Source organism: Ciconia boyciana, chromosome 1 (assembly GCF_034638445.1).
Source record: "Ciconia boyciana chromosome 1, ASM3463844v1, whole genome shotgun sequence".
NCBI lineage: Eukaryota > Metazoa > Chordata > Aves > Ciconiiformes > Ciconiidae > Ciconia > Ciconia boyciana.
This window is the reverse complement of record NC_132934.1, coordinates 192,317,639-192,461,817: the sequence shown is the minus strand read 5'-3', so window position 1 is coordinate 192,461,817 and position 144,179 is coordinate 192,317,639. Positions and strand designations below refer to the sequence as shown.

General features: G+C 40.3%; 1 protein-coding gene across 5 annotated transcripts; it reads right to left on the bottom strand.

Moving 5' to 3' along the window:
• Positions 1-22,895: 22,895 nt before the first annotated feature.
• Positions 22,896-131,667, bottom strand: TRPC4 (transient receptor potential cation channel subfamily C member 4). 5 transcript variants are annotated; one of them, XM_072854654.1, is made up of 11 exons: positions 131,290-131,667; positions 108,173-108,691; positions 78,624-78,960; positions 61,341-61,480; positions 52,790-53,103; positions 50,321-50,516; positions 48,424-48,618; positions 29,509-29,550; positions 27,624-27,713; positions 23,475-23,615; positions 22,896-23,222 (listed from the first exon to the last, which is right to left on the bottom strand). In XM_072854654.1, the coding sequence occupies exons 1-11, from the start codon at positions 131,665-131,667 to the stop codon at positions 22,902-22,904; spliced, it is 2,673 nt and encodes an 890-aa protein (XP_072710755.1). In that variant the 3' UTR covers positions 22,896-22,901. The 5 variants fall into 5 exon arrangements, with proteins under 5 accessions (XP_072710755.1, XP_072710744.1, XP_072710757.1 ...); XM_072854643.1 differs by having other exon boundaries at positions 22,896-23,615; XM_072854656.1 differs by lacking the exon at positions 23,475-23,615 and having other exon boundaries at positions 22,896-23,224; positions 27,656-27,713.
• Between the last annotated feature and the right edge of the window lie 12,512 nt (positions 131,668-144,179).

The following is a 144,179-nucleotide window of genomic DNA, read 5'->3' as shown; positions in this document are numbered from 1 at the left end:
GCGATGGGGGAGAGAATCTGAAGAGCAAAAGTAAGAAAACTTGTGGGTTGAGAAAAAACAGTTTAATAATTGAAATAAAATGAAATTATTATTCTTGTTATTATTAATATTAATAAATAATAATAAATTGTAATTAAAAAGAAAACAACAAGAAAGAGAGAGCAACAAAACCCAAGAAAAAAAACAAGTGATGCAACCACTCACCACCCACTGACCGACACCCAGACAGTTCCTGAGCAGCGGTCATTGCTCCCTGGCCAACTACCCCCAGTTTATATACTTAGCATGATGTCATATGGTATGGAATAGCCCTTTGGCCAGTTTGGCTGTGCCCCCTCCCAGCTTCTTGTGCACCTGGCAGAGCATGGGAAGCTGAAAAGTCCTTGACTAGTGTAAGCATTAATTAGCAACAACTAAAACATCAGTGTGTTATCAACATTATTCTCATACTAAATCCAAAACACAGCACTATACCAGCTACTGGAAAGAAAATTAACTCTACCCCAGACGAAACCAGGGCAACTTGATCAATATTATGTCTTACGTTACTTCTAACTGAATAATAATCTCCAGTTCTAGCTTGAGTAATACTAGATAATTCTAGCATGAGTAATCATCAGTTCCAAGGTTTCCTTTTTAATATGAGGTTGTGTCTAAATTAATTTAGAGTTTCTTCCTATGTTCTGTTCACACAGGCCTTAATTTGGATATGATAATCCTCCCATCTGCAATTAAAACCTGGAGTTAAAGAGGCTGAAGAGCAAAAAAGGGGAGAACAGCAGCCCTGGGGATATTAAGATTGATCTTTGTTTCTAACAGATGGCGTAGGCATAGAGGTTAATAGTGAAAAATGTAATGCATTGCTCTGTCATTTTTAGCAGCGCTTCCAAATGCTTTGCCCTTTGTCACACCATTGCTTAAAACTGCTTAAGGCCTCCTGTTTCACACAGCTCCCTCTGGCAGGATAAGGATGGCTGAATTGGAAAGGAAATAAACGTGCATGCACTTTAAGGAAGCCCTTAAGACTTCCAGAGTAAAGTAAAATGGGAGACATATAAATGAGAATGAGGCTGTCAAAATAAATTATAATCAGTCCAAACTGTATATAAAGTTAACACCAGACTTTTAAACATACTGCTAACATTTAGAGAGAGCTGTGACTGTATGTGGGGTTTGTGTCATTACAGAGCAACTGCACATTTATGCTGATGCCTTGCCCAGACTTGGTTTAAAGCTCTGGCTGTTACCATCAAAGCTGGAGAAAAAAATCCTTTGAAGCCTTGGACTTTTGAAGCGAGTATTGACACGAGATATGCGACAGAGGGCACGACTCGGCCTCTAAAGCCCTGTGTACTGGGTAGGCCCATGCATACAGTTTAGGAAACTCCTCTTTGCTGAAGGTGCCATCAGAAATGGTGCCTAGCTTTGGTCTGATTCTCAGAAGTTCAAACACAAAGGCTCTTGATGTGTCTAATTTCTGTGTGCAGAACCCCCTCTCCACAGCTAAGGGTTCAGACAGAGATTTAAGACAAAAGGATGCTGAAGAACTGAGCTCTTATACAGCACATGGCTGCTCTTCATCTCCAGAAGGAACATTTGGGAGCATCTTGAGCAGAAGTCATTAAATAACAATGGACATCTGACCCTGAGGCTGCAGGGTGGGCTGTGCTGGAGGAGGCTGGGGCTGCCCTGTGCCAGTCACAGCAGGCTCTAGCTGGTTCCGAACAGCTCGGCAATGAACAAAACCAATCTGCCGCCCACCCCACCTCCACCAAAACTTTGTACCCTTCCTGTTTTTTTGTTCTACAGCCCATCCAGCAAGGACCAGGGGTGGAGTTTGTCATGAAGATATGTTCAGACCCTTGCTGCCTTCCTGGTTTTGTGTTTTGGGAAGGTGAGGGGTGGTGTTTTGCTGAGCGTGTGTGTGTCATCGCAGTGTCAGTCCCTATGGCCTGGGAGGAAAGGTGGAGTTGGAAGGCTGTTTGCTCAAACTGTTCTTAAATACCTGTTTAGCAAGGTGAAGGGTGGGATGTGTTGCACATCCTTTTGTCTTCCTGAGTATTCATGGTGAACTGTCAAATTCTTCCTCCCAAGATTTGTATAGTATTACCTGTCTCAAGAAATGGTGTTTTACACCATAAGAAAGATCTGATTCTCCTGATAAAATTTTTAGTCTTTTTTTAAAATTATTTGTGTTGGAAGACAAGAGTTGATTTGTTTGGATTTAAATCACAAGAGGGTTTTTCTTCTCCATAAGGCTTTGATTAATTTGACTTTCTTAGTACAGAGGTTCTTCACTAGGTATCTTTTCAGCAGCTACCCTGAAGCTGCATGGTTTATGAATTGAAAAATTAAACTTGTGCATGTATTTCAGCAAATAAATCAATCAAGTTATGGTGCATATTTAGTTCCAAACATTGTTTTATTTATTTTCCTATTCAATTGAGGGCTAACACTTTCCAATCTTTATAGGTCCTGAATATCTAAAGACATAAAATTTGTGTTCCAGCTGTGATTATTTCTGCAGGCAAGGTTCCTTTGCAGAAACAGCTTCTGGAAACAGCAAATATTAATTTTGTGGGTTTCAGAGAATGATTATGAAAGTAAATTTGGTAGAACACAACCTGTAAACACAGCTGAGCCAAGGAACTTTGCACTGGTCCTGCATTGTGATGATATGGTTGTTGCAGAGGCGGGATGTGTGCATTAGTGTGTGTTGTGTGTGTTCGTGTTGATGTGCAGACCACGGAGAAGCTTGCTCCAGCTGCTGCCTTCCAGTGCAGAACAGTATGTCATGCTTGAAAATCCTTAACACACTGCAGAAATCTTAAGCTTAGAAAGCCTATTGGCTAAGTAAATAACCCCTATTCTAAGTGAATGAACCCTAAAATGCAAAGATGTTTGACAGCAGAATAAAGAAATAAAAGATGGAAGATTATTTGTTACTCAAGAGTAACCACAGTCTGGCCAGCATCAAAAGAAAACACGAACTAAAGCTAATGAGTTCTATTCAATAAGAAGTGTTGATGTGGTTGCAACCACATGTTCAGCTCCTTGTGTGACTAAAACGTTTTTGTCTTACACTAGACATAGAATTGGAGGTGCTAAATGGAGCTCACTGTCTGAGTTAAAAGTCAGTTCTTCCAGGGAAAGCAAAACATTCCTGTCCCAGGAAGCATCAAGGGACTGCAAAGAACAGCAACCAGACAGATCTGCTGTCATTACTCTTACTGCCCTCAGAGTAAAAACTGTGGCTGAGGAGCCATGTCTGTGGAGGGCTGTTTTCAGATTATGTTGCTTAGCCCTTTGGGACTACTGAGAACTGATAAAGCTGCCCTTCCTTGAGTCTGGGCCAGTGCTATGGCTTGGGATCAGGAAATTATAAATGGAAACTGAATGCAACAGTTCACTTCAATCAGATGTCTTTCATTTACCCTTTATCTAACTGCTGTACTTCATAAGTGTTGATAAGTGTCATGGAAAGGAGGATACAAAATCTGAAGATTAACCTAATACACAAACCAAACAGAAGTGAGAGGAGTTCCTTTTGTAATTACCAAAAAATTAAGTTTAGCAGCAGTTTGGTATGAGTTGAATGGAAAAAAAGAAAGCCTCATGGTTAAATATTTTATACTTGAGTATTTTAAAATTATTTTCAGATAAACACCCCTAAATTTAGCAAAAAGTTTTTTTAAAAATAAGCTAACTTATTTTGCTCTTCAGCTTTATAGCTGACTTGTAGTTGGCTCAGATTAAAAATAAGTGACCACACATAAACATTAAAAAGGAATTTCAAAGGCACCTACTCCACTGAAGAAGGTTATGTTACAGAACAGAAAGTTTTCCTTCATTTGTTTTATGCATTATAGCCTTATCAGGTTACTGATTGGTGAAGTAAACATTTCTCTAAGGACTGCAGATGCTGGAATGAGAGTAATGACTCAAGAAAAATCTACAGTTAACTGTGGCAGGGGTCCGCTAGGAAGTGAATAAGTATTCTCTGACATAATAAATAGCAAGAGTTTTAAATTAGTCATTGCAGTTTATAAAGTAAATAATAGTTAATTTAACAAATATGTTACTATATAATTGTCTGTGGCAATGATTACAGACTATATGGAAAATATCATCTGCTGCAACAGAAATACCATGGAGTTTAAAAACTTTGTATGCATCTTAACCTCCTCAGATGTAAAAAATGCATTCTATGCCCACCCTCCTTATAAGAAAAAGCATACGTCAATCTAAAAGAGGATCACAGAATCACAGAATCACAGAATCGTATAGGTTGGAAAAGACCTTCAAGATCATCGAGTCCAACTGTAAACCTAACACTACCAAGACCACCACTATACCATGTCCCTAAGCACCTCATCCAAACGTCTTTTAAATACCTCCAGGGATGGCAACTCAACCACTTCCCTGGACAGCCTGTTCCAATGCTTGATGACCCTTTCAGTGAAGTAAAATTTCCTAATATCCAGTCTAAACCTCCCTTGGCACAACTGGAGGCCATTTCCTCTTGTCCTATCACTTGTTACTTGGGAGAAGAGACCAACCCCCACCTCTCTACAACCTCCATTCAGGTAGTTGTAGAGAGTGATAAGGTCTCCCCTCAGCCTCCTTTTCTCCAGGCTAAACAACCCCAGTTCCCTCAGCTGCTCCTCACAAGACTTGAGCTCTACACCCTTCACCAGCTTTGTTGCCCTTCTCTGGACACGCTGCAGCACCTCAATGTCTCTCTTGTAGTGGGGGGCCCAAAACTGAACACAGTATCGAGGTGCGGCCTCACCAGTGCTGAGTACAGGGGCACGATCACTTCCCTAGTCCTGCTGGCCACACTATTTCTGATACAAGCCAGGATGCCATTGGCCTTCTTGGCCACCTGCGCACACTGCTGGCTCATATTCAGGCGGCTGTCAACCAACACTCCCAGGTCCTTTTCTGCTGGGCAGCTTTCCAGCCACTCTTCTCCAAGCCTGTAGTGTTGCATGGGGTTGTTGTGGCCCAAGTGCAGGACCTGGCACTTGGCCTTGTTAAACCTCATACAATTGACCTCTGCCCATCGATCCAGCCTGTCCAGGTCCCTCTGCAGAGCCTTCCTACTCTCAAGCAGATCAACGCTCCCGCACAACTTGGTGTGGTCTGCAAACTCACTGAGGGTGCACTCGATCCCCTCACCCAGATCATTGATAAAGATATTAAACACAACTGGCCCCAACACAGAGCCCTGGGGAACACCACTTGTGACCGGCCGTCAACTGGAGTAAACTCCATTCACCACCACTCTTTGGGCCCGGCCATCCAGCCAGTTTTTTACCCAGTGAAGAGTACACCCGTCCAAGCCATGAGCAGCCAGTTTCTCCAGGAGAATGCTGTGGGAAACCGTGTCAAAGGCTTTACTGAAGTCTAGATAGACAACATCCACAGCCTTTCCCTAATCTACTAGGCGGGTCACCTTGTCGTAGAAGGATCCCACAGGCCGGAGGAATTGGGCGCTTTGCTACCACCCCTCCCATCTCCTGTATTGAGGGCTTGTTCTCAGGGAGGGAGAGTTGATCATATTGGACACAGACCTCTCAAGAATGGATGGGTTTCAGTGTGTAGAGAAGCTTAGGACTGGTCATGTGGCTTGCCTGACCTCAAAGGTACATTCTGTGTACTCTGTTCAGTGGCACACTGCAGGATGTACCTCTTGGTGTCATTTACCACCGAGTAGCCTGCATTGCCAGGCTCTATACAGTTCCCATTGTAGGTGGACAAATGAGGTGAGAACTTACCTCCTGGGCTGTCTACAAGCAAACTCTTCAGTTTTTCAAGTTTTCCTTCTTGGAGGCTTCCAGGAACTCACTGCATTGCAAATCTAAAAAATCAGTAATGAAATTGTCAACGGAGAGGATTTGTTCATATGGCAGTTCTTCCAGTTGCACTGTTTGAATTCCAAGCTCTTCAGATTTACAAGAATAGAGCTAGAAAAGAATGAGGCAGGAAGGCACCTCTGGAGATCGCCTCACCCAGTCCCCAGATCAGAGCAGAGTCAGCTAGAGCAGGTTGCTCAGAGCTGTGTCCAGTCAGGTTTTGAATATCTCCAGGGATGGAGACTACACAACCTCTCTGGGAAACCTGTTCCAGTGTTGACCACCGTCACAGTGAAACATTTTTTCTTATGTTGAAATGGAATTTCCTGTATTTCAGTTTTTGCTCATTGTCTTTTGTCCATTCACTAGATACCACTGGGTACCTGTTGTCTTTACACCCTCCCATTAGATATAGGGCTTTTTAAAAAACAGTTATCTAAATTCTTTCAAAAAATATGTATAGAGATGTTGTGGTTTAGCCCCAGCTGGCAACTAAGCACCACGCAGCCACTTGCTCACTTCCCCCTGGTGGGATGGGGGAGAGAATCGGAAGAGCAAAAGTAAGAAAACTCGAGGGCTGAGATAAAGACAGTTTAATAGGGAAAGCAAAAGCCACGCACGCAAGCAAAGCAAAGCAAGGAATTCATTCACTACTTCCCATGGGCAGGCAGGTGTTCAGCCATCTCCAGGAAAGCAGGGCTCCATCACGCGTAGTGGTTACTTGGGAAGACAAATGCCATCACTCCTAATGTCCCCCCCTTCCTTCTTCTTCCCCAGCTTTATATACTGAGCATGACGCCATATGGTATGGAATAGCCCTTTGGTCAGTTTGGATCAACTATCCTGGCTGCGTCCCCTCCCAGCTTCTTGTGCACCTGGCAGAGCATGGGAAGCTGAAAAGTCCTTGACTAGTGCAGCAACAACTAAAACATCTCTGTATTATCAACACTGTTTTCAGCACAAATCCAAAACATAGCCCCACACCAGCCACTATAAAGAAAATTAACTCTATCATCTCAGCTGAAACCAGGACAAGAGACTCAGCTGACTCCTGTGTAGAGCAGAATGTGATTTTTCTTGTTTCTGTGAACTGATGAACCAGGGATGTAAAAGTTCAATGATCACTTTATTATTTAAAAAATGGCAACAGAACCCAGGAGATTTGAGCATGAAAACTTATCTGCATGAAAGCATTTCAACCATTATTCTTGGTTCTTGGCAGCTTTAAGCCCAATGCCATATTGCTATAGGCCTGTAATGCACCTTTTATTCCCTCTTACAGATGTAGCAAAGGGTACTTCACATTACACTCCCTTTGAACTCTGGATATAAAAACATAAACCTTCAGCTAGGATAATTGCTCCTATAATGGTTCCGTTTCAAGTGTTTTAAATTGGCCTTTCATTATTGCAGACTCCAGCTTCCTACATAGAGAGTCGATCAAAATGAAAGTGTGTTTTAAACAAGTTTAATTTGCTGTGGCTTATTTTTTGTTACTTCTGCATAATCTTTTTCTAAACTCAAAGAGCAGGCATGGATCTTAAGCTAAACCAAAATACTTTCCAATAAATAAGTACTAGAATTATCTGAACACTTTTTTTAAAGACAAAATCAAAACCCACAAGCTTAAAATAAATTTGTTTCCAATGAACTATTTAAAACAGACTCACTAAAATACTTTGTAGATGTGAACGAACTTTAAAAGCTGCTTGGAACACTTTGACTGCTTTGCCTTAGATAGGTGAAAGCTTAACAAGGATCAGCCACTATGAATCTTGTGTGACTCATCAGAGCTAATCAAGACCAGACAGTTCCAGTTATGATATTGAGTACACAGAAGAAGCTGCTGATATACAATCTACAGCCCAAATTGCAATCACCACAATTAGTAACCTGGTTAGTTTTAAATAATTTAAACAAGCTGACAGGAAATGTATGGCCTGAGCAATAAGGGAAATAGTCATGTAAGTATGTGTTATGAATTACAATTACAAGGTAAATTAATACGCCCATATTAAAAAGCTGCATGTAAACTGGTAAAAGCTCAATTCAAAGTCCATGTTACGTTTAAAAAAAAAATCCTATGGAGTCATCTAAATCTGTCTGTCTTCTCAACTCAATACTTTTAGAAGGTGTATATTTAAACTAGGATCTCACCTGCTCTGGCTTTCTACAGCATGGTTGTCTCAAAAATTGTAACAGTTCAGACAGTGCCTGATGAACAGAGAATAACATTTTAATTATATCACTCAGAAACACTATAGACGGTTTTTTTTTCCTTACCACTGTTATACAGGGAAACTGATAATCTGATAGATTTCTATAAAAATTCTTTGAAATCCTTTTCCCAGTTGTAATGATTTTTTCCACACCTATGACATATAATGACTGTAATGGAGACGTTATTGTAATAATGTCTTCTTGTTCTCCTCCCCATTTGAACAGTAGGATCAGTCTGTGCTAAGCCCTATATTTGCCAGTTACAGGGTTGTAATCATGCCTTTACTCACAATGGGAACCAGGTATAATTCAAATATGCAAGGGTGATTGTTTGGTGTGTATAGTATAGTGTAGTTTCCTCTGCAATCTCTTACACAAAACTAAATCAGTTTTAATCAGAAGAAAGCAAAAACCAACCAAACAAAAAAGAGCCTGACTGGGAAATTTCACCAACTTGCTTTTCGTATATGTGAGGAAAGCTTGAAATGTTATCATAACATCTGAGGATTATTGGAAATACTTATTCCAGAAGAAGAGGTAGATGTTGAGCTCAAATCTAGAGTCATCCTTTATATTGTCCCAATACTGGTGTCCCAGATAATTTGCTTGTAAGCTGAGAGGAAAGTATAAATAGAGAAGAAGGAAATGGATAAAAAAATAGTGTTGCTAAAAGCTGAAATATTGCATCTATGTATTTGCAACATAGAGCAGTACAGGGCACTCAGGCTGGTATTATTTTCGATGCACAACATATTGGATCTAGAGATGAATTCTGAGCAGGGCCTGTGGATGGTCTTGTTTTACTTTAAGAGTAACCTAACAGTTGGCCCTGAGGAAGGAGCAAAATTCTGTGTGATGCAACATAAAAAAAAAAAAAGCCCAAATCACCATCATTCTAGACTCCTATATGTCCCTAGGGATGTGAGACCTAATACATTCTGAAGACTTTCATTATAAAGGTAGATGTGCTGGCTTTGATTGGGATAGAGTTAATTTTTTCCATAGTAGCTTGGATGGGACTATATTTTGGATTTGTGCTGAAAACAGTGTTGATAGTACAGTGATGTTTTCATTATTGCTGAGCAGTGCTTACACAGAGTCAAGGCCTCTTCTGCTTCTCACCCCACCCCACCAGCGAATAGGCTGGGGGTGCACAAGAAGCTGGGAGGGGACACAGCTGGGACAGCTGACCCCAAATGACCAAAGGGATATCCCAGACAATGTGACATCATGCTCAGCATATAAAGCTGGGGGAAGAAGAGGGAAGGGGGGAGACATTCAGAGTGATGATGTTTGTCTTCCCAAGTAACCATTATGCATGATGGAGCCCTGCTTTCCTGGAGATGGCTGAACACCTGCCTACCCATGGGAAGTAGTGAATGAATTCCTTGTTTGGCTTTGCTTGCGTGTGCGGCTTTTGCTTTACTTACTAAACTGTCTTTATCTCAACCCACGAGTTTTCTCATTTGCACTCTTCTGATTCTCTCCCCCATCCCACCAGGGGGGAGTGAGTGAATGGCTGCGTGGTGCTTAGTTGCCAGCTGGGGTTAAATCACGACCGTCCTTTTTGGTGCCCAATGTGGGGCTCGAAGGATTTGAGATAATGACAGATTTGATTGGAATGTGCTAGGTCGAATTTATAGCTGTTATTGCTGTTTAGCTATTAATTGACAGGCTCTGTGCTTGCCATGGGGCTTGCTGCCTTACTGTATGTTAGAGTCTAATGCTTGTTAGTGGCTGTTTTTTGCTTTTGCTGCTTGCTGTACTGCTCTCCTGCTTACCACCTTACTCTGTTGTGCCTGGGAACATTTTGAGAATAGCAATGGTGATGCGCCTGGGCTGGCAGATGGCCAGGGCATTGCTGCTGTTTCTGTGCTGCTGTACTGGACAGGCTGCAACACCAGTATGAACTTGAGTCGAAGGGATTGTGACCTGCAGATGAGTCCATGTGGGAGCAGGATGCCCCGAAGCATCTCTGGCTGTGAATAAGTCCACAACAAAACAGGTACATCTCTAAGCATCTGTGGCCATGGTTTTGTCTGTGCCACAGGCAGGTATACCTCTGAAAGGATTATGGCCCAAGGAGAAGGCCACACTGGAGCAGGTATATCTCTGAAGGCATAGTGGCCCATGGAGATGGCCATGCTGGAACAGGTGCACTTCAAAGCGACTGGCTGTGGATAAGTCTATGCCACAGCAGGTATACCCCTGGAGAGACTGTGGCTCATAGATAAGGCTTCACTTGGAGCAGGTACACCCCTAAGGGACTGCAGTCTGTGGGTAAGTCCAAGCCGGAGCAGGGGCAAGGGGAGGAGTTCATTGCAATGTTAAACCCTATGGTCTGGTCCAAAGGGACCAGGGGTGGAGATTATAGTAGAAATACCTTTAAATTGTTGTAACCCAGGATTTGAGTTGCATGTTATGGGAAATACTATAGCAGGAACCCCTTGTTGCTAGCCAGGATAAGAGCAAGGGGAGGAGTTCATTGCAATGTTAAACCCTATGGTCTGTTCCAAAGGAACCAGGGGTGAAGATTGTAATAGAAATATGTTTAAATTTTTGTAACCCATTATTTGAGTTGCATGTTATAGGAATTACTATAGCAAGGGTTGTCAAGCATTGGAACAGGCTGCCCAAGTGGTTGAGTCACCATCCCTGTAGGTATTTAAAAGACATGTAGATGTGATGCCTAGGGACATGGTTTAGTGGTGGACTTGGCAGTGCTAGGTTAACAGTTGGACTTGATGATCTTAAAGGTCTTTTCCAACCTAAACAATTCTATGATTCTAAGCCACCTCTTAGCTTTTTGGCTATGGGATTCAAATGAATACTCAGCACCTGATATATTTGTGTTGCCAGGGATTTAGTGGGTGGGGCTGGGAGGCTTCCAGAAATACTTGTGGGCTCAAGTTCATAGTGGAGGTGCTGCTGATGAAGTTACAGCAGCAGCTCAGTGGCTGCCTTTCTTTGCAAATGAAGAACCCTCTGCAGCCTGGGCTAAGGTGCAGCTTCAAGTCCATCGTGCCAGAGGGACACAAGTTCTTGGCAAGCCAAGCATTTTGCCAGCTAGGTCTGTGTTATGCTTAGCCTTTCATACCAGAATAGGTTAATGCTGAGAAAACTCCAGTAGTCTGTGTGGAGACCTAGGTACTTGCTGATGATGATACCATGATAAAGTCCCATCAGAGACAGTGTGTTGTAGCCAGGATGTATGCCAAATCCGCCACACTATTTTATATTAATAAGCATCTTTCTTAGGTTCTCCTGTTAGACTTGTTCTACTTCATAAATATCTTTTTTTGATATGAAGAAATGGAGAAACTTCTCAGGGTGCTTAGCTAAGGGGTCTGGGACATCTAGGCTTCTTTTACAGTATATATTTCACCTAAGAGTGGGAAACTTCCTCCAGGGTACCTAAGACCCTTGAGATATGGACGATCTTTTTGTAGATGGGCACCTCAGGGAGAGCAAGAATTGGAACATATTCTGAGCTGAGTGTCCTTTAAAATAGCTCTACTGATATTTTGGAAAGAGGACCAGTCCTCTCCTCACCTAGGAGTCTAAGCTGGAGGGAAACACCTCCTTCCGCTTTGCCTCTTCAGTTTTCCACAGAGTAGCTGAAGCGATTTGATACTCAGAGGTTTTCTTTCTAATCCTCAAAAATTGTGAAGGAAGCCAGAGTGCTAAACAAAGATATAGCAAAGTATCTACCTTTTTTTAATAGAAATTCCTAAGTCTGCTTCCAGGTATAGCAGTGAAGTATTTAATTTTCAATATTCAGTTAACAAGGTCATAGTGCAATAAAGCAAATGTTACCTTCGTCTCTGTTGTGATCATTTAAAGAACCTCTGTGAAAAGAGATGGTCTAGGCATTAGGAAGCATGCTTGGATATTAAAAATATATGCTTGTTCACTGCCTTGATGCCAAATCAAAAGCACATCCTAAACACGTCCAAGTCATTTACTGGAAAAATACAAAGATCACAAGGTCACGATTAGCAAACAAACCATGATTAGGAGCAGAAAATACACTACTAAAATACAAGATATTCCCAGGGAGTGGAAGGATAGAACATTTCTGGGAAAGAGCTGAAAAGTGAAAACTTTGCTTCATAGCCAATAAACAAAGTATGAAACTAAAGAAAAAAAAAAATCCAAACAAAGAGTAGGTTATTTCAACTAATTTTTTAAAATTGGTTTGTATTTTAAAAGATTAAAAAAGAAACAAAGATCAGTTAAAAGATTTTCCTGCAAATGGTGGGAATGCTTTAGTCATCTTCATGTTCACTTCCTCCTTCCGTTAACTGAAATGGTTCTGTCTGAAAGCATCAGTCTGAACCTCAGCTAGGAAGGTGTAAAACACAAAATAGGCCCCAAGCTGGAAATTAGAATGATGAAATATAATCCTAAATACTCATTGCTTATCATCATTAAAAACCAGATGCCCCTATTGTGTGAGTAGGTGTATTAGGCTAAATGTCTTAACCAAACTGTATTGGAGGTAAATTCTCATTGCAGTTTCAGCTGGATATGGTTTTCTTCACTCTCAGCTTAAGCTTTTAGAGTACTCTTTGATATTTGTCATGTCTGTTTAGTGCATCATGATCCAAAGTCAGCTGAAAAAAGGTCATGTAGTATGATGACCCCCTGACACAAAAAGTGTTCTTTGGTGTTCTGCCTCATGCATAATAGTGAAAAATGACTAAAAAAATTGTTTTGAGTCACACAACATGTGAGACGAAGAACAGATTAATCAGGTTGAAAGACTGGTTGCATTTTTTTGTGATATATGAAGAGTGAATATACTGGTTCAGAAATTGTGTGTGATTGAATGACTTGACTGAGTGAACAAGGAGAACAGAGGAGGGAAAGAAACTATGCAAAAAGACTAGGAGATGTGAGAAAGGGAAAAGAATGGTGGAAGAGGAAGAGACACTGAAGGACTGAATTTAGAAGGATGGAGAGTCAATAGTAAATACAGATAGAAACAGAAGGGAAGATAATTTGGAATACCAGAGAGAAGCCTGGAAAAGAAAGAAACAAAGTGAACATAGAGCTATGTATATTGTTCATCTATGTCATTCACTGATTGACTCAATTTCAAAGAACCATTGACTGAATGATTTTGTGTGATTCCTGAAGCAGGTGCTGAGGACATGACTTAGAATGCTGTGTTTTCCACATAAATGTTGTTCATTATGGCTATTCCCACTGAGGTATAGCCCTCCTATTCACACCATGCAGCTCAGCCTTATGTCAAACTGCAGCAGGTACAGGTATAAATATTTTCAATAGGCAGCAGTCTTAGCCTGTAGGTGCAGCAATAATACATAGTAATATTGTTGCAATACACTTCTAAAGTTTCCAGCACATCTATTATCTTATACAGATGTAGACAGGGAAGTGATTCCATCTTGCTCGGCAATGGACCTATCTCTGGGATGAATCATTATCTCTGTTTAATGAGATAGTTACTCTTGTCTGAAGTATAAGGATGTGAACTAAATAAAGTATTTCTTCCAATTGTATTCCTTCTCTGTTTTTCAAACTGAGAAAGAAACAGGCCAGAGAGGAAAATAAGCCAAAATAAAGCCTGAAATGTTGCTCCTAGTTTGAAGAATCACTTTGACACAGTCAGGAGATAACAGTCAATGTTATTATGCTTTCTTTGACACTGATGACAGTGTCACAGAAGATCAGTAAGCAAATCCCAGGTGGGATTTCAGAAGTTGACTAAAGCAAATACTCCAAATGAGATTTTAATACTGTTTTTATGTGGAAAATTGATTTCCAAGGGAAATTGTGTTTTTCCTAGTTTCTTATAAAATCTTTTGTATTTTGCAATACTAACAGTCAGTTTCAGGTTTATAATTGCTTTCACTTGGTCTTTCATCACATACTTATCCTGACCACGCTGTATAAATCTTGGCTCAGTATCATACATCTGGTTCTCTCTTCATCAGCTCCAGAGTGTGAGTGTGTGGGAATATTTCAGGTTTCAGAGGTTATTCGTGTTCAGCAGAAATAGAAAACAAACAAATAAACGAAGAAGTAGCTCCCAACATGAAGTGCTCTTTCCCCACCATACATGGTCCTTAATGAATAAACTTTTTCAGTATTCATTTCTCTGAGGAAATTTGGACCAGATTTGGGGTTGAGTGTGACTTTCTAAAAGTCTGGATGTTTTGACTGATGTTTTGGGTTGGCCTGTTTTAGACAGAGGTCTGTTGCTTAAATACTGAAACATGGATTATTCTCTCTGGTTTTCCAACATATATTGTGCGTTTCTATTTTTTGTATTACTGTTGTTATTCTTTAGACATGACTATTAAATTACTATAAATCATACCCAATGGGCTGCTCTCCTGAAAGCAAATCATTATTGCAGACTCTTAAAACGAGCAGAGCACATTTCTCTGAGGCTGATATCCTGACACTTCCTCCATGTGGATCTGATTTCAGATCAGAGACACGGAATTCAAGGACTGTAAATTCATTTGGGAAATGATCAGGGAGTTTTATCCCTTGGGAAGTTACAATCGTGTAAAAATAAAATCAGTAGAACCAGTCCTCAGATGAGGTCTCCCTTAATGGTCTCCTGGATTTACAGTTTCTCAGTTAATGAAATTCTTATTCATTATTGAATACAAAGTCTGGGTGTCTCGCAAAGTAAACCAAGGAAGCAACCCTATCATTTAAAAAATTATATGCTGGAAAAACAAAACCTTTAATTTTACTTAATAAAAGTGAAGGGAACTAAGGATACTAATAAACACTACGTTAAGTCTAATTTCATAAAAAAGTATGTCTTTCAATTTTCTTTTTTCTGCTTACTTCTTTTTCTTAGGGTAGAACTGAATTCAGTCAAATTAGTCATGGAGAAAGATTATTTCCATGCTTTGGTAGCTGGATATGGGTATTCATCTTTGTGATATGGCTGAATGATATCTCTCAGTACCACATGTAATTCATCCAAACAACACTATTTCTGGTATTCCCTAGTAAACTACCCTGTAATTCTATGTACACAAGGTCCCAGGTAATACTGCAGATGATGCAAACCAGCATGGGTTTAGGAAAGGCAGGTCCTGCTTGACCAACCAGATCTCCTTCTACAACAAGGTGACCCGTCTAGTGGATGAGGGAAAGGCTGTGGATGTTGTCTCTCTAGACTTCAATAGAGCCTTTGACCCGGTTTCCCACAGCATTCTCCTGGAGAAACTGGCTGCTCATGGCTTGGACGGGTGTACTCTTCACTGGGTAAAAAACTGGCTGGAGGGCCGGGCCCAAAGAGTGGTGGTGAATGGAGTTAAATCCAGTTGGTGGCCGGTCACAAGCGGTGTTCCCCAGGGCTCAATATTGGGGCCAGTCCTGTTTAATATCTTTATCAATGATCTGGATGAAGGGATCGAGTGCACCCTCAGTAAGCTTGCAGACAACACCAAGTTGTGCGGGAGCGTTGATCTGCTTGAGGGTAGGAAGGCTCTACAGAGGGACCTGGACAGGCTGGATCGATGGGCAGAGGTCAATTGTATGAGGTTTAACAAGGCCAAGTGCCAGGTCCTGCACTTGGGCCACAACAACCCCATGCAACGCTACAGGTTTGGGGAAGAGTGGCTGGAAAGCTGCCCAGCAGAAAAGGACCTGGGCGTGTTGGCTGACAGCTGGCTGAATATGAGCCAGCAGTGTGCTCAGGTGGCCAAGAATGACAATGGCATCTTGGCTTGTACCAGAAATACTGTGGCCAGCAGGACTAGGGAAGTGATCGTGCCCCTGTACTTGGCACTGGTGAGGCTGCACTTCGAATGCTGTGTTCAGTTTTGGGCCCCCCACTACAAGAGAGACATTGAGGTGCTGCAGCGTGTCCAGAGAAGGGCAACGAAGCTGGTGAAGGGTGTGGAGCACAAGTCTTATGAGGAGCAGCTGAGGGAACTGGGGTTGTTTAGCCTGGAGAAAAGGAGGCTGAGGGGAGACCTTATCACTCTCTACAACTACCTGAAAGGAGGTTGTAGAGAAGTGGGGGTTGGTCTCTTCTGCCAGGTAACAAGTGATAGGACAAGAGGAAATGGCCTCCAGTTGTGCCAGGGGAGGTTTAGACTGGATATTAGGAAATTTTACTTCACTGAAAGGGTTGTCAAGCATTGGAACAGGCTGCCCAGGGAAGTGGTTGAGTTGCCATCCCTGGAGGTATTTAAAAGACCTGTAGATGTGGTGCTTAGGGACATGGTATAGTGGTGGTCTTGGTAGTGTTAGGTTTATGGTTGGACTTGATGATCTTGAAGGTCTTTTCCAACCTATACGATTCTATGATTCTGTTATTCTGTGATAAAATATTGCACTATTGGGTCTTACTGTCTACTTTTAGAAACATGTAGCGGAAAAGTGTAAGATATCTATCTTTATTGCGGAAGCAACACATTCTCTGTAAAAACCAATCGTCAAATAGGGAAGATGAGAGGAAGAAAAAGGAATGAAAATTATTGCAGAAATAAGCATTTGTGTAGGACGTGATGAGTTTCTCTGAATGTGTGTGAATACTTACTGTATTTGTTTTGAGACATACTTGACACTTTCACAAAATGGTGATGTATGCATCTCCCATCTTGTAAATTGTATTTTGTATACTAAAAACATTAATCATTAACCAGAATGAGTTATTCTGCAGTTACTATTCTCACTTGGCCACATTTAAGGAGCAGTCTATGCTGTCCATTAAATTTATGAAAGGTAAGCTCAATGCTTTCAGATGTTCTTAGGGCACTAATTGTACTGAGAAAACCCATGAACCTCTGAAGTCTGAAAAATCTGTGTATTTTTGTTTGGGGTTTGGGGTTTGGGGGGTTTGGTTTCCTTTTGTTTGTTTGTTTGTTTGTTTGTTTGTTTAAATGGGCACTGGAGTTTTGGGATACAGTATTTCAATCTGTAAAGATTTTCTATTATAGGAGAAAAAAGTCTTTTCACTAACCCCTGCTAAATTGAAACACATGGATTTCTAGAAGATTATTTTATCTTCCTCACTAACCATGGACTTTTATTACCTGTTTAAACATTCATGGAATAATTTTATTGTGAATGCCTTGGGTTTTTTTGAAGTTGAGCACATGAAACAAATATAGATGGAGCTATTCTTGCTTTTTCAGTTCCATTGAATAAAAAGTATGTAAGCTCTTATGAATTAACTCTTGATTCAATGCAGTGGAAAAGTTTCCCATGAGTTCTGCATGTATGAGGTTCCATTACTAATTTGCAGACTAGAAAGCATTAGTAATGGTAATCAGTAATTAGTAATTAGAAAGCATTAGTGTCTTTAGAAGCTCAGTCTTTCTGGAAGCTCCTATTTTACATCTTGAATACTTCCTCTGTCCCCATTGCAAGCACAACCCTGATACTCTTAAAATGCAATAGTGAGTATGTTGCCTTAAAGAGACTGCATTATCGACAAGGTCATCATCAATTGCATTATCAAAGAAGAGAGGTGAGAGAAAAGACACTGAAGAAGCACCATGTGGAACTGGTATTCATTTCATCTATCAGCTATTGGAAAGCTAGGTTTCTAGTCATAGATAGCTATCTAAGCTCCCTCTAAAATGTACAAAGGAGGCAAGGATCTCTGTCAAAGACAATTAATCTGATGTTAAGGACAGTGTTTGAAATGGAAAGATGCATTGGCCTCTGAATATACCAATTTAGTTTCACAGTAGAAGGGTATTGGATTACAAAAAACTAAAGGCCAGACTGAAAAGGCCACAGCAGTACTGAACAGTGCAGCACCTAATGCTGCACAGCACTTGGCTGTAACTACTACAGCCAACTAAAGAGAGCAGAAAGTTTTAGTTAAAATGAAAATAGCATAATTGGTTTAGACTACCACCAAAGAAACCCAAAGTTCATTAAGTTTGAAGGCTGCAACTTTTTTTCTTGTTTTAATGTTAATGAGGAGCCATCTCTGCTCCATTCTTTTACACTTATACAAATAAGGCAACTCCTCAAGTACTAAATGAGTGGTTAGTGAACTTGATTTGGTGTAGTTCAATGAGTTAAATTCATTTTCGTATCTGAAGGATTCAAAGTCATCCTTAACCGCAGCAATTTATTTTGGAGTATGTCCAACTACTTAACCATAAACTGTCTCAAAGGACCTCTAATCTGCTTCTGCTGCAGTGAATGTAGGCTCCATAACTAAATCTTCAGCTAGTCAAAGAGCTGAAACACAGTGAAGTAAGATTTTTAGTCTAGAGATTAGAGTACTTATATTGGAGGACATAAGTCCCCAAGGACAGCTTACTGGTGTTATTGAATGGTTGCTCAACTTGGAAAACAGGCAAACTTTAGAGCAGGAATTAGAACTGAGGAGTTCTACTTCCAGGGGTAAATGTATAGGATTGCTATTATTACACTTACATTTACTACTACTACTATTACTACTACTACTACTACTGCAATCAGTACCACTACCATTACCATTACCAGTACTATTGTTTTTGTGAGGTTGCCCTACTCAGTAAAGCTGCTGGTATCTCTTAACAGACTTTAAAATGAAGATGGGTTATGTTGTTGTCCGACTTGTACCTCTATATTCCCAGAAGAAAACTTGATACCAAATGTTTTTAACTGTATTCAAAAGTTCATTGCCTCATCACAATCTTTAAGCTTGATCTGCTTCTTTTCTCTTTCATGCTACTTCTCAGAATCTGATTAAATATTCATCTGAGATTTAGAGAGGAAATGGGATGTTATAGCCTGCAATACATATATAGTAGAATTTGAAAAAGACAAATAATAATTTCTTTGTGTCTTTTCTCTACGCTTTATTCCTGTGAGGAAGCTATGCAAAAATTCTCCTCCTGAAAGATCAGTCCAAGGATGCTGTTAAGGAAGACATTCTTGTTTCAAACATTCTGTTGAAGAACTTTTGGGTGCCCAAATACCAGAAATTTCCTCACCTTTTAGAGCTCTCAGCAGTTATAGCTATGATGAACATATACATTGTCCTGGAACTAGACACTACTTATTCACAGAAAAACTCAGATTAGGAAAGTCATAGAATTTCTCATTAAATCCTGACCTATCAAAAAAAAAAAAGAAAAAGAAAAAGGTTCTGTGTGCCAAGTGCCTCATACAAACAGTATGTGTGAGGTGTTTGGCCCACACCAGTCGAAATGTAATGGTCTCAATCTGTGGACCAAGAAAACAAGATTAAAACCAGCTGCAGAGCCATGGTTCCTCCCTGAAAGGCATCTGCCTGACTTGCTCTCCGGTGATATTGTACCACATACAGGTAGCACAGTGGCCTGCAGCCAGCTCACAGGGCCCTGCAGTCTGAACCCTCTGATGCTTAGCTCTCACCTCTGCAATGCCCTTCAGGGCCAGCGAAGCATGCAGAGTCAGAAGCAGCTTTTGCAATTTTGTTTTGAAGGCATAGCATACAGACCTTGCATCACTGACCTCTGACTGTGAATCAGTGTATAGCCTGGGGAGAGTGGAAGTCAAACCAACCTTGACAAAGATACCCAGTACCCAATCTGTTTTGGCTCAGACCCGCTGTGCTTGGCAGGACTGGCTTGTAAGAATTCAGTGTAAGAATGTCTCCTGCGCAGCTCTGCCAGGTTAGAAGAGTCCTGCTGTGCTGTCTGCCCTCTCTCTGTTTCTCCAGGAGCTGATGAAAATGCAAAGGGCAGCCAGGTTTTCTCCTTACAAAAAAAAAAAAAAAAGTATTAATTTAAAAAATGTTTTCTGAACATTCTGAACAACCTAATATTGGGATTAAACCCCTTTGTATTTATACAATTTTCTAACTCCTTGAAACATTTCATGATTTTAAACTCTGCTTCAAAAGACTGTCTTTTATAGGGGTTTATATCCTGGGTTTTTTTGTGTTCCTCCTATATTGATACTAATGGAGGCTGCAGGCAGGGACGGGTAGGCTTGAACCTTTTATTTCTCTTGAGGAGAAAGTATGCTCAGCTTTGCAAAGCTTAATGCCTCTGCTGTGGCGTTACGAACCTTGCTCTGTGCACCTCTAAACCTTTCTTGGCACAGATGTCCTCTTGGAGGCATCCAATGAGAACTTTTTTTTTACTGTCTGCAAAGAAATAAAAGTCCACCACCATTTCAAATTTGGACATGTTTTGGGCTCTTATCTGTTTTCACAGAATGAGGTGCTTATTTGCCACTAAATTTAAATGGAATGGGATCAGGTCCTTATTGGTGTCAGGCTTCAGAGCCTAAGAATCACATAAAAATAGAGCAAATGTTGATTTGAAGTATGCTTTATTTAATAGACCTTATTTCAATATTTGGTTGTAAAAGAAAGAAAAAAGACAGCAAAAGACTGACCACCTATTGCTATGCAATACAACGTCATGGCCCTATGCCTAAGTATCTTGCCCACCTGCGCTGTCTTTGCTGTTCTGTCTTGTATCTACTCCAAGACTTAGACCGACTCCCAGCAGAGTGGGGTCATGGTGTGATGGCACAGCTGATGTTTCAGGTTAACTGTCCTCTGTTTCTGCCCTGTTGGGAACTTCATGCACAGGAGAAACAGGCTCTTACGGTGGCAGAATAATATGCAGAGCTCTTAGACCTGTGACGGTTAACTTGTTTTGATAATGGTGCTGGTGGCATTATAAATACCTTGCTCAGGCACATTTTGTCTAGAACGAAAACACATGGCTGGAATGCATTGAAAGCTTTTTGGAGCAAGGACTTTTTGTTTTTAATTTGGCTAGTGAAAGGGTAGTAACCTTAGGAGTCCAAGGTGTTACAAACTTTGATGATGAATGAGAAAGTGAAATCAGTGGTGGAAAAGGACTGTTAACTGAGATATAGAGAACTTTGTGACAACATGTGACACATGGGCATTATGTCATTCTTAGCACAAATGTTACAGTAGAAAAGAGAACTCTTTAAAAGAGTTGACCTAGTAAAAATGATATGAAGGTATTCCACCATTATTATTATTATTTATTTCTTGTTATGCTTGTAATAATTCAGGTGCTTTCCAAACAGAAAAGCTGCAGGCCCTGCCCCGAGGAGCTCACAATCTAAAGGTGGACAAGGAGAGAGACGTGAAGGAGAAGGGGTCCACAGAGAAGTCAAGAGGCCAAGATGGAAATCAACCATATCTTAGCAATCAAATCTGGTTTGAACGCATTGTTGCAAAGCTATACAAACTATTTGCCAATTACTGCTCATATTTTCCATGGTTCAAGTAATTCACTCCTAGGTGCCATGGCACAGATAGCTGTGCAGGAAGGAAGCTTTCAATATGTGAGCTCAGAGACAGTAGCACATGTGTAAAGAAGAGCTGGAAAACCCACCTAAAAGTATAGAGATGAGAGGGGCTTGTCTGGATTTTCAAAACTCAGTTCAATACCAGGATAATTTAGGTCAGGTCCTACAAGGAGGGAGTTACATGCGATGGATTCCATCTGGAATGTAAGTGTACTCTATGCCTCTGGAGGTTCCTTAATACAGGCTAATATGAACTACAAAACCTATCATGGCAGGGCTAGGGAAGTTAAGAATGAAATGACCACACTGATGTGGTATATTCACATGTTTCCAAGGGAGGAGAAGGATGGTGCTGAGAGTTCAAGGGTGGTCATTCTTAGGGCAGTCGTAAAATTACATTTTTAATAATGTAGGACACCAGTCACTGATTTAAAAGAAACAGACTGTTTAATTTTAAAAATAGTGGTTTTGACTAAGACAATAAGTGACTCATCAGTTATGAAAAATACTATTAGGTTTTCTTTATACATTTAAATGCCTAAATATTTTCTATAAAACCTCCAATCAGGTTCCCCCAAACTCTGAAATTGTCAAAGGAACTCTCTTAAGACTTGCCTTTAAATACTTTTCAACAAGTTGCCATACCTTTCCAAGTACTCAGGGGATCATTGTATATTTGTTTATTCCTGAAGTATCTTTCTCTTAGCAAATACGAGCATATTGTGAAGGCAAAAGCTAATAAGCAGTTGAATATTAAAGTGCATAGGTTGTCCACATTTGGAAAAATAAATGGTTGAAGAAGCAGCAGCTGTTGTGATTATGGATTTCCAGGGAGTAATACATCATCAGTTTTTAGCAAGCCACAGATATTTCTTTTACTATAAGAAACATTTTTTTACAGTCTTCAAATCCTGCAAATGCATTCTTAACAATGGTATCAGGACGGTGATAATCCTCTTGCTGGGAGGGAGAAGCTGTAATTAAATAATCAAATAGACTGAGCTTTCATAATTTATGGGTATTCATATTCCTTCAATAAATAAAAGAATATACTTTATGTTTTGATTCTGTATAGTTTTTGAAACAAATCAAGTTTCTAGCAATTTAAATAAATGATTCTAATAGCTTGACATGAATTATGCTGACAGGAAGCTGCTTATGATTATTATGGTGCCCAGAATCTCTTAAGAACCTACAAAGTTAAATAAAGGCTTACAAGTCTCTTAAGCTACTTTTTATTTGCATAGAAAAATATTTATCATAGGAGTCAACTATCATATGAGAGAAATTGCATTTGTTGTAATTGAAAAAGATAGCTAAAAAGTTTCTGTGGGTTATTGCAACAGTACAAGAATACAAGATGCTTCCATTTATTAAAAAATGTAAAACAAATCGTGAAAGCTAAAGCAGGCTACAAAACAGAAGGTCCCCGTATTATCTTTCTTTTGACTACTATGTTACAAGATCATGTGCCACAGTTGAGTACTATAAAGTGTAACTCTGCATTTGCTAATATAATTCTTAAAACATCCCCCCCCCAAAAGCACTATGCAAAATATATATATTTGTAAATGCTTCCTCCTGTAAGCATCACAACCTTGTTATCACATAATCACCCTGATCAATTGTTTCCTGTTTCCCATCACAGTCAATGCTAATGTCCAACTCCTTGTCTAGCTGATCCTGCGGCGTGGCTGGTTCTGAGTTCTGTAACTCCATTTTCTCCGTTTCTGAAGCACAAGTACTTCCCTCTTCCTGTGAATCTGAAGAGTCGCCGTTATTTCGTGACTCAGCTAACACGCATTTTTCATCAGGGCTTTGGACGTTTAATTCACAGTTCATGGTCAGTTCTCCTTCTTCCAGTTCAGCAGTTTTCTCACATTGTTCTGCCTGTTGGCGGGAAACTTCTTCAGAAACGGTGTATATTTTATTTGTACTCTGCTCCACAGAGTTTGTTTTTGATCGTCTGTGAAATAACCCAAAATTTTTTATGTCTGTTACAAAATTCACACGCTTTTGTTTTTCCTTAGTGGACTCTGACACCATCATTGCTGAGCCGTTGCTTACGTTATGTGCTTCAGAGGCAATAGTGGCTGATCTTGGGTGAATCATGGTTGTTATGTCAAAAAGGCTGAAGGTCTTTTTCTTTCCTTTCTTGTTTCCTTCACCCTCAATATTTTCTTCATTTTCTGACAGAGAGGCAGTGTCTTTGTTCATCTTTGCAGTCTGCAAATTAGACAGCTTGCTTCCTTTTAACAAACCCAGGACTTCAAAACGAAAGCTGGAAATATCTTGTTTTAACTCCTAAAAATTAGGAAGATGAAACATCAGAGCATGAAAGCTAATTTGACTTTTCCTCTTGTAATTAAAAAAAGAAAAAAAAAAAGGCTTATGCTAGTGATCAGTAATAAACTTCACCATCTGGGTAATACCTGGCATCTTCAAGATGCTTTGCAGACTGTCTAATGGATCTTCCAGGTGAGACAGAAAAGTGATAAGCAATTTTATCAGAGGAAACTCCAGAGGAAATGTGCCTTAGCCTAGACTACTCACAGAAATCATCGACAGTGGTGGAGGAAGGAGCATGGACAACTTGAAGACCTACAGCCAATCTGCTAGATAGTATTATCCCATCATAATAACAGCATTTTGATCAGGTCTTTACACCATCACTTGCACACATACACATGGGGACACATGCACACACAAGGCATACACATGTGTGCACACTTCCCTGTGAGTAGCAGTGCAGGTAGGACTTCATGCGTTTCCATTTAATGTTTGGAAGCTGTCAGCTAAGTCAGAGCTAATCATTTCAGGCTGCTTTTAGCCAGTGCAACCTCTGCCTGCTAAAGGCATGTCTTAGGAGAAGGCACCTTGCCTTCAGGAGGTCCCTATTTCTCTTCATTTTCTCTCAAGGGATAAGCTTTCTCTCAAGGGATAATCATAGAATCATTTGGGTTGGAAAAGACCTTTAAGATCATTGAGTCCAACCGTTAACCTAACACTGCCAAGTCCACCATGTCCCTAAGCACCATGTCTACACATCTTTTAAATACCTCCAGGGATGGTGACTCAACTACTTCCCTGGGCAGCCTGTTCCAGTGCTTGATAACCCTTTTGGTGACTACCTCCTCTCCAGAAAACATGCAGTGGGAAGAGGGAGAACCTCCATTGCCCTCAACCTCTGACACTGTTGTTTACTTAGGAAAGGGATTAAGTAACTCAGCATCCCAAAGCACTTGTTTGAAGAAGCCACTAACCCTGAGAATTATGACTATCAAGATGACTCTCATGTCTAAAAGCAGCATTAATATTTGCAGTACAGACTCATATGGCCAGATTATGCCAGTACTGCCTGTGCTGAATAAGCCCTTCCTCTGCAAGCAGTACAGGTCAAGTCAAGGGAACTGCCTGAATAAACAAATATTCATGAGCATGAATAAAGATCAATAGTCAGATACCATGTGGTCAAATAGCTTGTGGTTAATCTAGACTAATGTTCAGAGAAACTGTGCCTTCCAAAATCTCTTGCATCTAAACCAAAGTATTTTACGCAGTGATCTCTAGTGGTTCCTAACTAGTGGTTTCCTGTAGTTCCAGTTTCACGTTTGCTGGGTTCAGCTTTCAGACTTGGGTTGCTGCGGTGCCTTAGCACACTCAAATAATAAGGCCCCAGATTCACCCATCGTAATCTCAGGCAATTCATTAGGTACCTAAGTTCCCTCTATCATTGAAGGAGACAGGCACACATTTCCACAGGACACTTCAGCTCACAGCAAGTGATGAACGTGGCTATTTCAGCTTTTTTTCTTTCTTTTTTTTTTTTAAGGAATGACTCTCAGCCAAAACCTGCTGGTTTTGTATTCACATACATACCAACTGTGTTCTAGTCATCTTTTAATAAACTAAATAGCTTTAGTAAGTCCTTATCAATAAGCTGAGGTTAGTTTCCAGGCCACAATTTAGTCTGTCATCTCATCTCTTCAAACTATACCGCTATGCAGTATCCTTAAAAAGAGCAAATGCAGCACTCTGGAATTACACAAGGCAGCCTAAACCTGAGGTACATAGATGTATCTCTGCATTTTCTGGATGTAGAGGAAAAATGTTGACGTCTGAGACAAAACTAATGTGGCTCTAGGGTTATAGTTATTCTCTGAAATTTGAAACATGACCAAGTAAACCCTTGCCCCAAAGCAAAGGTTATCCTGGAGCAGCTACAGCATGTCAAAACTATTAACATTTTAAACAATAGAATTCTTTGTTTGTCTTTCTCTCAATTCAAATACCTCTGCATGTAGTTTGCATTTTAATAGCTACCTCCCTTAAAATGAAGAGCGGAAGAGGAGCTCTGCTTTCCAGGCCTCTCATCGACATGAATTTCAGCATACAATCATGGAAACATTTAGGTTGGAAAGGACCTTTAAGATCATCAAATCCAACTGTTAACGTAGCACTGCCAAGTCCACCACTACACCATGTCCCTAAGCACCACATCTACATGTCCTTTAAAACCTCCAGGCATGGTGACACCACCACTTCCCTGGGCAGCCTGTTCCAATGCTTGACAACACTTTCGGTGAAGAAATTGTTCCTAATAGCTAATCTAAACCTCCCCTGGTGCAACTTAAGGCCTGTCGCTTGTTACCTGGGAGAAGAGACCAACCCCCACCTCTCTACAATCTCCTTTCAGGTAGTTGTAGAGAGTGATAAGGTCTCCCCTCAGCCTCCTTTTCTCCAGGCTAAACGACCCCAGTTCCCTCAGCCGCTCCTCATCAGACTTGAGCTCTACACCCTTCACCAGCTTCGTTGCCCTTCTCTGGACACGCTCCAGCACCTCAATGTCTCTCTTGTAGTGAGGGGCCCAAAACTGAACACAGCATTCGAGGTGTGGCCTCACCAGTGCTGAGTACAGGGGCACGATCACTTCCCTAGTCCTGCTGGCCACACTATTTCTGATACAAGCCAGGATGCCGTTGGCCTTCTTGGCCACCTGGACACACTGCTGGCTCATATTCAGCTGGCTATTGACCAGCACTCCCAGGTCCTTTTCTGCCTGGCAGCTTTCCAGGCACTCTTCCCCAAGCCTGTAGTGTTGCATGGGGTTGTTGTGACCCAAGTGCAGTATGCGGCACTTGGCCTTGTTGAATTTCACACAAATGGCCTCAGCCTGTTGATCCATCCTGTCCAGATCCCTCTGTTAAACCTTCCTACCCTCAAGTAGATCAACACTCCTGCCCAACTTGGTGTCATCTGCAAACTCACTGAGGGTGCACACGATCCTCTCAACCAGATCATTCATAAAGATATTAAATAGAACTGGCCCCAGTATTGAGCCCTGGGGAACACCGCTTGTGACCGGCCACCAACTGGATTTAACTCCATTCACCACCACTCTTTGGGCCCAGCCCTCCAGCCAGTTCTTTACCCAGCGAAGAGTACACCAGTCCAAGCCATGAGCAGCCAGTTTCTCCAGGAGAATGCTGTGGGAAACTGTGTCAAAGGCTTTACTGAAGTCTAGGTAGACAACATCCACAGCCTTTCCCTCATCCACTAGGCAGATCACCTTGTCATAGAAGGAGATCAGGTTAGTCAGGCAGGACCTGCCTTTCATAAACCCATGCTGACTGGCCCTGATAACCTGATTGTCCTGTAGGTGCCGTGTGATAGCACTCAAGGTGATCTGAATGAAGCAATAATGAAGCAATTAGCTCAGGCTCTGGCTGTATCTTCTGTGTGCGTAAGATGAGGCAGATGAATATCATTTTGAAAGTTTAGAGTTTGAGGCCCCAATAGTAACAAAAATGTTTTATGCTAGAAATACATAGTGATGGATCTAAACATTGTGATATATACGGCCCTGTTCACTTCTTCTGTGTCAAAGGATTTTAATATTTGACTGCTTATTTAAGTTTTCCATCTTTTAAGTCATACAAAAGGTGTTCTGTGTACAAATAAATGCACAACAGCACTCTATAGCAGAAAAATTCTATTTCCTAAGGTGCTGAAACTATTTGCATCTTGCTTTAGCAAATATATTGTTACACACACTTAGTCCCACTTTCCTGTCCCCTTACATGGGCACAATTCGAACTAGTTGATAAAATTGACTATTTCTCTATCTAAAGAAAGAAGGAGACTTGCTGGAGTCCATGTGCAATACTTTCTGTGTGTGGTCCATCAGGACATAGACACTGCTCTAGGAATCAAGTTATATGCTACCTGAACCACTGGGGATTTTGAGAAATATGCTTCACAGTCTTATAATATCTTACTAAAACACCTATAAACATATAAATTATCACATACCTTAAAATTTTCTTCTGTCAGTCCTTCCTCAGTTTTGGCATCTCTTATCATTGCTGCAACATATCTCTTAACCAGATTTCTCATAACTTCCTAAAAATATAAAATATTGTGTTAGCTTTCTTGGTATTAGTTACTAAACCTACACTCACTTGGACTTCTTTGTGCTTCAGAAACATGACAAAAAACATATAGATCTTAGATCTGATTCAAAATTTGTTCTACTTTTCAATGGAAAGCGGTGATATTAATTATCCTGAGAATGATTGTATTGGGTTTCACCAAAGGTATGTCTCATGCCAGTAACATGACAGTGAGCAGTTGCTGATGCCTCATGAGGAGTGTAAGTCTAGTGCAGTTGTATAATGTTATTTCCAGCTATACTCTCCCAAGCCTTCTGCAATGTGAGATTCAGAGACTTTCTGAATCAGAAATGATAGCTCTAGGTTTAATGGGCTGTGACAGGTTTTCCTATGTGTTTTGAACTCATGTAAACTTTCAGCATCCACAAATCCTCTGCCAATGCATTCCATGGTATAGCTGGAAAAAGATTACTTTTGAGGTTTTGTTTATTTTTAACCTGCTCTCTGATAGTTTCCATTGTTGCCTTCTACTTCTAAGAATCCTAAAATTATTTAGGTTGGAAGGGATGCCTGGAGGCTGCCTGATCTAGCTCAGGGCCATGTCCAGTCAAGTGCTGAATATCTCCAAGGGTGAAGATGCTGCAGCCTCCCTGAGAAACTTTTTCTAATTCTTTACTACCCTCACTGTGATGATGATTTTCCTTACGGAATTTTCCATCCTACAACTTGTGTCCATTGACTCCTATTCTTTTGCTGTGCACCTCCGAGAAAAATCTGGCTCCTTCTTCTCTCTAACCACCCACTATGTTGTTGAAAACAGCAATTAGATCCCCCCTAACCTACTCCAGGCTGAAATCCGAGCTTCTCCTTTTATGTTAGCCCTCTAACCATTTTGGTGGCCCTTTACTGGTTTCCTTCTAGTTTGTTAACATCTTTCTTGTAGTGGGGGGTCCAAAACAGGACACACTGCTCCAGATAGAGTCTTAGAAGTGTGGGCTGGAGGAGAATAATCACTTCCCTCAAAGTACTGCCTACAGCTTTACTCATGCAGCCTAGTATGTGTCTGGTATTCAGTTTGCGGATAGATGGTAAACAGCTGCTCTGTGTTCACCTTCCCCATGATTTTATAGCTCCCTGTTGTATCTTACTGTCTCTTTTTCAGGTTGGAAAAGTCCTAGTTTACCTAGTCATTTCCCATATGGAATCCATTAATTACAAAACCTACAAGTGTACAGCCCACATCTTGTTTAACTTGCAGCCCTTTTAACACAACAAAAATTGAAAATAAATCTGAAAAATATTCCTTGTGCCCCAATAATCTCAAAAAATCAGAGACTGAAGCTGGAAGATGGAGAAGAAGAACAGCTTGCAGGGGATCTAGGCAGAGGGGTTATTAAGGGACAGTAAGTTGCCTATGGGGGACCAGAGCCGGAGAGATGGACAGCAGGTTCTGATGGAGTATGTCAGTGAGCTGCGCATATGATCCTGATGAATCCCAGCAGGGAGGTGGGACTGTGTTTAAAGGCAATCCATGTTATGGTGGGCAAAATACTGGTTAGTATATTATTGCTCTAGGAAATATCCTTTTGCACCCCAAAAGTAGACAACCCTACTTCTCAAATGCTGTTGTTTGAACACCAGAAATACTATGCTTGCTTGCTGAGGATGAAATAAGTATGCGTTTTGTGGGTTTTTTTTCTTTTTTTTTCTCCTGTTTTCTAATCAAATTCTTCCTTTTTTCCCTCCTGAAGACCTTTTCAAGGCATAGAAAAATAATTGCTAAAAAAATAAACATGGGCCTGTACCTGGTATTGATGATGTCTTCTCAGATTATCAGCTGCACGCCTCTGAAAAAAGAAAAGAAAAGAATAAAAAAAAAATGAATCCCTGTCTGGTAGTAAAATACTTAGAGCATAGAAAAACAGCAGGTCTGTGCAATATGTGGTATTTAGCAAGCTGAGAGAAATGGTTCAAAGTCTGTTGAAAAATGGCACTGTTGGAGCAAAGCCTGTCAATAGCTTTCCAGAAGGGAAAATGTTGTAATTGGGAAGGCAAAGTGGATTTTCTACATTTTCTTCAATGTGCTGCCATTCCAGCATTGGCGTGGATGTTGTGGGGCAGCCATGTCTCTGCTTGCAGAGCCCCTAAGTCACTGATGTGAGATAGAAAGGGAACAATGTGATCATGTTACTCACTTGCACAGACTGAAGCATATTTTCCTGACTTGAGAAAAGCTTGACATAAACATGGTGTTAGCAAGACACTTGATATGGCTCCTAATGTCTCATTTAAGATAGAGCTAACCAAAACCTGCACTATAAAACCATATTAAAGAGAAAATTCCCTGCTTAGTTCCCTGTTAAAAACACTTGGTCACATAGAGGGGTATGGAAGAAAGAAACTTAGCTTGCAATGAAGAGTTTGGTGTTGATAAGGAGGGAGGGTAAGAAGGATAGTAACTCTGAAGAGGAACAGCAAAAAGAAGTGTGGTAGGATTAAAGCATGGTACAGGCTTCAAGCAAGTGTTGCATTAGATTATACTGTCATATCTAAGGGCTGTCCAGAAGAACATGGGGGAAAAAAAGGCCTGTATTACTTAGTCCTTGAATTACTGTTGTCCTCAATAGCATACTGAGTCACAGCTGCCTGTTCTCTGCCTTAATTATCCATGGCTGGTTAAAGAAAGACTTAAAATTTTAACTTGGATTCTTATATCTGCTGCTAGTGAGAAAAGAAGGTGTCTGGCCACTGATTGTATTTCTACAAAACAGAACACTTACAGCATCTTAAAACATGATAAAAGGACATCTAAGGGACTTGTTAAAATTGACTTTGGTTGCATAATGAGGCAGGCACAGTAATGTATTTTGTCATCTTCTCTTGAAACCGATTGGCAATTTCTGATTAACAATTTCCCTGTACCTGGAATCAGTTTACACTTTAGGGTTGATTTCTTGTTTGTAATTAATTTGAGGGATACAGTAGCTGTGTGGTTGGGCTTGGCAAAAAATAATAGAAAGGGGAAAATAATTATTTCCTAATCACTCTGAACAGACACCGTGGGGTAGGGCTTTATACTCCCTTGAAACATCTTGTCTTCAGTATTTTTCCAGATTGTGTTTCTGTATCTATGCCTCATCCAAAGAGAAGATGGAAATTCCTTGTGTTTAAGGGTGGAGGGATGGGTGAGCCTGCCCACCGCCAGAGCCGGAGGGGGCAAGGCAGCCGTGGGAAGGCAGTAGCCTCCCGCCACCGGTCTTTAGCCGGTTTTTAGAAAAAAAAAATCTGATTTTTCGCAGTTGACCACACGATGGAGGTGTTTCATTCCTGCTGAGAGAGCACTAAGGGAGTCCGTTGCTAAGAGAGCTCTCAACAACAGATCTGACTCACAGGTAAAGGGAGAAACACTTTAAGGTGTAACTGAAACGCACTTCAGTTCAGGTAAGCTAATAACTCCTATAAATAAAACAAATGCTGACCCTTGTCTCAAAGACTACTTTCTGCAGTTGCTGTCTGCTCTGCTTTATTTTACAGCGAAATGCGAAATAAATGCATAGGTTTAATTCTCTACCCATAACAAGAAATAGCTAAATCAGGTTTATCCTTTTTTTTACAACTGATTCAGAAACTCCCAGAAACAGGGATTGTGGCTTTTCCACTCAATGCAATGTCAAAAAGTGCAATTTGGGATGACTATGAAAACAAACTTATTTGTGTAGTAATGTCTCCAGAACAGTTCTACTGCACTTAACAATTGTTTTCAATCCATACCACTGAGAAGCTGAAAGAGAATGCGTTTAATGGTGTGTTTTCATACACAGACACATACATACTGCACAGGGATATATCCATACACATAACCTATCAAAGTTATTACCCCCATCAGTTCTCTATCTTCTGTTTAAATGTTCAGATTCAGTTTCCAGTTCATAATCGCCTTTTGATTCCTTCTGAAAGCAGAACGAATCTTTGCTTAAACACATCTGAAAATCAAGCTATTCACTATAAATAAAATTGCATTAATACTCATATTGTCTTTATTTAGTTCTCAGCCAGCCTGCTTTCCTCTACCTGGTCGTAGTCTAATTTGTGGTTGTTCAAAATTTGTTTTAGGTAACCACTGTGCTACGTGCATGAAGAAGTGTTGAAAACTATGGCTGGCGAAGGGATAAAAGTTAAATCTGACTAAAAATAGCAACAGGGGAAGAAACATTCTTCTGATGACAATATTGTATGAGATCATGAAATTGAAGGAGATACTTTTATCACTTTCCAAAGGGGGCACTAATAGCCTCTAGGAAGCTTTAATAGTAGTTCTACTAGTAGTTATAAATATTTTGGTCTTCCTGCTTATGCCATTTCTAGTAATTTGCATTGTTTGGAAAAAAAATCTCTTTAGCAATCAAAAATTTGGTAATGTTAAATTACTTATTTTGAAGAGTTTTATCAAAATTACGTCTTTTATTAAGCAGGAATTCAAATTTACTTAGTGATAAAGGTCCAGAAAATGTAAAGATTGTCTGAAGTCATGGGATATGTTCCTCATCTTGAATAGAAGCATCCCATAAAAAAGGTAAGAACTTCTCTGTGTTGACAAAGAGATTTCCCCATGAGATAGTCCTTGGCTATACAACAAACACTCCAGATTACTGATTTCTGTTCCAGGTGGAAAATGTTATTTCTTTGCTCAACTTTCAGTAACACACATTACAGAGAAAATACAAAATAGTTATACGGACTTAGGAGTTGCATAATTTTCCACTTGGAGAACAAAGACTAGGATAAGTGGAAAGGAGATCTTCTCTGACAAATAATAATAATTATTATGTAGGTTGCTTGGAAAAATGGCATAAAAGTCTGGATAGCTAGAAAAGAAGTAACTGTTTATCTAAACATCAGAAGGACAACAACAACAACAAAAAGCTGAAGATAACCCTGACAATCCGTTCCATTTTCTCCTCTGAAATACTTAAAATTACAGGTAAAACACTTTTTTGGGACTGATCAGATATAAAGTGGAATGTAATTTGAGGGAAATAGTACAATTTATTCCAGTGGGATTAGGGTTTCTTTTCTTACATCTCTTCTATTTTGAAATAGCAATGGATTTCAGATAGCCCACAGGAGTATCCTTGAGACACCCAAAGGCCTTGGGCAGTCAGGAAAACTTTAGCCCAATCAGTTTAGCCTAGAGTTACGTTACTAATCTGGCTTTTGCAAAGGTGAGCTGACAAAGTTAACAGAACTGATATATATATATACACAAAGAACAGCACACACTGTTATTTCAGAGTTTTAAGTGTAGGAGATACCTTGTGATAATAGCTAAAAAGAATGCTGCATACCTGGGATATGTCAAAATTACAGAAAATTAAAATGTGCTGAAATCTGGTCTAAGACCTCTGTCTGATTAATAGCAGAGCTGATGTACTAATAACTAGAAAAATCCTGTCCCTTGAAAAAGTTCCCCTTGGCTCCACCACCCAGTGTTTCAGCTGTCCCAGTACAACAAAGGAGGGCAGAACCACAGAACTGACATCCAAAGAGAAGCAAATTAATCAGCACTCTTCAGAGGGACCTCACTTCCTTGCAGACCCTGTTCTTTCCCATGAGAGCTTTGTTATAAGCAGCACTGTAGATGGTCCTCCCAAGCAATCATGCCATACTTATTTCTACTGACATTTTTTCTTCTTCATATGAGCCAGATAGATCCTTTCACTAGCATGTCTGCTGTGAACTATCCTGACCCTGAACCCTTTCTTTATGACTTCTGCCTGCATAAAATGAACTTTCAAGTGTACACGTATATATATATTTACAGTGGATTGTGGGTGACACATTTAATACATCCTTGATTCATTCCTAGCTCATGATTCCTGTCTTTTTGGTACTAAGGTTCTTATGCAGATATCATGCCTGATCCTTGAAAAATGCTGGCTTTAACAAGCCAGCTGCATTCTGTCTATCGTCTGTTTTGTATCCTCTAGCACTGACTCAGCCTTTGGATGCACACTATTGCTTTTTCTGCTGGAAAACACCATAGTACGTTCACTGCTGATTAGAGCTTCCTAATAGGAGAGTTAGCATTTAGAGGTTTCAGAACAAAATGTTTTGAAATCTGAGTTCTGCCTTACAGACAGCATGGCATCCATACATCCATATAGCCAATGTAAGAAAATTAGCCTGAAACTGAGTCTATAGTGTTTTTTCCCCCATGCAAGACTCAGTGAAAAGAAGTAGGTCCCAACACAGCTTATCTTGTAGCTGTGAAGCCAGAGTTATTACAGGGAAGACTCCAGTGCGCTGGAGTCAGAGAGCTGTCAGCTGAGATCCCCAAACAAAAGGCAGCGAAAACTCTTCATTTCCCTTCAGTTGTAAGGCCATAGAGGTTCTAAATTTAATTTGTTGGGAAAACTGAAGAAGTTCTGGGGACCCAAGGCTGAGCTGTGGGTGATTGGAATAAGTTTTTTAAAACCAGAAAGCAGTGCATTCCCCCAGGACAAACTGTGAGATCACCATGTTGTGCCCATTCGTTCTCCAATGACTTACCCTCTTGGGGAAAATCCAGTTAACAGCATCTGGTTTACATCTACCCAATCTGTGTGTAGACCTCACTGCTGGAGTGAATAGTGGCTCTCATACTCTGATGGGTATGGACAGATTTTCCTAATGTGGAAATCAGAGTGCATAGTGCATACTCACATCTTATCCCATTTTGGAGGTTGGGTGCATAACTGGGCCTAGAAATTGCGAAATGTTCCAAATTCAGATAGCCCTAATGGGGCTTCTGTTATAGCTGAGGAGCTAGCTGAAGAACTTTGTCATTTTATGAGATGCCCAGGTGTGTGGACTGAATCTGCCTGGTCAGCCACAGCCACTCACTTTTTCCAGATAGCAGGAAGCCTTGTTGCCATGATGGCTTGGCTGGTGAGCCCTCTGCTTCAGAGGGGTTTCAGCTATACTTGCAACTAAGTGCCTAATCTGTAGAGGAAACTAGTGATGGACATGGCCCTATTGTCTCACAGACTTCGGGACTTCCACTTTTTCTCATCAAACATTTTTTTTTTAAATTTACTCTACAGAAATTAACCAAAAATGTCCTACACCTCTTCCTCGCCTATGTCCTCCAATCCCAAACAGTTCAGTAATTAGTGGTTCACATTCAAATCATAGGGAAGCCAGGTTCAGTTCCTTCTCTTCTGTTCTCCCAAAAGAGCACCTTTCCACACTGTGCTGGTTTTGGCTGGGATAGAGTTAATTTTCTTCATAGTAGCTAGTATGGAGCTATCTTTCGGATTTGTGCTGAAAACCGTGTTTATAACACAGAGATGTTTTAGTTGTTGCTAAGTAATGCTTACAATAGTCAAGGACTTTTCAGTTTCCCATGCTCTGCCAGGTGCACAAGAAGTTGAGAGGGGACACAGCTGGGAATGCTGACCCCAAATGACCAAAGGCATATTCCATACCGTGTGACATCATGCTCAGCATATAAAGCTGGGGGAAGAAGAAGGAAGGGGGGGATGTTCAGAGTTATGGTGTTTTGTCTTCCCAAGTAACCATTATGCATGATGGAGCCCTCCTTTCCTGGAGATGGCTGAACACCTGCCTGCCCATGGGAAGTAGTGAATGAATTCCTTGTTTGGCTTTGCTTGCGTGTGCGGCTTTTGCTTTACTTACTAAACTGTCTTTATCTCAACCCACGAGTTTTCTCACTTTTCCTCTTCTGATTCTCTCCCCCATCCCACCAGGGGGGAGTGAGCGAGTGGCTGTGTGGTGTTTAGTTGCTGGCTGGGGTTAAATCCCGACAGTCCTTTTTGGTGCCCAATGTGGGGCTCAAAGGGTTTAAGATAATGACAGATTTGACTGGAATGTGTTAGATCAAGTTTGTAGCTGTTATTGCTGTTTAGCTTTTAATTGACAGGCTCTGTGCTTGCCATGGGGCTTGCTGCCTTACTGCATGTGAGAGTCTAATGCTCGTTAGTGGCTGCTTTTTGCTTTTGCTGCTTGCTGTACTGCTCTCCTGCTTATCACCTTATTCTGCTGTGCCTGGGAACATTTTGAGAATAGCAATGGTGATGCGCCTGGGCTGGCAGATGGCCAGGGCATCACTGCTGTTTCTGTGCTGCTGTACTGGATGGGCTGCAACACCAGTGTGAACTCAAGTTGAAGGGATTGTGACCTGCGGATGAGTCCATGTGGGAGCAGGACACTGCACAGCGTCTGTGGCCATGGATAAGCCCATGCCAGAGCAGGTACATCTAGAAGCGTCTGTGGCCATGGTTTTGTCTGTGCTGCAGCAGCTATACCTCTGAAGGGATTGTGGCCCAAGGATAAGCTCACTTTGGAGAAGCGTAGTCAAGGACTTTTCAGCTTCCCATACACTGCCAGGTGCACAAGAAGTTGAGAGGGGACACAGCTGGGACTGCTGACCCCAACTGACTAAACAGATATACCATACCATATGATGTCATGCACAGCATATAAAGCTGGGGGAAGAAGAAGGAAGAGAGGGGAAGTTCAGAGTTATGGTGTTTTGTCTTCCCAAGTAACCATTATGCATTATGAAGCCCTGCTTTCCTGGAGATGGCTGAACACCTGCCTGCCCATGGGAAGGAGTGAATGAATTCCTTGTTTTGCTTTGCTTGCGTGCACGGCTTTTGCTTTGCTTACTAAACCGTCTTTATCTCAACCCACGAGCTTTCTCACTTTTCCTCTTCTGATTCTCTCCCCCATCCCACTGGGGGGGAGTGAGCAAGTGGCTGGGTGGTGCTTAGTTGCTGGCTGGGGTTAAACCACGACACCAGCCCAGGGTCTTAATGATTTTAAGATGGAAGTCTCTCCAGTCAGAGCTGTTCTGCTTGGGGTAAATAAATATTCACTGGAGAACAGATGTGAACCCATGTCTCCCAGGTAGCCTAAGCTATTTGCTTTACCTGGCACCTGCTCCTGCTGTCTCCAAACAGAAATTCCATCCTGAAGCTGAAAAGACTTTCCCAACAAAATCTTATTTGAAATTAAAGTAAGTAATTCCAAGTAAATCATAGAATCATGGAATTGTTTAGGTTGGGATAGACCTTCAAGATCATCAAGTCCAACCATTAACCTAATACTGCCAAGTCCACCCCTAAACCATGTCCCTAAGCACCACGTCTACACGTGTTTTAAATACCTTCAGGCATGGTGACACCACAACTTCCCTGGGCAGCCTGTCCCAATGCTTGACAACACTTTCAGTGAAGAAATTGTTCCTAACAGCCAATCTAAATCTCCCCTGGTGCAACTTGAGGCTGTTTCCTCTTGCCCTATCACTTGTTACCTGGGAGAAGAGACCAACCCCCACTTCTCTACAACCTCCTTTCAGGTAGTTGTAGAGAGCGATAAGGTCTCCCCTCAGCCTCCTTTTCTCCAGGCTAAACAACCCCAGTTCCCTCAGACGCTCCTCATCAGACTTGTGTTCCACACCCTTCACCAGCTTTGTTCCCCTTCTCTGGACACGCTCCAGCACCTCAATGTCTCTCTTGTAGTGAGGGGCCCAAAACTGAACACAGCATTCGAGGTGCAGCCTCACCAGTGCCAAGTACAGGGGCACGATCACTTCCCTAGTCCTGCTGGCCACACTATTTCTGATACAAGCCAGGATGCCGTTGGCCTTCTTGGCCACCTGGACACACTGCTGGCTCATATTCAGCTGGCTATTGACCAGCACCCCCAGGTCCTTTTCTGCCAGGCAGCCTTCCAGCCACTCTTCTCCAAGCCTGTAGCGTTGCATGGGGTTGTTGTGACCCAAGTGTAGGATCTGGCACTTGGCCTTGTTGAACCTCATATAATTGGCCTCAGCCCGTTGATCCAGCCTGTCCAGATCCCTCTGCAGAGCCTTCCTACCCTCAAGCAGATCAACACTCCTGCACAACTTGGTGTGGTCTGCAAGCTTACTGAGGGTGCACTTGATCCCCTTGATCCCCTCCAGATCACTGATGAAGATATTGAACGGAACTGGCCCCAATACTGAGCCCTGGGGGATACCACTTGTGACCGCCCACCAACTGGATTTAACTTCATTCACCACCACTCTTTGGGCCTAGCCATCCAGCCAGTTGTTTACTCAGCAAAGAGTATGCCTGTCCAAGCCATGAGCAGCCAGTTTCTCCAGGAGAATGCTGTGGGAAATGGTGTCGAAGGCTTTATTGAAGTCTAGGTAGACAATATCCACAGCCTTTCCCTCATCCACTAGGCGGGTCACCTTGTCATAGAAGGAGATCAGGTTAGTCAGGACCTGCCTTTCATAAACCCATGCTGACTGGCCCTGATCACCTGGTTGTCCTGTAGGTGCTGCATGATGGCATTCAGGATGATCTACTCCATAACATTCCCCAGCACCGAGGTCAGACTGACAGGCCTGTAGTTCCCCAGATCCTCCTTCTGGCCCTTCTTGTAGATGGGTGTCACATTTGCTAACTTCCAGTCAACTGGGACCTCCCCAGTTAGCCAGGACTGCTGATAAAGGATTGAAAGTGGCTTGGTGAGCACTTCTGCCAGCTCCCTCAGAACCCTGGGGTGGATCCCATCTGGCCTCATAGACCTGTGTGTGTCTAAGGGGTGTAGCAGGTCACTAAACATTTCCCCTTTGATTATGGGGGCGTCATTCTGCTCCCTGTCCCTCTCTTCCAGCTCAGGGGCTGGGTACCTGAAGAACAACTGGTCTTGCTATTAAAGACTGAGGCAAAGAAGGCATTAAGTATCTCAGCCTTTTCCTCATCCTTTGTCACTGTATTTCCCCCCACATCCAATAAAGGATGGAGATTGTCCTTAGCCCTCCTTTTGTTGCTAATGTAGTTATAGAAACATTTTTTATTGTCTTTTATGGCAGTAGTCAGATTAAGAACTAGCTGGGCTTTGACCCTTCTCATTTTCTCCCTGCATAACCTCACGACACCCTTGTAGTCCTCCTGAGTTGCCTCACCCTTCTTCCAAAGGTCATAAACTCTCCTTTTTTTTCCTGAGTTCCAGCCAAAGCTCTCTGTTCAGCCAGGCCAGTCTTCTTCCCTGCCAGCTCGTCTTTTGGCACATGGGGACAGCCTGTTCCTGCACCTTTAAGATTTCCTTCTTGAAGAATGTCCAGCCTTCCTGGACTCTTTGCCCTTCAGGACTGCCTCCCAGGGGACTCTGTCAACCAGTCTCCTAAACAGACCAAAGTCTGCCCTCTGGAAGTCCAAGGCAGCAGTTCTGCTGACCCCCCTCCTTGCTTCTCCAAGAATCAAAAACTCGATCATTTTGTGATCTCTATGCCCAAGATGGCCTCCAACCATCACAGCACCCACAAGTCCTTCTCTGTTCACAAACAACAGGCCCAGCGGGATGCCTTCCCTAGTTGGCTCACTCACCAGCTGTGTCAGGAAGTTGCCTGCCACACAATCCAGGAACCTCCTAGACTCTTTCCTCTCTGCTGTATTGTATTTCCAGCAGAGATCTGGTAAGTTGAAGTCCCCCGCAAGAACAAGGGCTAGCAGTTGTGAGACTTCTGCCATCTGCTTATAGAATATTCCATCTGCTGCTTCATCCTGGTTGGGTGGTCTGTAACAGACTCCCACCATGGTACCTGCCTTGTTGGCCTTCCCCCTGATTCTTACCCATAAACACTGAACCCTCTCATCACCGTCATTAAGCTCTAGACAATCAAAAGACTCCACAACATACAGGGCTACCCCACCGCCTCTCCTTCTTTGCCTAATGTTAAATGCTGTTACTTTTCATAATGTTTTCTTTAGTGGGAAGAGCTTTTGGTAAGAATGTTTTTAATGTAACCCCATTTAATCAGAAGTAGAGAGAGAGACAGAGAGACAGAGATGTGACGGTGTGCTTCCCCTGCCCCCGACCTTTATCTCCTGTAACCCTGCTTAGGTGATAACCACCAGCGGTGATTGTAATGGATGCATCTGGTCACGATGGCTGCATCAGCTCAAAGTGAATTCAGGAGACAGATAACAACACAATAGCCTAGGGCTATTGTGCAACGCAGCACCACGAAGAAATTAAAACCTGTGGTCGGCATGTAAATATGACTATGGGTCAATCATCTTATCCCCATAAATAGTGAGCAGCCCAAGAGCCCTTTGAGCTCTCCTGCACGGCAGCGGGCTGCACGCCAGGATCTCCCCTTGAGCAGGGACGCCTCTCAAGGTTACTCCTCGAGGTTGAGAGATTCCTTGCCGCAACAGATCCTCGGTAAGTGACTAATAGCATGCTAAACTTTGAAATCTTAGCTAAGTGATATAAAGGATTGATTGCGCATATATAATCCTTTAGATATAAACCGTTGACCAAGTCTGGGACTAGGACTGGATCTAGCCGCACCTAGACTCCTCTCTGAGAAGGAGTTTAGAAAGCAAGGGGATCCTTCCGAACCTCATGACTCAACGGGAGGGTCTCCTGACAGTTTTGTCTGACCCTGTCCTCTATGCAGTAAATAATCAAGTGTGCCTCGCCATCGAATCTTGTTAAAACACTGTCGCATTGAACTTTGTTAACTCCTATTCTGTATCAATAAACTATATTTTTACTTCTCTCTTACGAGTGAAGTGCACGCTCACTCCATCCGCGACAAATTGGCGTAGTCGGCAGGATGGCAAGTAGTATCACTGATTATTTACGGAGGCATGGAGTGAATCCAAGTCCCAAATTCTCAGCAGAATGGACTCGTGACAATTGGCATAATTGGGAAGCCATTGAAGAACACCTAAAAGTAACTAGAGGCCACACGAAAGATGGAAAAAGGAAAGGAATTATCTGCAAGATGCTAGGTGCCTGTTTAGAAGCTGCACATCAGGAAAGAGACAACAGAAATAAAAAGGAGCAGGACCTAGAAGGAAATAGAAGGTAGAAAGGCAACTGAGTTGTTACTATCTTTTAAAATTGAACAACTGCAGAAACAGTTACAGGAGGAAAAGGAAAAAAGACAAAAAGTTGGGAGAAAGGTCGAGATGATGCTTATACAGGCTCCCGCCCCCGACATTGTACAGATTAGGAAACTAATAGTATCCCCTGAAGATTGGGATGGAGACATCTGGGGTGATCCCGATGATAGCGAGCCAGAGACGACGGCGACCCTTTGTTCCCCACAAATCCTCCTGAGTATGAAGCCAGACCCATTGTTAAAACAGAAAGAACTGTGGGTCCTCGGGGTCAGTCATCCGCGACATACTACGCGAACCATCCTGGGATCCGTTGCAATTGACAAATTTGCAAGAGAGATATAGCAGAAAACCAGGTGAAACTGAAACGGAATACTTGTGGCGAAATGCCTCAGTGGCGGTGACCGAATAATGTTGACTGAGGATGAAGCAAGTGGCTATTGGGGTCCGGGAGTTTTCTTAAATTTAGGACCTGACCCGACAAATACACCTCATTCTATCACCAGCCGAGTAGCTTATTGGGCTGGAGGAATAGACAGCATGGAAGCGAGGTTAACCTTCCATAATTCCCATTAAATCTTTAAGTGAGCTCTCTACAGCCATCACAAAAGCCGCCTGTATAGAAGCCATGCAAACGAGGGTCCCATGATGTCCCACTGTCTGCTACAGTAGATTTCGCAATGTTAAAACCACTGATTAGAGGAGCCCGGCAATTCTTAAATCCCATTTAGTTGCAAAACGAGATGAGATCAAGAAAAGACACAGAGCACAATGAGGGACTAGGTGATAACGCTCAAAATGCCCACAAGCAGCTCCCTACCTGGGCAGAACTGATGCACGGCATTGTTAACTACAGCCGTGAGATGGGCTGGGACGATGCACCAGCTGAAAAACAAAACCTGAAGCCCCGGGGAGGAGATCACAAAGTAAGACCCATAAAACGGGGAACAGAAACTAGATCGAAGGAAACAAATTTAAAAACCCCAAACGGAATCTCAAGAACAGAGGAATGAGTTGTGGAGGAATGCATTAGCTTTAGGCATTCCCAGAGCTGCAATTCAAGGTCAGCCTACTGGCATAATTTTGAGTCTAATTGAAGCATTTCAAAAACGAGATAACGGTGAAAGGAAGGCGTATCTCAACTCCTCCTGCGCCACACCCCAGAAGGGAGACAACCCCTTCCTCCCCCTTAGGGAGGAATTGCAGGGCATGAAGTCAAATACGAGTAGTGTCCGGAAGGCAATTGGGCCTGCCTGTCCGGAAAGTGGAGGCTTATCAGTGGATAAGTGATAACGGCCCATACATTTTAATTCCAGTTGGTCCTCAAAGACAATTGGTAAAGTTTTTAATAGATACGGGAGCACAAATTTCACTATTAACACAACAAGACGCCGAGAAGCTGGGTGTACAACCCAGACGGCAAAGAGTTAAAATTACCGCGTGAACGGAGACGAGTGTTCAGTGCCAAACTGCCAAGGTCAATTTATGGCTCCCGGGCGAGAAGCGCATGTCAGTACTCGCTTTGCAATTAAAGATCACCATGAAAATATTTTGGGTTTCGATGTTTTAAACGGACGAACCTGGCGCCTGCCCGAACGGCAGCGCGTGGTCCTTCGGCTCGAACATCGATCCCAACCCCAGCAGAAGCCGGGAGGCTGCAGTGCGGGCACTGCGCGCAGCCCCTGCGCTCCCCGAGTCAAAAATCACTAACGTACCGCAATACCCCATTTCTGCTGCGGCACGTGGAATTTCTGAAGTCATAGCTGATTTGGAGAAACGACAAATTATCTCCAGAACGCACTCCCCATATAACTCACCTGTCTGGCCCGTCCGGAAACCAGACGGGAGGTGGCGTTTAACAGTCGATTATCGGCGCCTGAACGCCAATACAGCCCCGCTCACAGCAGCTGTGCCAAACATTGCCAACTTAACAGCTACTTTGCAAGCAGCTGCACACCCATGGATGGCAGCCCTAGATGTAAAAGATATGTTCTTTATGGTTCCCTTAAAGGAGGAGGATAAAGAGAAGTTTGCTTTCACTTGGGAGGAATACAATACACCTTTAACAGACTCCCACAGGGGTATAAACATTCACCCACGATTGCTCATGCTGCGCTTGCTGAACTTTTACAGACAGTCTTACTCCCCCAAGAAGTGAAACTGTACCAATATATAGATGATATTCTGATTGGAGGAACTTGCCCTGAAAAGGTTGGGGAAGCGGCAGCAGCAACATGTGGCAAGCACTAAATAAAGCAGAAATTGAGATTCCACCTGGAAAATGTCAGGGACCAAGCAAAGAAGTAAAATTTTTAGGTACTTGGTGGATAGCAGGCAGTGCAGTGATTCCTCCAGATACCTTAAGAAAAATGGAAGAGCTGCAAATGCCCCAATCAAGGAAGGAGTTACAACAATTAATGGGAACTTTAGGATATTGGAGGAAACATGTGCCTGGATTTTCTATCATTTCCGTCCCTTATACTCACTCTTAAGGAAAGGCAAACCCTGGGAGTGGAAATTAGAACATAAAGAGCAGTCAAAACTCTAACTGAAGAGTTAAAAACATATCAGTCACTGGGACCAGTGCACCCCGCGACCCTATTATAGCTGAATGGGGTTTCGCCGAACATGCTACTTACTGTAACCTGTTCCAAACTGGGCCCGATGGGCCAAAGACCTATATTGTTTAGCTCAACTGCATTTAAAGAAACAGAACAACGATACTCTGAATGGGAAAAGGGACTTTTATCTTTAGTCCGAGCAGTTAAACAAGTTGAGAAAATACATCAGGGACAACCTGTGCAAACTAGAGGACCATTTAATTTACTAGAAGCAATCCTAAAGGGGACTGCTCCCCAGAAGGAGTTGCACAAAAACCCACTGTCCGAAAATGGTATGCCTACCTAACAGGAGTTGCAGAAAATATGCAACTAACTGAAGGACACACTAAGGTTTCCAAATTGCAGATGCCCATAAACACAGACCCTTTAGCTTTACAACAACCTTTTAAACCTTCACCCATTCTGGATGCACCACCCCTCACTGAAGGTACACCAACAGAAAACATTTGGTTTACAGATGCTTCAGCAAAAAGGGTAAATGGTAAATGGCAATATAAGGCTGTTGCATTAGACATTACCACCGGCAAACAAGTAGTAGAAGAAGGTGAAGGCAGTGCACAAGTAGGAGAAATAAGAGCAGTTGTTTTGGCAGCACAGAATGGAGCAAAAATCATATATGTAGACTCCTATGCTGTGTGGGCCGGTGCCACACAGTGGCTCTGTCAATGGGAAACCTTGAATTGGGAAGTAAATAGATCCCCAGTTTGGAGAAACAAAGATTGGCAATTATTACTAGATATAGCCAGGAAAACACCTTTCAAGATGGGATGGGTAAAAGCTCATGCTAAAGATAATCAACCAGCCACAAAAGTGGAATCAAAAGGTAGATGAGCTAACTAAAATTAGGAAAATCACCTTAAATCCTGAGTGGTATCGACTGGGAGAATGGTTACATCAAAACCTAGGCCACACAGGTAAAGAAGCACTTTACTTTGCTGCACAGAGTAAAGGCTGGCCTATAAATAGAAAAACTTGTGAAACTATTCTTACAGAATGTCCTCAGTGTAGACTGAAATTACAAGCAGATCATCCTGCTAAAGCACCACCTTTACATATCAATGAAGGAAAACTTTATGGTCTACATGGCAAATTGATTATATCGGACCATTCAAATCCTCTGCAGGATATCGATACATCCTTACAGGAGTGGAAGTAGTCTCCGGCTTGCTTATGGCGACTAAATGTCGGAAAGCCGATGGGCGAGAAATACAGTGCGAGGGCTATCATTTTGGTTCTCAAATCTACCTACTCCTGATGTTATCCAGAGTGATAATGGCTCACACTTTTCTTTGTAAGGAAGTGCAAGATTGGGCAAAACAAGAGGGAATTAGATGGGTTTTCCACACCCCATACTACCCTCAATCAAATGGGATGGTAGAAAAAAGTAAAGGCTTGTTGAAAAAGGAGTCTCAAACCACAGGAAGCTCAATGGGATACGAGACTTCCCAAAGTACTCCATCAATTAAACAATCGGTATGGGCCTACTGGAAGCCCTGTAAGCCGAGCATTCTTTGCAAAAAACTGAGCTTAGCGCTCCACCTACTAGGAAAAGAGAATATCCAATGACATTACAGCCAGGACAGCCTGTGATGGTTAATTTACCATCTATCGGTACTGTCCCTATGACTTTAACTAAACCTCGTGGCCCACTTGCCTGGGAAGCTACTGATAGCAGTGGTGCAAAACACAGAATTAGTTCACGATGGATTTTCCTTCTTCTTAATGGGGTAACCTGTTCGGACTCTCCCCCACCGAAACAAGTCTCTATTTTCTCTTACAGCACCCACAAGATGGCAGATGGAAATGCTGTGTTCATGTTACTATTCCAAACCCTAACAATGCTGCTCTTCTTAGCCTGTGGTCAAAGAACCCTAGAATGGCCATGGTCCCAAGCTCGTGTTAAGTACACTGGAAGTATGGGAATACACTCTAGTAAGGGGGGATTTAAAGCTTTCCACCGTGGTCATGCACGAACTGAAACATACTTAGAAAATGAATGGAGCTGGGATAAAGATGAAGCTGATGATAAAGTTCCCCGGCTCCGAGGAACAGCAGGAAAGAAATTAAAATAGGATGCCGGATGATCAATGGGTCTACCCATGAGAAGGCATCTCAGATTTCTGTGTACAACATTACATCAAAACCAATAGCCAAAGATACGAAACTTTGCGCCTTTGAAAAACTGGACTGTTGGTACAATTTTACCTTAGTACAACCTGTTTTTGTAGTCTGCCTCTGGGCTCACCATCGTGTGGGATTATCCTTTAAATTTAAAATAGACATTATTAAGCCTAGCACAACATCCGCCCTGACTGTAAAGGATGAGACAATTCTATCCCCACAGGTTTCTGAAGTTGGACCATATGTGATCAAAAATACAGGCCAACAACAAGTGTTATTTAATCCATCATGGTCTCTTAAGCAGTAGAACTACTAATGCAAATTAATATCTCTGCAATCAAACCGACCTGTTCACCATTCCTAGGTACGTCCCTATGCAGGATGGTTAGCATGGTTACATGGGCGAACCCTCACCTCTCCAAGGCAGAACAAGGAGAGATGTGACCGGTATCATAGGGACAGGATTGGGAGTCTTAAATAGTATCGATGCCGAAGTACTCGTAAACAAACTGAGCACAACAACAAGTGATTTGAACAAATTAGAACACCCATTACGGTCTTCTCTATTAGCATTGGGAACTAACCAATGGCTCTTATCTGATATATTACCTCAGTGGAAAAGAATTAATGAAAGGGACCACCAACTGATTGTGGATGCACTTGGTGTAGCCCAAACCAATGTTTCTCTAGCTCTTAGTTGTATCCAAGCTCAACTGTGGATGCAATCTATGGTAGCAGCAATTATAAAGAGAAGGTGAAGAGGGCACCTTACCCACTGAAATTCGAAAGGTAATTTGGGATAATGCAACTAAATTTGAGAAAAGAATTCCAGTCCTGGTGGTATTTAGTCAATTTCACTTATGACCCCATTAGCAATAAGGCCACAGCTTTTGTCTTAACAATTCACAATGCTTCGGTATACACCATATACCCAATCATTGCGCTGTGATTGAATCACAATGGAACTGTACTCTATCCATTAGAACATAGAGTATGGGCCCACCAAAATGGAAACAAATGGCAAACTGTTGATGTTAATGCATCGTTGTACGGGAACAACAAGGATTTATTTGTGAGAGTAACACCCTCAAAGCCCAAGACATCTGTCTTGACACTGAACAAAATGTTTGTCATTTTGAAATACGACCTGATGAAGCCCCTGAAACTGTACTTGTGTATACTGGAAAAGGATGTGTTTGTATGAGAACCCTTTGTGATGTTATATTTGTAGATAACGTTACTGTGGATACAAGCAATCGCTCAAATATTTGTGTTTGTAACTTTACTAAAATTGTGGGATGTGACTTCAATTATTCAGCTCCTGTTACGTCTTATCAATTGTTACAATCTAACTATACATTGAGTCGAGATTTATTGCCTACCCCCATCGGAATGAATCTTACATTGGTGAAGAAACTACTACAACACGATGACCTGTGTCAACTGCTAGAACGCATACGAAACAATGGACACAAAACTCTGATCACCGTTCATCATGATGCAGAAGAGATACACCATGTCTTGGAAAGAGTAAAGAAGGATGGAGAACACCATTGGTGGGAGACTCTTCTTGGATGGTCACCGACAGCAACGGGAGTGTTTAATCTTATGCTTCACCCAGTTGTTATTTTACTAACTCTAACATTAGTGTGTCTATTGCTTATAATTATATTGTATATAAAGGTTTGGCACATGATAAAACAAATAACCCAACTTCAACCACCCAAAACATACAAATTAACGCATAACAAATAGCAGTGCTTCACTGTCTACTTACTGTGGATCTATAAGTGCATAAATTATCAATATACTATTTATGGCACAGAGGCAAGAGGTGACCGTACCACCACTCTGTGAGAATAAGATGAATTGACTATAGTCACGGGGTGGAGTGTGACGGTGTGCTTCCCCTGCCCCCGACCTTTATCTCCTGTAACCCTGCTTAGGTGATAACCACCAGCGGTGATTGTAATGGATGCATCTGGTCACGATGGCTGCATCAGCTCAAAGTGAATTCAGGAGACAGATAACAACACAATAGCCTAGGGCTATTGTGCAACGCGCCCACCGAAGAAATTAAAACCTGTGGTCGGCATGTAAATATGACTATGGGTCAATCATCTTATCCCCATAAATAGTGAGCAGCCCAAGAGCCCTTTGAGCTCTCCTGCACGGCAGCGGGCTGCACGCCAGGATCTCCCCTTGAGCAGGGACGCCTCTCAAGGTTACTCCTCGAGGTTGAGAGATTCCTTGCCGCAACAGATCCTCGGTAAGTGACTAATAGCATGCTAAACTTTGAAATCTTAGCTAAGTGATATAAAGGATTGATTGCGCATATATAATCCTTTAGATATAAACCGTTGACCAAGTCTGGGACTAGGACTGGATCTAGCCGCACCTAGACTCCTCTCTGAGAAGGAGTTTAGAAAGCAAGGGGATCCTTCCGAACCTCATGACTCAACGGGAGGGTCTCCCTGACAGTTTTGTCTGACCCTGTCCTCTATGCAGTAAATAATCAAGTGTGCCTCGCCATCGAATCTTGTTAAAACACTGTCGCATTGAACTTTGTTCACTCCCTATTCTGTATCAATAAACTATATTTTTACTTCTCTCTTACGAGTGAAGTGCACGCTCACTCCATCCGCGACAAGAGAATATCCCACAGCGAATACTTTATACACAGTTCTGGTTTTCATGATATTTTGGTGATACTTGAGCTGTGACACTTGAGCTGGAGATCATCCACCATACCTCTGGGATTGGTAGACAAGTATACATATTTGATCTCTGATATTTGTATTGCTTTTAATCTTTCTTGCATTATCTGTAGATGAGGCACAGTCATGGTTCATATTGTCATTGCACAGGAATACGATGATGCTTTCTCTTTAGTCAAATACCTTGACATGAATGTAAACCCCCCCCCCCCATCATTCTCTGTTAGAATTATTCTGTAACTCATATGCAGATTATCTGACTGTTCAGATGCTTTCCTGCTCTCTAAGGCTGAGAAAGACTCACCTATACAGCAAAAAGGAGGACTACAGGCAGCGTAAAACACAGGACTTACCCCTATTGTTCCAAAACTTTCAGGTTTTCTTCTAATTTTTTTCTTGCAGAGATGTCTCCATAACCATTTGATCAGATACCAGAGAGACTTTGGGCTTGGTATGACATTGAAAGGAGTGGGCAGAGTTCCTCCTTCTTCAAAGTAACTCATCCAGAGTTTTGTTCGAGCAAACTTCCACTCAATGTCTGCATGATCCTGCACACAACAAACACAACACCAGCACAGATCTTGCTGTAATTAAGGAGGTGAAACAAACTTCTACAAAAATCTGAAAACCTAAAACTAGAACAACTCTGAAATACTAATGAATTTTCTTGTTAAAATATTGGCATCTTCTTTTGACAGAAGGTCTTTAACACAAAGCAAAGCTAAGCTGCTTTACTTTAGTAAAGAGATGTTAGATATGTACAGTATATATCGACTTTCAACAATTTTTTCCTTGCTACAGGCTTTTAAATAATTAAAAGTCTCTCAAACAACAAAGGACAATTACAGTTAGAAAAATGCTACATTTCTTGAAGAGGTGTTTTGTTATAATAGCAGCTCATCATTATTCCACATAGATCACTAATTACTCTGCTGTGTAGCAGGTTCAACAAGTTTGTAAGTCTCATGCACTCTCTTAGTAACTGCCAGCCCCAGAAATTCACGAATAGGTTATCCAACAAATCATGAGGCTACTTACAACTGTTGAGTCGAGTATCTTTTTTTCCTCCTACTTCAGAATCATATATTTGGAATAGGTTGTGGGTTTTTCTAAATTTATTTTTATTTGAAATTTTATTTCTTTTGGATTCTGTATAATATTACATAATTTTGAAAAGTTTGGAAAAAATAAAAAATAAAGTCCATGAAAAGATTGCTAAATCCTAGCAGCTGAACAAGAAGTTTAAATCACTAATATTAGATTTGGACAACAAACATAGTAGCCAATAACTTAAACTACAGATATAGCCCTAGTCTTTAATATTTAGCCAGATATACAGTATAATCAAAACAGTAATTTAGAATTTCTAGTAGGAAAAGTATTCTACCTGCAGTCTGAGTTTTGGTGAATGTTAGTATGTTGTGATATTGTGTTCCAGACTTTGCCAACTACTGTTATATAAACACAGGTAGTCAGTATTTATTTTGTGGAAAAACTTGTAATTTCCAGATTAGAAAAAAGGCACATTTTAAAATCTTAAGGTTGTGAAGCTTTCTTTTATTTGTTTGCTTTCTGTATGATCATATTTGAAGTATTATATGATGAATCAGTGTTTATTTTCATTAGTTTCCTTAATAGACAGCTGAGAAATAAAAATAAGCCAATAGCTCTGTTAAGGATAAAGACAGTTTTCAATAAATAAGAAAACAGGACATTGCTGAATAAGAAGTCATGACCTTCTTTTGAATTGCTAATGGGTCCAAAATTGTCCATGAAATGTGAGCATCAAATTTCCATTACCTGTATATTCATGCTATATAAAAATCCAAAAATAACAGCATTTTAAAGGTTAATAAATACAATGTATTAAAAATAAAGTAGAGACAGAATAATCTTTGGCAGACTCTCTTTCTCAGGAGAGGTCCCGCACAGTGCAGCTTGGGCAGGGCTGTAGCCCATGTCACTTGCCAGCAGCTTGAGGACACCTTTCTCAACCCACAAGCTGGCTTCTGCAGCAGGGCCACCTCTTCCCCATTCAGAGTTGTGGGGAAATTCCCCTCTGTCCAGTCCAGCTGGGGTCTGGTTTCTGTGTCCTTCCAGAACAGTGCAAAAGGATTAGAACAAATTAGAGAATTTGTCCCAATATCCTGGGACAAATAAAAAAGATTTACTGCCAGAAAAAATGGGATGTAGGAACAGAGAGAAGGTATATATTATATGTAAATGATCTAAGGATAAGGAACAACTTACAGCAATAAGTTGGTAAGAATTATTCATCATGGCTATTAGCATGTTGAGTAGAACAACCAGAGAGATTACATTATAGGTACCAAACATGGTGGCCCCAACAAATTCAGTAAATTCATGCCTTGCTTTCACATTGGTCACATAGAGATTGATGAGTCCAAATATAGACCAGAATAATGACTGTAGTGTTTCAAATAATCTGAAAAACAAAACCCGAAAATAATAGCTGTATAATAACAATACATGTACTTTTCAGATTGTTCAGTTTTTCCCCAAACACACAAAAGTCCTCAACTTGATTGAGATGAATGATACTTATCACAATATACACAACATATGGAATATCTTTCTAGGGAAACAATGGCTTAATGTTTCACATCTGAGCCTCTAGATATACAGTACTGAATCTATAAATAAGCCTGCGAGTAAAAGGCTGATTTTGTTAAAATTTCTGAGGGATAAATATAGTTTTATAGATCTTATTTTGGACACCTGCCTTTGAAGTATTTTAACCCTTTGCCTTGACTGTAGAGGGTAGAACAAGGATACAAAAGTAACTCAATGATTGTATTTCACCAAGATGTTAAAACAATTATGGTATCCTCATACCTACTCGGTGTTGTCAGTTTATGCAATTTCTGGTTTGTGTTGAGAGCTATTGAGATAAAAGGAGTCGTATAATTACAAGGACATTATTATTAGCATATGTTTTGTTTTGCAAAGAATGGAGACATTAAAAAGGCAAAAATGCCTCTCTCAAATGAAACTTGTGCTTTTACAACTAAATTATATGATAATCCCTTAGAGAAGTTTGGGACAACAGCTAGGAAGCTAAATAGCAATAACCAACTTTTAAAAAATCCTCTGCAACTAGATAGCTTGACATAATTTCACTTTTGTACAATGTTCAGCTACACTATAGTGTCACAAGCACGGGCCCTGGTTAGCCCAGTTGCTCCTGAAAAGTTTGGAGCAAAATTTTCTGCTTGTCTGGTCCCATATCTTGAGATTAACTGGAGCGACTTTTCCCCATGGCCTCTCTCCTGCTCCTTCACCCTGACACCAGAAGCAGGTTGTGTGGGCCAGGACAGGATGTGTGGGCCACCAGTGCTGTCCCCACTGCACTCGAAGCAGGGAGGCTGCTGAACTGCGGGGACTTGTACCGCCCTGGGTGGTCCTGCACACTGGGACCCACTGTCCAGAATTGGGCAAAACTTAACCCTTCAGCTCCTTTCCCACCATGCAGTATCATCTGCGAAACGTAACTTTGCCATGCAACCCAGTACAGTGCTGTCCTGCAGAGATACGTGAGAGGGCAGTCTCCTTTTATTTATAGAAGCTCTAGGTCCTGAATCTCTGCTGCTGTTACACAGTGTATATGAGTGGTAAAGTACTGCTCTGGAGTCTCTTGTATGGTTTACACTTGTCTGAGCACAAATTGCACAACTGCTATCGTCCCCAGCTCACAGCTGCAGAAAAGGCTCATAGGGCATCACAGTTTGCCTTGACACCATCTTCTGGCACTAGTACTAGTAGTCCCCACTATTTCCCAGATGAATAATATTGCTTCCCTCAAAGTTCAGCTCTGAAAAATTTCTTTGTGCTTTTCTGTTAGATCACACAAAGTTTAGACCTGCATAAGATGTTATTAATATGTAAGATAAATACGCTGTGCCTGAGCAAAGTTACTTGATTAAGATGATATAAAAGGTGTTATTTTTATAAAATTATTTACTATAAGATGGAAGCCATTGGTAATAAATATATTTTAAAACCAGCCTAGATATGATTCATAGAAGGTAATAAGGAACAAGTATTTATAGCAGGAGTTTGATTTAGATTGGAAGTTGAAAGATGAGATAGAGAATTAGTATTCATTTGGTACTATTTTGGTACTATAGATGAACTACAGAAGAGAGTGAAGTAAAATTGATTTTTAAGTGAAAGGAAAATAAATAAACTTTAAAACATAAGTTAGAATACAGTATTTTATTGTGTGGAGTAGACTCAGGGTCAGTAGAAGCCTGGACTGAATGTTTTCTCCTGCCTCAGTTTATCACATTTACAAGGAATCTTCATGTTTTAGAACACCCAACTTATTTCATGCCCACAGGTAGAAATGCAGAGCGACAGCTGCCTGGATAAGCAAGCTCTGATCTGGTGATCATTTTTCCCTCGATTCTAAATATGTACTTTCTAATCTCATATTATCTCCCCTTTCTCTTTATTTTAGCTTTTTATCTTTTGAGATATCTTGAACTGTACTGACTTCACTGTGGTATGGGAAGAACATTATTACAGAGTGATGTAATGTTAATATTTATTTTTTTAATTAGGATAACTTTAGATGTGTCTGTCAGGACACCACTGTAATACCAACAGAAAACAGACAGCCTCTTTCCTGTAAACAACATCTAAGTGATTAAAATATTGGGGGCAGAGGAGGAGGATGGAAATAGATCAGCCACTTACGTTGAAAATGCATTATTCTGCTTTTCACATCGTATTCCTTTGCAGTTTCCGGGTTCATTTGTCTCATAGTAGAAATACAGCTGGTTCAATCCATTTGCAAAAGCTAGCAGCACAAGGCAGTATATGAAGAGAAACTTCAAAATGTCCAGCAACATTCTTCCTAGAGATATCTGCAGAGGTCCCAGGTGAGAATTTGCAGTGAATAATGAGATCAAGCGTAGGGAGCTAAAGATGTTTGCGATTGCAAACAGGGCCTCAGCCACCAAGGTTGGATGCCACATGTCCCAGCTCTCCCGTGGAACTAACCCACTATACTGAAAATAAGCAGAAGGGAAGAAATTACTCCTCTATTTTTATGCATAAACAAGTATTTCAGTTTCTTTATAAGCTGTTCAATTAATTTGCAGATAGCGCAATGAAACTAAACATCATTTGGAAAGCAACATGTCTTCAGGAGAGTTTTTTATTTTAGCAATACAAAAAATGGGCAGTACCCATGTACTTGTCCTTCATTTTTATCTGCAGCATGTTATATGCTTTCTAGTTTTTTGCCTGTGTTTTGCATTTGGTTATAATTTTCACAGTAGCAAAAGCAAGTGTAACAATTCTGATTGAGAGTTAAAAGGAACACCTGGATTTTTAGAATTACAGAAACTTTCAGCTGTAAAATCAGGTAAATTAGGTCTTTGGAGGACAGTGTGGATATGACAATGATGGATAGAAAAATGTGAGAACTTTGGCAAGTTGGAAGAAAACAATTAATCAAGGAATAAGTATATTGCTTAATCACTAACACTGGACCAATGATGAAAAGCTGTTTATTAATGAACCATGGCAAACTGCTTGTGTGTCTCATTATCAAAGAGTCTGATCCCTGGAACTGTGACTCTTTACTGTTCCAGCTCTATCAAAAAATTTCTTGAAGATGAAAGATGTTGCTTTGAACTGAAGCTTAACTACTGTGGCAGACTCATTATTATTTATTTGGTCTCATTAATCTGTTTTTACAGAATGTATCAGGGAACAGAATATATGCTATGAAGCACTCTAAAACGATGGGATAATATGAAGCAGATTGCAAAAGGGACTATGGTGCGGTTTGTATTTACCTACTCTAGACCACCCAGATACATCCTTCAGAGCTGCTGAGCGTGCCCTCAGTAGTAAGGAAAGGGACTGTTCTGTGTCACTGGGGCCAGATGAAAAAACATAGCCAGGCATCACAACATATCCACATCACACTCACCCTCCAAAGAAGGTGACTGCTCTGAAAGTGGTTCGACACCACCTGAGGAACTTGAACATACATAAGTCTATGGGACCCGACAAGATGCATCCCAGAGCCCTGAGGGAATTAGCTGATGTAGTTGCCAAGCCACTCTCTGTGGTATTTGGAAATTCATGGCAGTCAGGTGAAGTTCCCGGTGACTGGAAAAAGGGAAACATTGCACCCATTTTTAAAAAGGGTAGAAAGGAGGACCCTGGGAACTACCAACCTGTCAGCCTCACCTCTGTGCCTGGGAAGATCATGGAACAGATCCTTCTAGAAGCTATGATAAGGCACATGGAGGACAGGGAGGTGATTTGAGACAGCCAGCATGGCTTCACCAAGGGCAAGTACTGCCTGACCAACCTAGTGGCCTTCTATGATGGAGTGACTACATCAGTGGACAAGGGAAGAGGTACGGATGTCGTCTATCTGGACTTTTGTAAGGCCTTTGACAGTCCCCCACGACATCCTTCTCTCTGAATTGGAGAGATATGGATTTGATGGATGGACTATTCGGTGAATAAGGAATTGGCTGGATGGTCGTATCCAGAGTAGTGGTCAACGACTCTCCGGATGGAGATCAGTAACGAGTGGTGTCCTTCAGGGGTCTTGGTATTGGGACCAGTACCGTTCAATATCTTCATCACTGACATAGACAGTGGGATTGAGTGCATCCTCAGCAAATTTGCAGACTGCGTGGTGTGGCTGATATGCCTAAGGGACAGGATGCCATCCAGAGGGACCTGGACAAGCTCCAGAAGTGGGCCCATGTGAACCTCATGAGGTTCAACAAGGCCAAGTGCAAGGTCCTGCACGTGGGTCAGGGCAACCCCCAGTATCAATACAGGCTGGGGGATGAAGGGATTGAGAGCAGCCCTGCAGAGAAGGACTTGGCGGTACTGGTGGATGAAAAGCTGGACATGAGCCAGCAATGTGCGCTCGCAGCCCAGAAAGCCAACTGTATCCTGGGCTGCATCAAAAGAAGCATGGCCAGGAGGTCAAGGGAGGTGATTCTGCCCCTCTACTCCACGCTGGTGAGACCCCACCTGGAGTACTGCATCCAGCTCTGGAGTCCTCAGCACAGGAAAGACATGGACCTGTTGGAGCAGGTCCAGAGGAGGGCCACAAAAATGATCAGAGGGCTGGAACACCTCTCCTATGAGGAAAAACAGAGAGTTGGGGTTGTTTAGCCTGGAGAAGAGAAGGCTCCAGGGAGACCTTATTGAAGCCTTTGAATACTTAAAGCATCTTATAAGAAAGATGAGGACAGACTTTTTAATAGAGCCTGTAGTGATAGGACAAGGGGCAATGGTTTAAAAGTGAAAGAGGGTAGATTCAGATGATATAAGGAAGAAATTTTTTACAATGAGGGTGGTGAAACACTGGAACAGGTTGCTCAGAGAGGTGGTAGATGCCCCATCCCTGGGAACATTCAGGGTCAGATTGGACGGGGCTCTGAGCAACCTGATCTAGTTGAAGATGTTTGCATTGCCCCCCCCTTACTGCAGGGGGGTTGGACTAGATGATGTTTAAAGGTCCCTTCCAACCCAAACCATTCTATGATTCTGTGATTCTATGATTCAAATTGCAGCATTGTTTTGGACAGTGCTAGTTGGGACACGACCTGGCCATGCCAGGGTTGCTCTAACCAGCTGGTAGTGCAGGTGAGACAGTCCCAGTGCCTGACAGCAATCTCTGGCAGTTTTATTTACTCATATACAACCAGCCATAGCACCTGACAATCATGGATTTGGGGATGAGAACTGTGAAACTGGAGAAGAGTCCATTGAAGAGTTAAGAATTACTCAGCTTTACATTTCAAACACCATAGATATTTGTTCTCTACAGAGTAGGGAATTAAATCCACACATGCTGGAGTCATAGGTCAGTACTCTCTTCATTAGACTACCCTCTCCCCTGATGATCATGCTGTAAAATCAAGTCTTACTGCATTTGACATTGTAGCTCCAAGAGAGATGCTATTCTGCCTCATCTACTATTGCCCTTCAGTCCAATTCTGATTGATTCAAGATCAGTGATGAAGTAACAGGCAATAGAAAACAGAACTGAGTTACCAGAGACATCAGCTAAGAGATGAAAGCAAGAAGAAAAAGAAGAAAAAAATTTCAATGTTTATTGAGAAAAGAGGTGAGAACTCCTCAGCATGTTTTCTATAAGTCTTTCTTTGAATAATATTATACAGTATATTACTGTGAATTCTGACAGCACTTTACAACCCTGGTATGTGAAAACTTGTACCTATTAAATAAGTAGGAACAATTGTCAGTACAAGCAAAGATTAGGTGCTGAACATTGCAGTAGGTGCTCAGATTAGGGAAAAGTACACAAGTTGTGTTGGGGAATAAGGTAAAATATAGTCATGAACAAATTTAAAGAAGATATTTGAAACTAGGAGGAGATGGAGCTTTTGGTAGAGAATCAAAAGCATCCAACTTGCAGACATATTTTAGGTGAAGGCAAGTAGTGGCAGATTTCAAGGAAGTTAAAGAAGCCGGGGGGTGTGTGTGGAATCTAAGGAAATACCATTCTGAGAAAAACATGGAACTACAGGACACTGAATAAGGATAGCATATGATATAGTAACAGCGCAAGGATCAAGTTAAACCAATCAGGTGTGGACAGGTGCTCTCTGTCACCTCCTTTTACAGTCAGCAAAGAAAAATGGGCTTTTCTAGTGTAGTAGGAAAGCAAATATCCCAAACAGGTCAGATAAATTGCTCTTTAACTTCCTCTGTTTCTCCTCATTGATTATTGGGGTAGGGGAGAGACTATCTTATAGTTGTAGTCTGACAAGATGTATCCAATGTCACCTTTTCTAGAAGAGATGAGGTTAAGGAGAAAGGACTTTATCTATGATGTTCTGGATTGAGACACAAAACTGTTATGTTAAACCAGCCAGAAAAGATCAAATGACCTCTTATTTGTAAAAGGGAAATCAAAGGCACAACTCTGTTATTTCAGCTTAACCAACTGTGCCTTTTTTCAGCCCAAGTACTTCTTGCACGTGTGGATACAATGCAAAAGGTCTCATGGTTGTAAGCAGAGAGCGACGGCTGTTATTTTAGTTTTGAAGAGACATGATTTAAGAGACTGGAAATACTTGGCTGAAAAATAGTGAGAAAGGTGAAGGCCTGAGAATTAAGTTTGGAAATGATCTGTGAAATATACTAGCTGAAAGAAGACAGCAAATAATATAAAGAAAATCATAAGTATAAGAGGGCTCTGACAACAAAACCCTATTGATTCCACTAATTAGAGGATTCTGAAAAGAAATCTAGTCATATCAAAGAAGAACCAGGAGAACAAAGCAGCTCACATGTGAAAAGGAAAAGAAAGCAGAAGAGAGTAAGGCTAGGCATATTAAAACCAGAACCAATGAAAATATGAAAAAAACCCAACTGTATTTTAGGACCAAAAACCCCAAAACATGCAGAATTGAAGTATTTGTTCTCTCATGCATGCTTGTTGATGTTCTTCTGTTCTATATAGAATAAATAAATGGTTATTGTTCTAGGGAATGGAAAATGGTAAGAGCAAATATAGCAATGCTGAGCTTGTTGTAAATCATGTTGATACTTTGTAGTCTTTCTTTTACTATGTTGTGACCCTGCTGAATTTCTGTCCCCACTTCAAATGCAAACATAACCTTTTGACATGTAACAAAGTCAACCATCATTTAACATGATTAAATAATACCTATCATTGGCTTGTTGGTTGAGGGAAATGTACATAGCACATCAATGGAAAATTAAGAAGACCAGAAAACAAATTGAGCAGGATACAAACTGTAGAGTTTCAAGGCAAATATATGATGATTGTGCAATTTCACCCAGGGAATACGAGATAATAATTCTTGATCCTTACTCAAAGGAATTCAAATGCAAATCTAATATCAGAACCATTTGTGAGAAAAAAGCTGTGATCACTGTTTTCCCATGAAAACAAAAGTCATGAACTGCAAATCTCGTGAAAGCACCAAGAGAGATCAAACAGACATGTAGATCAGGCTACCTGAAAGTTTAATTGGCTGTTGGACCTTGGTCAAATGTGACCCCTTGTTTCCAATAACAAAAAGAAAGGTTAGATAATACCCATTTCAGGAAAAGAACTTTAAATCCTTTCCTGAAAGGTCTTATGCAAATGTGAACTCTTCCTACTTTCAAATGTACATCCCAATCTTTGCATTCATTATGCTAAATTTCAGAGCAGCGATAGGAAGAGGGCAGGGGGATGGCCTAGCAAAGAGCTTTAAAATGGTGATTACACTGAGGAATTGAGTCTATAATTTTTCAGGGGGGAGGAGGGTTAATACTCCTATGTAAATGGACATTTGGCCTGTGAATGTGGTGAAACATCAATCAAAATCATTTTACAATGCAAACATATAAGAAGAAGATGTTAGCTTCTGCAGAATTGACGGCAGAAGAGAAATACGATCTTATTTACTACTGAACAGAGCAGATATGACACAGTGATCATTAAGCCAGTAAATATTGAGACAAAACATATTTTTAGTTACTTTTCAGAGTTCTTGCCTTGAACAGGAACCTGTTTCCCTACTAGCTTTTCATGTCAGTGGCTGAGACACATAATCAGTAATATGAACTTGTATGCAATCTCTAGCAGAATTGGAAGCGAGCAGCACTAGGTCCAATGCTCAGGTTTAACAAATATTTAAGATAAAGCAAGCAGGGTCTGCACATAACTTGGCACTGTACCTAACTTTATGCATCAGTACAAAATAAATTATCTTCCAAAAACATAAAAAGAAACATTTTTCTTAGAGCACAAAGAATTCTATTTATATTTATAACCCTCCATCAAAACAGATGTGTTGCTTAAAATCAGTCATCTTGTACTCTCATAAAACATGTGACAATGCACTATTTATAATCACATTATTTATTGGGGAGAGAGCATTTTCAGTGGATATACTGCATAATTTAAAAAGACCTCACATGTTGATATACAATCAGAGACAAAAAGCATAGCCCTTTGAAAAATATGAGATGTACTCATTTTATTTGAATACTGGCAGTGAAACAGATAACTTTGAGTTATCTCAGCAGTTCTCTCATCCTGAAATTACACTCTTTGGTGTATTTTATACTGTCCCATCAGCTGATGTAAATAATATCCATCTGCTTAACCACTGTGTCAGTCAGAGAGCCTTGAATGGGCAATAAACACTGTTTTTCTCTGGGAAATTCCATCACACAGGAGAGTAGCATGAGGGCACTCGCATAATTTTATTCAAGGGACTTGGTTAAAATGTTTTCTTAGGTGGCTTCAGTTGATTCATAGAAGGTAGAATACATCTAAGAACTGGGCTTATATATTTGATTCAATACATACAGAAAAGCTGTATTTTAGAAAAACCTGTCTTGCAAGGTTTAGGAAATGAAAATAAAAACTTTACATCAAAACGTACTGGTTACATTTGGCATCCTCTCAATCTCATCTGGCATAGAGGTGGGGAACTCTGTTGTAGGTATTTGAAAGAAATATGGCTGGGTATTAAATTACACTTGCATTACTCTGTTCATTACATCATCATGTATTTCAATTGACTACCACAACTGAGGCTCTTTTAAGGAACAAAAAGGTATTTGGGTGCAACATTGCACATGCAGTAAAAAAATAATAGCCACAGAACCAAAGATAGTGCTTTATGCACTGTGTTGATTATGATTGGCGTGCAAGCACTAATTTGGAGAGTAATGGATGCATATTATTCCAGATACTGTCACCTTGGAATCTGATTACCGTAAGCAGAAACTGGCTGGGAAATGAAAGGATTATAATGTCTTCTAATTAATATTATTCTGAAGGGAATAATTGGCCATCTCAATGCATGGAAACATACATTTTCAATGAACTGCTTGCTTTGTTACATGGGACAGTGAAATGACGATTTATTTTCCAGTCACTTTATGATAAGGCATCCTTGTGTGTAAAAAGGCATTTCATCAGCTTTAAATGACAGCTCTCCTCACACTTTCAAGCATCTTGCTCTTTCAGGCAACAGCTCCAAATTTCTTTGAATGAGAAGACTTCTGAAGGTTTGCAGGCAGAGAGCCAGCATGCCCGAAACCTTTTGTCACAGGAGGAGGCTGGTGTGTCAACAGATCACAGGTCTCTGCTCATCCTTGCCCCTGATCAGCTGACATGTGGACCCTTGTGAATAGACACAAGATGATATAAATTAGAGGTTCCTATGTTCCTCTATACTTATGGCAGGGCTGCAGTGGGAACAGCTGCTGTTTGAGGATTGGGAGGTGTAACCAGCTACTTGATGGTTGTCTCCTTGTCTTTTCCCAGCCAAAAGGATCTTGGCAGAGGAGAGACTCTCCTTCCATGCATACAGGGTAGCTGGTGGCAGGGAACTTGAAACAGCTGAAATACAATGCTGATCACAGTGGCCAGTAAAAATGTATTTGTTATCTTTACTTGGATGTGATAAGAGCTCCATGACAGATGCTAAGAAATGCTTTCATTTCCTTTCAGATGTGGTTTCCTTGCATTTGAGACCGTTTTTTGATTAAAATATTTCATTTTATGAGAAATTTCTATCATATTATGGATTCATGTTGAATACAAACAAAATGCAACATGTTCCATGGCTTTGGAAAGAAGGGCTGTTTGGCTGGAAGATACTTCAAACAGTGGGAATATAAAACTATTCATAAAAAGTCAATGAAAAGGATGAGAAAATGAACATACCCAGCCTCAAGTGACCATTTTATCCTCTTCAGCTTTACTTTTTCATGTTGCACTTATCATAAATTTTCAAAACAAAATTAAAATCTTGCTCTTTAGCTCTCCCCCCCCCCCCCCCCCCCCATTTTGAGTAAATATTTTTCTTGTAGTCCTGTCCGGATGTTTTGCATGGTGCATAAAATTGTCTTAGGGGCAATAATTTCTTACTGAAAAATAGCAAAGACTAAGACAAAACATAATTTTGTGCAAGCATTATTAAATATTACCAGTGATTTTCCTTTTCCAAGAAAATGACAGTATGACCATTCAGAATCAAATAACGAAAGATTGCCAGGACGAAGAAGAGAAAAGTATAAATCACAATGTTTTGTTAGCTCTTATCCTGGTCTAGCTTCTTGTCATAGCTGCAGAAGATTCAATGAGCACATCATACATCTCTTGCATTACTAAGCCTGAGAACCTCCAAATACAGAAGAAAGTGTGAAGGAGCCTAATTTCATTTATCTTAAATATTTTGCTGAATGTTTTTAAAAAGTTTACCTTTGAATATGCAACAATTTTCAAAGAGATTGTTGCTAAGTACAAGGAGTTCATTACAAAATCCATGAGGTTCCACCAATCATGAATGTAGTCCTGTAGTCCACCATCCCACATCTGTTTAATTTCACCCCAGATAAAACCTGTAAATAGAACATAATTCATTAAGCATGACTATTAAATAAAAAAGGCTGTGACTATTCTAGACACTTATCTCACAATGGATTGATAGTGCTTACATTAATTATAAAAGAAAGGTGGATAAGTGCTCTAAATTACACATCTAGTTAGGTGAAATTTTATCTTCGCATGAATTTTTCCGGAATTAATTTTTCAGGCAAAACTAAAAAAAAAAATCATCTACTTTTACAAGGGCAATTTCTTTGGCTTTCTTCAATCTCTTTTCCCATCATATCCTAATAAGTATAAAAAGGGTCTTAAAAGCAGTCACCACTGCCAACTGTGTCCTTGGTATCTGCTGCAATATAATTCAAACTGGAAAATTTATGGCTGCAGGAGTCAATCCAATGCATTCATTTATTTCAATTGGAAACCACAAAATAAGGAAGAGAATTTCTATTGTTGCTGTCAGTGCTGAACTAAAGTCTCCCTTTTCCATAGGAAAGAGTAGTGTCTCCAGCAGAATATGTTTTGTTGATTCCTTCCTTTGGGACATGAAGGAATGGAAACTGTTTTCAGGTGTGCAGAGCACACATTGCACTGGACACAAAGTGATACAGAAATATTCAATCTCAGTGGGAAATTTTGCAAGTTGTCTGACATGAACTTGGTTTAACAGCTCCAGAGACAACTGTGTGGAGACTTTAATGCTATAAACATTAAAACCTCTCTGAAGAAGATACTCCACAATATTGTATAATATGGTATGATAAAACAACATGGAACATTTAGATGCGTATTTCATATTATTGTCTACAGAGCTTTTTCGATAACAACACCAATAGAGCTTTTAATTTTTCACAGTTAATTATTTTCTTAAAGGAATTTCTTACTTTTGTGCTCATTAAAGGGACAAAATTAACCACAAAAGAGACTAGTCCCTCACATATAGATGTTGAGATACAGTTAATTCAACATGGCTTTTCTCCACCTGCTTATCACATGTTCCTTTATAAAATGTTGAATGGATTTCATTCAGGGGCCTATAGAGTCCTGCATCACTCTAGTCTGGGCTTAATTCACCTTGAACCTTAACATTTCGTCTCAATGGTCTTCTAGTTGACTGCATGGAAAACTGGTGTCTTCTCTCAAACATGATCCCTAAGAAGTAATTCCTGGTCTATTCTTGTTTGTGCCAGGTAGGTTTTTGAGTTATCTGGAAGGCAGGAGGGGTTAGATGGGAGGAGTACAATTTCATTTTGTAGTGTTTAGGCTTGAGTCTTTCTGTCTACTGATTGCTTTCAAAAGGAAAGGTTCCCTTCCTCACTACTTTCTCCCCTCAAATCTCAGACATATGTTCCTATCTTGTTTCTGTGTGTCATCATCAGTAATCATGAGCCTCAGGAGTATCTGAATCATCTGATTGGTCCAGCAACTTTTATTTTCATAGGGTTCATTTTCAGCCATGCCACCATCACTATTTCAGCATTCTGCAGATCTGGGGGAACACATTCTGAGAAAGGACCATAGTGGGAACATGTAGACAGGAAAACGAGATATGCCCATTGTAGTGTCTACAACAGCCTAGACAGGCTGATTGCAACTCTATCTTTAGGTTATCAGATAAAACTAATACACAAAATACAGGACTGTTAAGAAGCTAACATTTATTTTCAAGCTGTAATCAATTGTGATGAGTCACAGTGAGAAAACAGTTGAACATTATTGCATGGCAGGGGTCAATATCCTCTAACAGCGTCCACTGCTGCTGTTAACTGCCCAAGTGCCATCACAAAGGGGACACACCTTCACAGGGCTACTAGGCAGGCTCCTAAGTGCCTGCCCATTTCAGCCTGTGAAATGACTTAACCACTTACTCTTCAAAGAGCTGGTCACTCCTGACACACAGTATGAACCTGATGACAGCAGGTCTGGCTCCCCCTTCCCTTCACAGTCCCCTCCAACCTTCAAGATTCAGTCCATGTACTTGTAAATATCCCTGCTTGCTCTTCCACTACCTTTTAAGCATAACATGTTAAGCATCATCAAGTCATAAAAGCAGATGTTTTGTGGGCTGCAATATACCCCTCATATTTCAGACACTGCTCTGAATCACCCCTGCTCCAATTGCAGAATGGCACATAAAAATAACCATTGTGCCACAGGAGCCTGAGGAGACCTGGCTCCAGGCTCAGAGGAGACCTGGACCCAAAGACTGTGTAATATGTATATGACCCCTAAGCCTCAGTGTTAGAGAAAAGGTCCTTGGTCTTTTTTTATTTAATAACACAGACGTAGCCCCAGGATCTTGACGCTGGGAAGACTGCTATGGCACAGGAAGCAGACAGTTGCATTGATAGAAAATTCCCAAATAAAAAGGCTTTACGGAAATCAATACACATTTATAGAATTAAATAAACTCTTTGGTAATTCATCACAATTAAGCATTCTCTTTAAAAAACACTTTAAAAACAGAGCAGAAATAGGTTGGGATGATTAATAAGATGAATGCTTAAGCAAGAAGCTGTAGGTTCATTAATGTCTTCTGCTGAGATATTCCATGATTCATAGCTAGCCAAAGACATGAACTTACACAAATGCAACAAGGCTGTTCTCTGTTAAGACTGTTGCTCAGCATCATATGCTTTTATAGCACTGCCTAAAATATAATAGAATTATGTACATTTCAATGTAGATTGAAAAAGAAATGCTGACTAATGCTGCTGCATTTGATCTGTTTTGTGATTGAAAAGCCAGACTGTTCTTCCAAGTATTTCCTGGGCTTCAGAAAATGAAATGTAATTGTAAAGTTGACACTAGCAGAGAAATACCGACCTATTATAGAATAGTGGAAGAAAGTATATGGTTATTGTAAATTTGATCATTTTGAATTAGAAACACAACTAATCCAAACTACTAGTAATGCTGAAGTCGTTTGGCAGCTGAAAGTCCTGAGCATACTTTGACATCATAATGGTGGTCATTCTAAATTTTTTTCTTGGTTCAAGACAACTTTTATATTCATCCCAATGCAGGGCTTGTTCTTTTCAAGCAAATGATTATGGAAAACTGGAAATCCTACTTCTTTTGTTGGCTGTACTGAAGATGTGATAATTTAGTCTTTCTTGCGAGCCAAAGCATCTAAGTGCAAACTCCATATATAAATACAGTTACTGAGATCTTATGGAACTCCAGAGAACTGGAAGCTAGACTGACTGATGGTTGCTGTGTTTGTGACACACACACAATCCATGCATGCACAGTAGAGCTTCCTAGACATGTCTTTTTGAAGGCAAATCTTTGAAAGTACAAAATCCTAAGGCTGATTGCCAAAATCCACAACTCCATGGCAATCTCACCATGAAAGCTGAGGTCAGAGTCTTTGGAGGTACCAGGTCTCTATGGCTAGGTATCCTGAGGGGTGCTCAGTTAGAGCAATGAATGCTGGAAGAACTGGGATCTCTGGAGTTCTGTAAATCCTCCCAAGTGTGCTTGAAGAGTTATCGTAGAAAAGCATACTCTGAAATCCCAGAGCTTTTCTGCAAAGTGGAAGACTTCTCTAAGGCCTGGTGAGCTTACATGATGGAGCCATTCTGAGCAACGAACCTCAGGGATTCCAAGTTGTGCTTTTAGGATTAATTTACGATCACACAGCCAGAGGTCTTGAAATCTTCTTGTAGATCATAACTATATCTTTTTGCAAGAAGGAAGGGTCAGGGGGGAGAAGTCAGTCAGCTCTTATCTTCACAGGGTCTGATACAATATGCTAATTTTGTTCTGTTACATTCATTGGGAGAATCAGGAAAAGGCTAGGAAAATCTATGTATTTTTTTAAATAAGAAAAAGACATCCAGAGACCAGGGCACCATTATCTCTGTGACCTTGCACACTTCCCTTTTCTATTTAGAAGACTGAACACCACCTGACTTTATTATCTAAGACTTCTGGGCAATTCTAAAATACGACCTGACATGATAGAAGAGAAGAAGACATGCAGTGACAAGACTGTCTAATGAGTGCATTGTAACAGGTAGGAAAGAGATCTAGAGTCCAGGCATTGTCTGCTTATTAATGTGCCAAAGCAGCAATGTTATCACATGGTGACAGAGCTCATGTCAGAGCTACGTGTTCAGCAGCAAGAAAGACAATGTCTCAACAAAGCAGAGGGGACATCACCAGCTTGCACACAGGTACTGGGGAAAAATTGCTAAGAGGAACCAGCCAAATACAAGGGGTAGATCTAAAAGCAAGAGCCTTTAGACAGTCAGGCTGGAGACAAGTTCATTGCCCAAAGTCCTCTTTACCTCCCTGGGAGGAAACAAGCATCTCCAAGGCAATAATCCTGCCATCTGCAGGTGGCTCAATCATCTCATTGACTGAAAAGGGAGCCATGGAGGATTAGGCTGAATTAAAACAGATGTCTAACTTCCAGGTGCCTGTATTTAGCTGAAATATTCCACCCAGAGCAGATTTCACTGTTTTAGCTGGATAATCTTTGCTATATTCTGGTTGTCTCTTTGCTCCAACTGTGGCCTTTCTATCCCTTCACACCAGATAGATTTCACACCTGCCTCTTATACCTTCACCTATCCATTCCCCATCAACCTGCTTTTATATTTTATTACCAGTTGAAAGGAAATTACCAACATTATGCAGCTTTTCCACCTCATTAATCAAGGACTTAAATTGAAAAGCTGAAGGTGAAACTTTCAAGCATTTGTTGCATTGTTTATAACTAGAGACTGGAGAAGTAAAAGAGAAATAACTGCATGGATATTTTGAAACAGGCTGAGATGATAGAAACTAATTTAATTAAACACCTCGTGGTTTTAATGGGATCACATAGACATAAATTCAGGGCAAGAATCCCACAGACAATGTGAGGCCCTAGGAATGACAGACACCATAGAGGTGTTTTGTATAGCACTGTGAAGTATTATACATGCAAGTGGATCAATGCAACCATCTGACTGAAGTCCAGTTTGCCTGATGAACTAAAATAGATCAGATAAAATAAATTTGGAGAAAAAAATGGAATCCATGTGCTAAATTTATTTTCTTTTTGCAGTAAACATTTCTGACATTGATGAAAAAAAGTTTTCTTCTAAAATAAACCCTACTTATTGTAAAAATAAATTTTATCCAAGCCAACAAAATGGATAGAAATTAAAATGCTTCTTACTGAAGAACAAAAGGCACTGAAATAAAATAAGAACTTTCTTAGAAAAACACCATCTTTCATTATAATTACCTCATAAGACTTGTAAAAATCCTTAAGAATTGAGTAATGGATATCACATACTACATATAATCAATCTGTAGATTTTTGTATATGTAGATACATCAACACATACACACTGGTAAGACTAGCTTTTATTTTATATATTTATCTATAGACTTCGATTTTTAAGCTATATTCCCAGTCTTGAAATCTTTGGATGTTAGACACTGAAATACCTTTTAAAAAATGTGGACCTACTTTTCTGTTCATAAAGTAAGACTCAATTTGCACACTCACACCTTGCAACTTTAAGCAGGGCAGCAGCTCAATGTTCTTACGAATGTTCTCTGTCCCTTTGGATAAAGCCTTGGGTTAGACACAATATCTTTTTGTGCAGGCTGGCAGATAACTTTCAGATGGTAAAAATTCTGGATCTATCCTGATTGATCTCATTATCAGTTCACAACTACCCAGACCTGTGATTTTACTCCTAAGGAACACGTCTCTCATTTCCATTCTCTCATTCCAACAAACAACAAAAAAACCCTCCCCCTATGAAATCCATTCAAAGATGTTTTAAGTTCTAAGACAAAAAAATCCTAGATATACTTTGTCTAAATTCCTTTCTTGTACTGAATCTTGAGCAACTACAAAAATCAAATACAATTTCCATCAACTATAAAAATTCACAGAAATGTTACGCCATCTCCACAACGCTGACTTTTGTTGTTTATAAATATAAGTATGGTTAAAGTCTCACTGTAAATAATACCATCAAGATTTGTCAAAGAAAGATAGGAAAGGCAGCATCCTGAACTATTTTTGGTTTTAAAAAGATTTGTGGATCCCTAGCTAATTTTGTCCTTACCTTTCCCACAAAAGGTTGGTTGCTCCATGCTATTTTTGTTCCTTACCATTAAGTGATGGGAAGCAAGAGGCTCCTCAGGGTCAATCTCTGCATGCCAAGTTCAACAACAACCTTTTAGTATGTTTCTTGGAGAACATATTTTTACTGGACTATGAAACCATTTAACTGACAAACTCAACTTTGCTCTACTATGCACTCTAAAGTCTTTCACAGATATAACAAGAAGTGAGACAAGCTGCTAATGATCTAAATCTCTCTGAAGCAAAGGAAAGTCATTCCAGGGAATTCAGTGAGCATTGATAAGGCTTGAAATATCTCTTCTGTTTTACACCTGGGCTGATGAACTGATCTCTGCTGAAGGTATATGAAGGTAACAAGAGGAACAGAGAGGCATCCTTGCATAATTCAGGGGCTCCCAATCTCGGGGGCATATTTTGTTAACAGAATACGGCTATGTCAAAGGAACATGCACAAATTCAAAAGCACGCCTTCTGCTTTCCCTTGGGGACAGGGAAACAGGTGTTTGGGAGGGGAACAATTGTGTGGGTCCTGTGTCAGGTCAGGCAAAGAGCTGGGAATGACATGGCCAGAGGCACCACTTATGTCCCAGCTTTCTTCCCAGGACAGTTATACTCAAGCAAGCTGAGTCTGGGAATTGCTGGTTTAAATTTTCTGTGCACACAGCTCAACACTAAGAGTATTTAATATCTAACCTCAATTCACTCTTTGTCTTTACTTTCTTACCTGTAGGATCGAATTTAATTCCTTCCCCCCCAGAAGCAATGAAGATGAGTTTAGTAATGCCTCTGGAGTGCAGTGAAAAGGTAATGAACAATACAAGGATTATGGAGCATTCAAGCTTTTTGGATGAACTATATCAGAGCTGAGAGCATTCAGTGCTGATTATGTACCAGCAGTGCATTTACTCCTGTGTTCAAGGAAAAGTATAATTTCTAAGAAACAGTGATCAGCTGCAAATGAAACTGCTTTAGGCATGGCATTATGAATTATGGTGTTATATATATGTACTTCACCCACTATGGAATGGCAGGTGCAAACGGTTTGGACAATCAGAATTGAACAGCCCCTCAAATATTTATGGCTTAGTTTCACCACCTAGTCCAATAGCATGGTTGTTCAGTTGCTTGAGTATTTATGCTGTAAGGCATCCATATAAGTGGATAGCTGTTCCCTTAACCCAGTATCTTCAGAAGGGACAGTAGCCAGTGTCTTTAGACCACACATTTTCTTTCATAACTTGAATAGCAAGAAGTCTGACTTTCACAGTACTCCTATAAATGCCAAAAGCAAATATATGTAATTAGCAGTTAAATTTTTTCAAGCAGTCTTTTGAATTTCCTTTGCAAAATGTTCTGAAATGCAAATGAATTGTAGTTTATTATCATAGTGGAAGATTAAAGGAGATTTAACTTACTACATCTATCTTAACATTATTGGCCATTTTTCTTCTATTTTTTTTGCCTCTGTAAAACAGGGTTTTGGGAAAGAATAGGAATATAAGCCAAGAAAAAATCTTTTATGTATGTCCTGGAGTGTAGGCGAAAATAAATTGTAACCCTGGATTGACTGTCATGTTCAATATGAGTTGGCTAGTGGGGTTAATAAAGTTCAAATTAATCAAAGATGCTCATCCAAACCATTTCAGGTTCATGGACCTAAGCCTTCTATACCAGTGGGCTGCAGATGGTGATGTTGTAGTTGTCACAATCTAGAGAAACATTAAAGAGATTATATTTTTGGAATGTATTGTGCTTAAACAGAAATGTCTAGCACCATTTTAGATGCCCTACGTTTTTAGATGCCCTACGGATCCAAGCTGGCCACCTCATGCATTGCCAAAAAAGGTACAGGTTTCCTATAGGGTATTTATCATAGGTACAACCTCTCTGTGAGTATATCAGACTTCAAAAATGGGACCAGGTGCCTCTTTGTAGGCACCTGAATTGCTTGCTTTATGTTTACTTTGATTTAATCTCTTAATTAATAACAAGCAAAATTGCTAAATGCCTGAGTTTGGAGTAAGGGGCTATGGACAGGTACATAAATATGGAGATAGAGTACAGAAATTCTGCACATTTCTGCTTTTGAACTCTGCTCTACAATAATGTTGTAGACTGAAATTTAGCCAGACAAAAGTGTTGGTCCATTCTTTCAGGTACTTTTGCATAAAAGTCTATAAATCTCTTTAAAGAAAAAGTACATGCTCATTTACTGCTTGTAAATCTCTATTAAGCTCAACAGGTTTACATGATGAGTGGAGCATGTATAATTTTACTCATTATCCTTTAATCTCCATGGCTTCATTGAAACTGTTTGTGGCATATATTTATAAAAATTGATTTAATACAGAAAATAGTTTCTTGCTTTCACAAAAATACTGTGGAGAGAGTAAGGAGCAAGGCTTATGTCCTAACTATTACCATAAACATCCTTAATTTATAAAGCAATATGTATCCAATGTGTACAGTACTGCAATCTAATATTCATTAAAGTGTTGTATCTCCAAACATCTGCATGTTCCTTATCTTTGCCAGCACTTACTACATTCTCTCAGTGTTGCTATAATATTATGAAGATATTCTTATCAGGTAGTTACTAGTAAGAAATACAGTTTTCAAGCATGCACAAGGCTTAGATCCACAAAGGGATACAAGACCTGCAGGCAGAATAAATGAATGCATAGCTTGTCTATGAGACATAGAAAGGCCTTTTATAGCAAGCTCTCAGAGTCCTGCACAGACCAGCTCGGCACTGTATGTGCAGCTCTAGGCAAGACCAGACAGGGATATTTAGGGATGTAGGAAACTGCTCATCCCCTTCTCTCCTATTAACTGGCATGTAAGGATTTGAACATCTCAATACTGAGGATCTAAACTTCATATTTGGGAACCTAGTCCCTTGAAGGGGTTTAGTCACAGAAATATTCCATGATTCAATGTCTAAATTAAGTACACAGTACTGGAAGTAAAATTCACCATGCAGGAGACCTAATTTCCCCATAAATTGCATTTTATGCTCACTTTGAGTTTCAAGTGCCTAGCTGAAGTTCACAGTGTATGAATACTGCGTGCTAAGACAGCCTGGATGAGTGGAACAGAAGGAATGAGAATGAGGAATGAGTCTCAAACACTGTCTCACCAGTACTTAGAAGCCTATCTCAGGGCTTCAGTTAGATGTCTACATGAGACTGAGTTTCAGCATCCAAAACATCTTTCTTTCCTGAAATGCTTAAACTATATCCCCCAAGAGTACTGTGAATGTTTGGCACTGCAGCTTTATGGCTAAAATCCTTGCACAGGGAACAGGAAACCTGCCTTTTGTCAACCTGAGGAAAGACTGAACCTCTATCCCAGGAGAGTACTAGGGCAGGAATAACGGTGTGGGGCTGAAACATTCACCACTCCTGCTAAAAATGGGAGAAAGGGACACTTAAGGAGAGAGAATTAAAGAAGACAAAAAAACCCAACAGATGTCTTTAGCCTCCTTACTGAGGCCCCCGACTAGGAAGCAAAGGAATCAAAGCTAGGCTTTGCACACACACTGTGGGCCTTTTCTGTTTTCTTTATCCTCAGGCTATACGATTGTAATGTTAAAATGTGAAATATTTGAATGCTACAGTAGCAAGCACAATGGTACTCAACTGAAAACAGGACTGAAGTCCAAAGAGTATCTCAGGATCCTGCCAAAACCTGCTTCCATCAGCAAAATATTGTGATTGCAAGAAAACATCTGCCTGCTCTGAATACTTGACTATATATGATTATTTTATATTATCTTGTAAAAGCAGAGTCCTTGTTTGCAGCTCTAAGGCATTGCCTGTGGGAGGGAAGTTTTCCATAGCTAATAAAAGTGTATGTAAAATGAACATTCAGACAGTCATTATTAAGGAAGAGAACTTCCTTTATTTTTTTAACTCTATTTAAACACTGTAAAAGGCCATTAAAGATAGGCAGAGCACTATTCCATCTAGCCTAAATTGCAGCTGATCCTGAATGCTTAGGGAAGGGATTTGAAGACAGAATAAAGTAAAAGCTTCCAGGTTTGCTAAGTGCAGGGGTATCCTTGTCCAGAGATCACACCTCTGCCACTGTGACTAGGAGACACTGATTATGGCTGGTTTGGCACTATGAATGGTATTCAGGAACCAAAGCAGTCTGTAGCTTCATTTTAGATGGAAAAGACATTTACAAAGGCTTTTAAAATTTAGGACAGATTTTTACTAGAATAGCATAAAATACATATGGCTACCCATATTTAACTGGAGGTCATAGCAGCACTGAAAGTGTTTTCCCAAAGAAAAAGTCTCCTGACTTTTTTTATCATAATCAAAACAAGACATTTTTTTCTTTGGCTCAGTTTTGGAAATGGCAACACCATTCTAGATTAAATCTTAAACACACAAGATGCATGTCAGCCAACATCACCAACAACCAAAGAATAAAATAAAATCATCTACACAGAAAATGTTAATGTCAAATATTTAAAACCTGGTAAACCAACAAGTAACTGAGTAAAAGGTCCTGTTATGGCAAGAGTCAGGCAGTTCTGACAAGAAGTGGCTCTCCTGATGTTTAAATAAGTAGTTTCTTTAGTGCGTCCAGTTTTGGGATCCCCCAAAAAAGAAGAGATATTAACTGACTCAGGTGAACCTAGTGAAAGGCCATCAGGGTGACTGGGGTGCTGGACCACATGATGTACAAGAAGAGGCTGAGGGAGCTGGGTTTGTACAGCCTAGAGAAAAGGACACTAAGGGGGGGTATTACTGCTGTCATCCACTATGGAATTGCTGCTTATGAATAACTGGAGCCAGACTTGTCCTGGAGATGCACATTGGAAGGACAAGAGGTAATGGTTGCACATTGTGGCATGGGATATTCCAGCTGACACCAGGAAAAAAGCTCACCAGTGGCTAGACACAGGCACAGGTTGCTGAGAGAGGTGGTGGAATATCCATCCCTGGAGAAATTCAAGATTTGATTGGACAAGGACCTGAGCAATCTGATCTATCTTTGTAGTTAGCCTGTGTTGATGAGTAATTTGGACTAAATGGCCTTGAGTGGTCATTATGCGCATTATCATTCTTTCTGACTGAAGTTGTGTTCCAGCTTTGTCTGGGATTATTTTCCTCTTCTGCAGTTTATTTGTCACTACTGGTTATGTACTGTTTCATCTTGCTGTCCATATTATCCTTTGTATCTGGTCCCTGGAACACATCAATTTGTACTAACTGTTTAAATTTTTACACAACACTTTCTTGACCAAATTTACAAGATGATGCACAGTGTACTTGCCACCTCTATGATCACTTCATCTGAAGTGTCTTGCTGTGCCATAGGTTTGGATGTACATTGTGCTAAGTACTGACAAGATTGTACACTCCCATACATCCCACCAGCGGTTTGTTGACCACAAATGTTTGCAGTTTGCACAGTTCCCAAACATCCACATTCTCTATAGATTCACATATGCCAACGGTATAAACCACTCAGACAGAAAGGATGGGGAATGCATTGTTAGAGATTCAGTAAAACTGCATTCCTGCTCCAGGCACTATTCTGAACAACATAATTATGATGAGCATTTAAAGATGCCCATAAAAGAGCAAAAAACTCATCAAAACAAATTTGCCTAAAAAAACCGTTCTTTTTGCTGCAGCCACCCTGAACAACTGGCAGGGAGCTTTTTAACCACACATACTAAGCACCAAGTTTGTCTGGTTGTTGGCTTTCTTCTCTGAATTTTGTAGCATTCCCTGGTGAGCCAAATGCCCACTGTGAGAACACTTAGCATGGTCACTGCTAGGTTTGAGGCTAGGGTTTAGAGTAGAAGACCAGGTATGGCAAATCTATAGAGAACAATATGATCCTTACGTGAGCTGCAGTCAAGGCACACTGAGGGTGAGGCTGGGCCTTACTTCATTTCCCCTTTGAATCACTGTTATAATGCTCAGAGGCCACTCAGCAACTGGGTGGGGAATTTGATGATGGTAAAAATATTGTTCTTCCTCACTTTTTTCCACAATATGCAGTCCTTGTTTTTCTGTCTTTTTTTCAGTGGTGATGGGTTCTCAACTATAGGAAGCAAGATATGCTTCTGTAGTGTGAAGCATCTGGCATGCTTGGGATATGGGAAACGACAGCTAATATAAAGAACAAAATTAATTTTCCTTACCAGAAAAAGCTTGTTTCTTATTTTTTTAAATGCAAGGACAGGAGATTCTGACTCTTCTTACCAAGAGATTTTTCCACAACTGCTTCTTAAAGCTATAACATTAGCCTTGATATACTGACTTATTGTTCCATGGATAATCAGCACATACTGTAACACCACTTGTGTAATCATCTAATCATGTAAAAGACAAAATTAATGCAGAAGTTTCCTTAAGAGATTTTAAAATGTACAATCAATACTCTCCATGTAAATGTAGCCCAATACAGGTTTTCCTGTGAGCCTCCTACTCTAGTGACACTTTTAATATAGGCTAATTATACACATTCAGCTTTCCATTACATAGTAGTAGGCAAATGCTAATTACTGTTTGATCGCTGGAGAGCTTAGATCATTATGGACAAACTTGAAAATTCCTAAGTTATATGAAATATACTTATGCTCCATTCTCCTGGAGAAACTGGCTGCTCATTGTCTGAATGGGCGTATGCTTTGCTGGGTAAAAAACTGGCTGGGTGGCCAGGCCCAAAGAGTGGTGGTGAATGCAGTTAAATACAGTTGGCGGCCGGTCACAAGTGGTGTCCCCCAGGGCTCTGTGTTGGGGCCAGTCCTGTTTGATATCTTTATCAATGATCTGGACGAAGGGACCGAGTGCACCCTCAGTAAGTTTGTAGACCACACCAAGTTGTGTGGGAGTGTTGATCTGCTTGAGGGTAGGAAGACTCTACAGAGGGATCTGGACAGGCTGGATCGATGGGTCAAGGCCAACTGTATGAGGTTCAACAAGGTGAAGTGCCTGGTCCCACACCTGGATCACAACAACCCCATGCAACACTACAGGCTTGGGGAAGAGTGCCTGGAAAGCTGCCAGGCAGAAAAGGACCTGGGAGTGCTGGTCAATAGCCAGCTGAATATGAGCCAGCAGTGTGTCCAGGTGGCCAAGAAGGCCAACGGCATCCTGGCTTGTATCAGAAATAGTGTGGCCAGCAGGACTAGGGAAGTGATCGTGCCCCTGTACTCAGCACTGGTGAGGCCACACCTCGAATGCTGTGTTCAGTTTTGGGCCCCTCACTACAAGAGAAACATTGAGGTGCTGGAGCGTGTCCAGAGAAGGGCAACGAAGCTGGTGAAGGGTGTGGAGCTCAAGTCTGATGAGGAGCGGCTGAGAGAACCGGGGTCGTTTAGCCTGGAGAAAAGGAGGCTGAGGGGAGACCTTATTGCTCTCTACAACTACCTGAATGGAGGTTGTAGTGAGGTGGGGGTCGGTCTCTTCTCCCAAGTAACAAGCGATAGGACGAGAGGAGATGGCTTCAAGTTGCACCAGGGGAGGTTTAGATTAGCTATTAGGAACAATTTCTTCACCAAAAGTGTTGTCAAGCATTGGAACAGGCTGCCCAGGGAAGTGGTGGTGTCACCATGCCTGGAGGTTTTAAAGGACATGTAGATGTGGTGCTTAGGGACATGGTGTAGTGGTGGACTTGGCAGTGGTACGTTAACAGTTGGATTTGATGATCTTAAAGGTCCTTTCCAACCTAAATGTTTCCATGATTGTATGCTGAAATTCATGTCGATGAGAGGCCTGGAAAGCAGAGCTCCTCTTCCGCTCTTCATTTTAAGGGAGGTAGCTATTAAAATGCAAACTACATGCAGAGGTATTTGAATTGAGAGAAAGACAAACAAAGAATTCTATTGTTTAAAATGTTAATAGTTTTGACATGCTGTAGCTGCTCCAGGATAACCTTTGCTTTGGGGCAAGGGTTTACTTGGTCACGTTTCAAATTTCAGAGAATAACTATAACCCTAGAGCCACATTAGTTTTGTCTCAGACGTCAACATTTTTCCTCTACATCCAGAAAATGCAGAGATACATCTATGTACCTCAGGTTTAGGCTGCCTTGTGTAATTCCAGAGTGCTGCATTTGCTCTTTTTAAGGATACTGCATAGCGGTATAGTTTGAAGAGATGAGATGACAGACTAAATTGTGGCCTGGAAACTAACCTCAGCTTATTGATAAGGACTTACTAAAGCTATTTAGTTTATTAAAAGATGACTAGAACACAGTTGGTATGTATGTGAATACAAAACCAGCAGGTTTTGGCTGAGAGTCATTCCTTAAAAAAAAAAAAAAGAAAGAAAAAAAGCTGAAATAGCCACGTTCATCACTTGCTGTGAGCTGAAGTGTCCTGTGGAAATGTGTGCCTGTCTCCTTCAATGATAGAGGGAACTTAGGTACCTAATGAATTGCCTGAGATTACGATGGGTGAATCTGGGGCCTTATTATTTGAGTGTGCTAAGGCACCGCAGCAACCCAAGTCTGAAAGCTGAACCCAGCAAACGTGAAACTGGAACTACAGGAAACCACTAGTTAGGAACCACTAGAGATCACTGCGTAAAATACTTTGGTTTAGATGCAAGAGATTTTGGAAGGCACAGTTTCTCTGAACATTAGTCTAGATTAACCACAAGCTATTTGACCACATGGTATCTGACTATTGATCTTTATTCATGCTCATGAATATTTGTTTATTCAGGCAGTTCCCTTGACTTGACCTGTACTGCTTGCAGAGGAAGGGCTTATTCAGCACAGGCAGTACTGGCATAATCTGGCCATATGAGTCTGTACTGCAAATATTAATGCTGCTTTTAGACATGAGAGTCATCTTGATAGTCATAATTCTCAGGGTTAGTGGCTTCTTCAAACAAGTGCTTTGGGATGCTGAGTTACTTAATCCCTTTCCTAAGTAAACAACAGTGTCAGAGGTTGAGGGCAATGGAGGTTCTTCCTCTTCCCACTGCATGTTTTCTGGAGAGGAGTTAGTCACCAAAATTTTAGAACTGCCTTTAGCTGAAACTAGCCCTTGCCCTTCTCAAATTGTGCCTTTTTCTCTGGGCTCAGATTTCTTTCTTTAAAAAGATAGGTTAATGATAAAACCCACTTTGACATGTCAAGGACTATGCATTTGTTCTTATTATCCTTCAGCCTCAGGATACTGTGAATGTTGAATACTGACCACTGGCTATTTTGGAAGGCCAGGCAGAAAAGCTACTATATCTCCTCTGGGCATGGGACAGCACAAAACAGCCCCCTGCTCCTCCTCAGCATTGTAGCATTTATTTCTAAAGAAGTAATGTATCAAACTAATGATTTTTATATTGGTTTCTTATTTCTTGATGGTACAAAACTGGGAAAATTTAGTGGATGATTTTTTTTTTTAAATATTTAAATGTGAATCTCACCCACTGAAGTTAGTCTGACTTGTCTGTAGGAAATGTCATTCTAAGCAGCCTGCCAGATTGGTTAATTCCTTTGCAATAATACTAGATATTGGTTTTTTTTAATATTAGTAGCAATATTTACCCAGCAAAGGACAAGACACCTTATGGTGAAGGCTGGTGGTGAGGACTCTTTTATGCTGTGCTATCATGGGGGAAATCTCAGAAAGCAGTTCATCTGTGGAAGGCTGGTCCTTCTGAGATGTTCCTGACAAGTAACTGTACACAGGGTTTTCAGCCATGCATGCTTGTTTGCTTAAGTGAAAGACAGATGTAGCCCTCCCTCCTGCTTCCCGCAGTGCTCTACTGAGGAACTTATAGAGGAAAAGCCACTGACTCATTCTTCTCTGGAATATCAGGCACTGCCAGTTAGTGTATTATAAATTCAACACTGCATTGTAAATTATATATGATCAATGATGCCAAAAGCCTTGTCAGTTTGGTTGCTCTAAAAAAAGCCAGGTGTTTGGGAAAACTGCAAAAGTGAAGAGAAACAGAATCTTAATGGGAAGCTCTGAGAGAGGTAACAGAATCCCACCACTAGAATCCAAAACATTTCAGAAAAGTTTGTGCATGAACTTGTCTATGTGATGACAATTTAAATGAAGTTATCAAACTTAAATTCTTGCAGTTAAGGCTACTAAGTCCTTCCTTCTACAATTTAATTTCAGTCAAGACCAAGTATATTTGGTCTGACCTGGTCCAACTTGTGTTGGTTCCTAAAATAAGAAACAGGGAAGAGACCACAGCACACCATGAGAGATACCATCTAGCAGGGGACACATGCAAAGGTAAGGAGGACCTAGGATAGTCCAATCTGATAGGACTGAGCAATCACACAGGAAGACATCTAAGGCCGACATGGCCCCCACAAAGCAGGCTTTCAATAATCCCAGACTGAAATTTTTATTTTAAGCTATCAGGACAGAGTGGGAATATTTCCCCCCATTTTAAAAATGCTAGGGGATTTTCTTATTCCTCCTGATGTAAAATATTTTGTTTGAAGTTGAGTGACAAATTCTCATCAATGATTTTGCACAGAAAAAATACTCTGCATGCATATTTTAATGAAAATACTCACTTGAAAGTGCTGGTCAGCACTATTTGCAGTAGGTGGGTCTGTCATATTAGAAAGAAGCATACTTTATGTAACTAAGGTTAGTGGTAACACTCCAGAAATGACACTGTGCCTCATTCTAATACATGAAAAATAATTATATTGGCAAAGGGACCCTTTTTTAAAAGGAAACTAAAAACCAAAACAAATGGACACTTAGAAGAGTCAGAACAATTTCTAGCCTGGAGAAAATAGATATTAAAGAGAACAAAAATATCTATTTTTCAGGGCACTGTTTAATCACAGGAAGGAACCCCTGATATTTTTTGTTTTCCCTCTCTGTAATATATCAGGTGGTGACACTTTGGATTTTTAAACTCTTCCCAAGTTGTCTACTACTCTTGCTAGGTATTGAAGGAGATGGACCATTTGCCTGTTTTGGTAGGTCAATAATTCATGACACAACTCTCTACTGCATCTTCCTGCCTCAGGAATGCTTGGCAAAACCACAGGGGTCAAAACACTTTTCACTGTATTTTCTTTAGTAATACATTTACCCAGGACCCACGGTAATATCATCCACTCGACGATGGTTGGTGGTGGTCCCTGCATGCTCAAGTCTGACCTGTCAATATGCTGAGAGGCAAGCAACAGCAGGAACAGAAAAGTCAAGTAGGATGCAGTATGGCAGATAAATTTGATAAATGGCTTTCTGATGAACAGCCCTAATGGGCTTTTGGGAGCTATCAGGTAGCACACAGAGAAGACCGGGAAAAGGAGTCCTATCACAACACATGTCAACATCTTCACAGCCCAGTGTCGCCTCCTCCATCCGGGAAATTCATCGTACCAGCGGGATGCGAGCAGCTGCTGGCAGTTGGGCTGAGCAACAAACTACAGAGAGAAGAAGAAAGGAAGATGGTTAGTTCCTTGTTACCTCTGTAAAGTTATTTCCATGCTATGTATGTTACAATAAGTAACATTTGGATAGTGATTAAAAAAAATAAATCCACAGCCTGTGCAAGCCCACTCTTACTGATAATCCCAGTAAGCCAGGGCTGAGTCAGCCTGCCCTTCCTTCAATGCAAAAAGTATACTACAAAGCCATCAAAATTCATTTTTCACAATAAAGCTTGACTTCCCCATTGGTTGAGTACACAAGGAGCCAACAGACTGTAAAACACATGTACCTCAAAAGCTGATTTCAAACTGAAAAACCAGTTCACAAATACTTCCATTATTCAACCAGCAACATTTGTGGACAATGCACAGAACGCGAGGTGGAAGTCGCTATGAAAATGAAAAGCACAACCGAGATCTGTAAACAGTGAAACTGAATTCCACAGCCATGAACGAACTATTGTCAGTAAGTTCCAGAGCTAATTCTCTAAAAATCAAGCTTACATACTTTTATACTGACAAAACTCTTACAGATACATTACATAATGCCTGCACAATACGAACTAAGCACTAACATTCCCCAGTGCTTCACTAATCCTTGTCAGGATATATTACTACCCTGTACAATATTTTATGGTCTGTTTGTTCTCCATGATGTGATTTCAGTTTTTAAAATATGATCCTTAAAATTGAATTTCACTGAAAAAACCCAAAGCCAGTAAATATTTAATATTTTTCAGATAGCTTTTCAAAGAAGCTTTAAGTATATTCCAGGGTTTTATGTCATATTTTTATTTGATCACTAGTTCCTATTTTCCCTAATGCTTTTTTTTATAAAGGGGACATAGAGTAGCAGCATGCTAGACTTGATATAAGAAATATAAAATAGAAGCAACATATGCATCAAAGAGAGACAGAGTTGCTGCATTTTTTTTTTTTTTTTAAAGAAAGAAAGAAAGAAAGAAAAGAAGCATTTTCATTATGTTACTGTGGTGGGTTGACCTTGGCTAGATGCCAGGTGCCCACCAAAGCCGCTCTATCACTCCCCCTCCTCAGCTGGACAGGGGAGAGAAAATATAATGAAAGGCTCGTGGGTCGAGATAAGGACAGGGAGTTCACTCACCAGCTACTGTCACAGGCAAAACAGACTCAACTCGGAAAAAATTAATTTAATTTATTGCCAATCAAATCAGAGTAGAGTAATGAGAAATAAAACCAAATTTTAAAACATCTTCCCCCCACCCCTCCCTTCTTCCCAGGCTCAACTTCACTCCCAATTTCTCTACCTCCTCCCCCCCAGTGGCACAGGTGGATGGGGAATGGGGGTTGCAGTCAGTTCATCACACGTTGTCTCTGCCGCTCCTTCCTCTTCACACTCTTCCCCTGCTCCAGCGTGGGGTCCCTCCCACAGGAGACAGTTCTCCACAAACTCTTCCAATGTGGGTCCTTCCCAGGGGCTACAGATTAACTGCTCCATCATGGGTCCTCTCCACAGCGTGCAGTCCCTCAGGAACCGAGTGCTCCAGCGTGGGTCCCCCACAGGGTCACAAGTCCTGCCAGAAAACCTGCTCCAGCGTGGGCTCCTCTCTCCATGGAGTCACAGGTCCTGCCAGGAGCCTGCTCCAGCATGGGCTTCCCACAGGGTCACAGCCTCCTTTGGGTGCATCCACCTGCTCTGGCATGGGGTCCTCCACGGGCTCTAAGTTGGATATCTGCTCCACCATTAACCTCCATAGGCTGCAGGAGGACAACCTGCCTCACCATGGTCTTCTCCAGGGGCTGCAGGAGAATCTCTGCTCCGGTGCCTGGAGCACCTCCTCCCCCTCCTTCACTGACTTTGGGGGGGTTGATCTTGGAGCCAGCTGACATGGGCTCTATTGGACATGGGGGAAGCTTCTAGCACCTTCTTACAGAAGCCACTCCTGTAGCCTCCCCGCTACTAAAACCTTGCCACGCAAACCCAATACAGTCCCACACATGCATATATACATATATTGGATTAAATCATTAGCTGAAGACTTAATAAAGTGATGCAGAAACTTCTTTATCTTATTAAATAATAAAATCGTTAATTTATACCAAATAATTTCAGATTTTAATTCTAATCAAATGCATGTAGTTTGGGATTTTACATTATTTTGCTAACACTTATAATCACAGGAGCTAAGTTCCTTTGGGGATGAATAACAGGTAATGTCTCAGTTTTGGAAATCACTGGGATTACGACTGGTAGAAAATGCTATTTAGTTTGGAATGAAACAAGAGTTAGCATGCGTCTTTCTATATATGTCTGGATCTTGTCAGAAACGTTAACCTAAGCCAAATTCAGACCTGGTGTATGTTAATGAAATGCCAGTGTCCTTAGCAGAGACATATTTGCCTACCAGACACCAGCACTGAAGCTGCCTCTGACTGTTGTGAAAGACAAGAAAATTCACTCTTACCATAAGCACCTTGAAAATAGCCTTAAAAATGAGTAACAGAGAGTTACTCTGTTATGCGTCTCTTCCATTAGGAAAAATGCATTTGCAAGGTTTCAGGGTGATTGTTTCAAGATACTAATGTCTGGAATAATACTGCATGCAGTCAGAGCGGATGGTTTCAAAGTTATGTTTTTGCCAAGTTTTTAATGGGGGTCTCCCTACAAAATTTTTCACCTCAATTTGCTTGGGTAGGTACAGATTAGTGCTTTGCTTGACTAGTGAAAAAGTATAACTCGTGGACTAATCCCCTCCTTTTTTTTCCCTGGAGTGTGCCAGATTCATGTTTGTTTCCCCTTCTTCATAATCTCTTCCCATTACATACCCTCTCACCTAAGAGTAATCAGTTCCTAAGCGTTGCCTGTATCCCCTTTCTCAACACCTTTGGGCTGCCCTCATTGTGTTGGGGACCCAGGTGAAGGAACAACTTCTAGTGGCTAGCAAAGGCTGGTGGTTGACATAGGGGGCCTACTCCTTGTCAAGCATGGCTAAAAAGGAATGAATTTCCCTTGCTGTAATGTGGAGGAAATTAAATAAAAGGAGGGTTTTTTTCCAATGTCCACCAAGTATTGGGCTGCCCTGGGGCTCGGTAGAGCAGAACTGATGCAGAGGTACCTCATGCCATGAGGAGATGCTTGCTGACTGCACCATCTGGGTGGGCAGTAGCTGCTTAGTTCTAATCTTTAAACAGATTACTATGTAAAACTTCAATGTTAATACAGAAAGCATTTCTGAGCAGGATTGAAAAATTGTTTATTGTCTCCTAATACCCATATTAGATTTTGTCGTGTTGTGACTGTATTGCTAAGGTATGATGTGTCAAAGACAAGGATTGCTTTCTGAGGCACAGGAAGTTTTTCAGTAAGTGCAGAAAATTTTCAAATCCCAGACATAGAAGAGTCAATTTTTTAAATTGTAATTTTTAAAGAAATTAGCTCTCATACTTTTCTTCAAATTTTGACCGTGACAGGACAGTTTTAGCACTGATTAGATCCTCTGACTATAGGAGAAAACTAACATAGACTATACATTTGATATGGCTAGAGTTAGGGGGATCACCATCGGTAATGTACTTTAAATGACTTACTAGACATGAAACACATAAGAAGCAACTAATAGTGTAGTATGGAGCAAGCATATAAAATACTATGTCAGCATTTTAAGAGCTGCATGCATAGGGAAGCAGTTCAAGTACTGCAGGCAAAGGTCTAGAACAGAAACCACAACACAGTGTCTACAGATGATATACTGCATTTCTGAGAGGTCCAGATATCCAGTTTCATGCTGTCGTTTTTATCTAACACCACCATTGGCAAGGTTAGTTAACAATGTCCTGAAGCAACAAAAATATCTGTCTCTTCACTGCAGCCTTTTCTTTATGGTTCTGAGCTCCATTGGCCATATAACATACACCGTCAACCACTCCAGTGTCTTCTTCAGACAACAGGAGAATTACCCTAAATCTCTTGCTGACACTTCTTTTATAGTTTTCCGCTTCTTTTATCAAGGCATTGTATTACATTATTAAAAATGTCCAAATTAATTTTCACAAGTTGGACTACTTACTCCATTTTTGTGGCTGAGAGATTTTCATCATATGTTCTGAAATATGTTCGATAGTGATACCTACATTTATTACATTAGCTGAATAATGAGGGAGGTTCTTGAATGGGGAACAGTTGGGGGATCCTGATGGCAAGAAAAATGCACTCAATGGTGAACTCGACAGTCTTGTTCTTCAGCTGCGTGGAGAGGGGGAGCTTGTTACTGCCCACTGCATCTCCCCTCTTGTCCTTGTGGACCTGTTTACTCCAGAGGAAATGAGGGGAAAATGTTGTGTACCCACACCTTGTCCTCTGTGTAATAAGTAAGTATTTGAGTGCTTATTACACTTGACTTTTTAATTTATCCACTAAAAAGCACTTCTCTACAGAAAAAATTTTTAAAAAGTCTGCATGGCAAAATTCTCGGGTCAAATGAGATTTATACTACAACTATTATAAACCCTTCTATTAGAAAGGAACAGTAGAAATGGAATGTTAAAAAGACATGCTCCAAGCCATAAGACACTTCCTGTATAAATGGATGGGATTGCATCTAGGATGATTACATAGTAAAGCTAAGTAGACATGTTAAGTCCTCTACTGAACTGGGAGCTAAAAAAAAAAATTAAAAAAATATTTTACACAAATATTTTATGACTAGCAGAAATAGAAATACTCTGTGACATTAATTTGCCAGTTCTGCATTGCCTATGCGAAAATATTTTCACTCTAGTATATTTTTTCTTCCTTAATTGGAGATACTACATTCTGAGGTATTCAAAGTATCTTTTGTACTGTCAGTATTATGTTGTATGTTATTTGACTTTGACATTGTCTCCATATAATTAGCAATCAGCAAGTTTATATTTTCACAGTACAATGGCTTCCAATAGCTTCCAGCAGTTTGTAATTATGTGAGGGATTTTGCTGTAATGATTATTCCTGGTTGCACATCTTTAGCTCCTTCATAGGAGTCTGCCCGTCTGAAAATGTTTTGGTATTCATTCTCTTAGTTGTCATGCTGGGAATTGGCTCTTCCCTGAGACTGGTGAAAATCAGAAATTATCCACAGTGCCAGCAAAAATAATCTGGTATAAATAATAGCAAAGCCTGATTCTAGTGATACCCAAGCATATACATAGCCCAGAATTTTATTTTCACTGCTGATTAAATCTGATCTTTAATTTTGCTATAATACATATCCTTCAGTCAATAGAAGTTATGAAGAAATAACACAAGTGATACTATTAACTATATATTGTCTTTATAGAAATAATATTTTTATAAAAATAATTATTTTTATAAATAATATATCATCATAATAAGTCAAGTTCTTGCCTATAGCACAATAATACTTCTAAGTATTTATTTCATTATATTAGGAAACACACAAAAATATCAGAAAACCCCACTTGTAATAGAGCACTCATTTTTACACTTACAAAACAGTCTAACAAAATCTGAGGTCCAAATTAAATTCCCATTCTGAGATCAGTAGGTGGTTTAGTGTACGTAACATAGAAAAAGAACGTGATTTGTCATCTAGAAATGAAAGCTGTCAAAGGGAAGTGATTTCCTTTTTGACTTATGTACAAGTGAGTTATTCTGTAGCACAAAGAACTATCCCTGACACCATTCTCTGATAGACGAATGTTAAAGATCTTTTTTGGGGGAGGAAGCAAAAACAAATTAGTATCATAAAGTTTTTTAGTAATACTTTTTATAAAGCCCTGGCCAGATTATCTGTTGTGCTGTTTTGTACTGCCGTTACAGCCAAGCTGGTAGGAAATGTTAGCTCTGAGGTCTGCTACTTTGTCCCACACATTTTCCAATGGTTGTACTCCAGTTCAACAAGAATTAAGCCCAATTATTTTTTCTTTCTCTAGAACATTTTACTTTTCATATTTTACATATTTTCCTAGATATTTAATGAAAGCCCAAGCTCTCCTACTTATTTTAACTTCAAATTTAGATGTCAAAATTCTCTATCTACTGGTTGTGAAAAGTATATTTGCTTGGCACTAATGACAGATTCAAGTCCCAACCTCATTAAGTAGACTCCTAAATTTGGTAGATTGTTTCTCCCTCTAGACACATCACTGCATATGCTTTTCTATATCTTCCCCCAAAGATTATATTTGTGGATTTCGGCACTTACTCTGTGAGGGTTGGTTCATTAAGACAAATAACATTTAATTGCAATTTAAATGCTTTAACGTTATTGACTGGATCAGCACTACATTTTCCTTTCTAAAAGCTAGGGACCATGTTCTGAACTCCTTTGGGTATAGTCATACTGTCTGTTTTCTGCCTCAGGCCAGAAGCCCCAATTCCTGTGCCAATTATTGTGAATCTTCTCATGTCCACCCTGTCTAAGTCTAGTGCTGACTGGAGGAGACTATCACTATAATCATGATTCTTGCTGGCCCCAAACCACTGGGTCAACTTTTCCTCAGCTCTGTCTGCAGCTTCATCATTAAGGGAACTAGTCAGCTCACTTGGGATCAGAGCACCAGAGCACACTAGCTTGCATATCATCAGGGCAATCAGCTTCAGATCAGGTCCTATAGTGAAATAAATTCACAGCATAGATGCCTTCATCATAAAATCCAGAGTTTACACTGCTTTCACCAAGAATAGAATGCAATGCCAGTTTTTTTAATTGTAATTATGCTATTATTTAACTTCAAATCTGAGGACAAAGAAAACAAAAGAAAAGGAAAACATAAAAGTGAAGACTGAAATGCTTCGTTAAAAGGATTAATGTACATTATTATACCAACAATGACATTACAGTTTTTAATTTAAACATTTTAAATTTCCTTTTTGCTGCATCACCATAAGCAGAAGCTCTTCATTTGATTCATTGCTCCTTCTCAGTAAAATGAATAGCACACAGAAAACTGTTAAATATCTATTAAATAAGTCAAGACTTATCTATAATTGCAGTGATTCTGATTAATTGCTTAGAAAAGGCAATGGGAACTGAAACTAGAATGAAGTTCTCACGAACCAGCTACACATGAATAACCTTGTTAGGCTTCCCGGTGGTAAAGTGAATCAGTTGTTGGGCTTTGGGATGAGTGTGTAAAATAGCTCCAAATTTCAGAACTGGGATGCTGGTAAAATACTTCTAGTTCCCATTCTGGGCAAGTGTTAGACTCACCACAGTTTAAAACATTTTTCTAGGGAAAAATAATTAAAGAACCTTCGTAAGTATCTGCAGAGATAATGAAACATGAATTTACCCCTGTTATATTGGATCCTTGTTTTACACACCTAGCTAGTGTAATTCCACGCATAGCGAACAAAAAATAAGACTGATACTTATATGCAAAGTCCTACACTTGGGACAGAATAACCCTCTGCAACAGCACAGGCTGGAATTCACTGTCTGGGGAGTAGCTTTGCAGAAAAGACCGGAGGACACTGGTAAGCAAGAAGCTGAATATGACTGGGCCCATGCAATGCAAAAGTATAGCCTGGGCCACAGTAGCAACAGTACAGCCAGCCTGCAAAGGAAGGTGACAATTCCCCTCTCTTTGGCACTTGTGAGACTACATCTGGAGTGTAGAGTCTTGTTTTGGGTCCCCCACCACAAGAGAGACATGGACAAACTGAAGTGAGTCCAACAGAGCACCTCCAAGAGGTTATGGGGCTGGATCCCATGATGTACAGGGAGAGAAGAAGGTAGTTGGGTGTGCTCGGCCTCAAAAAGAGAAGAATCATGTTTGGGACCCACTGTCTTACACAAATAAAAGGGAGGTTATAGACAGAAGAAGGCTTTTCTCAGGAGCACAATGTAAGGATGAGGATGGTCACAAGCTGCATCAAGGTAAATTCTGGTTTGATCTAAGGAAAATATTCTTCCCTATGAGAGTAGTTAAGCACTGGCACAGGTTGTCCAGGGAAGATGCAGAATCTCCATCCTTGTAAATATTCCACACTTGGCTGGGCAAGTTCCTTAGCAACCTGATGTAACTTCTATGTTAGCCTGGTTTTGAGCAGGAGGTTAGAGCAGATGATCTTTCAACCAAGTATTTTTTATGATCCCACATACTTACTGCATTAAGCCAAGCAGTGTTTTCTGGGGCAACCAAATTCTTAGTAATAGCCATAGTAATTGTGTTTACAGGTTTGAATTTATTTATTTAGGTGTGAATTTCTTTTCTAGGAATACAAGGTATTACTAAGATCTTTTTCACCATTGGTTATTCCCTTTGAAAAGAGGCAGAACCTGTCTCTCTTGTATCATTGAACCATAGTCTTGCCAAACAGTACATAAAACCATTTCATCTGTTCCAAACACTTGTGCTGTAATAATCTGTGCATCATGTGTAGGGAAAAAGACATAATAGTCAAAATATTTGCTTAGGTCTTTATCACTTCAATCCTATTATTCCCAAAGCAGTCTTCAGATACCTCTGACACCAAGTTTGCTGTCTGCACCAATAGTTTCTGCAAAATAAACTGATAAGAGGATAGAAATAGTGGCTGACCATTCTCCTGGTATTAATTCTAATACTGAGTAAATTGAGACTATAAACACATTTTGTTTATAATCTCAAAAGTTCAAGTTCCTTTTAGGAGACCGAAATCAATATATACTCTAAGCAACTTCATATATTAACACAGGTAGAAATAACATGCACCACTCATAGCATACAGTTCCTGTAAATCATGCTATCAACTCAAACTGATTTGGAAACAAATAGCCACTTGACAACAGAATAGTCTGCTGTCATGCCCAGGGGCTGTAAAAAGAAAAAAAAACCACACCTCTGAACAGTCAGCAATTACCAGTAGCATGTTTCTTACATCCAAGCTGGTTTTGTGTCCTGTATTGGTAAAGCTTCTAAGCATTAGCTGGTCAGCCAGAAGGGGTTAGGATTTAAGTTAGTTACAATCCTACTATATGACAAAATCAATGAGTTCCCTCACATGCAGCTCATTGTACCATTTTGTCTGCTTTTTGTAGGTGCTATGTTGCCAGAAGGAAAAGTTACAAATTAATAAAGCAACCTTTCAAAATTCATGAAGGAGCTGCAAATATGTTGAAAGCAACAGAAGCAAAGAACGCAGTGTGAGTTTAACTGGAGAAAAATTAGCTGGGAAAAGCTCTGAGTGAGGGAAGGATGTGAAAGGGACTACATAGGTTCTTCCTCTGGGCATTGCTTGCTCATCAGATAATTTCTATGGGCATCACTGGAGACCACCGTGCTCTTCATTTGTGCAGTTTGTCACACAGGCCAAAACAAGGTAGTGAGACATTCTTAGCTTCATTTTCCCTTTTTGAACATCCTTTCAGATTTGAGCAGGGTATTGAGCTATTTGGAAGAAACCTGACTACAGGCTCTTTGCCTGTTTCTGTGAAGAGAAACCTTCTTCGAGCAGTGATATTCACCTTCCATTAGCACTAGGCAAATTTAAGTTTCACTCCATTAGCTTAGCTTTACAAGGTGCCATCCTGCATCCTGATGTGAAAAATGGATATGAGCACAATTTTTCTTGACTCCAAGCTTATGCTGTTCCAGCCAAGTGATAAGAGAGCCAGCAACAGAGTCATGTTGAACTCCAAGGTTTCCCACTTTCTTTAGAACTGGCTGTTTATTATGTGAAGCTTGTGTGGAACTGAAGATGCCAAAGTTGCCCAAAATCAGTGTGAATCCAATTTTTGGAAAGCATAACACTCCTTTGAAGGCTGACTGAATACAGAATTAGAGGGATGAGGGAAAAATAAAAACACAGACTGATTACAAAGGCATTCAAACTAAATAAAGCAATAAACCACATATTTTTCTCTTGAAAGTTCTCTGTTAACATGTTGTAGGGAGGTCTGGCTTTGTAGTTTCATTAATATTTAGGAACAGAATGTATATAGTCACTCAATCTGCTTTTCTTTCTCTTCAAATACTTTAATGTTTTTCATCTTTAAGTTCCTCTTGTTTAACTTGGCTGTGTGTTTATCTGAGAATGTTAAAGGCTGAGAAATCAGATTAATCACCCAGTTCCTGCATAAAGACTAAGCTGAAATGATAGGTCTTTGGCAATGACACTCAGTGAGCATTATTCTGAGACCATTTGCAGAAGAAATGCATGTGAGTCTGTAGCAGAGGCATCAATTGTATCAGTCAAGTGTGGCCTTCATGAACCTTCCTTCTGGCCTTCAGAGATGATGTTTTTCAATTTTTTCATTATCTGTACAATTTACCTTTCTTCACAGTTTTGCCTTAAATGAGTTCAGAGGCACTGCTCTTGAATGGCTGGTTGACAGCCGCCATGTGCAGCTTCTGCAGTTTAAACATAGGATATGAATCTTGGAAAGAATTGCAGGGAGTATAATTGCTTACTCAAAAGCTTTGCTCTCCAAAAGCTCCTTTACACGCAAGAATAGGTTATGGTTGAAGAAAATGACCTTCTCTTGTGAACAGACCTAAGAAATACTGAGATTTGCCATAATGGGAAGATACCTACAATAGCTGTTAATGAAATTCTGTTATTCCCTTTGTTATTCCCAGCATCTGCCAGTCTGAAGAAATAATGACAGTCCTTGGGTAGTGCTTTCCCCTTATGAAGTTCTGCTACTTGTGGCAAAACATTAGAGTTTGGTATCTCAAATAAAAACCTGGAGCTACTCTCACTGTTCTCGTACACAGAGATGTCTGAACACTGCTGGTTTCTTTCATGGTGAAGAACCAGAGCAATGAAAGAACCAGTAAAGACCCTCTTTTACTTGAGTTTTTACATATGCGTCACTTTTAGGGATGTTCAGGCTACGTCTACACTGAGAAATCAAACAGTGATTGAATCTGAGCACTGGACCCCTGTCATCCCCACTACCTATTTGCTCTTGCCTGGCTCCAGTTTTGACCTCTCCAGACAGCTCTATGAAAGGCAAATCTGCAACTTGCTGCAGCCTGTTTGCATACAAATCCCTTAGTATCACTCGGTCTTGGGGTCATGCTATGGTCTGCTTTCATTTAGCAGTACAGACAAAGTCTCAAAGACCAGTTTCTTGTACAATATTTTACCAATTTATGTGATACGTTTCTGTGTTAGACTGGTGTTTCTAAAATTCATTGCATCCTCCTAGAAACTGGGTAACTCAGAAGATGTTTTTGTTTGCCCAACTTCCACAGCTGTTTCTTATGGAGATGGAGTAAAACACATTGGCTTTTACTTCCAGGTAAAGGAATATATTTTATTTTAAAATGTGGAGGAAAATGACCATTTGCAACAAGCTAGAGGTGGAAGAGGCATATGTGGAATGATATAAGCAAAGCCTGTGTTTCAGTCCCTGAAGGTTTGAGGCTACATTCTTCCTCGACAAATCACAGAGAATTTGTTCACTGACAGAGAAATACACTCCATAGGCTGTTGGCACTGCCTGCATGACATGTACGCCCTAGCTTCTGCTCCAGCAAGTCAGAAAGGGTACATTTTTAAGAAAGAACGGCTCTTTAATCCTTGTGAAAGATAGCTCACTGGTACTCTGAAGGAATATTTTCTTCTGCTTCCTTTGCACTATTCTGTGGTGTTAAGCAGATGTATCCTGATCATATGCATGAAATCATGATTCCCTAAACTGAAATTTATTCGAGAATCACACATATGTTATAATTAAGGATAAAGAAACTTATTGTATAGTGAGATAAGTGAATACAGAGCAAAAATCCAAAATAAACCTGCAAAAACATTTAAGTTCCTCTGTGAACTGCAATTTAAATTTAGATTGCATGTGTACCTTTCCCATTCACTGCACTTATGCATAACATACAGGCTTTAACAAAATCAGCCAGCTGGAGGACCTCTGCCTTGACCCACAGGCAGGCTGGGTGATGCCTCCTGAGCTAGAATCATGTTCAGTATCTATTTTTCTCCACAATATCCAGCCTGCAGCTGTAAAGGTCTCATGCGAATAACATCACATATTGTAATCAGGAAGCAACGCCTCTTCTTTAACAAACACCCCTCTCAAATTTACTCAGGAAATACCACCTTGCTGAGGTGGTGGTAGTGAGATCCTTGTTCCTCTCTATTCCTTACCACTGCCTACTCTGTCCAGTCAGCTCCAACCCTGACAGAAGCTGTAGTGCTCCCAACTCCAGCCTCCATCACCACAACAAAATTGTGATTTCTTCAACATCCAATCATGTCAGTGAGAGGCAGAAAGGATGGCACCCAAAACAATCCATACTTGGTAACTGAACTATAATGTCAACTAAATTACATTGTAATTGTGTGGGGAAACAGCGGCAGCACTGCTAAGTTTTAACTGCGAGCTCTAGTGCTTCATTTCAGAACTTCAAAGATAATCTAACAAACATCAGGGTTTTTTTGTGGGGAATTTTAGAAACCCCAACAAGGGATCTGACACAGCAAACTTTTAATTCTCTAACTTTGACAGCTTACAAAGGCAAAAACTCACCTCCTATTTTGAAAAGAAGACTTGATGGCAGATACATCTCACTACTGCTTTGGGGAAATGTTTTTCTTTTTCTGAAGTACTGAACTTTCTGGACCTGTTACAAAGAAGCCAAAGGACCCAAGGCTGAGAGAATAATATTTATGCTTGTCTATTCAACAATTGTCCTTGTTGAATTTCACTAGGCTCCTGTCAGCCTGTTCCTCCTGCCTGTCTTGGTCTCTCTAACTGGCAGCCCTGTCTTGAGTATATCAGCTGGTCTCTAACCTAGTGTCATCTGCAAACTTTTTAAGAGTGGACTCCTTCATCTTCTCCAGGTCACTGATAAATCTGGGCCAGCACATATCCTTGCAGCACTGCAGTTTTTACCTGTCTTCAGGTAGAGTATGACCCATTAACCACAACCCTCTGAGTTTGATCATCCACCAAGTTTTTTACTTATCTTGCTCTTCCACCCAGACTGTAACATTCTAACTTGGATACAACAATATAGTGAGAAATGGTGTCAAATGCCTTGCTAAATTCAAGGTAAATGACATCTCTTTGGCCACAAATCTAGTTAGTGTTGAAGTGCCGTTTCTGTGATCAGGTATGTATACTCTAACTGAAAAAGGTGCAACAGAAAAACAAGCCAACTTCAAACCAAATTAGTCTTAAGTATTGACAAGGTCATCTTTAACCATCATTTGCACACTGTAATTTGCAATGATTATACCTGGAAAGATCTGTCACTGAAATAAAAAAGTGCTCCTACTCCCAGACTACTTTTGCCAAGGTTTAGTACAGAGCAAAGTGCAATTTTTCACAGCCAGGTTGGAAAGACCTAACCTTAATTTACTGCAATGAAAATTATGATCTCTCTTCATTCAAGTGTGATTATGCTACTCACCTTTAATGTGACTTGACTAATATGTTTGTATTGAGAATAGGGATACATGCAGTGAAAGAAAATATTTTTTTCAGTGCATATAAAAGCTTTGTCTTTTTATTTCAAGATTTTGACTTTCATTTTGAATAAGCTCACTACAGATTTCCAGCTTTGGAAATAATGATGAAGAAATGACTCAAGACAAGTGGAGTCTTGCAGGCTGTCATAGTTCTAACAACAGTTATCTCTTGCAAAACTTTCAATCTAATCTTGAGAATCTTCATGTAAAATTTAGAATTTTTCTCTCAGACAAAACCTCTGAAATGCAGCTTTGCATGATGCTTATTTCTCCAGACAAAATCTAAAATCATCACCCAATCTCTGTATGTTGGTGAAAAAGTCCCAGCGTGGCATGATGGAGGCTCCCAAACACCTGATTTTGGTAGGAGGAAGGTGTCGCCTGTGCAAACAGTACAAGTCCTATAAAGCTATCTTCCAAGGACACATTGCCAGCTCCTCTGTAAGGTGGATACATGGATCATGGTGGTCAAAGAGAAGTTATGTTTCTTTGAAAAGTGAAGAACAGATTCAAGAACATTAGTTCTTGACATTAGTGCAGTGATCTCTGAGGCTCGCATATTTCTGTTCAAATTGTTGGCTCTTAATCTGTATGTAGCTCAGGTCTGGAAACATTAAACTGCTTAGGAAGAGCTGATCTGAGACTGTTTGACCATTTCTATAACTAACTGAAACACGACCTCTCCAGATTGCACGAGTGAGGCCTTGTCCCTAAAGCAAGACAGACTTTTAATATAGAGTCATAGAATCACAGAATGGTTTGGGTTGGAAGGGATCTTAAAGATCATGTGTTTAGGCTTTTCCCCTCCAATGAACCTAGAGTGAGTCTAAGCCCACTAAGTCTAAATATGTAACTGTGTATAAACAATATAGATAAGTCTTTGTGGTAAACTTGGTTTCTCTCTGAACTTACCTGCTAAGGCAGACCCTGAGATCACATAGTGCATTAGAAGGGAAGTTGCATCTTAGATTGCCAAAGGGGTTCCAGTAAACAGGCCCTCAAGTTTCATCTGTCTCAGCTAAGGGGCTTTTCCAGTTCTCAGAACAACAGAATATCAAGACTTAAAAAAATTAGCTTATGCCCACTGTCACTTACCTTCCAGAAATTACATGCTATTCTTCTTAAAGGATTTTACCTTCTTTTTAGCCTGTACAACACAACTAGTTATCCCATGTCTCCTCTGCAATAAGTGTAAGTAGCGTAGGTGGTGACAAAAATCATTTTGTTCTTAGACGGACTGAGTTGCTGTCTGGAGATGTCTGTCTCTTCCCATCGACTATGAAGGGACCCAAGGCTAGGCTGCTGACACAGGCACCTTAGTTAAATACCTGAGGTTATGTGGAATGAGTCAGGGACTCATAGCACAACCACACTACAGGAATGGCTATTTCTAGTTTCTTTCTACATGCTATTAAGAGGGCAGAAAAAAGAGTCCAAGCCTTGAACTAATTTTATTTATAACGTGTCAAACCTTTTTTACCTTCTGTTACACTTTCAGCTTGTCTTAATGTCAAATGTTGCATAACTGAGTCATGTCTTTTTGTGAACCATAACAGGGCTGCTAATGAAGCCCTTAAGGTTAGCTATTTAGAACAACCTCTAATTTAAATGACTACATTACTCTGGTAATTAAATATTATTATCTTTTCTGCACAGCAGGCAGAGCAAAATGTTTCCTTTTCCTCTTCATCCTCCTAAAAAAATAATGAGCCAGATCCTGTACTTGGGCAACAGAGCATAGGCATGTTGCACTTTCTAGACCTTCAGCAATTTCTGCTTGCTGAGGATCTGCATTGGTCTCTCTCTCCCACAAATATTAAGGACCCTCACATTTTTACAACATTATTCAGGAATGAAACACATTCAAAGCATAAAATCCATGATTTGATGTAATAAAGAACATGCCAGAGGATCTTCAGCTCTGGATTTGTTTCTTCTCTTATTCATATGCATTCACCTTTGGCTTTCCCCTGTTCTTCAAAACATTCTGTAAAATCCTTCCTTATCAAGTCCTTGCTTGTTTGCAAGTGCTTACCAACAATTGAGCCTACTCTCCTCCTAGCAAAAGAATTTTCACTTTTTAAAAATCTTTCCTCAAAACGTCTTATTTTTGCAAAGTATCTCAACATCACTTTCTTTAGCCTTTTGCCTTGCTAAACTTTACATCTTTCACTAGAGGAGTATCTGATATAAATACAATAATGAAAATAGTAAATATCAAATTGGAATGGCAGGACCTGAATTAAAGCAGAAAGATTAAAAAAAAAGAATAGAACACCCTATTTGGAGATTCCATAGAGATTACAGAATTCAAGCCAAGAATGAAACAAAAAACTGAGTGGAAATACCAATGAATTCATTGTGTCAGGGGAGAACAGAGAAGAGGCAAAACAAGCCAGCAACTTAAGTAGTTCGCACTATCAAGATGCTACTCGATCACACATGCAGAGGACAGGGAAATCTGCCCCTCCAGAATGGACACATAGTAGTATGGAATGGGTGAAGAATAGTGATAAGTCACTGTCTGTAAAAAAGGGAAGCAGTCCTTAAATCACACAGCTGTGTGACATGTTCTCTAAGAAACATTGCCAGTTGCTGTTGTATAGAGGTATTGAGGGGCAAGTGACAGTATAAAACGGCGATGCCAGAAGGCATTTTCCTTCCTATGCTATCACTAGTAGATGACAGTATTGCAGAGAAACTCAGAATATTGCAAAACTGGACACCCAAGTTGAAATAAATTCCATTATAACTTTAGCTATAGAAAATATGGTCTAAGACAGTCATCAGGACCTCTCTTCACAAGCCAATGGGGAGAAAAGGCAGCCCCAAAGGGCAAACCATCTCATTTTAGATTAGATGAACAGAATAATATTCTACAAGTGCCTATTCCTCTCCATGAATGACTACCACAGACTAGGGATCCAGTTTGAGGTTGAAACACCTAAATTTAGGCACATGTAAGTAGTGTGCCTTACTTAACTAAGTTCCCATCATCAGTGACCATCTAGTTAATGCAGTTAATGGATCCTAGGAAGAAATTTACCTTTCATTTGGAGATACAATTCAGTTACCTACATACAGGCATCTAGTGCTATTTCAGATGTCCTGAAGTATTCTGGCCTCTGGTTCCTGGTCTGGAATGGCACATATCCTCTGTAGGTATTGTGCCATATCTATCAGCTCTGTTTATTCATCTCATATAGCTTAGGTTATCTCAAATAACACTAGACACTTGTGCTTAGGAAACTGAGTTGATCCCTAGTGCCTGTTCAGCTGAATCACTGTTCAGGACCCATTGACTGCAACAGGCGCTTACACACCTAGCTTACCTGTAAATAACACGTAGACCTTACAGATGTTTCAGTTCCTACATCTCTTGTACCATTTGAGATGCCCAAGTATATCCAAGACATCTGCACAAGACTGAGATATATGACACAGGAAATATGGGTTATTGTATAAAGGAAAACTGTTGATCTATTAAATCCCTGACACACCTTCTAACATGGAGTGTACAAGCCAGAATGAGTCTGCAATCTCAATTCTTTGTCCTGGTCTTGCTAAGCATTAGCCTAAGCACAAAAACAAGAAAACTGAAAGCAGATACATATCAGATAAAGAGATCAGTTCCTGAGTGTGTCTGCAAAGCACAACACGCAGCACGTTTAACTTGCTAAATGGTCTACTTCCATTATTGTGAGACCAAATTTAATAAAAATACCATTAAAAAAAAAAGTGTTTTCAGTTCTCTCCTCTTTTTATTCTGGTTCAGCATGCCTTTGCACTGGTTTTAAGTTGTGTCAGGTCCTGTAAATCTAGCGCCATGTAAACGTAAGTGAAATTACCAGGAAAGTTAAGCAACATAGAAGTAGAAGACAGACTGATTATATTCATTATCGATATTAATGAAATAAAACTGATTTATTTAAGCAACAAAACTAGCAAGCTTTTCACAATCTTTCAGTAAAAAATCAGCATGCTTTTATTTTTTCCAGTTCTTCCTTCAGGCCCCACAACAGTACTTAGCTGATATTGATGTGTTGTTTTCCAGACAACTGAAGGTGTAACTAACAACAGCAATTTCATCTAGAGTTTTGCCCTCAAAAGGCATAATCTTCACTTTGTTGCCATGTTTTAAAAGAAAGATAAGATTTTATTTTAAGGTGAAGAAATGGATGATACTGTATTCACAGAAGCAAACAAAGAAAAATCCCCTTTCATGGACCAAGGAGACATTCTCTTAGGCAGATTCAAACTTTAAAAAGTCCTCAAAATTTCACTGAAGCATAAGAAATAGAGCAGTTCTGTGGCAGGTCTAAGCAGGAGCTTTATCAAGTAACACAAAGGCAGAAGCTGAGTCAATGAGTACCATGGGCTGCTCTAGCCGTACCCTCTTTCTGCTGAGGTAGGTTGGGTCAGTTTCATTCATTAAGCAGAAATGAACCATTAGATTATTTGTTTTGCCAGTGTCATGAATGCATTATCCACAAAACAAGTAAAATACAAGCCTTAAAAAATGAAAAAAAAAAGTGATTCCTGCTGTATTTACTTCACCCTTCATCACTAGGGGCTGCAGTCAGCCTTACAACATAATTACTGCCCTCAACAGGTTACAGTAACACAAAAAGGCCCTATCTGTAACTAAGGCCTGACTGTGCTGGGGACAGCACAAAACCCATAAACAACCCGCAAAACATATCCTGAAGATCCTATAATCTCAATACATAATAGAGGGTGGTAAGTGGTTGAAGGCACACCGCTGCACGCAGATCAAAGCACTGGCTTCTTGTGGAAAGACAAGAGACCAAAGATCCACCCAGTGGGACTGACATGGAAACTGATGTTGAAGCTATGTATAGACTGTGGGCTAGCTGTGCCCCAAAGTTCACCTTGTAAGCTGATCTGAAGCACACTTGTCAACTTCATCAGAAAGGACTGAGACAAGGCAGTATCTCAGTACCCAAGGCAGGCTAAAGTGGGGCACTCTCCATGGTTATGGCACTCTCAGGGAGCACCCCTTCAGACAGAGGAAGGAGTTCATGTCGCCCTTTGGGAATCCTTTTGGGGCCGAGGTATGAATAAGGCACCAGGAAACTCAACATACGTGGATTTCAGTGACTGGATGAATAGCCAGCAGGCACAGATAGCGACGCAAGTGATTACTCCATGAAATTTTTAAATGATTAGGGAGTTTACATACTTACAAAGTTAGACAGAAGCTGCAGATACCTATACTTTATTTTTTAATCTAACTTGCAATCATCTTTCAAAAATCACTGAGCAAGCTCGTGGCAAAGGAAGGACTAAAATCCACTGTTCTGTCTACTTAACCATACTGTCTCTTCTGTAACTGAGCCTGGGAAACAAGAAAAGTTTCCTTTCATGACCTATGTGTCTTTACAAGGGTTTTTGGTCCTAGGAGTCCTTTTGATCTCCCAAGATGGAGTCACTTAATTAGGGAAAACAAGATTCAACAGAACCACGTAAGACTGCATGGGTATGGGACACTGTTCTCCTGGTGTTCAGCCTTGGGAATGATTGTCTCTAAGCCTCAAGCTCCTTCTATCTCCTGCTGCCATGGGTCCATACCATCCCTATTTGGGAGGCAAAATCAGCAGCAGTGGATGGGGTCGAGGAATATTTGTAATGGTATTGGCCCTGTGGATAGGGCAATACAGAATGGGCAATGGGCAATAGTCTCTGCAATTCAGTAAGACAAGGGAAGGAGTGTTAGAAAAAAGAGGAGACAAAGGGTGACAAAGAAATAAATATGGATCCTGAGATTCCTGGAGTGTGCCAATAAAAAGGAGAAAGGATGTTTAAATGTATCACAAGAGAAAGCTATTGAGACAGTATCAAAAGAATATAGAGTCTCCCGGTATATTTTATGTGTCCAAATAACCACCAAGGGAATTCCTAATTTTCTCAGCTGTCTCATTCAATCCAAACTATTGACTGAAAGCTATTCTAGTATTTGGACTAACTATGAAATAATAGATTGTGAAACCTCAAAGTTCAAATGAGCGTTATCAGAGTGCTGGCAAATTTCCCTTACTTCTGATACCTCCACTGTGCATCAGAATTTATCAAGTCTTGGGCTAGAAGGAAGTGGGTCAAAGGAGAATGGGAGACACTGCTGGACCATGGCAAAGTAGATGGCCTGCGGATGATGTGATGAAGAGGGAATAGAGTAGGGAAGAATGTCATTCTATTATTTGCAGAAGAAAGCCAAGTGCCTCTGTAAGGAGGACTTGTTAATAGTTTTGCGTGAACATTTTCTTTTCAGTATGAAAAATACCCTAGGAGTTCAAATGCCAACAGTCAAACTTGAAAGCTATATGACTTTCACAAACATAAGCTCCTGTTTGTCATACCAGGGCCACACTCCACACCTCTCTTCATTTTTCTACTTTAATTCCTGGAGTTGTAAAGTTTAGAAAGTTTTATACTCTACTCAAAAATTTGAATAAAGATCTGATCTCTTTGGAGGCACAAGAGTGAGATCATATAACAAAAGGTTGTTTTTCTCATAAATCTTTTGTTTGATAATGGATGTACATATTGATGGAAGCAATCGATGAAGAAACCCTTTACTATTTTAATCTTGACAGCTAAAGGCCTACAGCAAAAACAAGGGGTAAGGAGGGAAGAGAAGAATGCTCTGTGGACATCTGGTGGAGCAAAGAGGAGGTCGATTAAAAGAATCAGCAGACAGGCCTAAGTTTGCTTTGGCTGTCTTGTTTTATTGTTCAATAAACGTTTGTCTTAATTGAAGGAGTCCTGCCAAGCAGTGGAAAAATTTGCACTGCAACAGCATGCAGAAGTTTCAGCCAGCATGTTCAAATGTGCCTTGGTTAAGCAATCACTCGATCTTTAGGCCAATTGCACCTAGCACAGGCACAGAAAGGTTAGATCTTGGACAGGACAGAAGGTTTTGTGTAAGAGCTTCCTACAAGATATGTGAGAGAGGAGGGGTTGCTTAAGAGTGTCCTGGGAGCCAAAAGACAGAAAAAATGGAAAGGACTTAAATACTCCTCTACAAGTTAGATGCCTGTATGAGCTCTTCATGCTACAAGGGCAGTTACTAGAGCTGAAATAATACAAATTATCTGAAGCTCTTGGGCTTTGCCAAAATGACTTGCAGTGAGGAGTGAAGCATAGCTGCTGGTGCAGCTATGGCAGAAGGTATGGGGAGCATGAAGGAGGAGCTGCGCAAGGGAGGGGGTGGCAGCAGTCGGAAATGGCTGATGGAGGCCATGGCAGGAATGGAGGCAGCCGACAGATGCAAATCCCACCACAGCTCAGGCGGGGGCTCATCACCCAGCAAAACTAACTAACCTGAGCTGTGGGTTAGGTGCTCTTGCAGGGGTGGGAGGAAGAACAGCCAGATCTCCAGCAAGTATATGGAGGGAGGAAAGAGGGCTGTAAATTCCTATAGTTACAGATTTACATTCAAAATGAAATCCTGTGCACTACCTTATTTATTCACCTTGCTACAAATTTTTTTCTCTAAAATTTTGTTTGCTAAGCAAATGTTTTGTTATTGTAAGTAGAAAAAAATCAGCTCATGGTGCTAAATCTAACCCAGGTTTGTAGGGAAGCTTGTAGGTGCATTAGTAGTGACTCCTTCAAACCAAACGCCAACTTCTGTTGCTGCCAGTCACATCTGAACAGAAAGGTTGTGCACTGCTGATTAGGGATATGCACTATTGGTTGTTCCTGCTTGAGGCAGACATCCCAGCAACATTTCCTTTAAGGAAGATGCAGAAAAGAAACTGAAATGAGAGATTTCCACTGTACTTCATTAACAGCAAGTTTCCTCCTCTTGAGTTAATTACTTCTAGCGAGTGTTCAAAATAAAAAGACGTTGGTGTCAGTTCATGAATAGTTTAACTAGAATTGTGATGAGAGGGTTGCAACTTGTGTGCGGCATATAGCATTCAAAGGCTATGGATGCCTTCTGAGACATCATTAAAAAGTTAGTGCTGAGATTCATTTCCCCTTATGTGGGCTCTGAGCCTTCGGAACCTGAAATCTCTGTTACCACAGGGTAGAAATTGCAGTTGACAGAATAAGCTGTCTAACTTGCATCTACATTTTCAATGCCTAGTGAAGTAATTCTTCTAATTGAAGAAGTGCCCTGTTTCCTTACCCAGCCAAGGGAGCAGGGAGAGATGTCTCTGGAGTTAACATAGATGTCTTATCTTGAGCAGACAGGATCTCCCTCTGTGCATACCTCTGTCTTTTGACTGTATAAGGAATTTGCTCACATACTTTAGGAGGATTGCTTCACCACACATTTAAAATGTAGGCACAATTAAATGCTGTATTAAGCAGATGTGCTCCCACCCTGTGATTAAAGAACATTTTTTTCTAGCAGCAGTAAGTACAGCTTCCACAGGGACACCTACACTTTGTTCAGTTCTGAGGTAATAGATAACCAATTAGAGTAAGACTTTAAGTATGTGTAGCAGATAAGCTACTTACATAATTTATGTTATTTAACAATCTGTGGAGTCTTTACCTATAAACACAGAGACTTTTACATGATTTACAAAGCAAACATATGACCTGTTTTAGAGTACCTTGCTCTTGCCTGGAAAAATGTTTATCAAACTTTTTGAATACTGTGGCTGAGAGTCTGCAGAAGTGGGTCTTTTGGAGACACGGACCCAAACGTGCATACATCACTCCTCTCAGTTATGGGATCCATAGACTAAACACATCTTCCTTTGGTGTTAAAAATGTCCAAATATTATCAGAGTCAGTTTTTTGTGGGGTTTTGTTATTTTTTACATGGAGACTTCTGACTGCACATTTCCAGTCTTTTGACAAATAGTCACATACACAGTGACTTGCTAACACATGGCTGCTGTGTTTCTGTTTATCTTTCAGGTGTGGTTTTTTTTTTTTTTAAACACAGGATAATTCTTAGATGTTGTGTTTCCAAAGTCATTCCTGCTTGCAGAGTAAATAATTCAGGCTTATGCATCTGAAAGACTTTAATGAGAAATTCATTATAATGGCTACTAAAATTACTCAAAATCAATCTGTGGTTCCAAAGGAAAATTCTACTCTCTGAGACAGTCATAAAGCTTGACTTACTTAGGCTTTAAACTGTATTGCTGCCAGAGGAGCTCTATGGAAAATTCCAGCATTGCCAGACTTATTTCATATTCCATATCTGAATAAAAAGCCAACATTCCCAACAGAATGGCAGTTTAAACATTAAAAAACATTACTAAGAACATGGCAACTTTTCATTTCAGTACTTTAAAATTATTTTCTCTAGGCATTGTTGAGATACTCAATTTTGATAAGGAATAATTTTTGCTTTCTATCATATTTATACTGCTTTTTATAATAATATGATATGGATTATATTATATATAAGCATTACATTGTCAAAAATGTTAAAGTCCAAGTGAAGTAAGAAGAAACTGCAGTCAAACAAAATGCTGTACTCTATTGAAATGAATTGTTTAGACATCGACATGAAATGACAGATTTGAAATGATTTGACATGTTTTCATTGAAAATTTCACTGAATTTGTGACATTATTGTGAAACATTTCCATTTCACTGAGGCTCTGTTTCGCATAGAAAACTACTGAAGAACTGGTGATTGCATTTTTACAAGTCCTCTTTTGAGCAGGAGCGAACAGATGGCTTTTATTATCAGTAACAACTTTTTTTATCCTGCAGCACTATTTTCCTAGAAAACAAGAATTAATTTATGAAATGTGAATATCATATTATTGTATTTAAGATTTAATTAACCAATTAATAATTTAGTGATATTGCTCGTATTAGTAATCTTTGGCGTGTGTTTTATGGGAACATACAGATTTATGTTAAAAACACTTGATCCATGATTCTATGTGTGTTTCCTCGGTGGCGGAGTCCTGTCTCACTTCTTGTCTGTCTGCAAATAAGTGAGCTAGCTAGTCTGAAGCTGATTTCCCTGATATATTTTCCCTGAAATTCTTATTAATAAAGCCTGTACTCTTATTACATCTAAATGTCTTTAACTGTGTTACATGGTTAAAACCCACTCCCGCTTTGACTCTTTCTCTGCCTAAGAGGCAGAGTTGAGGTTGAGTTGCCAGTTGAGGCTCTGCAGGTGCTAACAACTCAGAAAACCAGGGCCTGCCCCTGGGAAGTGCGAACTGTTACAAGACCAGCTAGAGGCATTTGGGAGAGTTTTAGTAGGTAAGCAGACAAATTTTTGGTAAACATTGATTATTCAGCTCGATATAAATGTACTAAAAAGAGAAAAGAAAATTTAGAAATGGTTGTATGTTTTAAATCAATCCTTTGAAAAAGTTAATTCAAGATCAGCAAAAATATCCTTCCTGAATGTATCTTTTAGCAAATTTAGTTCTTGCTTCTTTATCTACACCTCAACATGATACATAACCATGCATGGATGCTATAACTATGTATTTACTTTAGTTTTTAAAGATAACGGCAGAAGAAAGCTTATTAAAATGTTTCAAGAGTGTCAAACTGAAATGTGCAGAATTTAACCTACTTTACATCCTGCTCATATCAAGTATTCCAAATTTTCTAATGATCTTGTACTTAAAGAGGAAATGAAAGATGATCAGAGTAAACTAAGAATGGAAAAGAAAAAGGAAAAAAAAACAAACCAAAACAAAAGCAGCTAGTCTTTATTCCTTTGAAAATAGAAAGAGGAAAGGTTAACAGTTATATCCTTAAAAATTCATATTTCCTCTGTGTCGATATCAGAATGTCTAATAACAAAGCAAAATGAGACAATACCGCCAATAATTATAACCTCACCCTGCTACTATGTTTGAGGTTATACAGCTATAGCTTAAAAGACATGGGCCAGTTAGTATGGGGCAAGACCAGACAGAGATATAAATTACTAGTATAAATATTTAAATTGCACTAATTAAACTTACTGTGAAACCAGAGGATATTGACTCAGTCTATTAATCTCCCCTCCCCCTTTATTTCACATATATGGGAAAATTGGTAAGCATTTTAGTAAGCACTCTTTCACATACGTGCAGAGATATGCGTAAGACCTAAACAGAACCAAAACTAAAACAAAGCTAACTGAAGAGAGAGAAACACTGGGGTTTTGCTGTGATTTCTCTATTAAAACCTCTCAATATATATGAGACAGAACATGCATTTTGTAATTAGTGGCAAAGATGACTGTCTACTAATTATTATAGACTGCTACTATTCTCTGCTACTTAATTGCATTGTTGCACCAGGGTTTTGCAAATTACTTAAACTCAGAATGACATATTATTATTATTATTACTACAGCTAGAATAACTTCTGCTTATGAATCATACATGGAATCAGGGATTTCCCTTCTACATCCTTGAATGAAACTCCAGTTGAACCAGATAACATTTTTATTTGGCTCAGGAAAACAGAAGACTATTTCTCATTGCTCATTGTGTGCTTAGAATCCAGCACAATGAAATTGTAAGTGACAGCCTGCATAAAACCAAACTCTCCTTTAGTTGAGATAATATTATACAGTAGATAATTAGACAATGAAATGTTTGTGCCCAATGCAGACTGGTTGCATGACTTCAGGGAATCTCTCTTGTCTGCTGGTAGTTGTAGCCCAGGCAACAGTAGGTGTCAGAAACAGGCACCATAAGCATCAGCAACGTGTCTTTGCTTATAATCAAACAGCATCAGTGGTGCAAAATGAACAGAAAAAAAAATGGTACTTTGGGTGTTCTGTCCCATGTAGTATGCTAAAAAAAAATTGTGGGTAAGCACACAGAACGTACATGCTGGCAGATACTCTCTGGTTCTACCACCTAACTCAGAACAGTTATTATCCACAGTCTTGCCAGACATTATTGTGCAGTGTAAACTTGAAACTATAAATCTCTTTCAATCTCATTAGTTATTAATGAAAGAAGATAGATGGTTTTATCAGGGAAGTTTCTTCCTTGGCAATACATAGTAGGTTCCCTCTGACATGACTCCATGGACTGAGAATTGATACCACTGAGATGCCTTTTGACAGTACATGAATGAGGATCACAGTATTATGGCAAGCGTGAAATGAATGGAAATGCAGAAGATAAGCACCTTTCACTGTGGAGAACCTCAAATACAATTGGCATAAACTTTATTGTTTTGTGGAGACATTCCACTTCAAGGGCAATCTGGTGACCATGAACAATGCAGACAGCTCTGAGAATGAATGTGCTTTCTTCATTTCCATAGATAATACAGAGGTGGTACCACGGTCTTGCAGACCACTACACCAAGCGCTGCTTAATCATTTCACTTTTAAGAGCCTTTCTCTGTTCATTACAAGGTATTTCTAGATCTACATTTGATGAAACACTATGTCATTTTGAAACTCCTCAACAACTCCCAGCTTGATAATTACCTTTTCTCATGTTTGTCAATTTTCCTTTCTTTACACAATGAAAATTCTTCACCATCCACTTGTCTGCTTCCACAACTACCCTCAATCTGCTGGTCCTACCCAATCTTGTGTCTTTGAGATTTGTAAAGGACTCCAGTCCTTTAAAAGGTTTAGTTCTAATGTGTTTCATACTCACTTGCTTATTAATGCCAAGAGGAATTCCTGTTAGTAATTTTTGGTGTTATTTTCAACTTGAAAGAAAAAAAGTAATCTTTAACTCCTGAGCAATTAATTGTAAAAGCAGTGTAAAAGGACACATGTTCCTATTCTATGTGACTTAATTTTTCATTATTTTGTTACTTTTAGCTGTGATTTCTGGACTTCGACTGGATTTTCTGAACAACCAGACCTGATTGCTTATTCATGGAGCTCTGACCTCAGCCCCAATATAGCATTACAATGTCCTTTAGTAACAGCATGAATAAAGGTTGAGATGTTAGGGATGGGTGGTAACATAAGAAGGGAAGACAATGCATTCTTATCTGTTTTGCTGTTTTGCTGGGGGGTTTTGGGCTGGGTTTTTTTATTATTATTATTATTATTTTGCGGGATAGCAGGCAAGTTAGGAGAAAGAAAGACAATAATTAGAACTGATAGCATAAAAAACCCACAAATCCATGTTTGCCTCTGTCATAATAGAAAAGTCTTTGGTGGAGAACTGACTCTTGGTGGTTGAGACACACAGGGCAGAGGAAGCAGATGTATCACCCCAAACCAGTATTTTTAAACAGGTTAAATCCAAAATAATATATTAATGCACTAGTTAAAATCTAGCCCACACTTTTTTCCTGCCATTTTTAAAATAAGATTTATAAGTTGCCTCTGCTGCTTGCCATCAGGCTTACCTTGGATAGTTGTAGTGCAAGGGTATATGAAATGTGAGAGCATCTGGTTCATTCAATTATTTGTTCATTTAATTATCTGGTTAAGGGCTAATTAGTATAACAGAAATAGAAAACAACAAGAAAAGTGATAAATTCAACACAGAAACCAGGGTATAACAGAGACAATGACGAAGGCCAAGACTCTGTACCCTCTGACGAATGGGCCATTAGAGGACCAGCTGCATTGGCCTCGAGGAGGGTCAACCTCAACTTTGTAACTGATCATAAGGAGGGGAAAACATTATCACAAGTATTGTGGAATGTTTGAGAGGGTTCATGGGACTCATGCAAAATTCAGAGTTCTTATGGGACATCAGAGGGGTCTTGTGGGATTATGTAAAATTTATTATGGGATGTTTAGGGGACAGGTAAAGGGTGGGGAAGGATCAGGGAAGAACAAGCATCGCAAAATGGAGAGGAGAAGGCAATCAAGGGACTGGTCTTGTGTAAGCAGGGCTGGTCAGTATGCTTGTGCCTGGGACAGAGACCCCAGGGTCTCCAGGTGCTCCTGCTTGGGCTTCAGTTCCCCGGGCCAAAAGAATCCCCAGACCCTGGAGGCTGCTGGATTCACTGGCTCCTGTAACATTCTTAACGCAAGAAACCCTTCTGATCTGTTTTCATCATGATCTATATGCACCAGGACAGCCAGAATCCAAGCATTTGTTATGCCTGAGGTAAGTTTCTTGACCTTGGAGCTGTACTTACTAGAATATTGTTGTAATAATCAGAAATAAAATGACTGATCAGTTACAGTGTCTAACTATTTGCTCCAGCATCTAGTAGGGAATACATTTAGGAACACAGCAAAAGAATCTAATAAAACTTGATTTTACTTCAGGGAGACTCAAATGGTAGGGATAGGGGGAAATATTTATAGAAATGAAACATATATGTAAAATATAAAAGATCCACTGATTTGGAATTGTTGCACTAAATCAGTATTGCTTTACTGTTTGCTATTGCGAAGAATCAATGAAGTGTAATCAGCTGTATTACTGCAATTTAATTAGGCATGGGAATCAGATGGAACTATAAAAAACATTTCACCCTACAGATGTCTCTCACTGTCTCTATCTCAAATTAAGAAAATTCAAGCTTTGTATTTAGGTTTAAAAAATAAAACCATGAGAGGTCAGAATTTTATTTCAATGCATGAATCCTTTGGAAAACAGAAGTCCAAGCTAGAATGTCTTAAATGACTGTAGGACAGGATTGGCACTTCAAGAAATAGAAATAGTAGTTGTTAAGAAAAGTCTGGAATAGTACCATCTGAAAATAATTTACGAAGGCAGTGAATATGTTGCCTAAAATATTATACTATCAAATATAAAATTATGCAATACATTTCCTGAAGGAAAAAATGCTTATGAGAAGACATATGAAGTCAGAGACCAATTGAGATATTTTTCCAGCAGTACTTCAGTAGGTCCCTACCTTCGTGATAACTTCTTAGCATTACTAAATTGTATTTCAAATGGACAACAGAATCATTATGTTTGGTTATTGCTCCTGCAAACCTTTCTAACCTACTTAATATATTAATGCATTTACTATTATATTTCGCAGAACTAGATAGATAGACTAGCAGTGATAGATAGACTAGTTCAATATAACACAGAAGTTTCTTAAGCTTTTGCCATATTTTATATGAACAAGTAACATTTAATTATTAATGGCATTTGTCATGCCTATATACTTCCACAGTTCAGCTGATTTTGGATGTACAGGTTCCAAATGAGATGATAAAACACATTCTGACATGATGACGAGCAGGGATCAAGTGAAGTTTTGGAAATATCGGGGGAACTGTCTTCCCAACTCATTTTTCTGTCTATTCTTTTGCTTTTGCATGCGTTTAAGAACTTGAGTATTTTTAAAAGAAATGCAGACATCCTCTGATTCCAATTAAATATCTATATCAGTGAAGCAAACTCATGAATTTTTAACTGTCATGGAAACCAATACTCAGGTATCTCCACCTTGATTATTTATGAAAAAGAGTCTGAATGTCAAAGTTTTGGGGAGTCATGCATTGCTATTAATCTTATGTTTCAGTATCTATTTATAATAGCTATTCTTGAAGAAACCTCTTGTACCTGTAGTATTTTAGAGGTGTTTAAACACATAGCCTCCTTTTCCTGTCAGACACAATTAAAGTTAATTTGAAGTATGCTGTATATATTTCTCATCCTATTATTGAAGAGCTCTTCAGACCACAACTACTGGAGACTATGTCTATTCAGGTGCAAAAGAAAAAAAGTTTATTTGAATCTGTGCTACAACAGAACATTTTAAATTCTGATACTATCAAACTATAACAGCTACTCAAATTCATCTAATTAAAAATATAAAAAAAGAAGAGACCTTGTAGAACAAAAAAAGATAAGCAGCAATTTGTCTCAGTTAAAGGGATGTATTTCAGGCTATTATCTATCACATTACTACTACTAAATATGCTTAAATATGCTCCAGCACACTCACCTCTTTTTGACGGTACTTAATTGCCAGTTTCAATCTTGCAAGATCATTACCACTTTGTTCTTCTATCAAGCTATTATCATCTCTGTAATTAAGAATAATTTCCAATTCCCTGGAACTCCGTGTCTGATCCAGGAGATCTTTTGCAAATTGCTTGCATTGCCGTGACAGTTCCTCATACTCCGACTTAAATTCATTTTCGACTTTACTCAGTTCCTGCAGCTCCCAGCTCAGTTGAAAAGCAGTAAGGAAAGGATCCTCACTGGACAAAGCAATCAAAGATGGGCTTGCCAGAGCCTTGTAGATATTGAGTCTGGATCGAGAGTGGCGGAGGCTGTCCACATCTGAACTCGAGACACATTCGACGCAGTTACAGCGGACTTCATGTGGCCTGGGCACAGAGACCCCTTTCTGCACAAGGAGCTTTATGATTTCGTAATTGTTGGTGTGGGCAGCCAGAATAATGGGTGTAATATCCGGTGTAAATTCTGAAAACTGCTTGTCCAGAAGTACTGGTGGCACCTGTGAAAAAAGGCAAAAACCCTTACAGGCCTCTTCATTGAACGAGAGGTATAGAAAATTAAGCTACGAATAGTTTACCAGGTAGTATGCTTACTGATGGATCTTTGCTTCTGGCCAGAGTTGAAGGAAACACTTTAAACATAACAATTCAATTAGCTAAGATAGCCTCTTTCCAGTTAATAAATTGCCATAAATAGGGTGTGATTTTTCATAAAACCTGTTTGTATGTAAACAGCCATGGGCAATGATTCGTTAGAGCAAATGATTAGATAAACAAGGAAGAGTCAGACACAAATGCTCCTGTTGGGTCCCTTGAACAAGATGGAAATGCTTTCTCATCTTTCACTGGTTAAGCTCAGTTTTATAGGGAAGAAAGAATCATGGGGGCATAATTGTGATTCTCTGAAGGAAGCAGTGAACAGGACACAGACAAGTTAGAGTTATAAAATAAAATGGGCAAGTAATGAGAAAGAAAATATATGTCTTCTTAAAGAGAAGGTTGGAAATATGACTGTGTAGAGAAACAAAGATACCTGCTGCAAAGAGCTTAACATCTTAAGGCTCAGTTCTACATTCACATGCGCAAACAAACATATCCTCTTTAAAGGAAAATGGGAGAGTTGGTAGAACAAGGGCCCCAAGAGAGCATTTTTAAAGCCTTTTCTGGTGTGCATTTCTGTATTTTCAGTCTTCTAGTGTGTTTCTATATTGTATCAGAAGACTGTAAGGTCTTTCATTTTAAGCTTGTTTCTTTATTTTACAATACCAGACTCTAAAGTTTTTCCCAGATCAAGGCAGGTCATTACACTAGTGTGATGAAGCCATGTAAGTGTAATTAGCCAATGCCAATTAAAAAAAAATGACATTGGCAGCATCTCTTATGGAATGTCTTTGGTCCATAGCTCAATAACCAAGTACAAACTCAATCCACATCAGCAAGGTGCTCTGAGTGATGCTCCTTTAGGAGGAAGAAAAAGGGAAAACATTTGACTAAAAGTTTTCTGAAGGCTAGGGAAATAGATGGCCACTGGAGGGAGGAAAAATATGTTTGTTAGAAGTCTTATGACAGAAGAATGACCTCATTGCCAGGTGGAAAAAACAGAAATAGCTAAGAAGAGAAGTTAATAGGACACAGGTAAAGCATGTGAGAACAGTGTAAGAATGAGTTGAAATGAGCTATGTTTAGAGCCTTGGGAGGGAAAGAAGCAGAGCAAGAAATGAAATGCACAGAATCAGGCAGAAACTCAGTGGAAAAGAAAACTAGAATGAAATGAAGCTGAAAAGAAATGGTAGTCTGTGGATCTAAATCCATAAATAAAATCCATAGATCATGGATTTTTTTCTCCCTCTTTCTAATGAAGACACTGTATTTTGTACATTTTTCAGCTGTTCTGCATGTAAAACAGCTCATGTTTGTTCAATGCAACTGTGTCTGTGTATAAGAGCTGCTATGCGTGTGGGCTGTAAAACAGGGCCTGAAGCATTAATTAGCTGAATGAGAGAATTACTTTGGGAGGTGGTCACTTATTCATGTAAAATGGGGTGGAAAGTCAAGACTGGAGATCCTGTGTTCGGGATTGTAATCACACATCCCTAGGGAAACAGTCCCTGCCTGGCCATGGCGTATTACTGACCTCGAGAAGCTGTGCCAGATTCTGAGAAGGTATGTGGAGTCAAGGGGCGGAAATCCCTTTTCTCCCTTCCCACGCACTCAGACATGCATGCTCAGCTTGGCACTGGGTAAGGCTGGCACAGAGTCTATTTTAGAGCAGGGCTGTGGAATGCCTGAGCTAGCCCACCCACCCTCACGACCCCACGCAGAGGGAGCAGCCGTCCTCACAGTCCTCCCCCAAGGCTTACGGGAGATGTTTACAACCAGCGATTGTGAGCCGAGCAGCTCCTGAGCAAGTTCCCTTCTGCTTTTCTCTTCTTTATTCTGAGGTACAAATGAAATAGTGTAGTGTGTGCAGGCATACAGAGAAATATGGGTTTAAAATTACTCAGGAGGTAAGGAACCTGGCTGAGAATATACTGAAGGTACGTATGGATGGGGGAGACACTCAGGTACGAGAACAAGCAGAAGGTCTGTGCACTGTGCCTGATCTCAGCTGCAGTCAGGACAAGAAACACAACCTAGGCATGTGTCTTCTCAGAGTACTCTCTGGCTACGTCCACACTGCTCTGTCAGGTCTCTCACAACGCTGGAAACCTCCAGGGCACCTCTGGTCATCTCTCACCTCCAGGCTGAACACTGCGCAGAGCCCTCCCGGGGATGCCCATGTGCCCAGATCGCTTCACTATTCCTGTCCAGTGTGGACAGGGGTGGACTGGGGCTTGAAATCCCTATCTGTTTTCTCACCTGTCTGTGGTGTTGATGGGGAAAATGAGACCCATTTCCAACCCCAAACCTCACTGGTTATTGTACTCTTAGATTTATCTTCTCTTTTACTTACATATCATATAGAAAAAAAAGAGAGTACACATGTGCACACACACGCTTTTCCTGCTCTCCAAATTGCAACTGTGGTCAATGCTTTTGAGGCTACAAAGAGATTAAAATGACACTACAGGCTCAAACTTTGCATTAGTAGAAGTGAGCTTTTGGGCTATCATAGGTCTGAAAAAGGTTTACAGGGAGAGATGTGTTGTACTCTGCCCCTTGGCCCCAGGGTCTGGGTACCAGGGAGTAGAGACCCGCAAGGGCAGAAGACTCAAGTATACAAAGCTATAACTCCGAACTCACCAACCACTGAGAGTATTCCTCTGTCACTTAGCATGTTATTATCTTTGTGCTTTCTGACAGTAGTAAACTAATATTTGCTTCAAGCCCTGCCAGAACTGAAGGCTATCTTAACATGTCATTAACCACCATCTTCTCTGAAAAATTAACAGAGACACAGCTTCAAACTATATGGCATTACAATGATTGACTTGTACATAGGGTCCATTAAGTCAAAAGCTGCTTGTCTCATAGCTTATCAAAACCTTTCCTCTTAAGGTAACTCAGCTATACCACTAATGCACACATTCTGGAATTCATACCATCAGAATTTACCCAAATATAGAACTGCATATTAAAGAATTTCAGCTTTAACTTACAGAAACATTTAAATTTAAAGGGCAAACCCTAAGACTGCAACTTTAATTACATCATGAGTTTAACCCTTAACCCTTTACCTCCTATTTTAAGATCTCCTACTCATTTAAACCAAAGATATACAGAATGCCAAAGCAATAAGATCAAATTATTTCCTCATCTGCAGCATAATGAAGTACTTATCTTTTGAAGTTCTGAGTGCTCTCATGGCACTCAGAATATTTCAACATTTAACTGTTGACCCAAAGTACTTGCTCTGAAGTCACCAGACTTACAATGAATTTTACTTTCAAACTACTGAAAAATAATTCTCTTTAAAGAAGCCAAAAGAAATAACCAGCACACACTGATATTAGCCACACAATCTAAATCTTTGACAGAACACTCACAGAAAACATATGAATCTTCCTTAAATCCTGGGAGGATGGAAAACTAATAGGTCTTACAGTCATTGTGACTCCCCAAGGCTTAGCAATGGTGTTGAATATATTATACACTTTGGAGTTAATATGTCAAGTGTGAGGCTGCTTAAACTTAGAAAGGTCAAATGATTTTTGCCCTCTTACATTTTGTTGAAAATTTTCTACTTCAACACTATTTATAAGGTTAAGCAAAGCAGTTTGGTGATTGTGCATACTTGTATGCATATCTGTATGGGGATGAGTAGGCAAAAAGAAAACAAAACAGAAAAGAAGAAAACATAGCTCAAAGTCTGTACATTTCAGTGCTCAAGGACATGAGATTTTTTGTTGCATTCCTTTTCCCTGCACTTACTGTAAGTGGGAATGAGTCAGTCTGACTTAGATATCTAACAATTATTTTACATACCAAGTGGAACAGCCCTCTTCAATATGTGTTTAAATTCCCTGTATGGTCTGTGTGAAGAGAAGCCCCTTTGCTATGACAGAAAGAGAAATCTAGGCTAAATTAATGCCAGTTAGGTCTGAGACATTTGCTGTCCCTATGACACCAAGGTAGAGAGATCGATTGTTGATGATCTGTTAGATATCCAGGAAATAAAAAAAGATGACAGTCCAAACTTGGAAAAGGAGGAACCGATACCCCAGGTGCGCCCATGTCTCCATCTAAATGTCTCACAATGGCTCTCATTACTGCAATATCTTAACAGAGAGACTAAAAACTGCAGTGCCCATTTACCTACTTTTTAAGTGCAAGAGCTCAGAATCTACGTCAAGCAACTTATTTATTTGGGCAAACGGATAGCTTGCTTGGTTCTTGTCTTTGCTTATTTATTTACAATTATTTTGCCTTTTGCTTGTAAAGGAGAGCAAGTCCTGCAATGGCTGCAAGTAGGTGAATAAATTTCTGAGCCATTGCAATCATGACAGCATGATTGGAGGAAAAACCTAAAGTAAAGAAAAAAAAAGAATATATGACAGATAACAAGATGAATACATATGTCATCTGATGCAGTACCACATTATATAAGGAAATTAGTATTATAAAAACGTGTCATCAAGTTCATCAGTTGCTTCAGCACTATTGCTTTATAGCTGTCATCAGCCAAACACCTTGAAAATGCTGAACTCTACATTTCAGTACAACTCACAGCACACAAGTTATCCCTATGCATATACAGTTTTGTGATTTACATTCTGATTTGTTGAGTTCTTCTCTTCTTTGGTTTCATGTTATTATATCAGTTGAAGTACATCCTGATTATGATGATGGAATTAGTTCCACCAGGAAGGATTCAAAAAATCCTCCTACCCCCAACTCCTTTCACATGCAGTAAGTCACTGATAAACTACCAGATAACTTGAATAACTTCAAGATATAAGTTCAAGATAACTTGAATTCAGTTGTCACACCACTGAAGGGGTCTGTACACAGCCTATCCTGAAAGTCGTGCTGAAACTATCCTCACAAGACTGCACAAACTGCAGGCCTGCAATGGTGGCCTCAGATTTGGCCGAAAGGCCTTTTCCCCGTCCCAGGGTGCTCGCTGTACATTGCACAGCTGGCACGTTGTTTGGCCATCGAGTGTGTAAGGCAGGCAGGTGGATGGAAGTTGCCAAGCTGAGCTCAGGGACAGCATCATTTCAGAGCAGTGTGTGTGACACCAGCCATGCAACACCCATCTGGTATATTGTCATTTTCTGCTTTCCGTAGGCAGCTTCCCTGGCCTTCCTGGAAAGGGTTCAACTTGTTAATTGTCCTTGGACTCATTACATTTCCTAAAGGTAAGTACCACGCTCTTAATGTGCTACTGAAGTATTTTCTTTTCTTTTATAAAATTCTGCCTCCACATCTCTTCTTTTTTGTAGGGAACAGATGTATCTACAAACCTCACCCTTGCTCTAAAGCACTGTAAGTTAACTGACAAGTCTGAGGACTAAATGTAAATGTATGAATGTGAAATGAAATTTTTTAGAGATATTGTAACTTCTTAAGAATGCACACTTCAAATACTAATTAAACATCTGAAATGCTGCCTAAGTCCAGCAGATAAGATTTCATTACAAATTGTGTCCTTTAACATTTTCACACCCACAGTTCAGCTTAATGCTGTCAAGCTGTTTAATGATCGTCTTCCAGATTTCTTTTCTCTGGAGTCTAACCACAAGCAACAGAGATTATAAAAATGGGGCAGTACATATTTGAGGTTAAGTGATGCTTATATTTTTGGGTCTTAAATAAAATATTGAATCTTAAATAAAGTGTGTTTAAAAAAATAAAATATTGATTCTTATATAAAATATATTAAGAACTTAAATTAAAATTCTAAATGTTAGACACATAAGACTGTAAAACATCCCTTTTGTGTTAAATTATAGGATGTGGTTCACAGCAGAATGAAAGGACTGACAAGCCAAAATGAAATCCTAACCACAAGTTGAGGCTTTGTGGTGGGAAGGTTTCTTTGGGCTGCAGTTTTGTGATGGAAGTATCTTCTGTCAAATTCCAAATGATATTATGAATGGAAAAAGTGGTGGATTCTTGAGGGTAAGAAAACACATAAATATGACTTCAGGCAGTAGCAGCTGGACAACTTACTTGGACGTCAGGACACAGGGTTTGTTATTTAGCAGCAGCTCTAGTTTTTGAACCATACTATAAGTTTTCCAGCTTTCACAGATGAAAAAAAGGACTCATTTCTGAAGTAGATAGGGGAGACCAAGGCTCATGCAACTATGCTAGCAGTGAAAAATGGAACTTCCTTTGAGAGGCAAACGATTAACAACTGAATATTATTACAGCTTAATGATATTCTCAGCTGTGTTCAATGCCTTAACGATAGACACTTTAAGATCCTCCCTGCATGTAAGAATCAATAGAACAATGTTACTGCTTATGAGGTTTTGGGAAGATGTAGTACTAAACAATAGAAGATTACTAGAAATCAAAAATTTCCTTTTGAATTTCCATTGCAAAGAGATCAACAGAGAAATGGGAGAGGCATGCCTTATTATAACCTGTCCTATGCAGTGAAAGACCAGGACCAGAATAGTTAGCTAGAGGTAGTTTAGGGTAGATTGCTAGAAAGACACCTTTGAAACTGGTGCCAAGGAGAATGGATTGGTTCAAATCCTTTAGTACTGTGAGTTGTTCAGGTTAGTCTGATCTTAGCGTTGTACTCCTCTTGAGCTTACTGATTGCAGATCTTGATCTGTACACATCTTATACATATAGTGTATCCTAGTGATGAATGGGTAAAGAGGTATTCCTAATGTGCTTTAGGATATGGAAAGTTTTTTCTTTGAGCTTATGTAAGTATATTTTTACTCAATTCAGTGCACGGTAGTAACAGAGGCTTAATAAGCAGAGGTTTAAATGAATAGGGAAGAGAAATCTCATCTTGTCAACCAGCTTGCTTGTACTTAGAGTTCATGTCACAAAGCTAGTTGGTAGCAAATAGAATGGTGGCAGGCTTTTTGCATTTTCTGCAAATATTCAGCTGCATCTGGGCAGTACCCAATATGAAATGTAAAGCTTTGAGGGTGGATATTTCAGGTTTCCTTTTTTTTCTGCCAGAAGGCCTCACACATTGTGACAAGCCAGTAAACTTAGATAATATTTTATTACCAAGCTCATTAATGTTTTAGTAGCTGAATTGAAAGGGGAAATAATTTTGCCTCCTGCCAGTCTGGGGTGAAGATGTGGATCCTGGCACTGGCATAAAGGACAATTAAAACATTTCTGTCAGTTCAATATGTGACGTGTATCCTCCATCCAGAAAACAGTTGTTAAACTGGCAGGCTAAATTGGTAGTCTAAGAAAAGTCAGCTCTGTAATCATGTTAATGGACTCTGTCAGTCACCCCATTGTGACTTTTGAATTTGTTGGGCTGTTCCAGCTGGATGTTAACAGGAAGGAACATTAGAGAGACTAAATTCCTGCAGGTTTCCTAAAAGAGATGCATGATTGAGATCTGAAGAAAATTCTGGAATGTGAACTCAATGATATTACTAGATACCAGAGAACTCATACAAAAAGAGGATATTATGAGTGCATGAGCCTCCTAAAAACCTTTGATGAACATTCATAACATTAAAAACAGAGGAAATTCAATTGTGATGCACATAGCTGTGTAGAAGTCAGATTTCATAAATTTCACTGCTCAAAGAACAGTTTGACATAGGGCATTCTACGACAAGAGCAAAGTTGATGGTGGAATGTTGAGGGCCATACATGTGCAAGCTTCTCAACAGCAGCATGTTTCTGGTTTTTTTAAGATTTTCATAAGACTTTCCCATGGCTGAGGGTTTGGAAAGCCATTCATTTTAAAGATTAGTAGGTATGATTGCATGTTTGACTCCCAAAGACTAATGTTCACTTTGAAAAGGTCTTTCGAATTCTACTCTTCCTTACAACTTATTTAAGAGGTATCCCCACAGGCAGGTTCCAGGTAACTGCATTTCAGCACAGTGACTCACAGACAAGGAAGAACTCTAGAATGACTCTTTGAAAATATTTTTCAGTGGACAACTTTGCAGCATTGGATTGCCTAGAAGATTGTGTCCATCAGGAACTGCTGTGCCTTTGAAAGATTTTCTTTCAACAATAGGGCTCTGGTGGTTCTGTACCTAAAGTCTTTCCTGGGTTTCTGCATTGGACACTGTCAGAGAGAGGATATGTTGTAGACGAACCTACAGGATGGGATTTATCTCCAGATTTAAACACCTAATTATAGGGTCTGTATGTGAATTAGGTTTTTAAGCTCCTGTTATACCCAGTGCAAATCTAGGGCTCATCTCAGTTGCCCCCATGTAGGTGTCCAGTGCTATTTCAGATATCTCCAGGTGACCTGTGTGACCTCCAGTCACCAGTCCACACAGGCACGTCTTGCACAGGTCCTGCGTCATAACTGCCAGGCACACATGTCTCACAGATATACTAGGATGCCTCACATTTCACTTCGCCACTACATGTGAGCCTCCAAGCTGGGCCCCTGGTTGATGCAGTCAGTAGAGTCCAGAGAACTATTTTTCTTAGCTTACGGTAGACATTTGGTCAGCAGACCATCTAGCTCTTCACTGATCTTATTGGGAGCTCAGATATCTGGCTTATATGTGAACACTAAAGGAGTGACTCAGGTACCTAGGCATAGGCACCTAGTACTGTTTAAGATACCCTAGAGAATCAGAGACACAGATATGACACAAGACCTACTGGAGGGTCCCACCCCTTTGCAGCACAGCTGGAGGACAGGCAGGCTGCCCTGACGCAGGAGATACCTCTGCATAGACCCCTGGCTCTACTGCTACATTGTATTCAGCTTCAGGCATCTGAATCAGGAGCTGACTCCCAACCCTTACATACATATATCTGTATACATATATTTATATACAGTGCAGATTTTCTCAATCTGTTTTATCAAGGGCAAACCCATTAATTGTCCCCTGAGAGGCTGCTCTAGGCAGAGAAGATACTGGTTTGTTTATATTGCTCCTTTAATGTTTATATATTTGTTAACTTCATAAATTAAATTGCATAGCTGAATGTAAAGATAATTGGCTATGGGCATTTCTAGACCTTAGAAGACAAGACTAGCTCTATTAAAAAAAGTTCTATTTGTTCAACCTCCCAGTCTTCTTAACAGATTTATACTACTGGCCTCAGAGCTGATTCTTAACCTGTTTTCAAGCACTGAAAGGTTGTTAAAATCTTCAGCTGAAACTATCTGTGTAGTTGCTGAGTTGTCAGGAAGTGAAAGTAGGTAGGTTTGGCAAAAAGGATTCCAGGCATGGAGGGTTGTGGAGATGACACTACAGGACCACTAACTGTAGAAGGCAGAGATTTGGTACATTTTCTTTTTTTATTTGTATGGTGTCGTTATGGTGGTTAGAGCTTAATGATGGTGACGATAGGGTGGAGTGTCTATGGGTAAGAATCAGGGGGAAGGCCAACAAGGCAGATATTGTGGTGGGAGTCTGTTACAGACCACCAAACCAGGATGAGGAGACAGATGAACTATTTTATAAGCGGCTGGGAGAAGCCTCATGATCGCTAGCCCTTGTTCTTGTGGGGGACTTCAACCTACCAGATGTCTGCTGGAAATACAATTCAGCAGAGAGGAAACAGTCTAGGAGGTTCCTGGAGTGCGTGGCAGACAACTTCCTGACACAGCTGGTGAGTGAGCCAACTAGGGAAGGTGCCCCGCTGGACCTCTTGTTCACGAACAGAGAAGGACTTGTAAGTGATGTGATGGTTTGAGGGCGCCTTGGGCAGAGTGATCATGAAACGATAGAGCTTTTGATACTTGGAGAAGCAAGGACGGGGGTCAGCAGAACTGCCACCTTAGATTTCCGGAGGGCAGACTTTGGTCTGTTTAGGAGACTGGTCGACAGAGTCCCCTGGGAGGCAGCCCTAAAGGGCAAAGGAATCCAGGAAGGCTGGACATTCTTTAAGAAGGAAGTCCTAAAGGCACAAGAGCAGGCTGTCCCCACGTGCCGAAAGACGAGCCAGCGGGGAAGAAGACCGGCCTGGCTGAACAGAGAGCTCTGGCTAGAACTCAGGAAAAAGAGGAGAGTCTACGACCTCTGGAAGAGGGGGCAGGCAAGTCAAGAGGACTACAAAGGTGTAGCGAGGTTGTGCAGGGAGGAAATTAGAAGGGCCAAAGCCGAGCTAGAGCTCAATCTGGCTACTGCCGTAAAAGACAACAAAAAATACTTCTTCAAATATATTAGCAGCAAAAGGAGAGCTAAGGAGAATCTCCAGCCTTTAGTAGATGGGGGAGGGATCACAGGGACAAAGGATGAGGAAAAGGCTGAGGTACTTAATGCCTTCTTTACCTCAGTCTTTAATAGTAGGGCAATTGTTCTCTGGGTACCTTAGCCCCCCGAGTCAGAAGATAGGGACGGGGACCAAAATGGAGCCCCCATAACCCAGGGGGAAATGGTTAGTGACCTGCTGCACCACTTAGACATTCACAAGATTATGGGGCCTGATGAGATCCACCCAAGAGTACTGAAGGAACTGGCAGAAGTGCTCACCAAGCCCCTTTCCATCATTTACCAGCAGTCCTGGCTAACTGGGGAGGTCCCAGTTGACTGGGGATAAGCAAATGTGACACCCATCTTCAAGAAGGGCCAGAAGGAGGACCTGGGGAACTACAGGCCTGTCAGCCTGACCTCGGTACCAGGAAAGCTGATGGAGCAGATCATCTTGAGTGCCATCACATGGCATGTAGAGGATAACCAAGGGATCAAGCCCAGCCAGCATGGGTTTAGGAAAAGCAGGTCCTGCTTGACCAACCTGATCTCCTTCTACGACAAGGTGACCCGCCTAATGGATGAAGGAAAGGCTGTGCATGTTGTCTATCTAGGCTTCAGTAAAGCCTTTGACACAGTTTCCCACAGCATTCTCCTGGAGAAACTGGCCGTTCATGGCCTGGACAGGCATATTCTTCACTGAGTAAAGAACTGGCTGGATGGCCGGGCCCAAAGAGTGGTGGTGAATGGAGTTTACTCCAGTTGGTGGCCGGTCACAAGCGGTGTTCCTCAGGGCTCTGTGTTGGGGCCAGTCCTGTTTAATATCTTTATCAATGATCTGGACGAAGGGATTGAGTGGACCCTCAGTAAGCTTGCAGATGACACCAACTTGTGTGGGAGTGTTGATGTGCTTGAGGGTAGGAAGGCTCTGCAGAGGGATCTGGACAGGCTGGATCAATGGGCTGGGGCCAGTTGTATAACGTTCAACAAGGCTAAGTGCAAGGTCCTGCACTTGGGCCACAGCAACCCCATGCAACACTACAGGCTTGGGGAAGAGTGGCTGGAAGGCTGCCCAGCAGAAAAGGACCTGGGAGTGTTGGCTGACAGCCGCCTGAATACGAGCCAGCAGTGTGCCCAGGTGGCCAAGAAAGCCAATGGCATCCTGGCTTGTATCAGAAATGGCATGGCCAGCAGGACTAGGGAGGTGATCGTGCCCCTGTATTTGGCACTGGTGAGGCCGCACCTCGAATGCTGTGTTCAGTTTTGGGCCCCTCACTACAAGAGAGACATTGAGGTGCTGCAGCGTGTCCAGAGAAGGGCAACAAAGCTGGTGAAGGGTCTAGAGCACAAGTCTGATGAGGAGCGGCTGAGGGAACTGGGGTTGTTTAGCCTGGAGAAAAGGAGGCTGAGGGGAGACCTTATTGCTCTCTACAACTACCTGAAAGGAGGTTGTAGAGAGGTGGGGGTTGGTCTCTTCTCCCAAGTAACAAGTGATAGGACGAGAGGAAATGGCCTCAAGTTGTGCCAAGGGAGGTTTAGACTGGATATTAGGAAATTTTACTTCACTGAAAGTGTTGTCAAGCATTGGAACAGGCTGCCCAGGGAAGTGGTTGAGTCACCATCCCTGGAGGTATTTAAAAGACATTTGGATGAGGTGCTTAGGGACATGGTGTAGTGGTGGTCTTGGTAGTGTTAGGTTTATGGTTGGAGTCGATGATCTTAAAGGTCTTTTCCAACCTATACGATTCTGTGATTCTGTTATTCTGATTGTAAACTTAGGTGAGTGCTGTAAATCGGGACCCAATCAATATGAAAAGAAGGGAAAGTAAAGCAGCACTGAAAATGTGACGTCTTGAGGAGAAATCTGAGTTTTCCACAGACCTCATTTTGCATTAACCTTCTAAAGATTTTGATTTATTTTAGATTTTCTAAAGATTTTGATTTACTTTAGATTTTCAAATGTTTATTGCTAATCTGCACTTATCTCCTTGTGGTAAAAAAGTGATTTCATTTGCAGCATGAGCTGAAAACAACTGTGAAAAAGCCAGCAAATAATGACAGAAAACCACTTAATCATTCCAAATCTATAACACTTAAAGTTTGGGTAGAAGTTTGTTTCACCAACTGTCTTTGAACTAAATATGTATTTATCATCATCAATGTTTTCTGAACTTCTGCAAACTGCTAAAATGAAGGATTATGTTCACAGCTGGTGTAAGTCATCATGAATAACACTACCTGTCAGGAATCTATCCATAAGGATCCTCCTAGTCAGATTTTTTTTTATGTTGCCAATAAAAAATGGATCATCATTTTGTACAGGTCAAGAAACTATCACGTTCCCCCATATTTTGCATGCTTCTTTTGCCACTGCTTCAACTTTGGAATATTATGATTTAGCATTTGTTACAAGGTGATGGGTGCATATTGTAGAACACATTGCCTACCTCAATACTGAAATTCCCAGCAGCTCTATTTATGGCACCAGCATACCAGCTTCTGGAGTCTTTCTTTAGTAATTGTCACAGGTTTTTCTACACAGCCACCCACCCTACCTCTGATGCATATAAACACAGACAATTTGGGTTCATTTCCAGGACGTAATGACACTTACGTGCAGCTTTTTTTGAATGTGAAAACAATCAGCATCCCTCTAAAACATCAAAGAACAATAATTTGTAAATCTATATCTCCATCTCATATGCAATTAGTCATCTCCACTTTTATGGTACACCTCTCCTTAAGAGCTACATGTTGTTTTCATGTGCCCAAATGATTATATGAAAGACTGAACATGTGGATAGGCTACTATATCTATTTCATCAATAAACTGAAATATCCCCTACACAGCGTTTCGCATTCATCTCTTCCTATCAATATTTTAAAACCTGTCAGAAAATTCTAATTAATCAGATGCCACTGGGAAAAAAATACTCAGCTACCCACTTAGGCAGCTAGGAGTGGGAAGAATCAACTTCATGTCCTCACATTCCACTTCAAGATTGTGTACTTCAAGCCCCACAAAATAGCTTTAAATTGCCTCCTCCATACTTACTACTAGCTAGACTGTCATTAATCAGAACATTCAAAAAAGGCACTTAGTTCATGAACTTCCGTGGGAGACATTTTCAAAACAAAAATGATGCTTTAATCTCAACAGATGAAGAGCATTACACAAGTGATTATGACTGATATTTTCCAAAGTTACTGCAGAAAGAGTTTTAGATAAGAAAAACTACAAGGCATCATGCAGTGCTCATAAAATCTTTCTCTTTCTTTCTGCCCCTGCTTCACCAGTATAAGTCCCAGTTCTGTAACTAGGTGAAAATTCAAAATAACATCTTAAAACAACAGGTCCAACACCTTTGTAGTTAAAGTCCATTGTGGGTGTGCTGGGCCTACAAACTGTATATATTTCCCTGGTCCTCTCCACGGTGACCCACACTGTTACCAGGAGGAGGTACAACCCTGACATAGCAGCTTCCCCATGAACACTGTTGGGTGGTGGGGCAACACAGGGTGCGGAAAATGATATCTTCGCACAAAGCTTGGAAGGAAAATAATGGACCGAAGCTGACTGAAAGCTCTGCATGTACTAAGAGGAGCCTGACTGAGACTGAAGTTGGGCTATGAGCACAGCTCCAGAGAAGAGCACTGGCTTCATCTCAGGACCCTGGGACTCCTCAAAGGGCAGTTTCAAGAAGTACAAAGATACCAAGAGACATGAAAGGGTGATGAGGCCGCATGTGGGGAATTTCCTAGGAGATAGGAGCTCTGTCAGACCTGATAGGAGCTCTGTCAGAAGTGCAGAATCTAGGCTGCCAGCATCTCAGGAAAAGAAAATTACTCTTTAGGCTCTGTGCTGCTTTCATGTTGTTTCCTGACTTTTTGCTATAGACTTTTTATCTGTTTCTGGGAATGCTGCCAGACTGAAGGTACTTTGCCTGCAAAACTGTCTAGCCTTCCTGTCTGTGTCCCTTCCCAGATAGTTTAGGTGAGTGCCTGAACATCCACACAGCAGCCTGCCCCAGTGGCCTAGAAACTATAGCATACAACTTCCTTGACACATCCTCACACAGGACCAGTCCCTCCTCCTGGCTGTTCTCCTACATCCTTTCATTCTCTCCAAAACTACTTGGCAACACTGCTAAAAAAAAATCAGATGCTGAGACACATTTTGGCAATCAAAGATCAATCATTGTTTATTCTTATGACAATTGCATGCAGTAGATTCAAGTGAAAGACAACTTGTATTGTCAACACCTCCTCTTCTGCCTTCCCCCACTCCAAATAATTATCAATCAGCTAAATGCATCAAGATTTATAAAATATAACTTCAGCTTGTCACAGCAAAATAATGCTCCCTCTCTCCCCAAAGACCTAAGATAGCAAGCTTTCCTACTGATCCACCTGGATAACTCTTCCTGTGCAGGGAGTTTACAGTGGCTGCTAATACACTGAGTAGCACATAAATGCCGGAGCAAGCTCTGAGGTGCTGATCTGCCTGTCATCCAGATCAGGGGGCTGTCCAGACCTCCCTGTAGCTTTCTGCTAGTTCTTTCAACACTCAGATGTGGGATGATGTACTGGTGCCTCCCTGGGAGAAGATGCTGCCACCACACAACCTGGGACGTGGGAACTCTGGAATGTCCTGGATCCTCTTGTTCATACATGGCTAAAATGTCCATGGCAAGTACTGTGCATGTGGCATACAGCACCATTAGGATATGTTTGGCTGAGTTAGATTCCTGGATTCACATCTAGTGTGCAAAGTATCAGAGCTGCCATCTTCTTACATACCACTTCTCACCTTACCCATCTCTTCCAGCTGCCATTTTCCTTATAACATAAAAACATATAATCACAACTTGCTGTCCTTATCCCCTACATCAAACTTTTCATCTCTTTCATTTCAGTCCCTTCCTTCAGAGATAAAGGCTAAAACATACCATCCCTTTCACCCAGCTGCTCAGGAATATCCCAGTTGTAAAGTATACCACAACCAGAGAGGCTACTAAAGAGGCCCTTAACTACTGATGAAGAAGGGTTGCTCACCATCTGTCTGGAGAGAAAATGGTAACTATCCTCGTGGTCTTCCTGAGGGAGTCTCAGAACCTGGTAGTGAAATCAGAAACTTGATCTATAGCTCTGAGTGCAACCAAAATGGTAGCTAACCAGGCTTGTAAAAGCATGGGAATTATGGGGAGAATTGAGGTGGTGGAAGAGGATTCTGCAAAGTGAATATATCTTACTTTGGGGTGGGTGGACATTTCCAGATCCACTGTAACCAGGTGGCATTGGCAATCCCTGCTGTGATCATCTCTATCTTAGTATCACAGCATCATAGAATGGTTTGGGTTGGAAGGGACCTTTAAAGATCATCTAGTCCAGCCCCATCTTAACTAACTTCTAGCCTTGAAAAGGCAGTAAAAATTCATGAAGGTCCTGAGATGCTAATTCAGGTATCAGTATCTCCTACCACTTCCTAGACTCCTTTACCCTGTCTCTGGTACCTATATGCAATAGGCTCTTCACCAAGGAGTATGCTGCCTGTCTTTCAGTCCTTCAGAAATGTCTGTCTGTACCTTTTAAGTTTCTTTTTTTTCTTTTATAAGAAAATTATAAATATAAGAATTTTTTAGAAATATAAGAATTCTTATAAGAAAATATAAGAATTTTTTTTCTTTAATAAATACTTTTTTTCCCAGTATTTAGCCAATGCATTGAATTTATCCTTTCTTGGGCCTTTGAGACACTGCCAGGAAAATGCATGAAAACCGATGAAATAAAACTGTCTATGCCATGGCCTTGCATTTTTAGAGGCCAACAATGTCTGAAGTCCACGTTGAAGAAGCTGAGGCCTGGCTTCCTGGTTTGCCTTTGACTGGCAGGGACCGTGACTGAGTCTGTGCGGGTGAGCAAGCAGAAGCAGCAGAGGTTGCAAGTGTGAGATGGAGAAATTCAACATGTATAACATTTCTTAGCATGAAAAAGCAGAAGACAGGAATTTTTCATAAAGTAGTTCGTGATGTGACCTTACTGATTGTCCCAGGAGAGTGAACAAGCTATGAAAGGTGCAGGAAGTAGGTATGGTCTCTTTTCAGCTTCCTACTTCCAGCCCTGTGCCAGCAATATCTTCTTTTCTCTGCACGTGGTGTGACAGCACAGCACACAAAAAGAGGGAGGAGTCAAGTTTGTCCCAAAGACCTTCTGTCTCCCCTTCAGGAAATGAGATGCACATTTCACAGCATTCTTGCATAGGTGGAGTTAATTGAAGCAATTCTTACAAAGGTTTCCTAAGCCAAGGCATCAGAAAGTATGCACTGACTCTTATGCATTGACTGTTCTGCTAATGTTGACCAAACAAGAGATTAGAAAAATTTAGATATCATGTGCCTTGCTGGGACACCCTGGAAATGCAGAAGTGATGTACAAGGAACTGACGCACTACAGGCAGAAAGATCTTCCCATTAATAGAGAAACCCATCTGGACAGTGGACAGGGGACAGGGACAGAAGTCTCACTGGGGACACCAGCACCTCTGGGGAAGAAAGGGTAAGAAGAGTGACATTTGATCCGTGCATCCAAAGCACCCACAGACTGAGTAATCTGCTACACAGGAGATTTACCTCCAAAAACCGCCTTGATGGCTACTAACATTTCAGTTCCAAACTGACTGGAGGAAAGCAGCAGGGGCTGGAGTCTGCCAGCTTCCATCTTCTTACCATGACTCTCCCTCCATGCCCAGCAGTATTTTCACATTAATTGACTTCCACACCACAAAAGGAGTGAACCAGGGACATATCACTGTGATCACTTCCCTCCTTGTTCTAAAGTTCTCCCCCCTCTAGAAATTCCTTTATGTTTGCAAATGCCAGTCTGGCATTAGCATGGTATTTTTTTCAGACATCTGCCGAAAGCTGTCCCTAGGGTGTCCACCTATAAAAATACCCATGGTATCACAAGATTGACATCTAATAGTGAACAGGGAGGCATAAAAGCAGTACCATGTGCTTTTGCTAGCCAGGCAATGCTTGTAAACATTGCAGTCAGGTTCCCATGCCCTAAATCCAGACTGTCAGCTAATACAATGCTACACAGATTCAAGTTTAAGAACTGAGACTTCAGCTTCACTTATGTGCTTTGTAGCATCCTTAGAAGACAGCTACACCTCTGCTTCAGTCTTCCCTAAATATACATGCATATTTAGGCAGTCAACCACCCAGCTAGAGATTGATGCCTGGGTTCCTCAAGCAGTAGAGTACACTGTGATTTAGATAAAGGTATTCTACTCATTTTCTTATGCTACCTAACCCCCATCCCATCTGTGGATGCTGCATGCAATTTAACAAGACAAAAATGTTTTCTGCAGATACTAAATTTTAAAGAACAGCTTTCTTTTCCTCTTAATTTGGCATTCAACTATCCATCAGGGTAAGCAACAAGTGACTTGGCAGATAATTCAGGACATATGGCTTTCAAGAACTGGTAATTTAAAAGTACTTGGACAAGTTTCCTCAACTCATTCACCTTAATTTGTGTCATCCTCTTTTACATGTGCTCTAGCAGCTGGTCCAGCTAAAAAGTGTAGAAAATATAATGCAAGTGACAAAATAACCTTTTCCTGAGTTGTATTAATGGATACCACAAAAACCTCACGCACAAACTGAGTAACAGAAGTCAAATACAATTCAAAGCTGTTAAACGTACATGCCTCATCTGTAGTCACCAGGTGGCACCAGATGTATCCATATATTGATAATCAGCTTAAAACCACTGTAACCCATGTGGTCTTTGAAATGCAAAGCACATCACGCATGGATATTAGGTAGAACCCAATAGCTGAGTGGTCAGTAGACTAGAGAGTTTCTATATAACTTTAATAAGATCTGACCATTGTTTTTTGGTTTTGGTTTGGTTTGGGGGTTTTTTTGAGGAGGAAGTATTACAGAGTAAGATTCAGTGGCATCTCCTAATTTTCAAGACATTGGTTGGAAAACTTTTCAAAAAATGCAAAAATATACTATTTTAACTAAATGCATTGATTCTTGGTCAGAATTAACATCTTTTTACATTTTTTTCCCCTTTTCTTTTTAAACATTTAGATGTTTAAAGAATTAAATTTTGGAGAAAAATCAATTCTTTCAAAAGATACATTTCAGCTGTCCTACAACAGGAGCTGTAGCTTTCTGTTGATACAAGAGGACACTTTTTTCCTGGCTTTCTGACATTGTCATTGAGCTCTTGAATTATCTAGGAAATCCTATGCTTAAAAATTCTGTCGTTTTACAAATATAATCACATTATTGTATGTGGGTGAAGCCGAAATTAGCTATGCATAATACATAGTATATAATCTCGCGAATACAAAAAAATAGTGAGCGCAAATTAATTTACTTGTAAATCATGAGTCATATCAGGTTTTTTCTGCATTTGAATGCTCATAACTTTCATCACTAATGAAATATTTGGGAATATAAACTGTTTCTTGAGCTTGACAGTATTTAGAACACGCATTTTTCTTATTCCTTATCATCCGTCTCCTCTGTGACTAACTTTTCATCAGGGGCAATAAAAAAACCAGCAAAAGGGTGAAATCTTGACCTCACTGAATCAATGGAAAAACTCCCACTAGCTTCAAGGGGCCAGGATTTTACCACATATGACTAGCTTTACACAAAGAAGGAAAACCAAACAAGCAAAGATATCATGTTATTAAAAGCACAGAGTCTGAAAATGAATCATCACCTAAACAACAGGGCAAATGTCTACAAATAAAAACTAATCAAAAAAGTCAAGCTGTAGCCTGAAATGAAGTTTCAAAAGGAACCTGATTCTCCAGGGAAAAAAATGTATCTTTCTGTCTAAACATTGAAAGCATAAATTTTAGTACATAATTCTAAGTATCCAGATTTCATATCTTTAGCCTATTGTAATGATTTTTCAGCCAGCAGGTACTTTTGGTTATATTAAGTATTCACAATTATATGCTTCATTGCAGCAAAATGCTTACTGCAAAAATGTAATCCATTTTTACATTCTCTTCAGCGTGACCTGTTCCTAAAAATGAACCAATGTGATTATCTACATATACGACACCCACAGAAGCTTAATGGTTGTTGGGGTCCCCAGTGCAAACAATGGCATGCACATGTAAATAATCAATTTGTTTAAAGGCCATTTTTTGCAAGCACAGGCTTGCAAGCAATATTTGCATTTGCAATGGGCAAGCCTAGCCTTGTACAGACACAAAAGGCAATGTCTTTGTTTCAAATGATTCATGATTATTCTTCATGCTTTACAGTAATGGGAAGACCCTCAGCAAGTGCAGCTGTGAAAAGAGAATATAACTTAGCTTTTGTAAAACACTTTGCCACATTAAATCTGAGAAGGATGTTAACACTATTATCCCAAAGGGCAACCAAGGAAGAGAAGGAGAAGCATCACTCTTCATACCAGCCAGCAGTGGAGTGTGGCACTGAAACAATGTGCTAAATCTCCAGCCCAGAGAGCTAACCTCTAGCTTGGAGTAAAGCAGTTCATGGCTAATTTAACACCATAGTATGCACCCAAAAAGTAAGCCTATCTTTCATCCGCTATAGCACAAAGCTCACCTAAAACAAATTTAACTATTTGTATTCAAGCATTTCCATTACAGTAGCTGTGGCACATACCAAAAAGTAGTCCTAAAAGTCTAAACAACAGCCTGAAATTTAGGCACTTAATGTAAAGTAAATTTGTAGACTCTCTCTCTAGCTAGCCCAAAAAGTGGTTTATGCTGTCTTAAGACAAGTAATTCAGAAAGACAGCATGAGTTGCTCTCCAGGGATCTCAATTTTTCTCCATTGGTAAGGGGAGCCGAGGCAGCCAGATCAGAGATGAGCCACAGCTTTGGATGGCTACCACCAAGTGAGATGAACTCTGCTCTGCAAATGGCAACATCCACTATAGAGGCTGGAGAATGGAGACACAGGTGGTTAACTGGCTTGGCACAGGGACCATGCACTGAGCCTTCTGGGTCCTGGTACATTGCATGGAGAAATTCCCATACATTGTATGTTGAAAAATAATGAAACGAGCCAAACATAAAGTGAATCTAGTTTTCTTCCCTTTCTCTGACATAAATCTGCTGTCATTATAAAGGAGCTCTGCTTTTACTGTCTAGAAGTGAAGGCAGACACACACATTTGTACAAAGACCTACTATATTTCTTTCTTTCCATAACAAAAAAAGCATAGAATTCATGTTATTTTATCAGCAAAAATTATACTCTTTACCTATTATCTGCAATTCTATCCATAGCTAGTACATTATACTGTAATTAAACTGTATTGTATGCATTATCTGTGAAAGGGCTGTAATCATTTCAACATACTATTCATTGAAATACATTAATACAGCCCCTATAATACATGAAAGTTGAAATAGATGAAAATACAATACAATATTATAACTATTTTTAAGGTTTTTCTTCCTGGAAGATCCTAGGAATATCAGAATTTATGGACTATGTTATCCTGCCTCTGCTAGTTTCTTAAAATGGGAAGGATATACAAGAGGCTAGCAACCTCCTAGAGATGTCTCAAGGCAGTGCAAGGGGAAGCAGAGGAGGTATCACATTTATCATGAATGAGACTGTATGTAATGATTTTTTCCTTTGAGAGAAGACACGGAGAAAGGGAGAGGATTTTGTACCTTTTTAGCTGTACTTGGTAGGATGGATGACTACTGGAGACAGGGCTGAAGTTCTGATCAATTGAGTCATGTCTCCCAGTGTTGCCTTGCTGAGTTGGGAGATGGTGACCTCCACGTGCAGGGGTTGAAACATTAATTGACTTTAAAGGGAATTTCATAATTAATTAAAATAGACTACATCTTACCACCACTATTCTCTTTGGAACGATTTGTGTCTTTGAATGATCAAGGATTTCCCACTAATATCTGCAGGAATAATGTTACTATGTCAGAGGTCTCACAAGCAAAACCTAACTGTTTTATCAACTTCCGGATTTTTCTGAGTGAGTTTATAATGGACACAAAGCTCTGACTTGAAGAAGTTTGACTTTTCTTACTGCACAGTCTTCCAAGAAGGGGGTTTTGTGTGTGATCAGTTAAATGTGAGCCCAATTCTGGCTTTATATAGAAAGCAGTTAACAATTCACTCAGCTGTAAGTAGAAAACCTTGTTAATCAGGCTGGGGCTAAGAAGGATGCAGGATGCTTTTACCCTTTCTTATTGGAAGCTGGACCTCATGTGACTGAATTACATTAAACTGATAAACCTTGTGGACCTGTGCAGATTTGATTCAGTGACAGAGATGACTTTGACAGGCTTGAGAAGTGGGCACCATGTGAACCTCAAAGTTCAACAAGGCCAAGTGAAAGGTCCTGCACCAGGGTTGGGGCAATGCCCAATAAAAGTACAGACTAGGGGATGAAGGGATTGAGCACAGCTCTGCGGAGAAGGACTTGAGGACACTGGTGGATGAAAAACTAGACATAAGCTGGCAATGTGTGTTTGCAGCCCAGAAAGCCAACTGTATGCTGGGCTGCATAAAAAGAAGCGTGGCCAGCAGGTGGAGGGAGGTGATTCTCCTTCTCTATTCTGCTCTGGTGAGACCCCACCTGGAGTACTGCAGCCAGCTCTGGGGTCCCCAGAACAAGACAGACATGGACCTGTTGGAGTGGGTCCAGAGGAGGGCCACAAAAATGGTCAGAGGGCTGGAACACCTCTCCTATGAAGAAAGGCTGAGAGAGTTGGGGTTGTTCACTGGAGAAGCAAAGGCTCTGGGGACACCTTATGGTGGCCTCTCATTATATAGAGGGGGCTTATGAGAATGATGGAGAGAGACTTTTTACCAGATCCTGTAGTGACAGGACAAGGGGTAATGGTTTTAAACTGGAAGAGGGTAGGTTTAGATTGGACTTAAGGAAGAAATTTTTTACAATGAGGGTGGTGAGACACTGGAACAGGTTGCCCAGAGAAGTTGTGGATGCCCCATCCCTGGAAATGTTCAAGGTTAGGTTGGATGTGGCTTTGTGCAACCTGGTCTAGTGAAAGATGTCCCTGCCCATGGCAGGGGGTTGGACTAGATGATCTGTAAAGGTCCCTTCTCACCCAAACCATTCTATGTTTCTATGATTCTATGATGTCTAAACACAAATGAATACAATGCACGCAGCATCAAACTAATTGATTTTCTGATGTTAAATACTTGAGTGCAAGGATGATGGTTGGTTTTGTTTTTCTTTTTGCTTACTCCCTTTGCACAATTCTTCTCTTTTCATTAGAGCAGACTAAAAACCTAGAGAAAATCCTGCACATACCTGTTTCTCCCCACTGGGCTTCTTGTGGTTTAACAGCAGCTCCACGGCACCAACTACCTCCTTTCGTATGGCATGCAACAGAGCGTCTCCAACATATACATTAAAACTTAAGAGCAGCTCAATGAGCTCAAGGTTCTCATTTTCAATTGCAATAAGGAGTGCAGTTCTTCCCAGGGGATCAATGCAATTAATATTGATCTTGAAATAAATTTCTGCTTCCTCCAAAGCTTTCTTTACACTGGCATAATCTCCTTTCTCCACGGCATTCAGATAGGCTTTCTCTGAATGAGACAGTTCAGATTCTGCCCGTACAATACGAAGAGGGATACGATCTCTGTAGGGAGCATTGACACTTCTTTTGTAGTAGAACTGGGCCATATTTTATGCCATTCTAATACTTTGTCTCTGCAATATGAAAAGAAAGATTAAATCAATAATATATTTTGGGAGTACAGTGCACCAAATTAATATTTGCAGTATATAAGTATTTAAAACTCATACTAAAAAGCGACATTGAAACAAGTACAAATGGCCTCTATTGATAGAACTTTTAAGCTCACCAGCAAAACGTGGAAACCAAAGCATATAACCAAGTTGTTGCAACTTACCCAGTCAAAGCATATCTGTCAGCATACCATTTGCTTCTATGTATTCCTTAAACCTGTGGCAAGCATGAGGCGATAAGATACAATGTAGTTTGCACCAAATGTGTAGCTCCACTTCATCCTTAATTTCTTCATTAAGTTCCACTACCTCATGTTTCCCACAGTTTAAGAATATGCTCATACACAGTTGCTGCTGCTCAGTGGACTACACAGCACTTACACCTTTTAAGCTTGATTGTCGTAGTGGTTATGTCACTTAGAGATTGGTTCAGTTACCCATCTAAGGTACCCAGGCCTCTTTGAGATGTACCGGTTATCTCATCTGCACTCAAGCATGGCTTGGGTCTTTCACAAGGCCCGTGCATATTTGGTATCTCCGTGCAAATATCTCTGATATCCTACACAACCCAGGCATCACTCAATGCTTGTGTGTGGACAACTAAATACAGCCCTCCTTATCCGTCTCTTTAGCTTGGGCAGAAAGAACATGTTAGAGTTGGAATAGTTATTAGCATTTATGTCTTCCTATTGCTGCTGAAGTACCCTGACTTATCTGTAGCAGGCACAGATTGCATAGCTCAGTGGTGAGCTTTCCTACTAAGATTTTGATTCAGTCTCATATGCTATTAGAAAACCATTCATATAAAAAGCTTTTCCAACCAGCACTTAGTAATGTATAAATTGGAATTCAGAACCTAAAAGGAAAAACAAAACCCATATGAGATAAATTCCCAAGGACTGGTAAATAATAATCATGGTTTTGATTCTGAACTATTCAGTTCTAAACTAGAATTAATACTGAAACACTGCAACTATAAAACAACTCTAAAGTCTTACATATAATAAAGCATTTAATGCCTCTGCTTTTACTCTGTATACTTTGTGCAGAGACTTTGCAAAAATAATTCCTTCTAACAGGATAACTTTCTCCTGGCTCTATCTTCTACCTGAAAAAAAAAAAAAAAAGGAAAAGAGGGAAAAGGGAAGAGAAAAAGTTGACATAAAAGAACAGGGTACACAAAAAATATTTCCTTCTGTAGTTCAATTAGAGGTTGAACAGCTTATTAATCACAGAACTGTAGTTTCTTGTCATTTTCTCAGCCGACAATGCAAGTTGCAGTAACCCACTGCCTTTTCCTCCATTTCCTTCAGGCATTAAAAAAATAATCTCTGTTGAGATCCTAATTTAGAAAAGATAATATGTAATTTTATGATTGTGAGGTTTTGATTCATCAAAAATTTAACTAAACACTGTGAGGAACATAGCAATTCATCTGTTCCAGTCTCCTTATGCAGTGCGATGAGAGGTAAGTACAAAGGCTGGTACTAAGTTGTTTTCTTTGTTTTCCAGAGCAGATCAATAGGGCTTGAGGCAGGCAGGAGACAGCAAAGGAGACACATTAGAAAGAATTCCCCTCCAGATACATATACAGGAGCTCAGCAATTGCAATCCTTTGCAAGATGTTTCCAAATTCTCCCTCCAAGATGGTATCAGTCTTCAGTCTGGGCTACTAGAGGTTGCACAGTCTGTGGATTATGTTCTGTTAATCTCATTCTAAGTAAATTAAAGTACATATCCATTGCACAGTTTTCTACCTCTGGAACAGTGTTCTCACATTCTTATTGTTAATGCACTGTATTTTACCAGTTTGCTTTTCATTCTTGTTTTTCAAAATTGCAAGTTCAATTCAAGAAGAAAAAAGTGTTGTGTATGTTCTGCTCCAAATTAACAGACTTAAATGTAGATGTTCACAAGTAGGTATCTACAAGAAAGGTGGGTTGCTATATTCCCACTACAGCTATGGAGATTTAGGGTGTCATTCCACTGCTCACAAATTCTCATCTGGTGCTGGATGCTGAGGGGCATCCTGCCTGACTCCAGCTGCCGCCTCAGAATGACTTAGGTCTCACAAGGGGTCTATTTCCTATCTGTCAGGCAGATGTTGGGTTTACCCACAACAATGCACAAACATTATTCAGTTTCTTAATATCTACAAAGAGTTCCTCAAGACAGCTGGAGAAAATTGAGTGACTGCAAATGGGAGGTTATTGCTAAAAGCCCCTCTCTATTGAAAGTAGAGGAACGAATAAATGGATCATTGCCTCCACATTTCTTGGAAGTTAAACCAGCAATTAACTTTGGTCAATGAAATTGGGCATCATGGGGATGCTTATGGTAGAAGAAGAGTACAGCAATTTACAGATGGGATCTATTATGATTTCATTAGGATGATTTTGGGTTTTTTTGTTTCTTTGTTTTTATGATAAGTCCAGGGAAGGTCTATTATTGCTTCATTGTAAGCCCTAAAGAAAACACTTGCTGAAACCTCTTGTGTTTACCTCTTCATGATTCTTGAATGGGGAAAATTAGATCTAAACTTAGTTTGTCTCTTTCAGAAGAGATACACTAAACACACATTGTCATTCTTCTAAACAGCTGTCCTCTGCTAGTCTTTCTCTCTTGCCCATACCACCTCCTGAAAACAATCAGCCATAAATAAAGTTTTGTCATAACTAAAAATATATGTTTACATGCAATTAGAAAGTAGAGCCTGATTGCTGATACAGTGCACTCCTGGAAGATGATATATACATCAAAGATATGGTTCATGGGTGTTTACAAAAATAAAACATTTATTTTGATTTTACGTACAGATAGATAGTGTTGCGTGACGATACTGTGCTGTCACACGTAAATGTCTGCATATGACAGATTTACATAGAATCACAGAATCATTTAGGTTGGAAAGGACCTTTAAGATCATCATGTCCAACCATCAACCTAGCACTGCCAAGTCCACCACTAAACCATGTCCCTAAGCACCACATCTACATGTCTTTTAAACACCTCCAGGGATGGTGACACCACCACTTCCCTGGGCAGCCTGTTCCAATGCTTGACAACCCTTTTGGTGAAAAAAAATTCCTAATAGCCAATCTAAACCTCTCCTGGTGCAACTTGAGGCCATTTCCTCTCTTCCTATTGCTTCTTACTTCGGAGAAGAGACGGACCCCCACCTTGCTACAACCTCCTTTTGGGTAGTTGTAGACAGTGATAAGGTCTCGCCTCAGCCTCCTTTTCTCCAGGCTAAACAACCCCAGTTCCCTCAGCCGCTCCTCATCAGACTTGTGTCCTAGACCCTTCACCAGCTTCATTGCTCTTGTTTAGACACGCTCCAGCACCTCAATGTCTTTCTTGTAGTGAGGGGCCCAAAACTGAACACGAGAGCTGTAAGAGCTAGGAGTAGCCAGCAGCGGTAAGGAAGTCTCCATTTGCTTTGAGTTCCTCTGCAGGAACAAGAGTAAAGAAACAAGAGGTCCAGTACACTAGACCAGTGTGAGGGGAATTCAAGAAAACATACAATTTACGGTGTAAAACTTAGCAAAAGTGTAATTATAGTTTCCACAGAGTCCATACACATGACACAGAATAAAAATACTTCAGAGAACAGATAAAGACAAAATAACTTGCCCTGAAAATAGGAATATAACCACCCATCAGAAACGCATTACAAGCAGAAGCCAATGAATACCATGTGAGAGATTGTACCTGAGCCATTCTAATATTCAGGCTCATGGGGCTCAAATTCATATTCTGGAGGAATTCTTTTGGTCTTGTGTCTCTTTATTGAACTTGAGGGGAATTAGGAACTGGGAAAGGCGTTCAAGACAAAGAGAGGAACTGATCTTCAATATTGTTCTGCTCTTGCCTGTCATCCATCTAATCCTGACTGGGTATATTTAAGACATACCATAATTAATGCAAAATATTTAACATTAACAGGAACCCTCTCTGACTTGAGGAAAATGGACTTGGTAAAGCAAAATAAATTATTTTGATCAATTTGGAGAAATATCACAATATCTTCTTTCTACATAATCTGTGGGTTGTTTTGTATTTTTGATAGGAAAAACAAACTATTACAACTGGCTTTGCAAGACATTTGATGATTCCTCTGACCCAACTGATAGCACTGAAAATTACTACTGCTTTAAGTAATAGTACATTGATCAGTATTCTGATCTACTGCACGTGCTACTAATCCAGATAAGGGACTTAGTTACTGCACTTACAATAAAAGAGCTAAAACTTAATAATATCAAGCTCTGCAAAGATGAAACTTACTCCTTAAGACACTTTGCATGAAAAGATTATATAAAATACTATATTTCTGGGATACCTGGATAACTAGGCCCCAACATGCACAGAATATTTTGAAATTGTGGTGACTAACTGTAAACCCAGCTGTGAAATGTTTTAGGATTAAGATTTATGCTAGGAAAAAAAGCCTCACTGCATGCAAAATGAAGAGGTATTCATTTCAAAATAATCTTTACTAGATATAATTATGTCATAGCTGAAAATATATCTGTTTTGAAAGTGCATGTTTCTCCAAATACCATTAAAAACCAATAAAACACTTAGCCTAACTTTCCCACAACTAGAAAAAACAAACGAGCATCAAATAGGGTCAGATAGTTGGGTGATGAATGGATTGAGAGCAGCCCTGTGGCGAAGGACCTGATGGTGATGCTGGTGGATGAAAAATTGGACATAAGCTGACTATGTGTGTTTGTAGCCCTGAAAGGCAATGGTATTCTGGACTGCATAAAAAGAATCGTGGCCAGCAGGTGGAGGGAGGTGATTCTCCTTCTCTAATCGGCTCTGGTGGGACCCCACCTGGAGTACTACAGCCAGCTCTGGGGTCCCCAGCACAAGAAAGACATGGACCTGTTGGAGTGTGTCCAGAGGAGGGCCACAAAAGTGATCAGAGGGATGGAACAACTCGCCTATGAAGAAAGGTTGAGAGAGTTGGGGTTGTTCAGCCTGGAGAAGAGAAGGCTCTGGGGAGACCTTATTGCAGCCTTTCAATACTTAAAGGGGGCTTATAAGAAAGATGGAGAGAGACTTTTTACCAAGGCCTGTAATGATAGGACAAGGGGTAATGGTTTTAAACTGAAAAAGGGTGGATTTAGATTGGAAATAAGGAAGAAATTTTTTACAATGAGGGTGGTGAGACACTGGAACAGGTTGCCCAAAGAAGTTGTAGATGCCCCATCCATGGAAGTATTCAAAGTTAGTTTGGATGGGGCTTTGTGCAACCTCGTCTAGTGAAAGATGTCCCTGCCCATGGCAGGGGGTTGGACTAGATGATATTTCAATGCCCCTTTCAACCCAAACCACTTCATGATTCTATGTTATCTTTATGATTTTCTTTATCAGTATTTGCAAATATGCTATTCATCACCAAGCTAGCTGTAGAAATGACAGAAAAAATATTAACAAAAATTTTGAATAATGTTCTATACATTATTACAAGAAATATTCAATGACTTTCATGCCATTAGTCTGACCACGTTATATACTATATACTTTAAGATACACTTTAAGAACCTAGGAGAAGATTTCAAAACTACAATACTAAATCTACGAAACATTGCAGCTTGACATTGGTAAAATTTTCAGCTATAAGCTAAGTAATTATAACACCTGAAATATAATGGATGTATTGATCCCTAGAGTCAAGCCATTTGCAATGACAGGAAACCAGGCAGAATCTTTAGTGCTTCTCCACTGGCACGAGATGTGTCCAAACGGGGCACAGAGCCAACCTCCTATGGAAGACTCACCTCACTTAATTTTAGGAGCACAGTTGCTTTATTTAAATATTGTCATTTATCATCATATTTTCACACTGCCTAGGCTATCTCACCCCACCTTCCTCTGTTTCTACAGAAGGGCACAGATTTCCTTGGCAGATCTCATGTCACACCTGCCAGCCGTGAGCCAATGCAAGCCCTGTGCCAATGTCCTGGGCATCTCAAATGGCCCAAACACCCAGATTCTGCTTTAGCAACTGACTCCTGACCTCAGTGTTTATAGTTGAGAGTAAGGCACTTCTTGAGTGTAATTTGTCTGGCTTGTTTTAGACAGCTACATTAGGATGAGAAAAGTCATACCCTTCTATTAACATGGTTAAAAATTAATTTGGTTTTAATTTCGCTTTCAAGGGCCTCCTCAGCTTGATTTATGGCTACTCGTCACATTATTGGACTTTGTGACCTCTAAACCCTAGCTTACTGTATTGATCAGTCCTTTCTCCCTTTTGTTTGTAGGCTCCCAGTTACTCCTAATTTCCTTTATAAACTGATGACTCAGTCAATTATTTTTAGAATCCTTTTCCACATATTTTTAAAAAATCTTTTTGGAAGCAAAAGTCACAATTACATGTTGTGCTAAAAGAAGTCTAAGACACTTTTGCATTAACCTTTATTCCAAATTAAATTTGCATTGGATTTTAGATGAAAGTAAGCAAATCAGTGTCAGAAAGCATACTGAGGTTCAGAAAGCTTATATTTTCATATACATTGGTAATTATAAATAGTGAATAGGCTCAGCAATAGAGACAGTTTTTCAGCAGTTCAGCATTATTTCCAGCAGAAAAATTTTCATTTATCATAAAATTTCCACAGACCTGGAACAGACAGTAGCATAGAGCTCAGACAAGCTCTATACTGTATAGCTTCTTCTATGATGTCATCAAAAGTACACTTCTGATTTTGCTCATGAGTTTGCTTTTCAGACTATTTGCATGAAAAAAAAAAGTGAAACTTCATAAGAAGTAACTATGGAAGCACCCTGCTCAGGGAACCAGAACATTTATGACAAGTGAATAACATGCTGATTTCTCTGTGATCTTCTGAAACTATTTTACACGCACTTTTCATGGCAAAGGAAAGTTTCTGACATTTGTTATATTCATGAAAGTATGACAATTTCTTTCTAAAATAGATATGTGATATACTAGCTTTAATCTGACACAGAATCCTATTCAGTACACAGTAAAAATTATGTTCAAAGGGAATTTTTGAAAGCAAGACTCTAGCTCTGATAAATCCCAGTCCAAAAGAAGCATGAAGTTCCTTCACTTTCAGTCACCAGGACAGACTGTTCCATTTGAAGAAGAACAAAACAAATGCAGATAAACCTTTGATTTCTGAACCCAGCATCAGTCCAGGTACCGGTGTATAACCAAATGTCTAGACAAGTAACCTAAACATGCCTCAGGCACTGAGGTCAACTGGATAGGCTGTGCCTGCACTGTTAAACTCTCTTGGTCCCAAAATAGGACAGCTGAATGAGAACTGTCTACTGGGAATAATTTGGGATCCATGCTAACTCCTAAACTGTGCCTGCAAGTTGCATAGGAAGATGTTAATTGGCTTGAGCCAACACTGTTCCAGGGACTGTTCTAACAACTTCATCTGCAGGTGATGGAGTTCCACTGCCCATGCATGCCTTCTAGCACTGTTTATTTTACAATTGTTATAGCTGGCAATACAGTATATGGGGTCCTCACTTGAAAGTCATTTTTCATTGTTAGAACGATGATCTGCTTCAGACTTGAAAGCTAACAATAGCAAAAGTAGCAATTTGGACTTTAACACTGAGTCATGCATGCAGGAGATAAACTGAATAGCGCAATATGGTATATGTTCCCTATGAGGCTGTTGATTAATTTGGAACAGAGCTAAACCTCTTGCTTGTGCTCTGGTTTAAAGTACCCTATAATCCAAGTTGTAGTAAAGCAAAGAACATGACATAGTATACAGCTGTCAGTGGATGATGGGAGGCAGGCTGTCATGTCTGCTTATGTGTTCTGGCTTCACAATCAGCAAGGCAGGACATCAGCTAGAAAGAACAACTTTCAGGGGCCAAGACACAATGGATATATGACAGATGAAATTCTGTCAGTGTCTTACATTAGCAGCTTAAGGGATCAAGTCCCAGGAGAGTGCAAATGCTGACACTGCATGTGATAAACCTTTAATGCGGTGACATGGATTACTCACAGACTTTTTTTTTGTCAATTTTAAGACAGGATGCAATTTCATAGCAATTTTGGGGGTTTAAAGCATAGTGCTTCACATATAGTGTAAGGATGTTCTGTAAGTTCATTAGGCTACACCAAATGGGAGTAAACTTTCATCTTCTAGGGCTGACATCACATCAGATCTTAGTTGAGAATGACAGGTCCTTCTTGTAACAGTGACCTTTAAGGTCAGGACTGGTATCAGCCTGAGGTTTGAGAAATATCAAAAGATCAGTTTTAGGAGATTATGGAACAAACATTGTTGAGAGATATTAGAAATTATTAACAGCTCATATAGGGGTAGAATGATTTGAGGCCAGGCATGCAACATTGCAAATCTGCATAACTGTTAAAATCAGAGGTACTCAAGAACTTGCTTCTTCAAATACAGCTAAAACTGAGCCTAAATTCACTTACCTTATAGGCAAAAAATCAGATAGCTCCCCACATGAAAAAAAAATGAGCACCGCAAGCTCACAGAAGTATTATTAGATGATAATACCTCTCTAGTACATATTAAATCAGTTCATCTTCCCAGTTTTATTTAAAATAGACAGAAGCAGTCTTTGAGAAAAACAACATGCATGGTTACCTCTTGCTGATGGGTAGCAGTATGCAAATATATTGGGAAAGTGTGGGAATGACCCTGAAGCCTGAACTATTTGTTATTGCTTAGAGGGGAATGCTGAAGCATTTAAGCCTGCTACCAGAGCAAAGGAGAGAAAGACTGCTTTCCACTGACTAACATGAACTTGTTCTTTGAAATGTTGGAGCATGCACGATATCAGTCCAGCCTACACGCAGTAGGCAGCCAGTTTAGGGTGGGAAGAACAGAGAAGGCAATAACACAGATAATGATCTTAATGAGTGACTGCACCATGCAGTTGAGCTGACCTCCCGTCTCCTTGGCTGGTGCTATTCTCCTGGGTAAATTCAAGGAACTCTCCAAAATAATTTTCAAAAGAAAGTACTTCACTGTCATCTGGCTACACAGAAGGCCTTCTTCCAGCATTTCCAACAGTAGCACTGACCTTATGCTCTGTGGATGTGATCCTGCAGCATTCATACAGCACAGCAACATTTCTCAGGAGACGTAGGGAGTGGGCTGTCCCCTGCTCATGGAGAGGGTGGGCAGTCTTTCTCCAAATGAGGAAAGCATGGGAGAAGAAACAAGTACACAACTTCTGCTGAGAAATCAAACTACGGTTGGGCAGAAAAGGTCTGACGTACAGTTCACTTGAGGAGGAAAGGGGAGGGGAGACAGAGTAGCTTGGGAAATAGAGGACAGGAGCATTACTTGTGGGAGTTATGCTACAAGTGGCAGTGACTTTTCTACACTTCAGGATATGTTTAGTGCAGATCCACATGTCTTCCGATGCTTCACGTGATGAACCTCCAAGCAACATGCAGTTTGGCCAGAAAAGGGAGGTTTTGGGCAGACTGCCCAAATACCTTTAGTAAAGACTTGCTAATAAAAACACTCCAATGTGGGTCCACTTCCAGATGTACAAGCTAAGCCACCCCAAGGATAAGTTAAAACATTTTGTAGGATTTAGGGCCAATAGAGAGCCATCTGTGAAGAGATCTGTGTACAAACATATACACTCACGTAAACATTTTAGTACTGGCTGCTGCCCTCAGGGTGGTTTGTGTTTTTTGCAGGGAGCCTTGAAAGAGGCTGAACTAAACTAAAACAAAAGCTGGCAAGAAATAAAGACTAGTTAGGGGAAACTGTTCAGTCTTAGGAATTTATTGGCCTGTTTCCACCCAGATCCTTAATGGTTCTGCCCTCACACTGCTTATTCAGAGACACATGAGTCAGTGCATTTTAATATATTTTACTAAAAGACTTCATAAAAAAATAAAATCAGGAAAACTTATTACCTAAGCTCAGCTACCAATAATAACACTAACTCAAGTAAAACTAATTATAACAATCAATCAAATCAAAATCAAATTTATATCAAAGCAAACCAATTAGACTCAATAGTATACAATGTTCCACAATCTAATTAGTTAGATAACACAAAATGTAGTTATACAAGTCTAGAAAAGATGGTTACCCATTGGCTATAAACCGCAACAAAAGAATTTGATTGAAATCAATCAAATATATAATTTGGTTAGTTAACTAGCTTAACACCAAAACCTAATTACTATCTGGACCAAAGCCTGACAAAAATAATGATAATTTTTTTCTCAAGAAACTCTATTCTTATGTGATGACTAACCCCTTCCTGCCCTTGTAGCAATAAAGACTTCAAAAAATAGAATAGAAAACCAGAAGTCTGACAAGTCCTATTTACCAGAAGTCATAAAATGACAGCTTCATGTCACTCAGGACCTTTAAATGTATAGCACAGAACATGCCCTAATGAATAGTTTGATGAGGTATTATATAAGGCTGCCTAATTCAGGGAATATTTCTTTCCAGAAATTTGCCTGCATGGCCAAATTCTCATTTATGCATATGCCCAAATCACAATTCAGGATTAAAAATCTACTGCTAAATGAGAACAGGAGTGAAAAATATAAAGAGTAACAATAAGAGAATCCTTATTTCTAGGAAGTGGTGAAAACAGAAAGCTGTCGTGGATTCCCTGACTTACAAAGGCAAATCTATTATAGTGCTCTGTAGATCCCTGACCTAACAGTAATTATTTGAGCTTGGCAATATCTGAAATACTTGGAGCATGCTCCGGGAAGTTTTTATTTTCTTCTTTGGGTGGGAAAAGGTCAGATGAACGTACATCACCATATTACAACACAAAAACTTTAAAAACAGATCACTTGAAAATCTTAACAACAAATCTAGCTCCTCAACACTCACTTATGAGCTGCTTTCTGAAGTATTATGTAAAGTCTTTTCTCCTAAATAATGAATCCTCTCCCAGACATATAATTATTCCAGAATGTTATTCACAGGAAAAATATATTTGACAGAGATGGAAATAGGAAATAATTCATATAGAAAACTTTCACTGTGGAAAATGCATCTTGTCATGATTTCCAACTGGCAGAGGATTAATTCTGCACTCTTTCAAGCCAGGTTTTCATTTATCTAGTTTAAAAAGTAATCATTCAGATTTATCTCTGGGAGTAAGCAACTTCATTTTCACAGAATCACAGAATCGTATAGGTTGGAAAAGACCTTTAAGATCATCGAGTCCAACCATAAACCTAACACTGCCAAGACCACCACTATACCATGTCCCTAAGCACCTCATCCAAACGTCTTTTAAATACTTCCAGGGATGGTGACACCACCACTTCCCTGGGCAGCCCCTTCCAATGCTTGATAACCCTTTCAGTGAAGTAAAATTTCCTAATATCCAGTCTAAACTTCCCCTGGCGCAACTTGAGGCCATTTCCTCTCATCCTATCACTTGTTACCTGGGAGAAGAGACCAACACCCACCTTGCTACAACCTCCTTTCAGGTAGTTGTAGAGAGCAATAAGGTCTCTCCTCAGCCTCCTTTTCTCCAGGCTAAACAACCCCAGTTCCCTCAGCTGCTCCTAATAAGACTTGTGCTCCACACCCTTCACCAGCTTCGTTGCCCTTCTTTGGACATGCTCCAGCACCTCAAGGTCTTTCTTGTAGTGGGGGGCCCAAAACTGAACACAGGATTCGAGGTGCAGCCTCACCAGTGTCGAGTGCAGGGGGACGATCACTTCCCTAGTCCTGCTGGACACACTATTTTTTATACAGGCCAGGATGCCATTGGCCTTGTTGGCCACCTGGGCACACTGCTGGCTCATATTCAGTCAGCTGTCAACCAACACTCCCAGGTCCTTCTCTGCTGGGCAGCTTTCTAGGCACTCTTCCCCAAGCCTGTAGCGTTGCATGGGGTTGCTGTGGCCCAAGTGCAGGACCTGGCCCTTAGCCTTGTTGAACCCCATACGATTGACCTCGGCCCATCGATGCAGCCTGTCCAGGTCCCTCTGTAGAGCCTTCCTACCCTCAAGCAGATCAACACTCCCACACAAGTTGGTGTCATCTGCAAACTTACTGAGGGTGCACTTGATCCCCTCGTCCAGATCATTGATAAAGATATTAAACACAACTGGCCCCAACACAGAGCCCTGGGGAACACCACTTGTGACTGGCTGCCAACTGGAGTAAACTCCATTCACCACCACCCTTTGGGCCCGGCCATCCAGCCAGTTCTTTACCAGCGAAGAGTACACCCGTCCAAGCCATGAGCAGCCAGTTTCTCGAGGAGAATGCTGTGGGAAACTGTGTCAAAGGCTTTACTGAAGTCGAGATAGACAACATCCACAGCCTTTCCCTCATCCACTAGGTGGGCCACCTTGTCATAGAAGGAGATCAGGTTAGTCAGGCAGGACCTGCCTTTCATAAACCCATGCTGGCTGGGCTTGATCACTTGGTTATCCTCTACGTGCTGTGTGA

Bases quoted from the DNA above. Each gene is read 5' to 3' on its own strand.
- TRPC4 (XM_072854643.1), bottom strand. From the start codon at position 131,667: ATGGCCCAGTTCTACTACAAAAGAAGTGTCAATGCTCCCTACAGAGAT. The intron at 108,692-131,289 runs GTATGTGCAGGA...CTTTTTTCACAG, and splicing joins AGCCCAGTGGGGAGAAACAG to GTGCCACCAGTACTTCTGGA. The intron at 23,616-27,623 runs GTATGTGATAAT...CCTAATTTTTAG, and splicing joins TGACAGAAGAAAATTTTAAG to GAGTTAAAACAAGATATTTC.